We start from the raw sequence: 127,896 nt of genomic DNA, 5'->3' as shown, positions 1-127,896 counted from the left end.
GCCTGGCACCGCGCTCAGCGGGCACAGCAGCACGTAACGCTGCCGACCGTCTCCTTCGTGGCTGTCTTTGTGCTGCTTTGGTTTGAATTTGTCGCTCGGTGACGTCTGGCAGTCTCTGGGTGTGATTGGAAAGAACAATTGGAGGAACACGCTGCAGAGTCATTTGCCTTTTAGTAGGGGACGTTTGTCAGCACTGATGGGTTCTGAAGCAGTTTCCCCCCCAGATGTCTTACTGGTTTACTGGTTGCTAGCCCTGTTAGCAGCCTTTTTGGCTTTTGAATTTCTCAGCCAAACAAGAACTTTATTTTCTGTTGCTATTCCGTGTTGGCAGCTGTAATTGCTGCTGCCTTTTCTCTTGTAAAGTGAGGATGGCACCCCCACAGCTCTGGGCAAGGCCCTGGTGGCTTTTGTTGGGAGCCTAATGAAAATGCAGAGCTTTGTTAGTGCTCGTTAGATGCAGAGGTTGTAAGTGAAAAGTGTGTCTAACGTGGGCACAGACTGAGTTTATTTTTCAAGAAACAAGAAGGGTATGGAGGGGGGGGGCTGCACAGTTCCTCTTTGTCTCCAGTAGGTAGGAAGCAGGCTGCATTGGAAGGTGCTGGTGGGAGACAGAAGGTTGGAGGCTCTGGTCTCTTTGCTCATTTGTACCTGCTGTGTTGTAAGATCTGAAAAGATTTCTCTTAGTTGGGCAATACTGGCAGAACTAATTAGGCAATGTCTTGCTAAATAGGATAGCTGCACATCATCAGCTTGTTTCCAACATTTTATAGACACCACAACAAAAATTGTCAAGGCAGGGAATGCCTTTTGAGCGTGGGAATTTGTGTATGCCAAAGGAGGGCTGGAGAGACAGCGAAGAATGGATCCTACTATGAAGTTATGCTACTTCATTGGTTTTATGAGGTGATAATGGAGGAAAAGTGTCTTAAGCTGATTAGAGAAGAGTCATCCTTATTCTGGGGTATCTTACTTAGTACGAAGAGGGTAAGGTTGTGAAAGGTTGTAAAGCAAAGTTTATTTAAGATGGAAGAGGAAGGGAAGACCAAGGGTCAGGGTGGCAAGCCGAGAAAATTTTATTTGCAGCTGCTCTTTGAGTAAGGCAAAGTTGACTGTGTTTGTAGGTTAAAGGCAATTGCAAGAACTGAATGTACTGTGAGTCAGCTGAAAGTCTGAATGAGGCTGTAAGTCTGAGGGAATGCTGCTTGGGGAACAGTTGAAGTACCTAGTGAAGGAGTTATTCAGGTCTGAGACCCAAGAGAAACAATGAGAAGAAGGTTAAGATTTTAGCTATGCTTGACTTTGAGGGCAGGAATCATAGGCCTAATTTAGACAGCTCTCAGTAGTGACCTTGAAAGGCTGCTAGTTCAAGCACTGCCACGCACCCCCAGCTCCCTCCTGCAGGCTCCTATGAAATTTCACATGTGCATGTTTCTCTCTTGGCTTTTCTCTGGCAGGTATTTTGTCAAGGTGGCTTGGGCATGGACATTCTGGCTTCTGCTGCCTTTCATCGGAGTCACCACCTACCTGTTTGCCAAGAGCAAGTTCCTCTACGGCTCCACAAAGAGCATTCTGGCAGCTCTGCGGCGTCTCAGCACGCTGCTGGTGGGCACTGCTGTCTGGTATGTGTGCACTGAACTCTTCGTGTACATCGAGAATCTCACCGGCACGTGCATTACCTCGACTAAACTCAGTGAGCCTCACCAGCTCTATGCCACCAAGCAGGAGTGCCATCGGAACAACGGGGTCTGGGATGGTTTTGATATCTCGGGGCACTGCTTTCTGCTCTCATACTGCACTCTCATGATTGTGGAGGAAATGGCTGTGCTGGAAGGCTTGTCCATAGGCCGCAACTCAAGACTGCGTGTTGTTATCAACAGCCTGTTTGTGTCCTTGTGTTTTCTCACCATGATCTGGGTGTTCATGTTTCTATGCACTACTTTGTATTTCCACAATTTCAGTCAAAAACTTCTTGGTGCACTGATAGGTTTGGCAGCTTGGTATGCAACATACAGAGTTTGGTACTTGAAACCTTTTTCTCCCGGACTACCTCTCCCAAATGTACCTTTGAGTTCAAAGAAATATGGTTACAGCCGATAATTTTTTTAACTTTGGATTTTTCTTTCAGTGCCAGAGTAGTTCAGTACAGGCATGGTTACAGGCTTTCCACCGTAAGGAACAAGGTAACGGGCTGGAGAAAACAGCCTTTACTAGCTGATGGCTGGGAGGTGATAATAAACTTTGTGCTCGTGATGAAAAAGAAATTGGTAGCGGAAAAGGTCTGCTCTTGGCTGGGAGTTACTGACAAAGAAATACAAAGTTGGATTTGTTTCTTGCATTAATAAATAGAGGAACAGATCTTCCAAAACTGACAGAGGCCTTTGCACTTTAAGACCGTTACTGACCTTAAGTTAATTCTCCCTCTTTCTATCTATTTTTATCAAAATACCAGGGATGATCCAGATGTCTTTTTTTTTTTAATACTCCTACTTGTTCTTTCTTAGAGGAAGTCTCTCCTAATGACTGCTGCTAACTATTGCAGAAGACTTTAGCCACCAATGTTCATTTGGTAAAGCAGTGTGAAGCTCAGTTGCAAAATGCTAACATCTCATGTTATCAGGAATTAAATGCACCTAACAAGGGTTTGGGGCAAGTTGGTGTATGCGTGTTCTGCAGCAAAGAGAATGAATCTGAGATACAACAGCTTAAGCAGTCTGTGACTTGAAAGTGATACCTGTCTTTGGAAAGGGAACTCTTCAATAACAAGTCTTACCTTCTCCTTGCACTGTAAATAACTGTAGTCACGTTTTGTAACATGCTGGACACAAAAAAATCCCAAGTCTATTGAGAAAGTTGGGTGGTTGGTTGTTTTTTGTTGTTTTTTTAACCTTACACATTTAGCACCATAAAACTATGAGTGCTTTCTGGTCTGTTTCTTCCAGAACAGCGAAATTCTGGTGTTATGAACATGTTAGCTTAACTTGCTCAGTAGCCTGCTTGGTATTGAATGAAACTTACTGTTCATCCTAAGAGCTGCAAAGCAGTTTGCTTGAAGCAGTGTTTGTTTTGTTTATCAATGAATGTCAATAAGCTACTTAATTTTGATTGCACACATAGTTGTGGCTGCTTCTGATGCATCTGGAAACCCACTATAATTCATTGTATAATGAATGGGTATAAAGTTGGATGGGTTTGCTCATCATATCAAACGTTTAGCATAGTTTTTATCTTGCAAAGCTTTTTATTAGGTTTTATAAAGGTTTGCTCCTGTTGCAGTTGCACAAAACTTGTGTGATGGTTGCAGTGTTGAAAGAGGCAGTTGAGGAGGTTTGTAGGCACAGCTGTAGTGTGAGAGGGGACAAACTGCAGCGTTTGGCTCCAAACTGATTGTTTTGTTGAACAGAACATGATGCAGCATAGTCAACCTTGGCACATTTTTGTTGTGGTTTTGTATTTTTTTTTTACCATCTCTACAGTTCTTTTTCAGCAGATGAGTGGAAGTATTTGCAGTAGTTATAGCGACGTCAATTCAGCGTTTGTGGCTCGCCTGTGGGGAAAGTTGAATTCCCTTGACTTCCCAATCTGCCCAGTGCCAAACCTGAGTTGTTTTGCAGCATTAGAAAGTGCAGATCACCATGCAGAAAAGCTTTTTCAGGAGTTGAAGTATTTTCTGTCAAGTTCCTCCTTTTGTCTTTGCAGTCAATTGCCTTTAAGCTGACTTTTTGGGAAATTTGCACTGATCAACTCATACTGGGTTTAACTAAAAATATATTTGAACAATGCAGATTCATCTGCAGTCCTTCTTTTGATGTACTGTAAGCCTGCTCCCTCTTGAGTTAAGCTAGGCTGCAAGCCTCTTTCATCGTGAAAAAGGATTATATACCCAGAAGGTTTTCTGATTCATTTCATTAGATTTAAGTTTCTATTTTAGGTTATCTTTATGTAACTTTGCTTCACAGACGAGGCCTGCTACCAAAACATGCAGTTTATTTAAACCAACAGCCTTGCTGATGTTATCTTCAGTTCTACAGATTTTTTGTGCTATCACTACATCCATGTTTCTCTGTGCTTTGGATTAGTGTCATACAAACTGTTTGTTATGGAAATAACATGGGCCATGGCTATTCTCAAACTGTATTTAAATGATTATAGAAAAACAGTTACAATTCCAGTGTTTGTGTCTTTGTGGGTGTTTCTGGTGTCTGTAAAGGTACTTCTGTTGTTCTTCGCTTCCCTGAATGATCCAGCCTCCCAGATTTTTTTGCTGATACAGAATTATCAGTGACAGTCTGAGCGCACAGCATTTGAATAGATGAACATGGCACAAATTCTCAAAAATAAAGGTTTAAAACCAACAAAAACACCAGACAAGATGGCTAACGCGTGCCATGCAGGTGATGACACAGACATGAACAGTTGCTCTTTGTAGCAAAGTGAAAGCCTAATGCACTGAAATAGATGGAAAAGTTCCCATGCAGTAATACTCCTTATGAGTTTGGAATCCTGTACAACATGTTTCTCAGAGATCACGTGCCAGCTGTTAGCTTACAAGGTTTCCTTGTGCTCCAGGCCTCTTCTTGGTGTCTTTTGGCTTTCAGTTAACTGGAAGTCAAAATGGCCAATTTTCTGCTCATGCATTTCACATCACCTTTACCTGACCTCCCTCCCTCCCCCAGATGAACTTCTGTCATTAAAATAAAAACGTGACCTCCCTGTCACAGACTTGCAGCAAAAGAGAAACGGTAGGAGTAGCTGGATTTGGTGCTTCCTATCAAACTGGCAGATCCTTTATTTCAGCTGCCAACAGTTACTGTTAAATTGTATTTAGAAGAAAGTATGACATTTTAAAGGTAAAGGAGTTCTGTAGTGGATTATAAATGCAAGCCACTGTAGACATTTGAAACACAGGTGTTGGTTGGTTTTGGTCGGGTGTTTGTTTTCCTTTTTTTTTTTTTCTTCCTTTTCTGCATTATAGTTAATTCCAGATTCTGCTTCCCTTCTGCAAAGCTGTCTTTCCATACCTGCACAATTATTGAGGGGGTTTTTCTCTCCAACACGTTACTGACATAGCACTTAAATACACGCAATGAAAAAACAGCAAATATCCATTGAAGTGTAACTGGCATTTGGCCTGACTGATGTGTGTGAGGCAGTTCCTGCTCTTGGTGCCTTAGGCATTCTCCTCTGGTAGTGCTGGTAAAGAGGGGAGTTTCATCTAGAATGCATTGGAAAGTTTAAGGATTTGTTTTGCTTCTGGCACCTTCACGTGTTTGTGTCACAGGAGGCAAAGTCAGGCAGATGGGAAAGCTCTTCTGTAAGATCCATTGGGACGTTCAGACTTCAATCATACCTGAAACTGATGTTTGGATTCTTGTGAGAGTTTTTGCTCAGAGCAGACTTGCTCTGTGAATGCTTCCCTGGTCGTGGAGCAGCTGAAATAATACAATCTCATTTTCTGTTTTGATGCATGGCGATTTATGGCAATGTGAGAAACACCCAGTTGTACCCCATGGTGCACTTTAATTGCAAAACTGTAGGGGATGCTGTGATATATTGAATGTCTTGGAAAATCAGCAGTTAGTTCTGAACAAATTTGCGGTCCCTTTTCTCAGGAAAATAGCGCCCAGTAGCACTCCTGGAGCTCAAAGCAAATCCCTGCAGCTTCTCAGCCTTTTCCGGCTCCTTGCTTATCTCTGTTCACTCAAACCCATTTCCTAGAGTTTTGTCTTTTCGTAGTTTCATCTTCCCTCCTGAACTGCAGAATTAGTAATAGCTCTTTACCTCTGCTTAAAAGCATGCTTTCTCTTTTTGTCTTCTCCTCCTTTAACCGTTCTGCCAAAGCTTAAGGTGAAATAGGCTGCTGTGGTTCCCAACTCATAGTAAACCACTGTTAAAAGGAGTTGGTCAGTCACTGTAATGGAATTTACCTGAGAAAGGGAATATGCCTCACTTATTGAAGCAGGACTGCCTGATCTGCTTGAACTCATGAAGGAAATAAAGGACCTTAATGCTTTAGTGCACAGTGAGAATACAGAGATTACAAGTTGGAAAACCTGAAATGCAAACAACCATCAGGATGGATTGCAGTGCCTGAAATTTCAGGTAACTGTGTTGTAACATTTGATCTGAAAGATCTATCCATTTATCCTCTGGCTGTCACATAACATAAGCAACATGTTGTGCCTTGTGACAACCTGAACAACGTTTCTGTAAAGCTTTGGAGCTGTAATATGGCACAGTGATTAGGATGAAGAGCCTTTCAGGAGAGCTGGCTTAAGGGAAAGAAGTCAAAAAAATGCCCTTTCTCAGTCACACGTTTCCTGAAGGAGGTCTGCAGTTGTAGTGCATGTCTTCCTGGGATTGTGAGGCTGAATAAAGAAAAGCTTGGAATAAAAGTACATACAGATGCCTTTTTTCTTATTTCTGAAGCATTTTTCTTTGTTCAGTCAAGGTTCATTTTGCAGTTTTAGGTCACATTCTTTCTGTGATGCAATTTAATGCATTTAATCTGTGGGAAATGCTGTTGATGTCAGAGCAATAAATAGACATACCCTTATTGTCAGCTCTCTTCTGAAATCTCTTCGTCAATCCTGTTCTGTTCTGTAAGGTGTCCTCTGTTGTGTGAGGACCAGGAAGAGCTGCAGCCGAAGGTTGCACGCAATGCAATCGGTGACAGGCTGATGGGATGGTGACTCACTGCTGGAGAAAAGTCAGCTAGATAGGCTGCGGCTCAAAATAGTTGCCTGTGGCAGAAAGAAAGCATGCAAAATTAATTGAAAATAAAGATGATACAAATGCCACAAAGCCTGTTAGGTTTCTGTCCTAATACGTGAATTGTTGCACTCAAACCCAGCAGGACTGTGCTGGTTCTGAGTGTCACTCAGGATCTGCCGAGTATTTTTGCAGATGATGAAAGCAAGCAGTGATTTAAAATATGCTTGGTGGGCTCAGTGGTTGGGTGTTATTTTAGATCACAGCTTTTCTCAGTACTGCACCATTACTTCAGCTTTCTTTTAGTTTTCTTCGAGTCCAAAAATCCTGTTTTGCTCTTCTGTAGTGGTTGGTTCTTAGGTCAAGGAGTGGAAGGAAATTGCTTTTGGTAAGTAAAAATAGAAGACTGTTGTAGGAGGCGTGCAGTGGAGTGGTTACTTTGGGATGCAAAGAGGATCCGTGAAGCAGCTCTGAACTATGTGAAGTGCTCACCCTATGTGGAGTGCCTGCAGAACTCATACACGCCCTCAAACCCAGTTACGCTCCGTTCTGATTGCAAAGTAGCTTTATTTGGATAACAACTGCAGCTAAAAAGGATTTGGGTCGCAGGAGAGCGAAGGTGCTGTTAGGAAAGGGCTGAGAGAGCAGGCAGTGAAAGCAGGGGGATGGACAGTGTTATTTTTATTAAAAAGCTTTCAGAGTTGGCAGTTGATCTGTGCTGTTAGTTTTTTAGCAAGACTTTCTTCTCCGTTCCTCTGCTGCTCTTTCTCAGAAGGTGGAAGTGGGAAGTGCTTTGCTGGTGCAGTTCCACAGCCCGTGGGCTCCTGACAGCAGAACTGTCCCTGTGGAAGTGCTCGTGTGTCCTCAGCCCAGTGCCAGGGGCAGGGAAATGGGACAGCCAGAAGAAAGTGAAGGAGTAGAGCGGTAGAGAGGAGCAGAGAAAAGGAGAACTGAAAGTAGGTCGCTGTGCATAGGAAAAAGACAAGAAAAACAGCGTTGTAAGCAGTGAGGGGAGGTTGGTGCGTTGCTCATCAATACTGTTCAGCACTGCAGCCAAATGGAAATAATTTGCTTAGGCAGTGGCAAATGCCCTCTGCACGTACAGCTCTGCCTGCAGCACTCACAGAATCACACAGAATCACAGAATCACCTGGGTTGGAAGGGACCTCAAGGATCATGTAGTTCCAACCCCCCTGCCTAGCAGGGCCGCCAAACATACACATACACCAAACATACACCAAAGATACACATACACCAAACATACACCAAAGATACACTCGTGTATCTGCAGCCCCTGCTTTGCCCCATTCCTGCTGCGTGCCTTTGCTGCAGTGATAGACATCTGTGTTCTGACAGAGCAATTGTTCGTCTGAATTATTTATGGCATATGTGCTATTCTTTGTTTCGCTGAGGCATTTAAAGCAGACTGTTTTCTCTGTTTAATCCTTCAGAGGAGAGCGTGTAAAATGGAGAATAAAAGATAATGGTAGTAAATGTCATTTGGGCACATTAAGAAATCAGCATGAGGGGTGAGAAAAGGAAATTTGTTTCTCATGAATGTGCTTTATTTGAGAATACAAGTTCAAGGCTTTTTGCTACTGCTTAAAACCTCAGACCCAGTGTTGAAATGGCTTTTGTATGAAACCACTAGGATTGAATCAGTGAGGCCTTGCTTTAAGAAATAGCTTAAGGATGTTATGGGACCATAATGAAAGGGTTTGGTTTTGATCTCGATGACAGTGAATGTATCAGTGTTTGCACAAACTGCTGTTTTCTGTTTGCCATTCTCAGGTGCAGAAGTCCTTGATTTATTGTAACAGCAGAAATACCCTCCTCTTGCTTGAAGGAGCAGCTCTTACACCAACCTCTCTTCTCTTTAGCTGGGAGATGAAAGCTCCTAGCCTCCAGTTGGGTGGTAAGGATACCTCTTCATCCAGAAACACAGCAAGGCTCAGTAATTAATCTCCTGCAGGGCCACAAGCCGGTCACTAGGTAATCTTAGTCCTTGATCTCGGTTTCTTTGGCAATTTGTGACAGGCAGGCTTAGGCTGTGTGCTCTGTTCTTTGTTCTCTGACAAGCTTTGTTTTGAAAACTGATTCTGCATGAAGAGGTCTTCCCCATGCCTTGACAAGCAGAGGGGGAGGCTGTCAGCCAGGCATAGCACTGACCACACAATTTTAATGTTATTAATTGATTCTTTTGAGCAAAACTTGTAGGAGTAGAAAGATTTCAGAAACCATAGTTTTACTATTGAAAAGGAGGCCTGGGAGTGAAGAAGTGATTGGGGTACCCACAGCTCACTCAGTGGCATGGAGCTCCATCTGAGGTGTTCAGAAGGGTTTGGATTTGACAAATAGTGACTTACCTTCCCTCTTGTAATTACAAGTTCAGCATTTTAGCACATGTTAGTTTTTACAGCCTTTAGGAGCCTAAAGCATGATTGCTTCTAAAGCTGAGAGATTTTGAAGGCTAGAAACATCTTGACATACAGGGTGAAGAGGTTCCTCAGTGCTAGGCTGGGATTTGGTGCGTGAAAGGGAAGGAGGGCTGTGAACGGGGCTGGATCAGGTGCACAGGAATGTGGTGCAGGATGATACAGCACAAGTTGTTCGTTCTGTTTCATGCAGCTACAGCAGTGCATCAGTGACAGCAGGCTGCCACAGAATTGGTCAGCAGCAAATTGTAAGGTATCCAACAGCAGGTGGTTGCTGCAAACAAACCCTATATCTCAGGGTACCTCAGCTTCCAGCCTTACCCCTTGGGTGCTGCTGCCCACCCCTTGCTGAGTGCAGAGCATGAAGTTCTGGAGTAAGAACATGGATTTTCGCTATCACTTCTATGTTTCTCTGTGTAGAAATTGCCTCGGGCAGGGACCACTGGGTCAGCGCCAGGCTTACGGGGGTGTACAGTGGTGCTCCAATTTTAAATGAAACTAATGGAAAGGAGAAGATTGATGAGGCTTAGATCAGCTAGAGAGAAAGCAACCTTTTATTACGACAGCCTGTAATCACCACAGGGCTACTTCATAGTAAGTCACTAATCTGGATCAATTGGGGTGGTGACATTCATCTCCTGGTTCATTTCAGCATGGTCCTTAACATCAGTCCAGCCTCTGCTGTCACTGTAATTGCCTTTTATCGCTCTTGGAGATTGCTTTTCCCTGGAGAAAACTTGTGGTGTTTTTTCATTACCAAGGTAGGGAAACAAGGCTCAGCAGGAGAGAGTTGCACTGTCTTCACTGATTTTTCTTTTATTTGGTCCGAAACAAAGACTTGTTTGTGAGCAGTACTGATCAGCCTGTACAAAACTCATCACCACAGCATCTGTGGCTTTCCAGCAAAGCGTGAAGCAATATAGCAGTCAGCTGTCACATTTTGGTCTGAGCTGTGCATTGCTCTAGATACTGGCTTTGCCTGGCGTTCTTGTGACGGCTGAGTTATAACAGAGTGCTCTGCAACAAAACAAGCACCTATTTTGTCCAGTGTTTTTATTTGCTCTGTGAGAGTATTTGTTCTTGTTCTTTCTGAGTTTTGTAGCTTTTTAGCCCAATTACAATTCCTTTCTACATTTGGCGTGTATATTTAATTGGCTCTTGGAGATCACCAGGGAACGTGTCTGTAGAGCAGCTTACAAAGGGGAAGGGGTGAAATCCATGGTAAGGGTTTTGTTTTGGTGTATGCAATGTATTTTGGGGAATGTAATGTCATGGACATCATTATGTTCTTACACCGTTCAGATAACAACAGAGATGGCCTCATGGAACCCCCTGTTTCCCTCTTCAAAAAGAAGCAAAAAACCTATTTTTTCCCTGAAGTCACTGATTCCATGGACCAAATTGGTAACCATATTTGAGGGAACGTGTCTGATGTTTCACTCAATAGCCTTAGCTATAGGTGCCTGCACAGGTGCTGGATGTGGGTTCTCACACACCAGTAGTGTCACTGGGGGTAATGTGTAACACAGTGCCTTTGCAGCTGCACAGATTGTGTTCTAGAAGTAGGTCAGGCCAGCCCCATACAATCACGACAAACACAGTTCAAACGTGTGCATTTTGCTTTTGTCTGGTCCCTCCCCGCGTGTTCAGCTGCCGTAACTCCCACTCAGCATTCACAATTCCATGACTGCCAGCTGGTATCAAGAACCAAAGCTCCTAGGAAATGCTGCCGCTTTGCAGGACGGAAAGATCACCTTTGAGTTGGAGGCATTGCCACGCGTATTGCTTCAGCCACACTTGGCATACGTCCCCAAGCCTACAAATGCGTTACTTGAGGGATCACCAGAACGCTCTGAAAACCAGCCGGAGGAGTGCTTACTGAAATCAGTGCCTTGCCAGAGGAATAAGCTTTGTTTCCATGCAAATTTTATACCGATACAACACAAAAGGAAAAGCACAAACCACCTGCACGTCCTGCTGCACGTGGGCATGCTCTGAAATTAGACTGGAAGTTTGTCGAACGCATTTAGCAATGTGAAGCAGTTACTCCTCCCATACGGTTTATTGAAGATCTCAGTTTTCAAAGCATGAGTAGCAGTGAGGCCCATCATTCTTTCCAACATGCAAAAGGCACAAAAAAGTCATAAATGTGATTCTGTGCAAAGTGTCTCTAAGAAAACACACAGCGAGAAAATGACAGAAAGGAGCCCCCAGCAGAAGAGAAAGCCAAAGCGTCTTCAGAAAAGTGCTGGAACACTTTTCCAGACAGTTCTGGAAATGGTGGTCCTTGGTCAGAGTCCAGATATGCTCAGGTGGTGAAAGATGCTTTGCAAATCCATGAAAGGAAACTCAAGATGGAAGCAAAAGGCTAAAACAAGGATCCCTTTCGTGTGCCAAAGCTCAGGGTGGAAGTCAAAATCATTCATGTCAGGAGAAAAACGTGGCAGTTAAAGACAGGCATCAAATTCTTTTTTAAAAAGAGCCCACCAAAACCAGACATACAAAGTGGATGTATGCCAAGAGCAGCTCCATACAAATATTCTTTTTGATGAAAGTAATTAAAAAAAAAACAAAAAAGGATAATTGAAGAATGCAAATCCATCTTCACCGTGACCAGCTACTGCACCCTGCCCCAGAAAAGCCTTCGAGCATAACACTGGCTTGTAGAAGAAGAAAGTTCCCACTAGTATACGTGAAATGTGGCCGGTGAACACTCTGGAAACACAAACAGGGCTGAGTATCCAAGTCCCACTGTTAACCTGGGTGTTGGGAGCTCCTCAGGGTGCCCATCTCCCCCTGGAATTGCACCTGCAGTGCTTCCCAGTGGGCACGGGGAGCCAGGCCAGCCCCCAAGCCTCCCACTGGAGTGGAATACTTAAACCTAAAAAGGCATTTACAAGTTGATGCATTTTTGTTGCTGTTATTTCCTTGCAGTATACTTTTCTACTTCTACACTATGGAATGTTACATTAAACAATATTATTATTCATACCTTGCCTCAAATTTCATTACAGTTACTGAGGCTTCGTCATAATTTCACACAGCACAGAGACACCAATCTAAACACCAAGCTGCCAGCATTAGATGTATTTTTTCTTTAAGTACCAGTAAGCAAAATATCCCATTCCCCCCAGAGATCCCATCAGGAAGGAGGCTCCGAAGAAGGAGGGAGGTTTCCGCTTGACCAGCCTGAAGGCATTGGGTACCACTGCGGAGAGCAGCGTGGTATGTATGTCTCCCAAGACTTTCCTGAAGGCAAAGCGTTTCTGTATCCTGTCAAAGAAGGACTGTAGGTTGGGTCTGCTGCCATCTTCCCAGTATTTCTTAGAGAGTCCTAGAAACTTGAGGCGATGCAGGGTAGCTCCTAACAAGATATCGGCCAAGGTAAAGACACATCCGCAGAGCCAAAGTTCACACTTCTGCCCTGGAGAAACAAGTGACAGAAGAGGAAGGATGAGAACAGATCCTTGGATGGATGCTTAAAGGCTTGCTCAAAAGCTCCACAAAGGCAGGAGGTTTTGGATTAGACTCCAAATCCTTTTCTGAGCACTGTGACGTCCCAGAAGACCAGACCTTATCTGTTAGGAGGCCACGTGGTGCCACAAAGCTGGGAACGTGCAACAGGCATTTATAACCCGCATGGAGACACAAATCAATATCTACAAAATAGCTGTGTTGTGGCTCAGTGACCACTTTGCTGCATTAATGCTCAGAGAGAGCAACAGCATTTGTCCTTGGCTGCTGCTGGGCGATGCAAGCTGTTTGACACGGTAACACGGTCCTATTTTAGGGATGTGAGAAATCCTTGGGAATCAAAACCATCTGCTGGCACAGCCTGCCTACTCTCCCTGCATGCTGCTGGGGAGGTCCTGACTCAGTCCCCTCTCTAGCACTAAGACACCAAATTGCTTTAGTGCCACGAACGAGTGCTGGGCATGAGAGAATGTATCACAGCACTGATAGTCCCTGATAGTGGTGAGCCTGGAAACAACATCATCCAGGATATGTCCATGAAAAAGCATGCTGGAAGAAGCTGGCTCAGGTTATTTCCTGCTAACAAGGAGGAAATAAAGGGAGGTACAGGAAAGGAAAGAACTACAGAAGGAGCACAAAACCCGGATGTCCACTGCATAGAGCTGTGCCTTGGATATCCCTGCTTGTTATGCTTTGCAAGCAAGCAGTGGAGCTGGGATGCTGCTCAGCACCCGCCCAGCAAATCTCAGAAGCAGAAGTAAAGCACAGTACATGGTAAGAAATCCAGTTCCTGCTCTCTCTGGGCTGCAGAGAAACATTATCCTCCTTTGTAGGATCTAAATGAAAAGGAGACCCCAAAATGCTGAGATGTGCTGGGAAGGGAAGGTGGGATCTGCTGCTGGCCATAGGGATCGGGATCTGTGCTCTGCACCCACCTTAAAACCTGGGATGCTTTGCACCAAATCCTTTATTTTGGCTCTCCTCCACTGCCCTGAGCAGTTAGTATTGCTGTGTGAGGCTCTGCTTAACAGACAGGGTGGAAGGCTGGTGCCTGGAGGCAGCCCTGTGCTCAGGCACAACTGAAGCTCAGCTGCCTGCGGGGCCAGGCCATGAGAGTTATTGGTAATTAGCAGGCCTCGTTTGTACCAGCCTGGCAGCCTGCCTAATCCTGCCAGAGGCACAGCCTGAGTGGACAGATTGCCTAGGCCTAATTAGTCAATAAATATTTTCAGTGGCTAATAAATTGTGGGGGTGCTACAGCCGGAGCCTGCTGCAGGCTGCGTGGCCCTGGGGCTGGCAGGTGGAGGACCTGGAAGTGGGGGGCACCGCACCTGGCTGGAGCAGCTCTGCAGAGGGCACCTAAGGAGGCAGAATCCTGCTGAATCCCCCCCAGCCCTCAGGTCAGTCAGTGAGGTTGCCTGCTGGATGCAATTAAGCCGCTGCCTGGTGCCGCATTGAGACCTCAGGGCACGCTGCAGCCCTGTGCTGTGCTCGTGGGCCCCATGACGCACGGCTCCCCACATAGGGCCGGCTGTGGGGCTGCCCCTCGTTAACACCTCTGGGCTGTGCTCCATCCCTGCCATCGTCAGCTGTCCCGGGGTTAGGAGCCCTGCTCCAGAGGGATGCTGAGGTGACGGTGGGACAAGCGATGCGCGGCCGTGCCTGTGCTGCCAGGGCTGTGGGATGGCTCTCGGCGGGTGCTCGGCGGTGTTTGTTTGAGGTCAGGGCAGGCCGCAGCCACTCCAGCCCTCCTGCTGCTGACTGACGCACGAGCTGCTGCCTCACCGGGCTCCTCAGTGCCACCAGGCTCCCCGCCGTGTGCCACGGCCCGGTGCTGAGCGCTGGGAGCCCGGGGAGGTGGGCAGGCAGAGAAGACTTGCAGGTGACACACATCTGTGGTGACACGATGCCAAATCCTCCTCCCCCCATGGAGGCAATGGGCACAGAACGGGACCGCAGGGTTAGCGGCCGGTTGGTGGGTCACTGTGGAAGGTGGGACGTGTCACCATGCTGCAGTGACTGCAGAGCTCCTGCAAAGCAGCCAGGAGGAGCAAAGCTGCGAGGTAGAGGGGCTACCTGGAGGTCAGCAAGGAAATAACAGCTGCGTGCCCTAAATGGGAGAGCCCCACATGGTCTGCAGCAGCCCCTCTACTGTCAGTGCAAGCCCCATGGAACTCCGTGTGGGCTTTCACAGTGTGCAGAGCCATCGGCCATCCCCAAAGCAGCACACTGTCTGAACACCATCCAGCACCTACCTTGGTACTCCAGCTTCCTCTTCTCCAGCTCAGCCTCGATCTGGTCCAGCACCATTCCCAGCTCCCCCAGGATTTTCTTCAAGTAATTCACGTTGTCGTGCTCCAGGATCTTGGCCTGATGGAGAGCAGTGGTGACACGGATGGATGGACCAATGGCTGTGCATCCCCACAGTCATGCCCACCACCAAAGAGCCTCGTGTGGCTCTGGCCGACTCACCATGAGCTTCTTCTGCTTGGAGAGGTATGGCTCTGTCAGCGGTGGTTCCTCCTCATGGTCCAGCTTCATCAGTTCCGTGCTGGCATTAGCCAAATGCCCTGGGGGAGATAGACAGAGGGGCTGCAGGGTCTGTCCTCCCACCCGGAGCTGCTGGCTGTGTGTGAGGGCAGGGACGAGCTGAGGGCAGGCAGGAGCTGAGCCTACTGGAGTATTCCCTGGTGAGCCGCAGCCTTGCCAACTTTTACAGCAGGAAAATGGTTTGTTCAGCAGGCTGGAAGTGCAGCTTTGGAGTACTCCCATCCCACAGGTTAGCCTGGGAAGCAGCTGAGCTCCCTTCAGAGAGCTTAATTAAGAGGGATTTGCAGGCACAATCCCGCTGTTTTGTTTGAAAATGAGACTTTTTGATGCATTAAATAGCTTTGAAGTGCTGTTCCTCTGTGTTAAAAAAGAATAGACTGTGTGGCTCAGCTTCCCCTGGAGCCGCTTTTCCCATCTCTGCTGGGAGAAGCACAGATCAGCCCCATTCGCTGGGCTGTGCGATGCAACACCAGGAAGAAAACGGGTGTCTGTCCCAAAGCACTGATGGGAGAGATGACAACAAAACCAAGGGTGGGGTTGGATTTAAGGAGCATAGCTGGTGTTTGGTTCAGCCTCGCTGTCTGCCAGGCCTTTCCCAACAGTGAGGCTCGGGGCCAGAGTAAAATTCAGATCCTAGTTCCCCTGGCATGGCCTGGGCTGCTGCTGAGGTTTAGAGTGTGCTGCACAGATCAGGTTTTGGTTTATTGCACCAGCTGCTAATTGCTAAACACCAGCAAACATGTTCACACAAGTCCAGAACAACACAGACTGCCTGCTGCAAGAGCTCCTTGCACAGGGCAGCCTCCTCCCCGCTGTGCAGTGCACAGATGGAGGGATTTGGTAAGAAAAAATACGAGGGAGAGGAAAAGGTACTCAATCTCCATGGATGGGAGTCTTCCAGGACTTCTGCTCTGTTCCCATTTTCAGCCTTGAGGGTTTGCCTCTGCCTGCCCAGAGCTACCAAGCTGCTTTTTCCCTGTCCTGCCCCTTACTCTGATTTTTTTCCTGGAAATTATTACAACATCAGCAAGATGCAGAGCTGGTCTGCAAATCAGGGCCTGCCTTCCCCTGTCTCTGTGGCAGAGCCAGAGGGAGCCGTGTCCATGTGCAGGGTGCAGCCCCACTGGCAGCCCACTGGTGAACGGTGGAAGGGGTCTGGGAGGGAACCCACAGCACAGGAGCCTGAAGGCCAAGGATACAGGACAGGGCCGTGGGTACCCCCGTGCCTGAGTCAGGGTCCTGGCCTGCCCTGTGTCATTTTAATCCCACAAATCCCAGGTTCCAGCTCTGGCTGCATGCAGAGGCTCTGGGGAGTCAAACTGGCTGCAGCCTTGGAGGTCAGAGCCGTGCTGTCACCGTGTGCATCCCCACTCCAATGAGGGGGGTCCCTGGGCTCAGCTGTGCTCATCCACCTGCCCAGGTACAGCACTTGGGGCTGCGGAGCAGGAGCAGGCCAGGAGGGTGGCCGCGCTTGGGCCGGGAGCGCAGCAGCGCTGGCAGGTTTGGGTTCGTATCATGTGTTGTGTTTGCTGCCTTTGCAAATCATATCTGTGCTGCCAGCAATACCAGCAGGGAAATTCAGCATTTCATTGCCTTGGCTCCATCAGGGCATCAGAAGGGCGGGAAGGGTCTCGTACAAGGGAGCTAATGGAGGGAAGGGAGCAGGGTAAATGGCAGAAGAGGATACAAAATGCAGAGTAACACTTTAGGGCTGCAATAAATTGCCCCAAGCTGGACTAACCTCCTCCTGGCAGGCACCATCTGTCTCCATCCTTGTTCCTCTGAATGAGAGCTTGGCTCTGCCAGTATGGGTGTGGGTGCAGCCAGCAGTAGGCTCTACACTGCCACAAAATAGCAAAGCTCCCTGTTTTCCACCAGGAGCCTGCAGTGGCTGTTGGGGTTCTCTGTTCCTACAGAGGTACTCTGAGCCTCTCAGCCAGAATACCAGCCAATGTCCTTGGCTGGTAACTCACAGGGGAGACGGTGTTTATTATGGGAGCTGCCTGCAGACGGAGCCTACCAGACGGGAGGTGCAGGGCCGGAATCCTGCCGGCTCCCTGCCCCAGAGGTGACTTACTGCGGATCTCAGCGGTCGCGTACTTTGGGATCATGGAGTCGGTGGTGAGCTCGGGGTGCAGAATGCAGCCATGTGTGTAGGCATCCATGGGCAGTGAGTCCAGCAGCTCCCGGTACTGCAACACCCGCGAGTGCAGCAGGGTCCCGGGTTCAGGGATCAGCTGGGGGACGTTCTCTGGAAGGGGCAAATTGAAAATGTGTTAGAGGTGCTGGAACTTTTGGGGACAGGTGCTCATGGTCGCATAGCGGAGACCATTCCATATGGGTTACAAAGGAGTGGATGACAAAACAAAGAGCTGAACATATCTCCCTCAGTGCCAGGACTATCTTCTCCCCAGGGCTCTGCACCTCCTCGGTTTGTTGGGTTTTATTCACCTTGGTGGGGTGGCTGTTTGTATTGTACTCTTTTTTATTATGTTTACAGCTCAGAATACACAGCGGATGGCAGCAGGAGGGAAACATTGCTCTTGTCTCCCCCAAGAACATCAGGAGCTTTTCTTTATGGGATCATAAATGTTTATGACTTCTGTGGATAGTTAACAGGTAGTGGGTGAATTTACTGCTGAGATTCCGAGCTGGGCTGTCTGCAGAACAGGGCTCTCCACAAGCCAGCAGCTGGAGCTAGCAAAGCTCACAGCAGCTGATGGACTTTTGCAGATGTGGCCAATGCTGCTGCTTAACTAAGGAACTGAAACGATGGCTCTGGCCCCACTGCAAGACTGGCCAAGCAGTCATCCTTTGCTGTTGGCCGATCTCAGTGTCACCAGCAGAAAAAGTCAGTACTTCCATTCCTGGAAGCTGTGAGCATACTTCCTTACACAGGATTTCCAAGCTCTGAGCGTTGCTGCAAGGTGAGTTCTACCTCCTTGCAGCAATACAGAGACATCCTGATGATGCCCTTCCCACTTAACATGGGTGGATGAAGGCCCTAAAACAGAACAGGTGCGGAAGGGAGACATCCTTCCTCTTTGCAGGTTTTCCTACGTGGCACTTCTTAGTGGGAAGGTGAGGCCGTGCACCTGGCTGCAAAACCTCAAGGGCAGGAGTTTTTCCAGAGCAGTGGGGAGGGAGCACAGTGTTCTGCTGTGGAAGAAAACATAACTGACAGCGGAAAGATTTTGTTGCCAACTCTTGAAGATAAATACTTTCAATGTTTTGGAGGGCAAGGGAAGAGACAGGAGAAATTGAGCCGGTAGCTCTGCTGGCTTCCAACCACAAGTGCATGGCACACTGCTGATTGTTCCCGCAAAACAGAGCGCAGTGTCTCCTGCTAGAGCCATGAATCCCCAGCGTGCTCAGAGCTGTTCCCTGCCGCCACGTCAGCCCACATCCCCTGCTGGGACAGCGTGCTGCCAACATATGCCGGGTCAGCTGCTCTCCGTAGGGACCGGGCGGCAGCACGGAGCAGTGTGAGGACTGCAGCCCCACGCAGCAGTGTGCCCCAAGGACGCGGGGCTGCCCCATCCGTGGGGCCGCTGCTGTGAGGGCTCCTCTGTGGGGCTCTGGTGTTTATCTGTCTGTCTGTCATCCCAGCGGCAAGGAAGTGCGGCACCTCTGCTGAGCACGATGGCGGCCGGGCCGGGAGAGGACAGCAGCTGAGCTGGCACGGTGCCTGTGCTTGGGGAGCTATTTAGAGATGTTTTTGATGCCTCCGCCGCAAGGCTGATGGATGCTGGGGCGAGAGTCTTGATGCCACAGCCAAAGCTCCGTGCTGGGCTTTGAAGTCTCCCAGCGGAGCATCGCAGCGTGGCAGCCTGCGGATTTGGGATGACATGGACTAAGGGGCTGGAGATGCTACTTGCCAAAGCATCTGCGTGAGGAGCGGCCTCGGACCTCAGCGTCCCAGCTTCAGCCCTGCTCCAAGGGGAGGACACAGGAGTTCCCTCTCAGCCGTCCCTTCCTCTGGATCTCTGTCACTCTGTCCCCAGCGTGCAGAGCCTGGTGGGATGCCACCGCACACCATGGGCTCCCCAAGCCATGGAGATGGGAGGAGTGGTTCAGCTTGGGAGCACAGACTCTAGGACAGAAGGGCAAACCCAGTTGCAGCTCTCCCAAATCCCCCTTGCAGGATTTGCAAGGGATGTCTGAGGATTTCTGCTGGAAATCCTTCATTCTGATAGGAAAGCGTGAGAATTGGACGTGAGCGAGCCAAACCTTTGTGGGAGGAAAGGGGTGCATTTGGCCACCGACATTCAAATCTGCCCTACGTTTGTGCTGAGACGAAGCCCGGCACGCAGCTGTGCCCCCGTTACCTCCTGTGAAGTTCCTCTCCATGTAGTCGATGATCTGGTTGTAGTCACTGATGATGTTGTCCCGGTGGATGATGACGGGCACCTCCTCGCCCAGGTTGAGCCGCATGAACCAGGGCTCCTTGTGCTCCAGCAGCGGCATGCTGACATCGCGCTCCTCGCAGGGCAGCCCCTTCTCAGCGATGACCAAGCGCACCTGCAGCGGGGCACAGAGGGACAGCTCAGCCCCACAGCCCCACAAGTGCCCTGAGCGCACTGCAGAATCCAGGCAGGCAGCTGAGTGAGGATCTCCGTTCCTGGCAGTGGAGGGAACGTCCCAAAGGAGACCCACAACCGCCCGAACTTTGCAGGGTCGCCTCTGTCTGGCCCGTGGCGCTGTGACAGCAGCTGCGGTGAGGGCTCTGGGAGGGCTGAACGGCAGCCCTCAGCCCCCAGGTGTGGGTGGCCAGGGAGAGCAGCAGCACAGACCCGAGGAAGAGGAGGCTGAAGTGATGCTGCCCCTTGCTTGCACTGGGTGCTGCAGCTCGGCTGGAGGAAGCCCACGCCATAACTCAGGTATGTCCTTCTCTTGGGGTTGGGCTCTGGCTTTTCTGGGCACGTCTTGAGCAGGAGAAAGGCTTTGCTTTGGGGAGGATTCCAGGCACTTGCGGTGCTCCGGGGAGTCCTGGCAGCAAGCAGAGTTCGATGGGGGATTTTGTTCCCCTTTTCCCTGCTGGAGCCACGCATTGCCCCTTTGTCCCCATGCATTTCCCATACAGCAGCCACCCAGGGACATCACACAGCCCTCTGCAACCCCTTGGCGCCCCGGTGCCTGGTTTCCCCCTCCTCTCTGCTTAGAGCTCTTTCCCAACCTTAAGGATTCTACGAGGCTCTCGGCTGCCACCAGCCCGTTGTACAGGTGGGAATGCTGACTCCGGCCCTGGGCACCTTGGGGCATCACATGCAGCCCGGCATCCTCCTCTTCTGCTCTTCTCCGTGCTCGCTGTGAATGTGCACTCAGAAATCTCACTTCAGGCTTCCGAGTTATTAAGAACACGTGACCTTTGTGACCCAAGTGTGTCAAACAGGCAAAAAAAGCCTTGAGGGCTCGTCGGAGAGCCGTGCCTCACAGAAGTGCTGAATGAAGGAGAATTGCATGTTCTTCTCCAGCTGATGGCAGCTAAAAATGCGCCTTAACAAATATGGGCATTTCTATGAGTACGTCAGAGTTGCAGGGGAATAAGTGAATTAAATAATGAATTATTTAATAGCTGACAAAATAGTAAAAGAGAAGAATAAAGCCAAACCTGGAAAGGCAGGCTCCGTGTGTGGAGATTGTCCCTCGGAGGGCAGGAGGATGCTGGGAGCAGAGCCCAACAAGGGCTACCGTATCTCCCCTCACTCCCAATCCTTTTCACCACCAGTACCTTGGAGTGGGACGGCAGGGGCTGAGGACTCCCGGGGTGCCCTGAAGCGGGGTCCTGGGGCTGTCAGCAGCACAAGAATGAAATCATCCCTGTGGCAGCCCCGGGAGCTCGGGTGGATGGGATAAGCGCCGTGGCCCTGCTGCATCAGGCGCCTGCAGGTCCTTTGTGCGCAGGGCAGACGGGGACATCCCTGCTCACTGTGGGGCTCCAGGGGCCTCTTGTTGGGATGGCTTTGTGCTCCCCGGGGGCCCCCGGCAGCTCTCTGCCCACCTGACATTGATGGCACGGGAGTGGTAGAAGGCCCGGCTGATGGTCAGCTTTATGGCACTGCTGCCATGCTGCAAAATGAGCATTGGGATCGCCTGGAAAAAGTGATCTGGGGACTGCCTGGCTCCCGTGCTTTGCTCAGAGATGGAGGACCTCTGGAGTGGGATTTCCAGGGCCCTGCTGCAATGCTGGGGCAAATTTCTCCCGGCACAGGGCTGTGTTTCCCGGGGTCGCTCCCTGCGCTGGCTGTGCGAGGTCCCCACAGCTGCAGGGTGGTCCCCGGCTCAGCCTTTGTCTGCGCTTTGCTTGCGTTCGGCTGTGAGCGAGCACAAAGCAGAGGCGTCTCCTGCTGCAAACCCCGGGCTGAAAGCAAAAGCAGGGTTTGGCTGAGCCCCCCCTCCCTGGGGAGATGCTGATAAAACACAGAAATACGGTACAAAAGGGTCAACCGGGTGCTTGCTGCTCCCCTCGCCCACCCTGGGAAACCGCTGCGTGCGGAGCCATCCTCCCGAGCCAAGGGTATGCCCTGCCCGGAGAGGTGATTCCTCTGGGAAGCCGGCCGAGCTGTTACCTTTTGGGAGCTGAAGGACTGGGTCCAGTGGTACAAAACCAGCCTGTCCTGGGATCTGAGAGCGGGGTCCGTCGGATCCTGATTTTCCTCCCCCTCCTTGGATTTCCCCGCGTCGTTCTCCAGCGCCGAGATGGGCCACCAGCTGCAGTTGGTGGGAGTAACGTTATTGGGAGTCGCCATGACAGCCTGTGAGCGGAGGGGGACGATGGAGGAGCCGCGCTAGCCCAGCATCACATGGGCTCGGCGAGCAGCATCACTCCCGGGGCAGCTCCATCTCGCTGTGCTGGGGCTGGGCAGCGGGCGCGGGGCTGGGAAAGGGGAGCGCGGCCTCACGGCTCCTGGCAGGGCTCCCTGCGGAGCGGGCATGCTCGTGGCATCGCTGCCGTAGGAGGATGCTGCTCCCACTGCCTGCCCAGCGATTCAGGGCAGCCCTGGCCTGAGTTATTTTGCGGCAGGCATTCAGGTTTTGTGCTGCTTCTGATATGGTAGATAGGCAGTGAAGAGCTGCATCAAGAGATGCTGGCTTTAAAACGTCCAGCGGGTGCCTTGCTGCCTTATAACGTTGCACGGGAAAAGCAGCAGTGGTTCTTCAGAGACACGCAGTGATCTGGGGAGGGGACGGGTTGGTTCCTGCCTGATGGGTGCTGTGCACTGAGGCTGGAGCCCCATCCTGTGCCAAAGCAGAATTGACCCTGGGTTATTTTCAGAAGGTCAGGGTGTGGGGACATGTGTCGCACCTGGGGAGCCGTGCTGCCTGCAGCTTTGCCATCTGAGCACTGCAGTGTTCCAGCACAGGTTTGCACACCCCTGCACAGCAGCCGGCACATCTCTGGCTGCACCAGCGTGGAAAAATGTGCTGTGTTCAATGCCCTTGGGGATGCCCATGGGGAAACGGTGATGCTCCAGGGCTGCAAAACCACGCTGGTGGCACTCACTGCTGCAAAGCAGATCGGTGAGCGGGACAGAGCTGGCTCCAGCGGCAGACAGTGATTTTTGGGTTCCTTTAGCTGGAAAAGAGCACCTCTGCGTTAGGAGAGGGGAATACTAGCATTGAATCATCAGCAGTGTCCTCCCGTGAATCTGTGTTCAGAAAGCTCCATCTAGCGTCCATCCCGGGACTCGTGATGGGACCGGTGCCATTTAACATCTTTACAGGCAACATGGACAGTGAGATCCTGTGCACGGTCATCACATTTGCAGTCGATACCAAGCTGAGTGAGGCAGCTGACACAAGGACATGGAGCCGTTGAAGCAAGTCTAGAGGAGGCCACCAAGATGATCAGAGGGCTGGAACAGCTCCCCTAGGACAACAGGGTGAGAGAGCTGGGGCCCTTCAGCCTGGGGAAGAGAAGGCCCTGAGGTGACCTTCTAGCAGCATTCCTGGACTGAAGGGGGTCTACAGGAAAGCTGCAGGGTTCTTGTTGTAAAGGCAGGTAGCGCCAAGGGGAAATGGCTTTGAACTGGAAGAGTGTAGGCTTAGACCAGCTATTAGGAAGAAATTCCCTGCTGTGAGGCTGGTGAGGCACTGGGACAGGTTGCCCAGTGAGGCTGTGAATGTCCCCACGTGGGAGGCCTTCAGGGCCAGGCTGGATGGGGCTGTGAGCAGCCTGGTGTAGAGGGAGGTGTCCCTTCGTGCCGCAGGGGCTGGGAATGAGAAGATCTCAGAGGTCCCTCCCAAAACAAAGCAAACCATTGTGTGCTTGTATGAAACTGTATACAGTTTTTCTTTTTATTAGAAAACTAAAGTGTGTGATGTAAGAAACTGTTTGATGAAACACAAAACAGTAATCATATGGCACAAACGCGCTGTTAAATTTGTGATAACGGTTAGCTTTGTGATCGGCACTGAGGTTCACTTAGGAATACATCATTTGTGCCACGGCAGACATTTTCATGGAATACATAAACAGTGTTCCAGGTATCCTGTGACATCTTCAACTGCTACATTATTTACATAGGTGTGAGCCTGCTCAGAGTAAGATGTGGGAGAACCCCAGGAGGCTGTTCAGACAAGGATCTGTTAAGCACGGATAAGGAATGGAAAACATTTTCTTTGGAATGTCTAAATAGTGTTCCAGGTATCCCGTTATGTCTTCAGCAGTCGTGTCATGTACGTAAGTGTGGGCCTCCTCAGAGTAGAGCACAGGGAACGGGAGGAGGCTGTTCCGCACAGGGATCTGCTAGGCATGGATGAGGAAAGGAGATGGAAAGGTTTGGCTGGTGTGTGTTAGAGTGAAGTGATGAGGGCAGAGCGAGGCAGGTCTCCCGTGACAGAGCGCAGTGTCTCCTGCTAGAGCCATGAATCCCCAGCGTGCTCAGAGCTGTTCCCTGCCGCCACGTCAGCCCACATCCCCTGCTGGGACAGCGTGCTGCCAACATATGCCGGGTCAGCTGCTCTCCGTAGGGACCGGGCGGCAGCACGGAGCAGTGTGAGGACTGCAGCCCCACGCAGCAGTGTGCCCCAAGGATGCGGGGCTGCCCCATCCGTGGGGCCGCTGCTGTGAGGGCTCCTCTGTGGGGCTCTGGTGTTTATCTGTCTGTCTGTCATCCCAGCGGCAAGGAAGTGCGGCACCTCTGCTGAGCACGATGGCGGCCGGGCCGGGAGAGGACAGCAGCTGAGCTGGCACGGTGCCTGTGCTTGGGGAGCTATTTAGAGATGTTTTTGATGCCTCCGCCGCAAGGCTGATGGATGCTGGGGCGAGAGTCTTGATGCCACAGCCAAAGCTCCGTGCTGGGCTTTGAAGTCTCCCAGCGGAGCATCGCAGCGTGGCAGCCTGCGGATTTGGGATGACATGGACTAAGGGGCTGGAGATGCTACTTGCCAAAGCATCTGCGTGAGGAGCGGCCTCGGACCTCAGCGTCCCAGCTTCAGCCCTGCTCCAAGGGGAGGACACAGGAGTTCCCTCTCAGCCGTCCCTTCCTCTGGATCTCTGTCACTCTGTCCCCAGCGTGCAGAGCCTGGTGGGATGCCACCGCACACCATGGGCTCCCCAAGCCATGGAGATGGGAGGAGTGGTTCAGCTTGGGAGCACAGACTCTAGGACAGAAGGGCAAACCCAGCTGCAGCTCTCCCAAATCCCCCTTGCAGGATTTGCAAGGGATGTCTGAGGATTTCTGCTGGAAATCCTTCATTCTGATAGGAAAGCGTGAGAATTGGACGTGAGCGAGCCAAACCTTTGTGGGAGGAAAGGGGTGCATTTGGCCACCGACATTCAAATCTGCCCTACGTTTGTGCTGAGACGAAGCCCGGCACGCAGCTGTGCCCCCATTACCTCCTGTGAAGTTCCTCTCCATGTAGTCGATGATCTGGTTGTAGTCACTGATGATGTTGTCCCGGTGGATGATGACGGGCACCTCCTCGCCCAGGTTGAGCCGCATGAACCAGGGCTCCTTGTGCTCCAGCAGCGGCATGCTGACATCGCGCTCCTCGCAGGGCAGCCCCTTCTCAGCGATGACCAAGCGCACCTGCAGCGGGGCACAGAGGGACAGCTCAGCCCCACAGCCCCACAAGTGCCCTGAGCGCACTGCAGAATCCAGGCAGGCAGCTGAGTGAGGATCTCCGTTCCTGGCAGTGGAGGGAACGTCCCAAAGGAGACCCACAACCGCCCGAACTTTGCAGGGTCGCCTCTGTCTGGCCCGTGGCGCTGTGACAGCAGCTGCGGTGAGGGCTCTGGGAGGGCTGAACGGCAGCCCTCAGCCCCCAGGTGTGGGTGGCCAGGGAGAGCAGCAGCACAGACCCGAGGAAGAGGAGGCTGAAGTGATGCTGCCCCTTGCTTGCAGTGGGTGCTGCAGCTCGGCTGGAGGAAGCCCACGCCATAACTCAGGTATGTCCTTCTCTTGGGGTTGGGCTCTGGCTTTTCTGGGCACGTCTTGAGCAGGAGAAAGGCTTTGCTTTGGGGAGGATTCCAGGCACTTGCGGTGCTCCGGGGAGTCCTGGCAGCAAGCAGAGTTCGATGGGGGATTTTGTTCCCCTTTTCCCTGCTGGAGCCACGCATTGCCCCTTTGTCCCCATGCATTTCCCATACAGCAGCCACCCAGGGACATCACACAGCCCTCTGCAACCCCTTGGCGCCCCGGTGCCTGGTTTCCCCCTCCTCTCTGCTTAGAGCTCTTTCCCAACCTTAAGGATTCTACGAGGCTCTCGGCTGCCACCAGCCCGTTGTACAGGTGGGAATGCTGACTCCGGCCCTGGGCACCTTGGGGCATCACATGCAGCCCGGCATCCTCCTCTTCTGCTCTTCTCCGTGCTCGCTGTGAATGTGCACTCAGAAATCTCACTTCAGGCTTCCGAGTTATTAAGAACACGTGACCTTTGTGACCCAAGTGTGTCAAACAGGCAAAAAAAGCCTTGAGGGCTCGTCGGAGAGCCGTGCCTCACAGAAGTGCTGAATGAAGGAGAATTGCATGTTCTTCTCCAGCTGATGGCAGCTAAAAATGCGCCTTAACAAATATGGGCATTTCTATGAGTACGTCAGAGTTGCAGGGGAATAAGTGAATTAAATAATGAATTATTTAATAGCTGACAAAATAGTAAAAGAGAAGAATAAAGCCAAACCTGGAAAGGCAGGCTCCGTGTGTGGAGATTGTCCCTCGGAGGGCAGGAGGATGCTGGGAGCAGAGCCCAACAAGGGCTACCGTATCTCCCCCTGTCCCGCAATCCTTTTCACCACCAGTACCTTGGAGTGGGACGGCAGGGGCTGAGGACTCCCGGGGTGCCCTGAAGCGGGGTCCTGGGGCTGTCAGCAGCACAAGAATGAAATCATCCCTGTGGCAGCCCCGGGAGCTCGGGTGGATGGGATAAGCGCCGTGGCCCTGCTGCATCAGGCGCCTGCAGGTCCTTTGTGCGCAGGGCAGACGGGGACATCCCTGCTCACTGTGGGGCTCCAGGGGCCTCTTGTTGGGATGGCTTTGTGCTCCCCGGGGGCCCCCGGCAGCTCTCTGCCCACCTGACATTGATGGCACGGGAGTGGTAGAAGGCCCGGCTGATGGTCAGCTTTATGGCACTGCTGCCATGCTGCAAAATGAGCATTGGGATCGCCTGGAAAAAGTGATCTGGGGACTGCCTGGCTCCCGTGCTTTGCTCAGAGATGGAGGACCTCTGGAGTGGGATTTCCAGGGCCCTGCTGCAATGCTGGGGCAAATTTCTCCCGGCACAGGGCTGTGTTTCCCGGGGTCGCTCCCTGCGCTGGCTGTGCGAGGTCCCCACAGCTGCAGGGTGGTCCCCGGCTCAGCCTTTGTCTGCGCTTTGCTTGCGTTCGGCTGTGAGCGAGCACAAAGCAGAGGCGTCTCCTGCTGCAAACCCCGGGCTGAAAGCAAAAGGGTCCTGGGGCTGTCAGCAGCACGAGAATGAAATCATCCCTGTGGCAGCCCCGGGAGCTCGGGCGGATGGGATCGGTGTGGTGGTCCTGCTGCATTGGGTGCCTGCGGGGCTGCAGAGCAGACGGGGACATCCCTGCTCGCTGTGGGGCTCCAGGGGCCTCTTACGGGATGGCTTTGTGCTCCCCAAGGCCCCCCGGCAGCTCTCTGCCCACATACAGGAAACCTGGGGGTTCGTGTCATAAGGGCGGGTAGCAACTGGACTTTAAACTGGCTTTAAGCTGGAAGAGTGTGTGGTTTAGACCAGCTATTAGAAATTCCCTGCTGTTGAGGCTGGTGAGGCACTGGGACAAGTTGCACAGTGAGGCTGTGAATGTCCCCACCTTGGAAGCCATCGAGGCCAGGATGTGAGCAGCCTGGTCTAAAGGGAGATGTCCCGTCCTGCAGCAGGGGGTTGGAAAGAGATGATCTCAGACGTCCCTCCCAAAACAAAGCAAACCATTGTGTGCTTGTATGAAACTATATACAGGTTTTCTTTTTATTAAAAAACTAAACTGTATGACTATGTGACTCCCTATGGCTTTCGTTTAGGAATACATCATTTCAGCCATGGGAGACATTTTCTTTGGAATAAATAAATAGTGCTCCAGGTATCCTGTTAGGTCTTCCACACTTGTGTCATCTACGTAAGTGTGGGCCTCCTCAGAGTAGAACGCAGGTGAACTGGAGGAGGCTGTTCCACACACGGATCTGTTAGGCATGGATAAGGAAAGGAAATCCGAGGTTTGGCTGGTGTGTGTTAGAGTGAAGTGATGAGGGCAGAGCGAGGCAGTTCTCCCGTGACTTCCCCAACGGCCCTTCAGCGGTGGAAGCTTGCAGAGGTTCAGTTGCGGCTCTTCTGTCACGGCTGGCCTCAAAGTGAGAATTCTATCTGTGCTCTGTGCCGTGTTCTGCTGTAGCACAAACACTGGAACAGATGGGAGTCTTTGCTGTGTCTGAGTGGGTTTTGTGTTTTGTGCTGCAGTGTATAAGCATGGGAGGATACAGGACAGGAGACCTGGAACGTCTCTGCCGTGAGAGACCGGCCGATCCTCCGGAGGTCCTCTCACACCTGCATGGTCAGAAGAGGTGAACTGGTAGGTAAATATGGAATCTGTGCCATTGCTCACAAAGCTCTGTAGCACAGCCAGGGACATCTCATGTGGCTTTTGGTTTGTTTTTCTTTGCTTAGAGAAACGAGACGACTGCTGGTGTACAGGCTGTGCCAGGAACGGTGCAAGAGCCTGAAGAAAAACGGGGCTCTCCCAAAGGAGAGATACGTGCGAGCACTCCTGTTTTAAAAGCGCTTCCCCCCGGATCTTTGGTGATTAATAAACCGTCCTTTACTGAAGGTGCTTTGTCTTGGCCACCGTCATTCCATACTGAACTGCAGCGCACAGCGTGGATATCAGAGCTGGTGGCAGCACAGCACTGAACATCCAGGTACTCTGCAGCACGCGAGAAGGTGGGAAGGGGAGGGTGCAAAGGTGTGAGGCTTGAAGGGAGGTTTGCGGTAGAGGGGCGAGGAAAACGTACTCTGAACCACTTGTGTGAGAACTCTCACTGGCAACAGCGAGCAAGTTTTAAGTGACCGAAAGCAGAATAAACGTGGGGTGCAGCTGACGGTGTGCTTTACCCATTCCGTGCTTCCTGGCAGACGGACGGTTGCGGGGCTCCGTCTGCATCTCTTCTCCTCGGCGCCGTGAGAACCGTCCCGTCGCCCGCAGGCTGCGCCGCGATCCATCTGCTAAAAGAGAGAGCGCCGCGTTACAGCCGAGCCTGAGCGCGCGGTGTCAGCATCGCGATTCGGCCCCACGGCTTCAGGTGCCGGGCTGCGACGCTTCCGTGTGCGGCCCCGAGCTCCTCTGCAGTCAGCGGTGAGGGACGGGACCGGGCAGAGCTCTGTCAGAGCGCTCTGTCTCTGCTGACCGCGGTACCGGCAGCCGCGCACCGCCCCGCGCCGCTCACCGCGCCTCGTCCAGCCGCAGCTTCTTGAAGGCCGTCCGCAGGCTCCGCTCGTCGTCGTCGTCGTCGTCGTCGTCCCGCTCCTCCTCCTCGTGCCGCCTCTCCTCCGCGACGCGGCGAGCGGGGCCGGCCGTTAGCGGCGATCGCGCGGCCCGCACCCGGGCGGCCCAGGGCCCGGGGCTTTCCGGCCCCGCACGGCCGGCCCCGCACGACCCCGAGCCCCGCGTCGCCCCGCCGGCCGCGCCGCCCGAGGCGCGGGGAGGAGCCGCCCGCAGCCAATGGCCGCCGCGCACGGCGGGAAGCGGGGCCAGCGCCGCGCCGGAGGAGCGCGCGTGCGCGGGGCCGGGCCGGGGCCGCTTCCGGCTGAGGGCCCGCATCCGGGCGGCGCCGGGCCGCGGAGAGGCGGTGAGATCCGGAGAGGCGGTGAGATCCGGAGAGGCGGTGAGATCCGGAGAGGCGGTGAGATCCGGAGAGCCGTGAGCGTCCGTTGGGCTCCGTTCGCGTCGGCGTTGCTGGGCGCTGCGGGTTCGTTGCGGGGCGCGCGGAGGTCCGCGAGGGGTCGGGCGGGACGGCGCTGCGCCTCGAGGCGCGGCCCGGTGCTGGGGGCGCCGCTCCGTAAGGCGAGCCTTGCGGCGCGCTTTGCTAAACGTGCTGCGGGCTGAGAAGCGCTCCTGCCGCCGTTCTCTTACGGAGCGAAGGAGAGGTCCGGCTGGGTATCGGCAAGGGGTTCTTCGCTGCGGGGCGGCGGGCGTGGGCCGGACTGCCCGGGCGGCGGTGGCGGCGCTGAGCTGCCGGAGTTGGAGGGGCATCGGGACGAGGATGTCAGACGGGGGTCTGAACTGGGGCGTTCTGTGTGCAGCCTGGAGTCGGACTCGACGGGCCTTATGTGGAGGGACCGTACGGGGAAGCGTGGGGGAGCGGGGAAGGAGGAGGGTTCCTTTTAGCGCAGAGCGCGGTCCTGGTGTGGTTGGGCAGCCGGGCTGGGGAGGTATGGCACTGCTGCTGCAGAGAGGCTCTTGTCCAGCGGGATACGTGCGGCGTGGGCGTGATTCTGGGAGTGTTCCGTAGGTGCCAGGAGCTCCTGACAGCAGGACTTGGCCGGCAATGTGGGGGGAAGGAGGGATTGGGGCACCTGGAGTGTTTCCAGGCCAGGCTGGCCCGGGCCCTGAGCGACCTGATGGAGCTGTGGCGTCCCTCTTTGTTGCGGGGCGGCTGGACGCAATGAGCTCCAAAGGTCCCCTCAACTCTAACGTCTAAGGATGTTATGATGTGTGATTCCCTGCAGAAAAACAGAACTGCTTAAGTGCGAGCTTGTTAGGCGACGAGAGGCTCGAAGCGCACAGCCACGCTCTCTGGCCCTCCGTCCACATCTGAGCAGGGGAATCGTTCCCAATGGAGCCGGCCGCAAATGAGGCAGGCAGCGCTCGAGAAAAGGAGACGCACCTCCCATGCTAAATCCTGAATGCCATCTCGTTCTTCTCCCTAGGGCAGGATGAGGAGGACAGCTTTATGTAGGAAGATTTCTCAGAGTAGTGGGACACGTTAACAACGAGCTTTCCAAACGCTGCCAAGCTTCAGAACAAAGCCTGCAAGGTGTTGAAAGCACCAGATCGCAGTGACAGCGGCATGGAGGAATTGAATGGCCACAGCAGAGCCTGAAAGATGGCATGGCGGTCGTTTGATAGCAAGTGAGTGTGGGTGTGATGGATGGAGCACGGGCTGGATGAGGAAGTGGCTGGATGATGGTGGCACTCCGAGCTGCAGTCAGCGGCTCAGTGTCCATGGAGCGCCGTGAGGAGTGGCATTCCTCAGGGATGGGTGCTGGGACTGGTGATGGGTCCGGTGCCATCGAACGTCTTTGTGGGCGGCGTGGACAGTGGGATCGTGTGCATCCTCATCAAGTTTGCAGGCGATACAAGCTGAGTGGTGCAGGGGACACGTTAGAGAGAAGGGATGCTATCCAGAGGAACGTGGACACAGTTAGAGGTGGGCCCATGGCATCGTCAGGAAGTTCACCGAGGCCAAGAGCAAAGTCCTGCCTTTGGGTCGGGGCAATGTCAAGCAGGGCTACGGGGAGGGCGGAGAATGGCTTGAGAGCGGCCTCGTGGAGAAGGATTTGCTAGCATGGACTGAGGAGAGATTCAGCGTGAGCTGGCAAGGTGTGCTTGCTGCCCAGAAGGCCGACGGAGGCCTGGGTTGCATCAAGAGAAGCGTGGCCAGCAGGTCGAGGCGATTGTGCCCCTCTGCTCTCATGAGACCCCACTTGGAGTACTGTGTGGTTGTGGAGCCCTGAGCACAAGCAGGACATGGAGCTGTTGGAGCAGGTCCAGAGGGGGGCCACAAAGATGATCAGAGGCCTGAGCGCGCGGTGTCAGCATCCCGATTCGGCCCCACGGCTTCAGGGCTGCGACGCTTCCGTGTGCGGCCCCGAGCTCCTCTGCAGTCAGCGGTGAGGGACGGGACTGGGCAGAGCTCTGACAGAGCGCTCTGTCTCTGCTGACCCGGTACTGGTGCCAGCCCAGCCCTCCCCTCCCCTCCCCTCCCTTCCCCTCCCCTCCCGTCCCTTCTCCTCCCCTCCCCTCCCCTCCCCTTCCTTCCGTTTGCTTTCTGTCCACACTCAGTCTGCACATCTCCAATGGACATGCCTGGAGAAGATCGCCTACACAGGCAATAAATGGCTTGTGCTGTGCTTCACTGCTTTGTGCTCTTGAAAGACACTGATTTGTTTTGCCCTTTCCTAACCCCCAAGTATCAGGAGGGCCCGGCTGCCTTTGCTGCGGAGCCTTATCACCCCACAGTGTCAAGCCTTGGGGGAAAAGCTCAGCAGCTCCGTAGCTGCCAAGGGAAGATTTCATGCCCTGGCCTTCATACAGCCCGGCTCTCCCCGCTCTGCTCTGCGCTCCTGCCATCCCCTGCAGCCCCTGTGCTGCGACAAACACGAGCGCGGCTCGGGCCCAACGCCCTCCCTGCTGCACGCCCTCTCACGGCCCCATGTGCTGCACCCACACCACTGCCCCAGCCCTGCAGCCCTCCTGCCCGCAGCGCAGCCCCACGCACCGGGCTCGGCCCCAGCCCCGAGGAGCTGATGGAGGTGACTCAGCCCCCGCTGCATCCACACCCAAACCTAACACGCACTAACCGCTCCTCAATACTCCGTTTCCCTCCTTTGCAGCCAGCTCCTTGGCTGCACGCAGCCCGACAATCCGCTCTTTCCTCTCCAGCAGTGCAGCACGCAGGCGGGCAGGCAGGCAGGCAGCAGAAGGCAGTGCCGTGTAGCACGCTGGACCCAGTGCACCGTGCAGGCTCCTTCGTGGAAGGAGGAAGACGCCGACGCGCCAATCCAAAATGGCAGGCAGACCCTCTTGACGTGCAGCCTCTGCTCTCCTCTCCTCTCCTCTCTCGGGCTCCGGCTCAGCAAGGTGCCCTCGCAGCACCCAGACGCTCCACACGCGGCGCTGCCCATGACGCGCTCGAAGCCATTGCAGCTGAAGCAGCGCAGCACGGCTCGCTGCCCTCCCGGCTCACGCCTGAGCTCTGGGCCCGAGGCGCGCTCACCTGCAGCCCTCCCGCTGCCCTCTCCTCCTGCCCCACTCCCAGCGCTGCTCTGCACACCAGCCCACCCGCACTTGAACTCCTCGCGGCTCAACGGGAGGCTGACGTGCAGGCCACGGCTGCCCGCAGGTGCAGCTGGCCTTCCCAGGGCAAGCAGGAACAGTCAGTGCTACACAAGGCTGAAAAAGCCACCAGGGAAGCTGGAGAGACGAGCTCAAGGGGCTGAGGGCAGGGACACCTTTCTTCCTCGCGCGCTGCTTCCTCTCCTTTTGTTTCTCTCAGTCCTCACAGAGCAAGCTGATGCTCACACGCTTCGCTAGCAGTTACGCTTGGGCTGAAAGGCCACCGCTTGGCAAGACCAGCATGGAAACGCGGGAAAAGCAGCTCCATCTCCAGGGAGGGACGTGAAGCCGGCCGGTTCATCGCCCTGCCGCTGCCAGCCCAAGCCAGGCATGTTTGGACCAGCTACTGAAAGAGGCAGCACCAGGTGTAAAAGGTTTCTTTCCCTTTTATTTTAAACCATGGGATTTGGGTTGCATGTTGTAGATATGTCAACAGACAATAAAATAGCCTGGATACCGCTCATGACCAACGACATGCGGTAAGTTCACCTCATCATCAACATTCTGAAACAGCTATCGAGCTGAAGGACCCTCAAGGAATGCAGCGTCCCCAGCTCTTGCCAGACATGAAGTCCCGCACAGGCAAAGTCCCATTTGTCTGTCACGCATCAGAAGCCCTTCCAGCTTCCTCAGTTCCTCTCCAATGTCCGTGCAAGGGAAAGCACGGCCACGCCACAAAACCAGACGTACAGTGCGCTGCCTTTGGAGCACCTCTCAGCAAGCATTCCCGCTGCTTCCTTTGGCCTTTGAGGCTTATCGCTCAAGCCCTCACCGTTTCTTTTTGCTTTCCTTCTTGCCTTTCTTGCTTAGCTGTGCAGCACTTGCCTTTGGTTTCTTCACCGTCTCCCAAGTCTTGGACTCCAAGCCGTCCGAGTCCTGCAGGAATCAATTCACAAACAGTCAGGGAACTTTCTGACAATTGCCCCACAGCTCGCTTTGGGAGCTCAAGTCACCTGACTGGGCAGCGTTGGGCGCCAGTGCTGCACATTGCCTTCCTGACATCAGGGCACAACAGAAACTCCACCTCTCTCTTGTTCCCAAAAATCCCACGGAAGCTACAGTCTACAGGCCTTGCCTGCAAGGCAGTCCCTGCACAGGGGGACGCCCTGCCTGCCACTCACAGGCCACAGAAGCAGCAGCAGCAGCAGCAGCAGCAGCACGACGATCAGATGAGCTTGCACCTCCAGGCTCCTTGCGTGCCACCAGGAACAGCACGCACGCCCAAGGAAGGGCAGAACAAACTGCCGCACTCTCAGCAATGCCGGGGCGCGCTACCGTAGCCAACGGCTCCAGCTGGTTCCCTCCCAGCCCATTTCCTCAGCATTGCTATCAACCTCTATCAAACAGAGTGCTACTTACCGTCTCTGGGCACTTGGGAACTGGCAGGATTATGGCCAACACGCACACAAGCTGGAAAACGGCTCCAAAGAAGAGGCCGTAGCGCAGCACGTTCTCCATCAGCGTGGGCTCAGGGATCTCAGGGGGCGAGAAATGCAGCTCAGCGGCCATAGCGCACACAGCCTGCTGCTCTGCTGCTCTCCAGGAGGCTGCTTTCTACAAGGGGGAAACGAGAGCCATCATTCCATTCGTGCGCTCCGACGGTGCGACTTCCTGCTAGCAAAAACTCCCAGCCTGACTCAGAGACGTGCTCTCAAGATATCCTTGCTCTTCCCACCCAACCACAAGGAGGGACGCCAAACTTGCATTTCAGCAAGAGCTGAACAGGCAAGAATCAACTTCTCCCTGCGCTTGATCACACACGCACGACCACTGTCTCACCAACACTAACAACAACAGTATTCATACCATCACTTGCACATTTGCATCTACCTGGGTACGTACGTGTTCACGGCCTTGCTGCTGCTGTGCCGTACGGCACCAAGCACAGCAATAAAGCACGCAGAAAGCCCATCTGCTGAGGACAGGGGGATGAGCTGGGCTCACGCCTAAGCACTGCTTACTGCAAAGTAAGGCACACCCACCTGGCAACGGCCACGCAGGATGCTCGACACACAGTCCCACACTGTTCTCCTGAGGCCCAACGGAACGTCGCAGCCACTCACACTCTGCTCCTCGACGGTCTGCAACACAAAAGTCACAAGCTGGAAATTCAATCCATCCAAGATGCCATCGGGCCTCCGTGCTCACGGCACTCGCACTCATGTCTTCGCATGAGCAATCAGGCGTGTGCTTACCGAGCGAGCGCTGCTCACTGCCACTTGACACCAGCAATCTACCCCTAACTGTCAAGTATGAACAGGAACCTATGCCTAACACTAAGAGACTACCAGTAACCTATGCCTAACTCAAGAACAGGAACTTATGCCTAACACTAAAAGACTACAAGTAACCTATGCCTAACTCAAGAACAGGAACCTATGCCTAACACTAAAAGACTACAAGTAACCTATGCCTAACTCTAACATAAGAACAGGAACCTATGCCTAACACTAAAAGACTAAAAGTAACCTATGCCTAACAATAAAATACGAACAATAATCTACTCCTAACACTAACACTAAAATCAACAACAACAACAAGAACTAAACTATAACTCCCGCAGCATTTAAATGGGAAGAGGAGAACTTGGCTCCACAGGAGGCTCGGAGGAGGAGCTGATGGAAACTAATGCCACCCAGCTAATGCTGGGGGCGGGGGCCGCGCAGCGGGTAGGGAGCCGAGCGCCTGGACCAGCGACGGTGGAGCTGGGACGGCGCCGACGCGGGGCCTGGCACGGTGGTGTGGTGCCAGGCCAGCTGTGCCGCAGGCGGATCCACCTCCATGGGCTCATCCGGAGGTGGATCCACCTCCATGGGCTCATCCAGAGGTGGATCCACCTCCATGGGCTCCACGGAGGTGGCCACAGCGCTGGCCCAGGCGCGATGGAAACGCACTCTCTGCCCCCTCCTCCGCTTGATCTTAAGGGCGGCCCCCCTCCTCCTCTTCGCTTCTGGGAAGCCAAGCTCCCTCTTCCCATTTAAAATAGGGCAAGCATCGCCCCTCGCTCTCTTCGCTCCTGGCATGGCTGCCAGAGCTCTCAGAGCGAGTGCGTTGGCCGGGGCAGCGGTGACCAAGGGGACGGCTGTGATGCGGCGAAGGTTCTAAAATGGCAGCCGCACTGCTGGCAATGGCGTTCCACATAGCATGAGGAGGGGGCTGGAGGACAGGGCACGGGACGGCAGCTAGAAGGCACTCCCTGTGCCCAGCGGGCAGCCCTTCTCTCCGGCAAGCAAGAGGCCACAGAGGAGCCGGCCCCGAGAAAAGGGCCCTCGGCCTCCTTCATCCTCTCCCTGCTTCCACACGGGAATCTGTTGGGGCTGGCACACGCAGCACACAGCGCCATGTTCAGGGGCCTCCCGAGCCCAGCGCCAACAACAGCAGGCTCCAAAGCGCACCTCACCACGCCTGCCTCCCGGCACACACAAGCTCCGCTTTCCACCTTAGCATCCAGCGCCTCTTCTTGCGCCTCACGGCTGGGGATTCAACCATCCCCTACCAGAAATACCGCCAGCTGCATTTTCATTACAATCACTCTGACTCCATTCCACATCCGCGCACAATGCTGGCACACACACACGGGGCCACCCTGGCTCACCGAGGCTTCGCGGGGACCCACACAACACCATGAGCCAAGCAGGCAGAAACGTGCCGTGCTCCTGACTGATGGCAGTCTTAAAATCTCCCTCTCCCCGCCCCCCAGCCTACTAAGGCAGCAGTTCTCCCAAGCAACAAACACAATCACACACAACTGCAGCCCCGGCTCGTCCCGACAAGGGACGTCCAGACGAAGCACATCTTCACAAACCTTCTTCCAGCTCCGCACCCTCCGGCCAACGCAGCACCCACGCGCCTTGCTCCACTGCCCGCCCGGGCTTTGCTGGCGACAACCAGGCCCTACGGGGCCTCCTCCTTCACACACCCCAAACACCAACAAAGCTCCGCACTCGCACGGCCTTCCCTGAGAGGAAGCTGCCCCCCGGCCCCGCAGCACTCGCCGGCGCCGCGCGCATCGCCTCTGCGTGCCGGCAGCACCGCCAGCTCCTCCCCCGAGCGCCCCTCCATGCCCCCGCACCGAGGCCCGACCCCGTTCCCAGCACACAGCCCGCTCCTCCCGGCCCCGCTCACCGGCCCGGCGCCGCCATGCCGCGCTGCCCCGGAAGTGCTCTCCGCCGGCAGGAAGCACTTCCTGCCCCGGCCCTACCAACCGCCTGCGGCGTCACGTTGCTGAGGGCGGCCTGGGGGCGGCCCGGGGCCTGGAGGAGGGGGAGAGGCAGCTGGGGGGGTCCGCTGCCGGATTCCCCTCGGGTGGCGCCGGCGGCACGCAACTTGTCTTCTTCTCCTTTTCTGCCTTTTCCCTTTTCCCCCTTTTGCTTTCCTTTGCCTTTCTTTTCTTTTCCTTGCTTCTCTTTTCTCTTCCTTTTATCTTTCTCTCTTCCCCTTCACATTTCCCTTTTTCTTTCCTTTCATTTCTTACTTTCTTCCCCTCCCCTCCCCTCCCCTCCCCTCCCCTTCCCTCCCCTCCCCTCTCCTCCCTTCCTCTCCCCTCCCCTCCCCTCCCTTCCGTTTGCTTTCTGTCCACACTCAGTCTGCACATCTCCAATGGACATGCCTGGAGAAGATCGCCTACACAGGCAATAAATGGCTTGTGCTGTGCTTCACTGCTTTGTGCTCTTGAAAGACACTGATTTGTTTTGCCCTTTCTTAACCCCCAAGTGTCAGGAGGGCCCGGCTGGCTTTGCTGCGGAGCCTTATCACCCCACAGTCTGAAGACTTGGGGGAAAAGCTCAGCAGCTCCGTAGCTGCCAAGGGAAGATTTCATGCCCTGGCCTTCATACAGCCCGGCTCTCCCCGCTCTGCTCTGCGCTCCTGCCATCCCCTGCAGCCCCTGTGCTGCGACAAACACGAGCGCGGCTCGGGCCCAACGCCCTCCCTGCTGCACGCCCTCTCACGGCCCCATGTGCTGCACCCACACCACTGCCCCAGCCCTGCAGCCCTCCTGCCCGCAGCGCAGCCCCACGCACCGGGCTCGGCCCCAGCCCCGAGGAGCTGATGGAGGTGACTCAGCCCCCGCTGCATCCACACCCAAACCTAACACGCACTAACCGCTCCTCAATACTCCGTTTCCCTCCTTTGCAGCCAGCTCCTTGGCTGCACGCAGCCCGACAATCCGCTCTTTCCTCTCCAGCAGTGCAGCACGCAGGCGGGCAGGCAGGCAGGCAGCAGAAGGCAGTGCCGTGTAGCACGCTGGACCCAGTGCACCGTGCAGGCTCCTTCGTGGAAGGAGGAAGACGCCGACGCGCCAATCCAAAATGGCAGGCAGACCCTCTTGACGTGCAGCCTCTGCTCTCCTCTCCTCTCCTCTCTCGGGCTCCGGCTCAGCAAGGTGCCCTCGCAGCACCCAGACGCTCCACACGCGGCGCTGCCCATGACGCGCTCGAAGCCATTGCAGCTGAAGCAGCGCAGCACGGCTCGCTGCCCTCCCGGCTCACGCCTGAGCTCTGGGCCCGAGGCGCGCTCACCTGCAGCCCTCCCGCTGCCCTCTCCTCCTGCCCCACTCCCAGCGCTGCTCTGCACACCAGCCCACCCGCACTTGAACTCCTCGCGGCTCAACGGGAGGCTGACGTGCAGGCCACGGCTGCCCGCAGGTGCAGCTGGCCTTCCCAGGGCAAGCAGGAACAGTCAGTGCTACACAAGGCTGAAAAAGCCACCAGGGAAGCTGGAGAGACGAGCTCATGGGGCTGAGGGCAGGGACACCTTTCTTCCTCGCGCGCTGCTTCCTCTCCTTTTGTTTCTCTCAGTCCTCACAGAGCAAGCTGATGCTCACACGCTTCGCTAGCAGTTACGCTTGGGCTGAAAGGCCACCGCTTGGCAAGACCAGCATGGAAACGCGGGAAAAGCAGCTCCATCTCCAGGGAGGGACGTGAAGCCGGCCGGTTCATCGCCCTGCCGCTGCCAGCCCAAGCCAGGCATGTTTGGACCAGCTACTGAAAGAGGCAGCACCAGGTGTAAAAGGTTTCTTTCCCTTTTATTTTAAACCATGGGATTTGGGTTGCATGTTGTAGATATGTCAACAGACAATAAAATAGCCTGGATACCGCTCATGACCAACGACATGCGGTAAGTTCACCTCATCATCAACATTCTGAAACAGCTATCGAGCTGAAGGACCCTCAAGGAATGCAGCGTCCCCAGCTCTTGCCAGACATGAAGTCCCGCACAGGCAAAGTCCCATTTGTCTGTCACGCATCAGAAGCCCTTCCAGCTTCCTCAGTTCCTCTCCAATGTCCGTGCAAGGGAAAGCACGGCCACGCCACAAAACCAGACGTACAGTGCGCTGCCTTTGGAGCACCTCTCAGCAAGCATTCCCGCTGCTTCCTTTGGCCTTTGAGGCTTATCGCTCAAGCCCTCACCGTTTCTTTTTGCTTTCCTTCTTGCCTTTCTTGCTTAGCTGTGCAGCACTTGCCTTTGGTTTCTTCACCGTCTCCCAAGTCTTGGACTCCAAGCCGTCCGAGTCCTGCAGGAATCAATTCACAAACAGTCAGGGAACTTTCTGACAATTGCCCCACAGCTCGCTTTGGGAGCTCAAGTCACCTGACTGGGCAGCGTTGGGCGCCAGTGCTGCACATTGCCTTCCTGACATCAGGGCACAACAGAAACTCCACCTCTCTCTTGTTCCCAAAAATCCCACGGAAGCTACAGTCTACAGGCCTTGCCTGCAAGGCAGTCCCTGCACAGGGGGACGCCCTGCCTGCCACTCACAGGCCACAGAAGCAGCAGCAGCAGCAGCAGCAGCACGACGATCAGATGAGCTTGCACCTCCAGGCTCCTTGCGTGCCACCAGGAACAGCACGCACGCCCAAGGAAGGGCAGAACAAACTGCCGCACTCTCAGCAATGCCGGGGCGCGCTACCGTAGCCAACGGCTCCAGCTGGTTCCCTCCCAGCCCATTTCCTCAGCATTGCTATCAACCTCTATCAAACAGAGCGCTACTTACCGTCTCTGGGCACTTGGGAACTGGCAGGATTATGGCCAACACGCACACAAGCTGGAAAACGGCTCCAAAGAAGAGGCCGTAGCGCAGCACGTTCTCCATCAGCGTGGGCTCAGGGATCTCAGGGGGCGAGAAATGCAGCTCAGCGGCCATAGCGCACACAGCCTGCTGCTCTGCTGCTCTCCAGGAGGCTGCTTTCTACAAGGGGGAAACGAGAGCCATCATTCCATTCGTGCGCTCCGACGGTGCGACTTCCTGCTAGCAAAAACTCCCAGCCTGACTCAGAGACGTGCTCTCAAGATATCCTTGCTCTTCCCACCCAACCACAAGGAGGGACGCCAAACTTGCATTTCAGCAAGAGCTGAACAGGCAAGAATCAACTTCTCCCTGCGCTTGATCACACACGCACGACCACTGTCTCACCAACACTAACAACAACAGTATTCATACCATCACTTGCACATTTGCATCTACCTGGGTACGTACGTGTTCACGGCCTTGCTGCTGCTGTGCCGTACGGCACCAAGCACAGCAATAAAGCACGCAGAAAGCCCATCTGCTGAGGACAGGGGGATGAGCTGGGCTCACGCCTAAGCACTGCTTACTGCAAAGTAAGGCACACCCACCTGGCAACGGCCACGCAGGATGCTCGACACACAGTCCCACACTGTTCTCCTGAGGCCCAACGGAACGTCGCAGCCACTCACACTCTGCTCCTCGACGGTCTGCAACACAAAAGTCACAAGCTGGAAATTCAATCCATCCAAGATGCCATCGGGCCTCCGTGCTCACGGCACTCGCACTCATGTCTTCGCATGAGCAATCAGGCGTGTGCTTACCGAGCGAGCGCTGCTCACTGCCACCTGACACCAGCAATCTACCCCTAACTGTCAAGTATGAACAGGAACCTATGCCTAACACTAAGAGACTACCAGTAACCTATGCCTAACTCAAGAACAGGAACTTATGCCTAACACTAAAAGACTACAAGTAACCTATGCCTAACTCTAACATAAGAACAGGAACCTATGCCTAACACTAAAAGACTAAAAGTAACCTATGCCTAACAATAAAATACGAACAATAATCTACTCCTAACACTAACACTAAAATCAACAACAACAACAAGAACTAAACTATAACTCCCGCAGCATTTAAATGGGAAGAGGAGAACTTGGCTCCACAGGAGGCTCGGAGGAGGAGCTGATGGAAACTAATGCCACCCAGCTAATGCTGGGGGCGGGGGCCGCGCAGCGGGTAGGGAGCCGAGCGCCTGGACCAGCGACGGTGGAGCTGGGACGGCGCCGATGCGGGGCCTGGCACGGTGGTGTGGTGCCAGGCCAGCTGTGCCGCAGGCGGATCCACCTCCATGGGCTCATCCGGAGGTGGATCCACCTCCATGGGCTCATCCAGAGGTGGATCCACCTCCATGGGCTCATCCAGAGGTGGATCCACCTCCATGGGCTCCACGGAGGTGGCCACAGCGCTGGCCCAGGCGCGATGGAAACGCACTCTCTGCCCCCTCCTCCGCTTGATCTTAAGGGCGGCCCCCCTCCTCCTCTTCGCTTCTGGGAAGCCAAGCTCCCTCTTCCCATTTAAAATAGGGCAAGCATCGCCCCTCGCTCTCTTCGCTCCTGGCATGGCTGCCAGAGCTCTCAGAGCGAGTGCGTTGGCCGGGGCAGCGGTGACCAAGGGGACGGCTGTGATGCGGCGAAGGTTCTAAAATGGCAGCCGCACTGCTGGCAATGGCGTTCCACATAGCATGAGGAGGGGGCTGGAGGACAGGGCACGGGACGGCAGCTAGAAGGCACTCCCTGTGCCCAGCGGGCAGCCCTTCTCTCCGGCAAGCAAGAGGCCACAGAGGAGCCGGCCCCGAGAAAAGGGCCCTCGGCCTCCTTCATCCTCTCCCTGCTTCCACACGGGAATCTGTTGGGGCTGGCACACGCAGCACACAGCGCCATGTTCAGGGGCCTCCCGAGCCCAGCGCCAACAACAGCAGGCTCCAAAGCGCACCTCACCACGCCTGCCTCCTGGCACACACAAGCTCCGCTTTCCACCTTAGCATCCAGCGCCTCTTCTTGCGCCTCACGGCTGGGGATTCAACCATCCCCTACCAGAAATACCGCCAGCTGCATTTTCATTACAATCACTCTGACTCCATTCCACATCCGCGCACAATGCTGGCACACACACACGGGGCCACCCTGGCTCACCGAGGCTTCGCGGGGACCCACACAACACCATGAGCCAAGCAGGCAGAAACGTGCCGTGCTCCTGACTGATGGCAGTCTTAAAATCTCCCTCTCCCTGCCCCCCAGCCTACTAAGGCAGCAGTTCTCCCAAGCAACAAACACAATCACACACAACTGCAGCCCCGGCTCGTCCCGACAAGGGACGTCCAGACGAAGCACATCTTCACAAACCTTCTTCCAGCTCCGCACCCTCCGGCCAACGCAGCACCCACGCGCCTTGCTCCACTGCCCGCCCGGGCTTTGCTGGCGACAACCAGGCCCTACGGGGCCTCCTCCTTCACACACCCCAAACACCAACAAAGCTCCGCACTCGCACGGCCTTCCCTGAGAGGAAGCTGCCCCCCGGCCCCGCAGCACTCGCCGGCGCCGCGCGCATCGCCTCTGCGTGCCGGCAGCACCGCCAGCTCCTCCCCCGAGCGCCCCTCCATGCCCCCGCACCGAGGCCCGACCCCGTTCCCAGCACACAGCCCGCTCCTCCCGGCCCCGCTCACCGGCCCGGCGCCGCCATGCCGCGCTGCCCCGGAAGTGCTCTCCGCCGGCAGGAAGCACTTCCTGCCCCGGCCCTACCAACCGCCTGCGGCGTCACGTTGCTGAGGGCGGCCTGGGGGCGGCCCGGGGCCTGGAGGAGGGGGAGAGGCAGCTGGGGGGGTCCGCTGCCGGATTCCCCTCGGGTGGCGCCGGCGGCACGCAACTTGTCTTCTTCTCCTTTTCTGCCTTTTCCCTTTTCCCCCTTTTGCTTTCCTTTGCCTTTCTTTTCTTTTCCTTGCTTCTCTTTTCTCTTCCTTTTATCTTTCTCTCTTCCCCTTCACATTTCCCTTTTTCTTTCCTTTCATTTCTTACTTTCTTCCCCTCCCCTCCCCTCCCCTCCCCTCCCCTCCCCTCCCCTCCCCTCCCCTCCCCTCCCCTCCCCTCCCCTCCCCTCCCCTCCCCTCCCCTCCCCTCCCCTCCCCTCTCCTCCCTTCCTCTCCCCTCCCCTCCCCTCCCTTCCGTTTGCTTTCTGTCCACACTCAGTCTGCACATCTCCAATGGACATGCCTGGAGAAGATCGCCTACACAGGGAATAAATGGCTTGTGCTGTGCTTCACTGCTTTGTGCTCTTGAAAGACACTGATTTGTTTTGCCCTTTCTTAACCCCCAAGTATCAGGAGGGCCCGGCTGCCTTTGCTGCGGAGCCTTATCACCCCACAGTCTGAAGACTTGGGGGAAAAGCTCAGCAGCTCCGTAGCTGCCAAGGGAAGATTTCATGCCCTGGCCTTCATACAGCCCGGCTCTCCCCGCTCTGCTCTGCGCTCCTGCCATCCCCTGCAGCCCCTGTGCTGCGACAAACACGAGCGCGGCTCGGGCCCAACGCCCTCCCTGCTGCACGCCCTCTCACGGCCCCATGTGCTGCACCCACACCACTGCCCCAGCCCCGCAGCCCTCCTGCCCGCAGCGCAGCCCCACGCACCGGGCTCGGCCCCAGCCCCGAGGAGCTGATGGAGGTGACTCAGCCCCCGCTGCATCCACACCCAAACCTAACACGCACTAACCGCTCCTCAATACTCCGTTTCCCTCCTTTGCAGCCAGCTCCTTGGCTGCACGCAGCCCGACAATCCGCTCTTTCCTCTCCAGCAGTGCAGCACGCAGGCGGGCAGGCAGGCAGGCAGCAGAAGGCAGTGCCGTGTAGCACGCTGGACCCAGTGCACCGTGCAGGCTCCTTCGTGGAAGGAGGAAGACGCCGACGCGCCAATCCAAAATGGCAGGCAGACCCTCTTGACGTGCAGCCTCTGCTCTCCTCTCCTCTCCTCTCTCGGGCTCCGGCTCAGCAAGGTGCCCTCGCAGCACCCAGACGCTCCACACGCGGCGCTGCCCATGACGCGCTCGAAGCCATTGCAGCTGAAGCAGCGCAGCACGGCTCGCTGCCCTCCCGGCTCACGCCTGAGCTCTGGGCCCGAGGCGCGCTCACCTGCAGCCCTCCCGCTGCCCTCTCCTCCTGCCCCACTCCCAGCGCTGCTCTGCACACCAGCCCACCCGCACTTGAACTCCTCGCGGCTCAACGGGAGGCTGACGTGCAGGCCACGGCTGCCCGCAGGTGCAGCTGGCCTTCCCAGGGCAAGCAGGAACAGTCAGTGCTACACAAGGCTGAAAAAGCCACCAGGGAAGCTGGAGAGACGAGCTCAAGGGGCTGAGGGCAGGGACACCTTTCTTCCTCGCGCGCTGCTTCCTCTCCTTTTGTTTCCCTCAGTCCTCACAGAGCAAGCTGATGCTCACACGCTTCGCTAGCAGTTACGCTTGGGCTGAAAGGCCACTGCTTGGCAAGACCAGCATGGAAACGCGGGAAAAGCAGCTCCATCTCCAGGGAGGGACGTGAAGCCGGCCGGTTCATCGCCCTGCCGCTGCCAGCCCAAGCCAGGCATGTTTGGACCAGCTACTGAAAGAGGCAGCACCAGGTGTAAAAGGTTTGTTTCCCTTTTATTTTAAACCATGGGATTTGGGTTGCATGTTGTAGATATGTCAACAGACAATAAAATAGCCTGGATACCGCTCATGACCAACGACATGCGGTAAGTTCACCTCATCATCAACATTCTGAAACAGCTATCGAGCTGAAGGACCCTCAAGGAATGCAGCGTCCCCAGCTCTTGCCAGACATGAAGTCCCGCACAGGCAAAGTCCCATTTGTCTGTCACGCATCAGAAGCCCTTCCAGCTTCCTCAGTTCCTCTCCAATGTCCGTGCAAGGGAAAGCACGGCCACGCCACAAAACCAGACGTACAGTGCGCTGCCTTTGGAGCACCTCTCAGCAAGCATTCCCGCTGCTTCCTTTGGCCTTTGAGGCTTATCGCTCAAGCCCTCACCGTTTCTTTTTGCTTTCCTTCTTGCCTTTCTTGCTTAGCTGTGCAGCACTTGCCTTTGGTTTCTTCGCCGTCTCCCAAGTCTTAGACTCCAAGCCGTCCGAGTCCTGCAGGAATCAATTCACAAACAGTCAGGGAACTTTCTGACAATTGCCCCACAGCTCGCTTTGGGAGCTCAAGTCACCTGACTGGGCAGCGTTGGGCGCCAGTGCTGCACATTGCCTTCCTGACATCAGGGCACAACAGAAACTCCACCTCTCTCTTGTTCCCAAAAATCCCACGGAAGCTACAGTCTACAGGCCTTGCCTGCAAGGCAGTCCCTGCACAGGGGGACGCCCTGCCTGCCACTCACAGGCCACAGAAGCAGCAGCAGCAGCAGCAGCAGCACGACGATCAGATGAGCTTGCACCTCCAGGCTCCTTGCGTGCCACCAGGAACAGCACGCACGCCCAAGGAAGGGCAGAACAAACTGCCGCACTCTCAGCAATGCCGGGGCGCGCTACCGTAGCCAACGGCTCCAGCTGGTTCCCTCCCAGCCCATTTCCTCAGCATTGCTATCAACCTCTATCAAACAGAGCGCTACTTACCGTCTCTGGGCACTTGGGAACTGGCAGGATTATGGCCAACACGCACACAAGCTGGAAAACGGCTCCAAAGAAGAGGCCGTAGCGCAGCACGTTCTCCATCAGCGTGGGCTCAGGGATCTCAGGGGGCGAGAAATGCAGCTCAGCGGCCATAGCGCACACAGCCTGCTGCTCTGCTGCTCTCCAGGAGGCTGCTTTCTACAAGGGGGAAACGAGAGCCATCATTCCATTCGTGCGCTCCGACGGTGCGACTTCCTGCTAGCAAAAACTCCCAGCCTGACTCAGAGACGTGCTCTCAAGATATCCTTGCTCTTCCCACCCAACCACAAGGAGGGACGCCAAACTTGCATTTCAGCAAGAGCTGAACAGGCAAGAATCAACTTCTCCCTGCGCTTGATCACACACGCACGACCACTGTCTCACCAACACTAACAACAACAGTATTCATACCATCACTTGCACATTTGCATCTACCTGGGTACGTACGTGTTCACGGCCTTGCTGCTGCTGTGCCGTACGGCACCAAGCACAGCAATAAAGCACGCAGAAAGCCCATCTGCTGAGGACAGGGGGATGAGCTGGGCTCACGCCTAAGCACTGCTTACTGCAAAGTAAGGCACACCCACCTGGCAACGGCCACGCAGGATGCTCGACACACAGTCCCACACTGTTCTCCTGAGGCCCAACGGAACGTCGCAGCCACTCACACTCTGCTCCTCGACGGTCTGCAACACAAAAGTCACAAGCTGGAAATTCAATCCATCCAAGATGCCATCGGGCCTCCGTGCTCACGGCACTCGCACTCATGTCTTCGCATGAGCAATCAGGCGTGTGCTTACCGAGCGAGCGCTGCTCACTGCCACTTGACACCAGCAATCTACCCCTAACTGTCAAGTATGAACAGGAACCTATGCCTAACACTAAGAGACTACCAGTAACCTATGCCTAACTCAAGAACAGGAACTTATGCCTAACACTAAAAGACTACAAGTAACCTATGCCTAACTCAAGAACAGGAACCTATGCCTAACACTAAAAGACTACAAGTAACCTATGCCTAACTCTAACATAAGAACAGGAACCTATGCCTAACACTAAAAGACTAAAAGTAACCTATGCCTAACAATAAAATACGAACAATAATCTACTCCTAACACTAACACTAAAATCAACAACAACAACAAGAACTAAACTATAACTCCCGCAGCATTTAAATGGGAAGAGGAGAACTTGGCTCCACAGGAGGCTCGGAGGAGGAGCTGATGGAAACTAATGCCACCCAGCTAATGCTGGGGGCGGGGGCCGCGCAGCGGGTAGGGAGCCGAGCGCCTGGACCAGCGACGGTGGAGCTGGGACGGCGCCGACGCGGGGCCTGGCACGGTGGTGTGGTGCCAGGCCAGCTGTGCCGCAGGCGGATCCACCTCCATGGGCTCATCCGGAGGTGGATCCACCTCCATGGGCTCATCCAGAGGTGGATCCACCTCCATGGGCTCCACGGAGGTGGCCACAGCGCTGGCCCAGGCGCGATGGAAACGCACTCTCTGCCCCCTCCTCCGCTTGATCTTAAGGGCGGCCCCCCTCCTCCTCTTCGCTTCTGGGAAGCCAAGCTCCCTCTTCCCATTTAAAATAGGGCAAGCATCGCCCCTCGCTCTCTTCGCTCCTGGCATGGCTGCCAGAGCTCTCAGAGCGAGTGCGTTGGCCGGGGCAGCGGTGACCAAGGGGACGGCTGTGATGCGGCGAAGGTTCTAAAATGGCAGCCGCACTGCTGGCAATGGCGTTCCACATAGCATGAGGAGGGGGCTGGAGGACAGGGCACGGGACGGCAGCTAGAAGGCACTCCCTGTGCCCAGCGGGCAGCCCTTCTCTCCGGCAAGCAAGAGGCCACAGAGGAGCCGGCCCCGAGAAAAGGGCCCTCGGCCTCCTTCATCCTCTCCCTGCTTCCACACGGGAATCTGTTGGGGCTGGCACACGCAGCACACAGCGCCATGTTCAGGGGCCTCCCGAGCCCAGCGCCAACAACAGCAGGCTCCAAAGCGCACCTCACCACGCCTGCCTCCCGGCACACACAAGCTCCGCTTTCCACCTTAGCATCCAGCGCCTCTTCTTGCGCCTCACGGCTGGGGATTCAACCATCCCCTACCAGAAATACCGCCAGCTGCATTTTCATTACAATCACTCTGACTCCATTCCACATCCGCGCACAATGCTGGCACACACACACGGGGCCACCCTGGCTCACCGAGGCTTCGCGGGGACCCACACAACACCATGAGCCAAGCAGGCAGAAACGTGCCGTGCTCCTGACTGATGGCAGTCTTAAAATCTCCCTCTCCCTGCCCCCCAGCCTACTAAGGCAGCAGTTCTCCCAAGCAACAAACACAATCACACACAACTGCAGCCCCGGCTCGTCCCGACAAGGGACGTCCAGACGAAGCACATCTTCACAAACCTTCTTCCAGCTCCGCACCCTCCGGCCAACGCAGCACCCACGCGCCTTGCTCCACTGCCCGCCCGGGCTTTGCTGGCGACAACCAGGCCCTACGGGGCCTCCTCCTTCACACACCCCAAACACCAACAAAGCTCCGCACTCGCACGGCCTTCCCTGAGAGGAAGCTGCCCCCCGGCCCCGCAGCACTCGCCGGCGCCGCGCGCATCGCCTCTGCGTGCCGGCAGCACCGCCAGCTCCTCCCCCGAGCGCCCCTCCATGCCCCCGCACCGAGGCCCGACCCCGTTCCCAGCACACAGCCCGCTCCTCCCGGCCCCGCTCACCGGCCCGGCGCCGCCATGCCGCGCTGCCCCGGAAGTGCTCTCCGCCGGCAGGAAGCACTTCCTGCCCCGGCCCTACCAACCGCCTGCGGCGTCACGTTGCTGAGGGCGGCCTGGGGGCGGCCCGGGGCCTGGAGGAGGGGGAGAGGCAGCTGGGGGGGTCCGCTGCCGGATTCCCCTCGGGAATTATTTTTTCTCTTTTATTTTCTCTTTTCCTTTCTCATCCTTTTTTTTTTCCCCCTTCCCTTTCCCTTCATTTCCCTTTTGTTTACTTTCTTTTTTGCTTTTCTTTTTCCTTTCTTTTAGTGATAAGGTGTAGTCTTTATATTAAGAGAATTTTCTGCACTCTTACCAAGCACTTGAATCCTGTGCGTATTAAGTGATGCAGTTTTTAAGGTTTCATTATTTGCATTTCGATCCTTTAATCATTTTTTTGTTTGTGTTGAATGTGTAAAATTCTACAACCTACTGGAGTATCTATATACTTGTGAGTTATAGAGGTCTAAGGCACTTCACTAAGGATTTCCTGTGGCATAATTATTCTAGGTAAATAATTAGCAGTGCTTTCTGTACACAAGATGGCGAATGGATCAACCCAGAGCTCCGGAAGTGCAATAAATCCTTCACCATCCTATCACAGCCAGCTTAGGAGAAGAATGCACAGAGGACAGAGGTGTAACTCTTGTGAAAGTGAATGCCAAGAGAGATCCTATCAGTTTGGTTAGTGTGGCCAAGTTAAATTACTTCCAGTACCAGCAGTACCTGAACTGGGTCAGGTGCCACTCTCCACTTACACCTCCTTGTGGTTTGAAGGCTGAAGACCAACAGGAAAGTACGCATTTAGACTGCAAACTGCCCTGTACACCTTCCTGGTTAAAGCTCTTCCTTTGTCCTCCTGTCCACCAGCAGAAATGGCAGTACCTATTTTAAGAAGAAATAAACAGCTGAAATTTTCATCTTTTTTACTGCTCCTACCCAATCCCTCCACCACCAGCCTCCCGCAGATCATGTAACATGGCAGCATTGCCAGGATCTGTGCAAGAGATGCCACCTTTGAACCGCAAGCAGGTGGTGCCATCAGCCCGCTCCAGCTGCATGCCTTTCACCTGCTCCACACCAAGCCATGCATTTGCACTGATTTTGAGATGATAGAAAGGACAGCCATTTGAAGGTGTAGGCTGGTTGAATTACTTTCCAAAGCCTCTGAGATCTGAGTGGGTTTCAAAGCTAACATTGGTTCAGCAAGCAGAAATGGCAATTGTGTCAGCACATAATTCTAAGCAGACAGAGCTCAGATGTGAAGTCTTCCTCTGAATTCAAATCATCCTCAGCTTTTTTATAACTTTCTTCTGTGGTTTGCATTGCAATATTCCCTACAAGTCTCAGCAGCAAGACCACTTACTGCACAAACACCATGAGCTTGTGCACTGATACCTTTTCATCCTCAGGTTGTATATTATTATTCATGCAAGAAAAGATGAGTCTAATTACTTCTGGTTTTTTTTCTTTTTTCTTTTTTTTTTTTTCTTTTTTTTTTGTTTCCTTCTTTTTCTTCTTTTTTTTCCCTTCCAATCCTTACTGGAAACAAAGCCTTCCTCACTCCCACTCTGTAAACCACTTTACTTTTTTGATATCAGTAACACATCTTACTCAAACCCTGGTTTTTTCAGCAGAAGCTTTCAAATCAGTGTTTGGAACACAGGGTCCTCAGGAGAGGCATCAGCAGCCGAGGGACCTCAGTGCACCTGAGCACCACAAACCAGGGACAGGGGTAGAATTAACGCCAGCTCCCCTTGTTTCTTGACTTTAGTTGTATGTCCTGTCCTGCGTAACCTTCCAGACAAGGCTCCTTTCCAAATGAAATGAAAGTGGTAGACTGAAGATGCGGTCACTGCTGGCATCTGAGCTCTGTTTGCCAGTGAGGAAGAGGAAGGAGCTGGTATTTAGAGCTAGAAGTTGAGGAGCCAGTAACTCTCAGCTGACTGTAACATACTGACATCTGGCTGAAAGGCTTGGCAGTTCACTTGGGCAGTGCTGAAATGCTCCTGCTGCTCTTCGAGGAGATAAACAGAGCCAGACAGGTGCCGGCTCTATAAATGGTTTGCACCCACAGAGCACATCAGGCCTCTGACAGATACGGATCCTGCAGGCTGATGCCATTTGTTCCATTGTAGTCTCGGTGATGCGGTAATGTTTGAAGATTAAGTAGGCTTTTCAAGCAGGCTTTTAACTCTCTGAGACAGTCCTTTCTAATAGCACATTCTTGTACATTTTGAATTAGGGAATTATTTTCGCTATTTTTAATCTGATCCCCTGCTTCAGACTCATTTTCATAGTCTGAACTGTGATCTCTTCCAGAAGGACCTTTTTCAGGAGATAATTTTGATAATTGTTTGTATTCAGGTTCCTACCAATTTGAATTCCTCAAGGGAAAATTCTGCCCAGGAAATCTATTAGTGTTCAAAGGGTCAGCTTTGGAGGCTCTGAAGATCCACATCTCAACATTTTATCCTTCCAAGATGGAGAAGCCAAGACTTGCATAATTTTCTAACGGCAAGTCTTCCAATTTGGGGTTCTCCATTTCTTCCTTAGAAGTAATTATAAGTCTGATCAAACCTGGTCTTTTTCATCTCATTTTGTTTGCATTCTTGCCACGGAAATTATTGCATTTTTGTAAAGAAGTTTGAAACAAAAAGTTCTGTGTTTTCATGAATAATGGACAATGTATTAAATGACTGATGGTAACTTAATTATAGTGTGCCTTTGGTCTACCATGTGGGATAAGACATTTGAACTAAAACATGTACCATGCTACCCGTAAGGTGGCAAAGTTAGACCAAAAATATAACTCAATCTTCTCAGTCCGGTGCATCTAATGTAACGTTAGGGCACTTGTGACAAAGTGGTCACCACCACACTTCTCAAGTGAAAGAAAACCATAGGAAACACTTGGTTTTGTTCTGAAAGGAACGGGGAGCCAGCAGCCACTGCTTGTGACATTTTGGAGAAGTGCAGAAACACTTTTGACAGAGAAGAACTGGGGATGATTTTCTTTCTTGTCATTTGATGGGTTACTTCTTACTGTCCTTATGTTCGGCCTCCCAAGGTGAGTAGGACCACTTTGCACGCTGCTCAGCTTATCTGGAGCTGTGTGCTACGCACCTGGAACAGATGGGAGATTTTTTAAAGCGTGGCATGCAGTCTGGAGGAGGTAAAGCAAAGAGGAAATCAATATCTGGGAAATTGCTGCAGGATCCTAACATTGTGTCCTTCATCAGCAAAGGACCAGCAGTGAAATACAGCTACCTGTCCTGTGCTTCACTCAGGATGGTCACATCTACACAGACATGACTCCAAAATCCAGCAAAAGATACCCGTGGTGGCCTGTACTTGGCCATAGACTGTTGCTCTGCACCAATGTAGGGCTAGGAAAAAAGGCAGCTATCCACTGTGGGAGGCAACAAGACAGGAAATCCTGGGGAAAGAACAGCTGCTCTGTTCATACTTTGGGAACTCCTAAGCTGTTTCTACCCAATGGAGCCTGGAGGGCTTTTAGAAAATTCTGCTGCCTCCCACAGTTGACCTGGTCACAAAGAGCTTTTTGTTGCGAGGCCTTTTTGGGTCCAGCTGTGCATGACAGAAGCCCAGTCCAGGCAGAACAGGGAAGCACCTATCACCACAGAGATTTTTACATGGCCTTCTTTGACAGCAGCTCACTTAAGATACAAATGCAGATTATAGCTCTCATAATCCAAGGTGGGCAGCAGGCAGCTATAAATGAGTCAATTATCGACTGATTCCCTTTGAACTGAGAGATATTGCCCTGTATCTTACAGCAGCTCTGTGTAAAGCAGTGGGCCAGGCAGATCGAGAATTAGCTCAGAAACAATCTATAGGATAATATCTTGGAGCAGCATCGGCTCTCAACTGGTTTAACAGCGTGGGCTGATTCATCTGTGCAGTCGGTGTGGCACCAAGACAGTGGAAGAAAAATAAGCCACGCTGAAAAATTGGTGCACCTGGCCTCACACATGAGAGAATGTGAACAGATTGTTTCAAAAATACAGACAAAAATCCTTTTCCAGTTGCAGAAACAGGGCACAGGACCATGCATCAGTACAGCAGTTTTGGAAAACCCTGCTTTGTGCTATCCAAGAATACCTTTCTCCAGTGTCCAGAGTAAGGATGATGCACATCTGTCTGCCTGGTCTTACAGCAGACCCTCTCCCCCTGCGCAGGCTGATGCCACTTCTCACAGCTGTAAGGGAAGCAGCAGCTCTCACTTCTCTTTGTGGAGCTGTTTTGCTTTTGAATTATCTCGGAAGTCCTCTGGTCAGCTGCTTACTTGAGGGCCAACTCCAGCTCCTGCTTTGCTCCTTTCAACCCTTCTTGATCTCTTAGGGAAGTTGCCTGGCACTGATTTACACCAAAAGGAATGTAAGCCCTCAGAGCATGTCAAAACTGGAGGTTACGGTCTAGGTACAGAGTGACTGTTGTTTAATCCTTTGTAGATTTGGCATGCTGAGCTCGCTCACACCTCTCTGTCCACTGGGTTACTGCTTATCAAGACCTTCCAGTCACTGCTCCACTAAGAAGCAAGCCACAGTGACAATGCCAATTGCTTTGCAAGAAGCAAAGGGGCAGTGGAGTTGGACCAACACTGACCACTTGAATCTCCTGCACATTCCAGCTGCATTGCTCTTCCCTGCACTTGGCCTCTGCCAGCAGCACCTGCGCTGAGTGCAAGGTGATGGCGTCCTGCAGTAGGCAGAGATGAGTCACTCACTGCTGACACTTCCACCCAGCACCAAGGCGTGCAAGCCCCAAGATGGGAAGGTCTGGGTCTCTATCAGTTCTGGGCATTGTAAAGTCAGTACTGAAAACAGGCAGAAGTCATGCTTTTCACCTCTTCTGAATGGCCCCAGCCTTCCCAGTGTCCCAGCTATGTGTCCTTTTTAAGGGGGGCTTTCACTCTTTGCTCCAGCAGTGACAGCAGCTGCCAGCATGCAGCCCTCCAGGGAAGACATCTGCCTTTTGACAGAGCACACAAGCAGAGCAGGGCTTCCCAGCTGCCGTGAGCCCGATGTGAAGCTGCTGTGTTTGTGAGGGACTGAAGCATGAACTGCCCCGCTGGTGCTAGCAGATGTGAGTGACAAAGGAGAAGGAGGAAAACGCTCATAATCAAAGAAAAAGAAAATAGCAAAGAGAACCCCCCCCCCCCCCCCCCAGGAGGCAGCGTGAGGAACTATTAATGGTTAACTCTCTTTTATTGTTGGGTAGGAGGAAGAAATGCAATTGCAAAGGGAAAGATAAGTTTACTTTACAAAGCAAATTTGTCAATTACTCTGCCAGATTATCATTGTTGTTATTTGCTTTTCCCTCTCTGAATGATAAAGACATGCAAACAGCCCTAAGCCATAGTCAAACCCCTTCCCCACAACCTCCCTGAACACACGCAAAAAAGAGGATGCTAAACACAGCCTTTGAAACCCATGGGGATAATTGATGCTGTGACGCGCAGAAGCCCACAGGACTCCTGAGGAGCACAGGTATAAGAGGAGGAGCGCACCTCCCCGGCAGGCAGAGGACAGCTGGGGGCAGATCTCAGTGCGCTCCCTGCTCACCGGGGGCCTGGGGTTGGTGCAGGGGACGGCTCCGCAGCGCTCACAGACAGAGGAGAAGTCGTTCCCCTGTTGCAGACACATCGGAGCAGGAGCTGATCCAGGAAGGGCTCGTTTTGAGGGACCGGTAAGTACGGGTCTCTGCATGTGGGTTCAGCAAGATAATTCCTGTTTGGAAATCAGAGGCAATTAAACTACACTGAATTGCAATCTAAGCTCGCATTGGTAATTAGCTTTGCTGGATGTAACACCCTTTGTATCATATGGGATTCTGTTGTTTGAAGTTAGAGAAGGAAACAGTAACTGAACTATTGGATAAGGACAAAGCAGTACGGTAATAATACAGGGGAGCCTTGTAAAACTGTCAAGCAGTTACTAAATGAAGCAGAGATTCCTTCTTTTGCTACATCCGTGCAAATTCCTTTTGAAAAATGGATGCCATTCTACTCACCAATCAGCAAAGTTGTGTTTGTGCCCAAACGAAGTGTGAGCAGGAACGCAACAGCGTGTTCCAGTAACACGGAGCCAGCTGTGAGGCAGCGAGCCCCTTCAAATGAAATATGGTGCTAGAAAAGCAGAAATCCTGGTGTAAAAGTCTGAACTTCACAAACCAGCAGGCGCAATAGAAGCTCCGTTTCATCTCTGCAGTGATATTTTTGAGACCGATCAGGTAAGATTTTGGAGTCAATAGTCATCAATCTCTCCCAACATTATTCTCACAAACGCCGCTGTGTTAACACTGCATAGGATGGAACGGAGCTACTGTGCTTTATCGGTTGGAATGGTGCTAAAAGCTCTTCATCTTAAAGCGGAATTTATTAATCATTTTTATCCACATGCTGCCAGAGCAGAAAAGAAAGGCAAAATTCTCACCTCGGGAGAATGTGAAGGTGTCACAGCTTTGCAGAGCTGTCATCTGCCCATGTGCAGGGTGATGCTTAAATCCTCTTTTCTGAAACAGCAGGCACTTGTGAGGAGAGGCTGAAAGGCTTTAGGCTTCTTCCCAGAGGAGGCAGACATACCCAAAAAAGCTGAAGGGATGAGAGGCTGATGGCAGCAAGGGGAGAAAAGGCAAAGCAAGATGGGAAGGTGAAACAAAACAAAACAATCACACAAAAAGCAGAGAAAGAAGAAAGAATCTCAAAGGGAAAAAAGTGGCTCTGGGGGAAAATCCAGCACAGGCAATCAAGGCTGCATCCTAGGAAGAAAAAAAGGGAAGTGGACAACATGGTGTGAGACTTTCTTCTCATTTACATCGATATTTCACTTCTCAGCTCAGTGGCTTTTCTTGGAACTGTATACATCTCCTGGCTGGCATGTCCTTTAGATGCTGGTGCCATGGTCTCCTGGTACCCTCCAACACATATAGAGTAATCAGTAATTCTGATTTGGAATTTGAGCTATTTAAGGGAGAGAGGCATGAGAGGGACATGCTTTTCCAAGCTCAAGTGAAAGATAGAAAACTAATGGAAATCCAGAGCAAGAGTCCTGTGTCTCTCAGTCACCTCTTTTGCTGCTTCTGGGCATTCCTTGGCCATCCAAGGGGTGAAGCCCTCCTTAGAGCAGGTTTGGAGGAAGGGTGCCCTCCTGCACCCATCTCTGCTCAAATCGGGGCTGTCAGCACTACTGAACAGGGTCCAGAATGAGGAAGGGTTGCACTAAGGAACCCCAATTCATAGTGCACCTCTGTGCCCACTGGCTGCCACTCAGCACACCTCCCCTCGTCCTGTTACAATTCCATGCTCTCAGCAGCATGCTCCCTTGCACACACACAGCACACCAGTGCGTAGAGAAACTTCCCCACGCTGTCCAGTTTGCACTCAGCTGAATGTGGGCAGCTGTACCTGTGCAATGAATCAGTGCTCACTGCTGACATTTTCCATCAGAGCTGCTTCCTGCCACCATCATCAAGAAAATCCACTGCTTGGAAGGTTCACTGGGGAAATTAGAAACCCAATCAGATCCTTTCCACTTGGAAACTGCTTTTGTTGCAAGTATTGTTAAACATTTGGAAGTTTCTTTTCTTCCCCCCTAAAAACATGAGCTTTTCTCTTTTATGGAGATCAAACATCTTTCTGCCCTTTTCTTGTGTAAAATAACACAGCTGAACAAGGAAACTTCATGTTTTAAAGATCTCCATCCATATTCTGCTTTCTTAAAGAATCTTTTTTGAGCTAAAGATCAATTGCTTTTGATCAAAACTGAGGAATGATGTTAACAGAAATATTCTCCCACCGTCTCTTGCTTCCAGTAACAAAAGCACTGAGTTCACCTGCTGGTGCTGTGCAACCTTGGGCGATTCTTTGCTTTGAGTCGTCCATCAGGGATGCTGGACACACAGCCAGCCTCAGGATGCAAAACACTGCAGTGTTTGTGTGCAGCACACACTGGTGGTGCAGTCCATCCTGCTTTCACCTAAGTCCTGAGAGCTGCACAGGCGTCTCTTATTGGTGGAGAGGGGGCTCCTCTGGGCATAGCTGGGCAGGGGGGGGTCACAGGGAGCACGATGGAGGTTGTTGTCCAGTGATGTGGGCTGGTGGGGAGGCTGCTCTGGGCAGCTTGTGCCACTGACTCACTGCTCCATGTTCCAGGTGACTCCAAAGGGTGGAAGATGCTGGATAAGGCCACCCTGTTCCTGTTCCTGCATTTAGTTGCAAGCTCCATCTCCTTTCCTCTCTACCCAGCTCTCAGGTAAGATGTTGAATGTTTCACCCATACTGTAACTCTCCGCCTCACCTCTGACCTTGTGCAAAATAAGCACATGTCAAATGAAGCTTGTCAGACCTTCTGGAAAGCCACTGCTGAAAATGTCTTTACTCTGGCTTAATTTTTTGGGAATGCTGCTAGTTTATGGGTAGTTTCCCAAGAACTGACACAGTGTCAGACACTTAATGTGGAATATTTCAGCCCAGCAATTGGTTTTGGCATTGAATGCTCTGTCCTATAAGGGGAAATCTAGCCATCTCCAGAGCAGCCAGCGCCACCAACTCCATCACCGACTGAAATCTGTGCCTGAAAGCTACCTGCACTGAAATCAGAACTGCAGATTCAGTATGGGAACTCAACAGCTGCTAATTAATATTTCAAGTATTTCCTTACCAACTGTGAAAAGTTAATATTACTTCCTACCATTACAAATTGATGGATGTACAAAACTGGGCATAGGGCTCTGTAATGTAGATTTGTAATTGTTTCATAGAAAATGCTTTAGACTTTTGCTAAAGCCATGGCACAACAATGCCATAATTGCTGGAGTTTTGCTTGACATTGCTGGAAGCTCAGAAAATGTATTCAGGGAAGCTTTACCAATTGCCTTTTCACTGCCTCAGGGCAATTTCTGACTGGAGAGAGCTATGTACAAAATCGATGTTACTGAAAAGGTAGGGTAAGAAAAAGGAGAAAGAAAGAAAAAAGCAGAATGCAGAGTAATGCTCAAGATGACCAACCCCTGACTGGTATTTGAGCACATTTCACAGCATGCTTTGGGTTTTTCTTGAAGGTACAGCCCAGGACCTGTTACTGGCAAGTCTGTGAACTTCCATCTCCTGGACCACAGCCTGCTGCAGAGCCATAGTCCCTCAGCAGAGGAACAGGATGAGGAGGGTTTGTTAACAGACCCCACTGAGAAAAGGTTTGTACCTCACCTCTCAGCCCTGCTGCAGCAATTCTGCAGGGAGCACTGTCTTTCAGCAAGCTCTGGAAACCCACAGCATGGCTTTTAGAGCTTCTCCTTTCCTCTCCTACCAAGAGACAAGGGATGGTTGGTTGTCTTAAAAACAATTCATCCTTGCAGCACTGAAGGCCATGCATATGGTTTATGCTTCCCTAACCCGTGGATTTTCTGTAGCTTGTGTCCAGGCACAGGCTGGAGAACTGCCCAAGGCTCACCCTGTGTCTGGGACAGGGGTGTCCCACAAAACCACAGTGCTGCTGTAGAGCACAGGAACTTCCCACTCCCAGCTCAGCCCTTTCCCAGTCTGGTTCTTCCTCTTCCCGTTGTTCCTTGACGTCACCTTTGCTTTGCTGGCACTTCTTAGTTGTGTACAAATATCGATCAAAAGATTTATTTTGCTTTGCTGGATGCCACCCTGTCAGGGCCAAACTCTCCCACGTCGTTTTACCCTCCACCACTAACTCAGTTCAATATTCAGTATGTTCATCTGGCACTGAGCTCAGCAGTTACATCTGGTCTGTTAAGACATGTGAAGCACCCACTCAGCAGAAGGCTGACCATGGGCTCACTGAGCACACCTCTTCCTGTCTTCCCCCCAGGATGCAGCGCCATGCTGATGCCATATTCACTGACAACTACCGCAAATTCCTGGGGCAGATTTCTGCCCGCAAATTCTTACAGACCATCATTGGCAAGCGACTCAGGTAAGGCATGAGGGGTCTGCTGTCCTTGGGACAATGCTTTGCTGACTACATTTTGTGCACGTAGCAGAAATAGCTGCCTTCTGCTGCAACAGAAGCAATCTTTCCTGCTGCGCTGCACCCAAAAGGACATTCTGTATCCCCACTTCTAAGATGCCTCTAATCACAGCGATTATCAAGCGGCCTAATTAATCCTTCCCTCCAAGCCTATCAGTGTCACATCAGCTGAGAGCTCTACCGCATGAGCAACAAGCAGCAGCTTCTGCAGATTAACAGCTGCAACCATCATTCACTGGAAGGAAACACCCATTGTTATGCTGTTGTTCCAGGCCTGTTTGAACATAGAAAACTGCCATTCTATCAGCACTAGGGTAGCTTTGCTTAGATAGATAAGCCCAACTATGCGGGTGCAAGCCAGCTCTGGGCAAATGCAGCTGTGCTCTCTCAGGGAGAACAGAACAGCCCCAGGCCCAGCAGGCTCTCTGCCATGCTGCTCAGCCAGAGCCATCTGAGCAAGGGACTGAAAGCACCTCACACAGATCTGTTTCTCATCTTCACATGACAGAAACAGCGAGAGCAGTCCAGGAGAAGGGCTGCACAAGCTCCTGACAAGGCGCCAGCCAGACAGCATCCTGATGGACAGCCGTTACCACCAGCAGATGGTACTGAGGGACTTCTTGGGAGCCATGCTGCAGCATCAAAGGTAGGCGGGAGCCACCTTGTTATCTGCTTGCTGCAGGAATGAGACAAGACCCTTTTTGCTGTCTGGCAAACACGAAGCAGTAGTGAAGCTACTGGACCAGCTGCTATCTTTCAGATACACCCAGGGAAAGAATAAAGCTCCTACCTGTATGCACAAGCTCACTCCTGGGCAGGTGGGATGCAGGTATGGCACAGTTCTGGCCAGCCTGCAGCACTAGCACCTCCCTGTGCTGCCTCTCACATCTAAAGCTCAGCAGCACCTCCCCACGCTGCCTCCTCACATCCAGAGTTCAGCCAAATAGCAGTGGGGGAAAAAACAATCATCTTGATCCCAGTTAAGGCATCATTCATCCCACTCTGTTCTTTCACAGGCCTCAGGATGTGACCAACAGTCGGTTAGAGGGGTTTCCCAGCACCCTGGCTAAGTTCATGTAAATATTTTTCCCTTTTTCGTCTCCCCATGCTCTGGTGAGTACCATCCCCTGTGCAATTCTGTAAGCACAGCACCCAGCACATGGCTGGAAGGTTCTGCCTTGGCAAAGTTAGCTGCCGCTGCTGTTCACAAAGGACAGAGCATCTGTTGCAATTTCAGGGGAAAAAACTCCCAGTGAGTTTTGTTAAATATCAAAAGACCCATTAGACTGAACAGATACCATGAGTGCTGTGAAGACCCAGGCACATGTTTCCCCAGAATGCCAGCTGGTTTGACTGCTCCAGCGCTCACCCACAGGCACAGCTCTTACTGCAGATCTACCAGCAAACCCAGCAGAACTCCAGTGCCCACTGGTGCAGCTGGGAACAGACTCATAGCAGCCATAAGCCACCTCATAAAGCTGAGGCACTGAGTATCAAGGCCATGGCAGAAGCAAACAAAATTCTCCCAGGGAGCAGAACCTACCTTTAGATGTCCAGAACATTTCAGGTTTTCCCTCTCAGTGCACTGAATGGGAAATGAAGCCTCACAATGTTCTGTACTCCCCAGTCCTAAAATTAATCATCTGAAACTAGAAATATGCTCTAAACCTTGACAGCCCTGTGGGACTGAGTGTCCCCAGATAGGCCATTGCTGCTATCATCTTCATTCACACAAATGTGTTTTCCGTTATGCAGCAATCCCATCTTATTCCTTTGTCTCAGAAATTAAGCCTGCCTACCCATAGTCAGCATATTATGGAGCAGTGTGAAGAGACCTGTGCGAATATTACGCAGAGAGGGGCTGTGGGTAGCAGGGAAAGACCAGAATGGTACAAAAGAAATGATGCCTATGGATACAGCTGGAAAGCGTGACATTTTGGCGTCTTGCTTACCATGCCTGTGTTGGTGGTTCTTCCCATAAGTAAGATGAGCCAAAAAAATACTCAAAAAAGGGGGGGAAAAAAAATCTGCATGTGCTCACCAGTAGCTTTTTCTTAATTCTCTTTACCTCCTGTTTCTGTCCAGAATGATTCAGAGCTCGCGGATCTAACTGTACAGTAAACCATTCACAGCAATGAAGACATTCCTGGAGGTGACCAGCTGGAGACTGATGCATACGCTCCTCAAATCTGCTGAAAGGAATGCAGTTCTGATGCACTACTTCATTTACTTCAGTCTTTACTATTTAATTCCCCTCTCTAAACACTGGTTTGTTTAGTGAATCAGAAAAAAAACCACCAAACTTCTGTGGTTTAACCTCAGGCTGCTAGAATAACCAGCACGCTTGTAATCCTGGAGACATTATTACTAAGTAAAGTTTTCAGATCATGAAGAGCAGCAAAATTTCTGCCAAATCATCACTCTGTTTGAGGGCCCAATTAACGTACACGAGGCCACCAAAAAGCACCTTTGGGCGATTCAGGGAACTGATTACAGCCTCTAAACAGATGCTGATGGCACAACCACCCACAGTTCGGCACAGGGTGAGGTCAGACATGAATCCACACGTTTGCCACCCATCACAAGCACTGCTGTGGGCTGTTGGCTCCTGGATAGAGCCCTGGCAGCAAAATTGAATATACAAAGCTCATTATAAGCAGTCACTGATCAGCCTCAAGGTGTTTAAACCAAAGGTACAGCTTTACTCTGCAAGAGTTAAGAGATCTCTGTGCATCAGATTGGGCTGACGCTGTTTTAATTCCATGTGCCATGCAGTGGCTCTGAACTCCACCGTGGCTATAGGGTTAAGCAGTAAATGTTTGCACTACCACTTACAAGTTATCTCTCACACAGCGACTTCCTTCCCTGTCACCTGAATTCTTCTACTGTTTGTGTAATATTTACGTCTTCTGCAATGTAAATAATGTCAGGATGGGGTCTGCACTCCCATCATTAGCAGGGAATAAAAGTTGTTCTAAATAAACCTGTTCAACAGCAGGTCAAGATGACTCTTTGTCTGTTGAGACACTGACTTTTTGACTGTGGGCACACAGTGGAAGATAGCACTCAAGGAGGGCTGGCAGGAGCACAGAATACAGCTCAGAGCTGTGCTCGCAAAGGACCAGTGCCAACCACTCAGGACCAGGTTGGAAATACACCTGCACACAAACACACTGGGGCCTCTTAAAGTATCCTCCTTGCACAAGAGCAATTCCTTGCTCATCTGCAGTATACATATCATCTCCTTTTCCCTGAAGTGATCACGTTCTACTATAGTAGGCTCCAGCATACGTGGAAATGAGCTCCTACTTGCACCAAACCCCTACAGATCACATTCTCTCTGTTCAGATTTCAATTCTAGCACTACAAAAAAAGTACCAGCTGCCCAGCAGGTTGGAAAGGAACAAGGGGATGTTGTACATAAGTGAAGCTGTGACAGCAGTAAGTGCTCTAATGGGTCATCTGTAACCCTTACAGAGACAGGGAACTGTCTCGGCAAGACAGACATCCTCCTGCTTCACAGTGCAGCTGGAGAATGACCTGCAACAGAATGAACGATCTGAAGTCCCAGTTCAAAGAGTGCTTGTAATGGCCTCAGGCATGTTGGCTGGTGTGACAGAACAATCCAAGGAAAGGAATGTGCAAAAAAAAAAAAAAAAAAAAAAAAAGACAAAAAACCCCATCCAAAACAGCAGATTCCTACAGCTGAAAATAAACAAGGTGACAAAAAAAAAATTGCAAGTGTCATAAAAAAAGGCTCATTTGAACGTTCAAGTTGCTGTCAAAGTGAGGAAACAAACGCTCTAACTCCGGCAGATTAAATGTTTGAAACAAAACAAAGTGTCTGATGAATGAAAGGCCAGAAGAATAAATGCATCCTTTCCTAACAAAAAAGTAGAAAAAAACCCAATAGCAACAAGTAGAGTTTGGGAAATGCATCACAGCAGAACCACACGGTTGTCTTTTTGCATTGGCTCTCTCCTGCGAGAACGTGCCAGAGATCTTCTGAGAGTCAAGTACTGGGAGCAGCAGCAGAAAAACAAGGTTTGACACAAAGCTGATAGGCGTGTAGTAAAACAAAATAAAACACGAGGCTCCAAGGAACTCAACAGAAAAGGAATCCCAGAGGATATTACCACAAATAGTAGCTTAACTATTTCTTGGTTACAATCCCATTACTCCCAGAAGGCTTGAATCCAGCATGAGATCAGGCTTTTGAAGGAGTGCAGGAGAGTTCATTAAACCCGTACTATCTTCAGTGTCAAGTTCACCATGAACAAAACAGCAGGAACTGGTATGAGAAAGAACAGACACGGTGAGCTAAGCGTGAACGACTGCAGAGGGGAAGAGGCAAGGCGGCTGTGAGAAAGCAGAGCCATGCCTCACACATGCGAGGTGCTGTGCAGGAATTGGCCCCGCGCCCCTCAGCCGCATATTTGCTGGCTGATATAATTCTCTCAGATTTCCAAGAGACGTTTCATGAAGCTCCTCTGCCAAAAGGTCTTTAAAGAAACCCGTCTGACATGGGACAAACGGGAGCCAACACATGGATGCAGGGGAGGGAGCCAGGAGCAACTGCTAAGTTTTCCATGTGGAAATTGTTCATCAGGAGAGCTCTCCAGAAATCTGCTCCATTCCCCAACATCCTCATCTTCTACCTCCCAGTTCATTAATTCGATGATACAGAATTACTGAATGCAACTTCAAAGTTCAGTGTTAGAATAAATGTGAGTGAGAAGGATCCCGCAAAGCTGCTGGGGCAGACACAGGCAGGCAGGAAGCCCACAAGGACACCCAGGGACTCCGGTGGGAGCAGCCCAGCAGCTCCATGCGGCCAGGCCCGGCTCCATCCTGAGTCAGAGAACACTGGTTAGCAGAGAAACGCCGATGAAAGCATCACAGAGGACAGGCAGGAGTGGGAAGTGTCCCCAAATAAATGTGTACCTCTGGGAAAGGACAGAAAAGAACAGGAAGCTCCTCACCACAGTGACTAATACACAAAAATTACCCACCAGAAAAAGCTCTGTTCATGTGAGCCCAACTTCCAACCAGAGATTCTGAAACAGCCAAAACAAAACTCAGGACCGTTCTTTCCTCTTTATTCACAAACTGTTTAGTATGAGGAGAGGGCACCCGGGGAAAGGCAGAATTACATTTTCCTTCTTCTTCTTTTTCAAAAAGAAATTAAAACATTCTAAGAGCAGAGAAGGGGGACAGGGATGCAAGGAAGAAAGGACTTTCTGGTTTCATATGAAAAACACTCAAGTAGCATGAACACAACAGTGAAAAAAATCAAGATTTTAAAAAAAGTTTAACTGGAACCCTCTTGACTTTATATATATATATATATATAAAAAAAAATCTGCTGCTGCTTTCATTCTTCTGCTCTTTCAATTACTTTTTCACTTCTATTCTGAAGGCGTTTGCTCTGTTTTTCCCCATTTCTTCCATTCTTCTGGTGCTAGTGTGTCCTGGAAAGGGAAACCCAAACAATTAGCTCTCCCAGGCAACAAAGCACTTCTTCACATAGTACAAGTGCCCCCAGACCCCTTTTTCTCTCTCAAAGGAAGCTTCTCTGAGAGGAGAGTGATAAAACCAGTACTACAACATAACCAAGGAATCAGTACAAGTAGTATGGAAACATTCAGGCAAAATGAAGGTCAATTTCTGGTGCAAAAGAAACAAATGAGCCTTGAAAAACATAAAACTGGACAAAAAAGCAGGGCTGAATGCAAAGTAGCCTGCAGCCACTCTACCACTCCTCCACTTTCAACAGGACCATTATATCCAATTGCAACCAGCTGGTAAACACAAAAAGATCTTCAACAATGTGGGCACAGTAAGTCCACCTTTTTAGCGTTCTTCTCCCTTTCAAGGAGACAGATACAGGCGTAGCTGGGTGCACCTGACAGTCCAACCCCAGATGCTGGTAGCAATACAGTCTTAGCAGACACATCTGGGGCATCAGAAACCCAGCAGTGAGGAAAAGCGCTGTAGCTGCACATGGCAGCAATTACGGTTTGTGGATGAGTTAATTCCAAGATCTTCCACGATTACTCATAGCCCACAGGGAATTAAGGACACACTTCCCAAGTATTTGGCAACAGGCCACTAAAGCTGAAAATCACTGGCTCCGAGCTGTGGTAAAAAGAGAAGCATCCAGCAACCAGAACACAGTGACAAGTGACATGCACCTCCAGTAACCTGTCAGAGACTGTTTGCTGCTATTATGCCTCTAAATACTCCAGGGAGAGCAGAGGTGGTGCCAGGCTGTTTTTCCTATGGGATACAATGCTCATAGTCCATAGGTAATTCTCCTGAAGCCATCCTCCATGCTATCTGATGTGCAAACAGGAGCTTATAGCACAGTGCACGCGGTTTCTGAGATGCAGCCACCCACACTGTTTTGCTCTGCACCACAAAACAGAGCTCTGTTCAATGTCTGTGTGAATGCCTGGAGTGCTGGCTACGAACACGAGAGCGGGTGCACCAGTACCAGCACATACTGCAGTAATTCTGTCCCCTGGACTTGTCCCACATTCTCTCTCCCTTCCCCTTCATGAAATAATGTGTGAATAAGAAATGAAAACCATATGCACAAAATGGGCAACAAGCAGAGCGGCAGCAGATCTGCCTCCCATCACACTGTGGATGTAACAAACTGGGACCTTACCTGGTCAGAGTCAAAGGAAATGAAGGGCTTTACACTAGCACGTGCTAATGGAGATCCTATCAGATGCTTGTATTCATTCGTGGGGAGCTGGCTGCTGCTGCTGCCACTGACTGAGCCATCGTGACCAGTTCAGTCTAATTGAGGGGTGAATCCTGGATCGTGTCCTCAGCTGAATGAGACTGTGCTGACCTGGCTTCTGTTGCAGGGACTTAATTGAGCTCCACCAGCAGTCAGAGTGCCAGCAGCTGAACAGCCAGGACACTGCAGGTGGGGTAGAAGTACCCACAGCAGCACGGAAAGGCTCAGATGTGAGCCACCTTCGTTATGTTCTCCTCTAGCCAGCACTGCTAATTATTTACAGGAACAATATTGCTTGAACTATGTTTATTCCTACAGCCAGCATGTTAACATGCACATATCACCACAAGACGAGATTATTAAGGAATCACACGAAGACCATTTAGTCTTCAGGGACACACACTGCTAGTATGCAAACCCAGCTGTAGCCAAGGTCACCCAAGGACTGATTTAAAGCCAAATAAACAATGCTGAAAGGAGGCAGCTTCAGCTCAGGTACCTTTTTGTGCAAGAAATGAGGAATGAAGTGAAATGAAGCAGACAGCACGCCCAAGAAAGTCAAATTCCAAAAAGACCCTTACTTCTAGAAGAGTTGGTCACTAGCAAAAGCCCTTTTTACCGCAGCGTTCTATACTTTGCCAACCTACTGCTCTGCTCTGCAGCGATCCTGCCAAAAGGAGAGAGGAAGAAAGGTTCAGAGAAGACAGGAAGGAGGAAAGCAGCTCTGCTCTGGGAACCAGAGCCCATGATAGAAATGCAAAGAGCAAAACCAGGCCTTCTGGTAACTTCTGAAAAAATACAGTTTATATACAGTTCCCCTCCAGCCCCTGCCTGCATTTTCCATAGTGGAACAGCAGCTTTGCCTCCAAGTGCTATCGAGTTAATTATCAGTGCACTTAACATCTGAGCCAGACCCGCTGCACATTAACAGAAAGTTGTCTTTTGGAACTTTAAAGTCATGTACAAAGGGTTTAACTTTAGCCTAAGGTACAGGTTCTACTTTCAAATCTGCCACTGTGGTCACAGATTCATGTCATGTACAATGAAAAAGCAGAGACACCCCCTGCAGTGTTTTGAAGTAGGAACCAGCCATCAGCATTTGTGCTAACAGAAGCCCTGGTTGAGCTAAGACACTTAGAAGTAAACTTTGTTGTATTTTTTTTCCCCCTTGCATCTGTATGCTAAGAAATCTGTTGTTAATAATGATTTGTTATCTGTTAAATTAAAAGTGAAACATTATTAAAATAAACAAGAGAACTTGCCATACTGCAGAGGGCTGGGCATTCAAGGGAGCAAGTCTGAGGCAGCTGAAAGTACGTAGAGAGCTAATTATAATTGTCCCCCCTGCTATAGCCATGCAAGTAGAGATGTTTGAAAGGCAGCACACCAGCGTGAAACCCCTGAAAATTCTACTCTTCTGTGTTTGTGAGGTTTTGTTTTGTTGTTGCTGTGCTTTTTTTCTTGTTTATCTTCACTTTTTTGAACTTTTATTGTCCTCTTGTCAAGTGTAACAAAAATATGAGAGTTCAGGGCCATTTACGTAAATAGGCGTGCAAGGATAAAGAGTTCTAATGGCTCAAAAAGAGGAAGCAAGAAAAGCACAGGCTCGATGGCAAAGCAGGTCATGAGATCATCTTCAAATCCAAATTCTGTATTAGTGCAAAAGTGCTAAAATTTAGATCTCTTGTGGAAACTCCATGTGGTAGAAGTGCAGGCGAGCTAAGAGTTCAACTTCTGATTAACACACAGTATGGAAAGCTTGGGTCAGCAACCAGACTGCAGGCTGCCTGGTGTGGCACAGGGCACAAAGATGAAGCATCCACACAAAGACTGTGTCCATACTGGGTAAGGCATTGCTGTACCACCCAGGTGTGCACAGTACAACTCAGTGACACAGAGCTTCTGTGGCACAGGTCCCAGCAGCAGCAGCCCTGTCTCCAGCAGGGTTGCACAGCCTAGGAACAAAACCACACTGGGCTAGCTCTACAACCTCTAGCTGTAGAGAAATCTTGCCCAGGGCTGGCTGGTGTTTCACACTGCTTGATGTAGATACCTGAGTGCATTTATTAGAGAATCACAGAATAGTTTCAGTTGGAACAAACCTGCGGCGATTACTTGGTCCAACTGTGAGCTCAAAACAGAGCTAACTTTAAAGCTGAAGCAGATTGTTCAAGGTCATATCCAGCCAAGTTCTGAACATCTCCAGGGAAATAAAGGTTTTACAATCTCTTTAAATCCTCCTTTCCAGTGTCTGTCCACCTTCAATAATTCTGCATCCCTAACATTCATCAGAATGTTCCATGTTGCTCCTTGTGTGTGTTGCACTTTTTCTGCTGTTACAATGCCTCAAAAAGCAGCTGCCTCTCTTTTCTAATTCTGCTTCAGGTAGAAGACAGCAGTAAGATAATCCACAACTTACCTTCCTCCTCTTAAAAATGTACCTCACAAGCACAGTTGCATAGGAGCATAGATTTTCTGCATTTATACCAGCTTTAATTACCTAATATCATCAAAACTTGGTACACAACTAAGTGAAACAGTAGTGTCAGGGAACATCTGTCCAAAAGTGGGTTTCCCCATGTCACAGTGTATATGCTTTCTTTCACTCATTGCTTTTTCCATGCGTCTGACCACTTCGGCAAGAAGACAGGCAGCTCATCTGCTCTGAAGGAGCAGGCAGCTGCACCTCAGGGGGAACCTCGTTGCCCTAGTCTGTTCATTCTAGGGCTTAACTTGAAAACTGGCATAAGAGTCCCCCCATCCAAGACTGAGGAACTAAAAGCAACGCTTGTCACTGTACCAGTTACTGATATACACTGATGTGTTCTCCTCCCTGCAAATTTAAAAGCAGCTCCCACTAATGCATCTATGCCTGGCTTACCGTTTTACTGCTTTCTGAGCCAGCATCCTATTGCCTGCCAGGAACGTGACACCACCCAAAATGGCCAAGTACTTCAGAGTTTGGAACATGTTGAGCTGAGTCCAGTAGACATACATAAGTCCCAACATTGCTGTGAAAAAAGACAGAGTCCAGAGTTGAAACTGTACTACAAAGACAGACCATTAGCTATTCCCAGAACGATTCTTGCAGTGCCACACCTAAGCACTTGGTTTCTAACTTGTCTCTGCAGCTCCAAAGGGACAGATTTAAGGACTGTGTATGTAAAACTGCCAGGAGAAGGAGGCATCTGGGTTTCCATACTTCAGAAAAATGTGACACTGACAGCTTGCAACAAATCCTCCAGTGGCATAATTATGGACACATCACAGACTTTGGAGGCTATTAAAAGATGGAGGGTATTCTGGATTGTAACAGAGGATATTAATCTTTGCTCACTTTTAAGAGCTTATAAAGCTTTCAAGGAAACTGGCTTGGATTAAGCAGAATGTTGTGATATGGAAAGCAGTAGATCCCAATGCTCTCCCGACCTGCTGTGTTTCTGAGAGTCTACCAAGGCAATAAATAGCTATGCGACCAAAAGTACAATAAAACTGATGACAAAACCTGGTCCAGCCTAAGAAGATTTTCACAGAAAGCAGTGTAAAAGAAAAGATGTAGAGAGTAGTCCCACATGTTTCAGTCCCTACAGAAACACTACTTACAAAGGATAAACATGCAATAACAGAAGTGTGACCTCCGGAAATAAGAAGTCCTATTAAGTACTGATAAACAGTTGTGAGAGGAGCCCGGATAATGACCGTTGTTATAAGCTGATGGCCAAGACAGATTTATCATCATATTAACAATCATGAAAAGCAGGAAGGCAGATGAAAACAAGAGAACAAACGTTATGCTATTATGTCATTATAGTTAATAGGCTGCAAGCCCATTTACCAACATGGCTCACATCTGTAACTCCCAGGTGAGAAGGTCAAACATAGCAGAGAGCCTCTGACACTTACCAGCATGTCCCATGTGGAAAACAATAGTGCTGGGAGCAAAGCTGAAGTTGGAGATGTTGGCACCAATCTTTATCCACTAAAATGAAAAGAAAGAAAACCTGAATAAACAGTCCTTGTAAACACAAGCTTTCATTTTAAACATCAAGGAAACAGTCATCAAAGATACTTAAGTTCTCCAATGAATACAGTATATTCTCTACAGAAGCACTGGTACAGAGAGCAGTAATTTTGTCAAAGACAGCACTGTTGAGCTCCTTCAGTGGAAACTTCTCCTACTGCTTAAGTCTGCAAAGGCAGTTCCTCATTTCTCTTTCTTAAAGCAATGAGAGGGTATTATTCCAAATCTGTATTTTCCAGAAAAAATAAATAGTGTCATTTATTTTCAGCTGAATTAATTTCAATTAACAACAACAACAACAACAAAAAAAAACAACAAAAAAGGTAGCATTCAAGTTTTGGACAGAGCAAAAGACCACCTACAGATGCAAGATCTTTCTTCATAAGAACAACTTCAGTTTTTAGTGAATGGAAGAGAAAGGCTTGAAAGATGGAGAAAGATGGTAGCAATAAAATTCCTCACTGAAGTGGTCTGTTATCAGCACACGTACTGCTAACTGCAGAGAGCAGCAGACACGACTATTTGAATGCCAATTTTCACTGAGAACAGCTAAAGGGAAATCACTGCAAAGCAAGTAAGGTATCAGGTTTACCCTCCAAACAGTATAATTTAACTTGACTAGATGAGATTTGATACACATTAAGTACAAGACACTGAATTGATGCAGTTGAAATAGAGCTAGATGTTTCAACTACCAATAGATAAATACCAATTAAGTCTAGAAATGGGAATCAGGCTGATGGGATTAAGTAACACAGATTTTGTGGTGGTTATATAAGGCAGAATCACTGCTTCTCTCCTGTAGAAGTCTGATGTTAGTTATAACTTATCTGCTCACCATTACTGAGCATGACTAGCAGAACCACACTGGAGAAACCCCACTTCTAACTGGCAACAGTATTTTTCTCTTTTGACTGTAAACTTGAAAAACAGTTTAGGAGACAAAACAAACCAACATTCTGCACAGACACTTGCTAGCTATTACTGCAGCAGTGCTGTGCTGATTATAATTAACCAGGAATTACAACATAAAGTTTAGATGGTTGACTTTCAAAGTGACTTCAGATTGAATGGGAAGATTTCTCCTTGTTCTGTGGTTCAGTTCACTCACCAGAATGAGCAGCAAGAGCAGTGGTGAGAGAATCAGCGCTGTGAATGTGTTGGATACCACAGTGGGAGGCCTCTTCTCAGGTTCCCTGAAGAGGTGCTGCAAACAAACTCAGCTGGTAAGAAAGTATTCAACAGAGCACCCTCTCAGCTCCACAGAGGGCCAGCTGCAGCCCTGCTGCTGTCTGGTGCTGTTCTGGATGATGAGCATTCCTCTGCTGGCAAAGCACAACTCTTTAAAGTAGCATCTATTGCAGTCTGAACATTTGAGCTCTTACTCAGTTAACTTTTCCTCACGCTCACAGAAGCAGTGGTTAACTTGTCATCAGCACAAGTGTTCAGAATGATGCAGAAAGCTTTCTGTGGTGCCCACTACCTGCTCTACTTCTCTTGTTTGAGTCTTCTCACAGTTGTTCTCTCCTGGTAGGACACACAGCTTATTCATAAAGCAGAGGACTGCAAAGCATTTCCTTCCATTAAGTGGTAAATCTCTTTTCTTTAATTACATTACTTACACAATTAACACTTCCGTGAGAGATTACTAATCAAAACAAAGTTATAATGAGAACAAAGACTAGATAAGCTAAAGTAGGTTTAGCCCCCTCCCTCCAGTCTCTGCACATGGCTTTTGGTTTTGATTGTACCTTAATTTCAGGCTTGGGAACAAAGAGGTTCTTGGACTGGACTGTGGATGGCACATCTTCTTCTGGGAATTTAATCACAACATCAGCCTAAAATGAAATCACATAACTTCAGGAACTTTAATATTTTTTAAGTTTTCTAAAACCTACTACATTATTGGTGCCAGTTTGCCAATCATGACCGATTTTGTCTTAAAGGAATCTACAAAAAAGCCTCCAGAATTGAAAAAGAAACTTTTCCTAAACAGAAGAAGTTTCTAGAAGTTGGACTTATTTCCAGCACAGCGAGCACAGAAAGCCTAAGCCTTGAAGTATTTGCTGTGCACTTATAATCAAAGTCATAAACACTCTCAAGTTTCTAACCTACGCTGTGAAGAAATAAGCATTTATTTAAAACCCACTCTGAAGCTCACTTGGAGTTTGAATATTTAAACAGCAAACTTCAGAGTCCAAAAGTGGCCAAAAAGGTTTTGTTTCACTACAAGAACAAAAACATCTGAGTTTTTTTTTCTTTTTAAAATTCTAAGCCTGTACAAAATCCTCCTACTAGACTGTCAGTCATCTCAGAACCACATCACCACACTTCCAGCTACATACCACATTCCACAGGATTGGATTTTCCAGAGTGGCATCTCCGATTATCAAGTACAGAGTGTAGGTTCCAGAGGCAGAATCAAATTCAGTCTTCCTTTCAGAGGTATCCAGTTCAAACTTGTACACATTCTTGCTATCTGGTTCTGCAACAAAAACCACCTCCTGGCCAGTCTTCTGGTTGTGAAGTCGGACAAAAGTCTGAAAGGAAGGATTAAAACATTGCTGGAATATCTCACTGTGTGAAACCAGAGACTGGGAATGAGCTGGGAGGCCTGCTGCCTCCACTCCTGAACAATCAGAAAGTACAATGCCTCTTCAAATAATTCTATTAACACAGGATCAACACCGACCAGAGGCCTACCTGAGGTACAGGGCAGTATAATGAATGCTACTGGAGAGAGGAAGTACAACAACACATGAGGGATGCACGCATATCTGCTTTTCTTTTAAAAAAATTATACATTAAGAAAATAAACACTGCAATCGTGGACTTTCTCAGCCAACAATCTATATTCCAAAGGACAGAAATGTACTTTCACAGTGCAAACTACTGACACTTATTTTGCTGCAGTACCTGCAGCATCTGAGCAGTAACAGATTTCATGGAACATACAGACAAAACAAATGGGCTGAATCCACCTCCCTCCCACCAACACAAGTAATTTTTCCAGTCCATGTCAAAAACATAAGGCTTTTCGAAGCCTACTGAATCTTTCCAAGAGCAACTGTCATCTCAGATGCTACAAAATGGAACACTGTGCTGACACAGTAATGACAAGAATTTGTTCTAACCTGGTGAGGAATGAGATCAGCTCCACTGTTCACATCTATCAGCTGGAAGGATAGAGCAAAATTCTGATGGCTGTCAGCGGTGAAGGAGCCCTTGGCTTTGGCTGGGTAAGCTACCCTAGGAAGCAGAAAACAAACAGAATTGAGGTGATCATCCAAAAGAAGGCCTGGTGTTCTGTGAAACCAAGGTGTGCAAGCTGCACCAACAGCACTGTAGTCTACCAGGCACAAGTGATCTATTTTAACAAAAAGTCAGGTCAACAAGTATGCCTTTCTGTTCTGACATAATTGAATAATAATAAAAAAAAAAAAAAAAAAAAAGGAACAAAATCCCTCCATATTACTCCTGTGAGCTCCATACCTTGCATGTTTTCATGTAAAACATTAGTTCACTGCAGAGTTGAAAGGAACACAAAAGAAAATTTTGCTAATCCTACACCCCAGGTTTCATTTAAACAAAGCTGTGCTACAAGGTGTGATGGCAGCGTAACAGAAGAACCCACTCAGATTTCAGCACAGGAAGGCTGTAGCAATGCAGAGAGGACCTCAGTGAAGCCATGCAAATAAGTTAAATTCTATCCATTATGTTTTAACTGGCAGTCAAAAAAGCAGCTAAAAGTTCAAGTGAACCTAAGCCACAACATAACCAACCCCCCACGTACACTGTGCATTGTGTTAGAGCTTCTCTATCAAAGTTCAGTAATAACAGAAACATTAAAGCAAATATTTTAACTTGCTTTTGCTACAGAGACTTGACACCAGAGGAGCAGAAGATTAAGGTTGCCTGGTTTCTCTTAGTACTTATTTTAACACTAAGGAAAACCTTGTATAAAAATAATCACTATTCGCCGCCCCCCCCCCCCCCAAAAAAAAAAAAGGGGTTTAAGAGTTTAAGAGGAATAGCACTGGTATAGTTTTGTTGGCAAGATTTTCCTGATTTAGCTTAAGCAGGTAAAGCTCGTAGACCTGCAGTCTAGAGCCAGAATTGCCCCTTAGAGTCACAATGAAGTGTTTTACCTGGTTGTTTTTGGTGCAATGCTCTGATCTTTATCCACGGTAGAAAGATCTACATTAGTAATCCCAACTTCCGTGGACACTTTTACTTTCAGCTGCAACAAAACACAACAGAAAGTTACTGGGACCACTCCTATTAATTATGGTCAAGTTCACTTCAGAAGCTTTAGTTCTTCTGCCCCCTTCCCCACAAAGAATCCTTCACTAAGCCAAGACAGAACCCAACCAGAAAGGCAGATCTACAGCAAATTCCCTTTTGGCAAAGCTCCTACATCAGTCACTAACCCCAGCCCACTCCCTTCCCCTCCACAAGCTGCCATCTCTGAAGACAGCTGATTCTCAGCCATGCAGGAGTTGGCTCCCCCTGGAGCACTGTTTTTAATGAAACAGTCCAAATATCCACATCCAACTAGTTTTCCTCTTACACGAGCAGAAGCTAGCAATTAAATCTGGCATCACATGCAACGTGAAGTTGTACATGCATGCACTGTGTCCTGGACAGCAACCTGAGATGAGGGAAGTCTCCAGACAGCAACCAGCTATGCCTGCGTTGGCTCCTAAAGCCTAAAAGGTTTCTGTTGGTTTCATTTTATTACCAGCAGGCAACAGCCAAATCATTCCTGCAGATCTGCAGGTTTTTTGTTTTTGTTTTTTTAAACCATGCCTCTGAAGGAAGGCTTGCTATTTATCATTCAGTGCATGGCAGCCAATAAGGCTCTGCCATTTATCACAACTCTTCTGTGCTGAGTGCTCTACAAACCCAAACAGAGCAATGATTTCCTGCCCCTCCCACCCCAAACCACAGACAGTGAGCTTCAGTGGGTTTGGCCAACTCCATACCTCCTCTCAAACGCAAGCAGGTCCTACAGTGTGTAGTTATTAATTAGCACATTTGTTCTCACAACTTACAAATGCTCCCCAGGAGAATCAGTTTCACTGCCAAGATATTTTCCATCATATACTACAACTTGTTGCTGCTGGTTTGCTCATGTGAAACAGCCTCCACCAAACCATTCAGGTCTGACTTCAAACACAACAATTTTGACAGTTCCTTTACAACAAAAGGTGTAATTTAATAAAGAAGTTGGCACTGAAAATGGATCCATTTACATACAGACTACTCAGACTAACTGTAACAAAAGCATATTTCATTCCAAGGTGGGAGCAAAGAAAGATGGACTGATGAAATAACCATTAAAAAAATAAAGTTACAACTCAGAGCTGCTGCACACAGCCCCTCTGACTGAACAGTACACAAACATCTCTCAACTATTTTAATGTCAGGAAATGCAGGCTCTGCCTGGAGTAATAACCCACTGGTTTAGCTCATTACTGTCAAAAACGTCGGGTGCATTAAGGACAATTAATGCTAATAACAGCAAGGAAAAAAAGCAGTTCCCCCAGCAGTCCTCCCCCATAACAATGTGTCTTATTAGAAGCGGCTCACACAAAGCCACCCCAGCGTTAATGCATTCCTACCGGTACCTCTGTGTGCCAGCAGCGAGCTTAAGCAGGGCCAATCAATCCCCTTTTGACACTCCTAAGTGCCATTACTACTACAATGACAACATCAATTTGACACACGCTAAAGGTCAGCAGTTGTAAGTCAGCGTCTTCCTCTACTCCATGCTGATGATGTTGCAAGACTTTAAAAGCTAATCTTTTCCTTAAGTAGGGCAATTAAAAGCAAAAATTAACCCTAGGAATAGACCCGTGAGCTGTAGACCCTACAACGAATACATGAACAGCCAGAGGACGCATGCTTCTCACCATCCAACCTGAGAAGGAAAGTAAAACCAAATATTTAACACAAGACTCCCCTTTAGAGAGATACTCATACCCAGTTAGGAGGTGCCAAAAGACCAGCAAGGCTCTTTTTGTAAAGCTCGAGAGCTTACACAGGCAGATGACACCAAATGCTCAACTTCCAGACATCAGGCAAGCTCCAGCTCCAGACAATCACTCGGCCACCAGCCAAGCCTTGTGATTTACAGGTTCTGACCCGAATGCTCTGAAGAACATTGCTAGCACCTGTCTTTGCATAGCTACTTAAATTATGGGCTGCTACATGAACACTTCCACTACCAGCCTCTGTCCACATGCTGTCAAATCAGCAAATATTTAAATGGTAAGTTGGTTCTGAAGTTCACAGAAATCTCTTTTGATCATACACTAATCTGGTTACTGGTCATAATCCTGAGCCAAAATCCAATCCATGTGCCAGGAAAACACATGCTAAAAATGCCATGCAACATTCTTAGCAGACAAATAAAAAGCTGTTTCACTGTATAGCATAAAAATGAAATGCCACCCAAACACACACCCACCTCAACTTTGTTAGCAATAAATCTGTTGTCTCCATCAACACTAATAGAGAAATCATAATATCCACTTGCAGGTTTGACATTCATGAAGTTCAGCTCAAAGACCTCCCTAAAAAAAAAAAAAGCAGCAAATTATTAAGAACCCTCTGGGACATGAACAGAATGGCCTACAAGTAAGTAACACATCTTGCTACCCAGATGTCTCCCAATCTATTAAACAGACAAAAAGAAATGCTGCATAGAACTAAAACTAATTAGTGTGGTGAGAAATGTGCTCAAAGTTCCCTCAAAGTCAGGAGCATGCTGCAACTTTGCAATCTAAGGACCTATCCAACAGAAATTCAGCATCACAACAGTGCTCAGTCATCCACCATCAACAAAATGTAACAACAGCATTTGGGGTTTTCCATCATACAAGCATATACTTGGTAGAAAAACAAAATAGAGAAGCAAATACAACCCTGTTCAAGTAACATTTATTTTCCCTCAATTCTAGAATAAGTTCTTACCCTGACAGAGCAAATGCTGTCTGCTGGAGGACAGTGGCTTTGGTAGATGCAGACTTGGCGTAGTCTAGCTTTACAGAAGCTCCAGTGAGTGGCTTGGACATAGCATTGGTCACTTGAAGCTAGAAGAGCAAAACAAGAAATTCTGTGAAATCCACCATCTCACACGGACTGCAGCTGCACAGACTGCCCCCCTCTATATTTTGTACTCAGGCTTCTCTCCTGCTCAGAGACCCAGACTGCCTTAGTCCCTTTTAACACAGCGGAGAAAGCTAATGTTTGTAAAAAAGCTGACTTTGACAAGGTCTCAGTGTGCTTTTTCAATGTAGCATCTGCTAAGCCTTGGGTAAGCAGAGGTTTCTAACAGTTTTCACAGAAGTACTAAAACACCAAACTGACAGCAGGCTGGGCCCTGACCTACAATTAAAGGTATCACCTTACACATCACACAGCTTGCCCAGATCTACAAGACAAAAGAGTGAGCCAAGAGATGAGTTCAGGTTTTCACATAAGGACTGACCCTAAGTACAGGCTGATGGTGAGACACAGCCGCAGGACCGTCAGGGACAATGACCACAGGCAGATGGTAGCGGTTGTGGGATAGCGAACCCGCGGCACAAGCAACGCTGAAGGCCTCTGAGAGCGTCTCAAAATTTTTCTTGCTAAAAATGGCATTCATCAACTGGATAATTTGATCCTGACAAAAGAAAAACCACACATTAGCACCAGCAGCTTACCACAGCTGGCTCAGTAAAACGCTATTAACAAAAACACCATTCATGTAAACTGCTTAATTTCTCCTGTTTGATTTTAAAATAGCTCAAGCTACGAGGTACCCAAAATTAGCTATCCTTCGAATGTCACATTAGTACTCTTATTTTTGGCTGGAAGGTTCCAACCACAATCATTTTAATTGTGCTAAAATGCACAAAACCAGAATTTAGATCTACCTCTTCAGATTACATGTTTCAGAATGGAAGATGCTGTTGGCTCTATTCAGACTTCATGCAGGGCTCCAAGAGCAGATCAACTGCCTTCATAGAGCAGAGAAGGGCTAAGCTACAGCTTAGCCTGTTCTGGTTACCAGTAAAACTGGGACAACCTTAGAGTGGTGATGCAAACATCCTAATGGCTCTAGGAGCAGCCAGTCCAGGCTCACGCAGGCTTATCCCCTTGAGCACAGTAACATCCCTAAGCTCAGAGGCTGTGCTTTAAAGCAGTACCCCTGAGAGCACAGATCTGATTAGGAGCACCCTGACTTTGTAGTGTTAATGCACCTGCACTGCTCTCTGCAGACTACACTGTATTATACAGATTCTTCCATTACTTCCTGCTAGTATGGAAAACAAGGGTTTGGTTACCTGTGCTTTGATCCAAACAGAGGAAACAGTGGGCTAACTTGTTATCAGAAATGAGAAGGATCAAAGTATCCAAAATAAAGCAGTAGTTACAACATTTCATGACTTGCAGACAAGGAACACTTTTAAATGAAATCTACTGCACCTCAAATGTTCAGCCTCAAGCTTGTACATCAGTGCTCTCGAACACAGCACATGATTACAGAAAGCATTCACACAGATGCTACAGAACCTGCATAATGCAAACAGCTTTTCATTTATGTGAAGTGAGTGGCACGGCTCCATACATTAACCAGCAACTGACACACACATTTAAATTCAGAAAAAAATAGTTCCCACTTTTTCACATACAAAATCTGTTAATTTTTAAAGCAAATTTTGTGGCTTTTATGAGACACTTCCACCATTCATAGGAGATAAAGCTTTAAAGTCCTAACAATAATGCTTCTGACAGCCCAATTCTGAATCAATACTAAATTTTCCTTAATTGGTCTTTTTACTCTTTTCTTATATTGTTTGGATGCTGCCTGTTAGAATTGTGTGTAGCAGAATCACCACCTCGATAACATTACAAACATTACTTTGCAGTTAGTCTGCTGGCAGCAGCACAGAAGAGAGCCAAGAGTTAACTCAGACGCCTCACACTGCTTCTGTCTCAATCCTGACACTTTGGCTTGTCTTTCTGGGAGCTGCCATTCTCAAAAGATCTACTTGTTAAAAAAAAGTACCAGGTAGAGAACTTGAAATAATAATTTCTAGCTCAATCAATCTCCGAAGGAATTTCCAAACAATCTTCATTTTCAGTACAGATGCAAGCTTTTGGATTCCCAAAGAAGTACAGTACTGATGTTGCCTCCCTTTTGGACACCATTAATGAGGGTGCCTGTATTTGGTCACAAGTCAATAACATTTGTGAAACGCTCTGAAGTGTTGCAAAGTACCTGGAAGTGCCAAATACCTGAAGAAACTCTGAAATTAGAGGTTTTTCCCCCCCCCCCCAACAGCTTCTCTCAACAAAGAAAAAGTAGGTCTCACTTGTAATTCCCTTCTGTACATTTGGAGAAAAAAACCAAACACCACAAATTCAGCCTATGAACTTGAAGATGGAATTTCCTTCTATGCTGCTATTCAACATTCACACTGAGATCTCCCTTTTTGCAAAGTGTGCTCATTACTTTTCCCAGTAGAAATCCTACCTAGTTATGCCACACACTTGCAGCGTGCAACAATGACCAGGTAGGTCCTTCCTGTGAGCTACAGTGTGCAAGGGAGGAAAAGGCAGGTACAGACCTCCTTCATTGCTGGTTCTGTTCCCACGTGGTCTGACAGCTTATAGGCAGCAGCAACAAACAGTGCAGTGGTCTCGATTCCTTCTTCAAACTGCAGATAAACTCCACCCAAGTCATCCAGGCGAGCAACAAGATCCTGACAGAAAGAGTCATTTCTATTTAAACTGCATTCCAGTGGATCCACAGAAGTTAACTGTAGTGTTTAGTGCCTAATCAAGAGTATTGGTAGTGGATTCATTGGAGTACTTTATACACAATTTAGAAACAGGAAGAAAAAAATGCCTTTGGCCTTAACTGAATTTAATTATATTTTAATCAATGGACTTTGTGTCACACTGTGACATAGCTGAAGTTCAGTGGAAATAACTGCTTGAAATTAAGAGCCAAGCCAACTCACATGATACAGAAAAGGAATTAGCCAGATTGGCTTTTCACTGCGTTTCATATTAACACATCCTTCAGCATTACAGACATCTAGCAGAAATTCCAGAGTAATTGGAGACCACAGTGTCTCCCTACCTCTATCTCTTCAACAATGCCACTTAAATCTGCCTGCTGAGACAAGTAAGATGCTGTCTCCAAAGCCTGGATGGTTCTGAAACAACAAAAAACAAACAACTGTATGATTTTTGTTCTTTAGAAGTCATACATCATTCAAATGAAAGCAACTACAGCCCCTATTCCAAATGATGTGTAAAGTAGCCATTAACGCGTTCAGCTGACCCCACACAATGAACACGATGAGATTTACTGGAAATGCAGAGTTCCTTAGAGAATGCCACCTTAGCTGTATCAGCTTTGCAATAAACTCATAGATTCAAAGGCAGAGAAGAAACCACACTTTGATCTTTGCACTGCACAGTCCTCCAAACATGCTGCTGAGGCTTCAGAAGCCAAGTCGTTACAAGCTTCCCTTTCTTTCTAGCTCTTAAGAGCTCTATTCTCTCCCCTGTAGTAAAAATTACTTCCACAATCCTTTGGTAGTAACTGCAAAGACTTCTGCTTACTGGCACATTTTCTTCCACCTCACAGTACATGCATCCCAGCCTACAAAGGAAAAGGTCTAAGGAAGAGCATCCAGCATACCTCAACTCTAAATAATCAAAAACTACGTCTGGGTTTTAATTTGTTTTGAATCTTTTTAAAAGAAGAGGCCTCTTTGGCACACATCATCCTCTGACCATTACTTGAACTAAACTGAGTAGATTAGATTTAGGCAAAATCACACAGAACAGTTCAAAACACACTTTCCAAATTTTCCCAGAGAGTTGATAATGAACTGGACAAACATCCCAAGTGAAAATACAGTGTGGTCTACTGCAACCAGGTTAACAAACCAAACATTAAAATACCCTGTACTGCAAAATCCAATTGACTAGAAGGTACACACACAACAGTGAAACATTTATGTTTGAAAGACTTACGCCAGCACGTTTTCTTCTTTACTGAGGCGAGCCGTAAGAGCACTAAGTGCTTCCTGAGATGCTAAAGGAAGGCCAAAGCTGCTCAGGGCCCCAACAGCATGGAAGATCTGGGTGATTGAAGAATCCTCACTGACAGCTGCAAGCAGCAGCTCCCTGGTCTCATTTGAAATGGTAACCTGAGGGAGAGCATAGGGAATACGTTGATTTACACTTGAGAACAAGTCTCTTCAGTCTTTCCACTGACTTCCTCCTGGGGCAGTACACTTGACTGGTGAACTACTATCAGCTGCAGAGAAAAAGACATTTATCACTCATTATCTTTCAGTTTAACTAAGTACCTAAACACTGCTGTCAACTCTCAATTAGTCAGGATAATCCACAGTTCAGATTTATCCTGGTAACTTCTTACTACCTGCTTTTCATCTTACCTCACATAACGGTGCAGCACCCACTGATACTGATGAAAAGTGAGCTGCGTGCGACGCAACTGCAATTTACTAATAAGTGTGGTCTGTGTGTGTATTGCCGCAGCGTTTCAATACTGGGCTTTCATTCCAACACCTTACAATCTTTCCAAAGACTGTGAGTGATTCTGCTTTGGTGAATCCTATTCAAATGTACTGGCTCTTCTTTTTCCATAGCTACTGATGTCTCATAGAGAGACCTGACCTCCAACCATATCTATTATCACTCTTATCTACAAGCTGGCTGTGCTGCATGCACGGTCAGCTCTGCATTCATGTGCACATCTTGCTCAAGGATGCTAGGAGTGTCTGGGAGCATTGACAGCCATCCATGTTCTAACAATCAGTTCTGTGAAGAACTATTTATTTCTGTAGAAGTGTGACCGTTCACTGAACTAATTCACTGTGTGTTGGTTGAAAGAGCCAACCATCATGCAGAAGGTCAGGAAAGAGCTGAATTGGGTGGGTAAAAAGGGAGTAGAAAACAAGAAGGATACCAAGTGTGAAACACAGACAAGGGAATAGTAAAGTCATTTACTCATTCTGTTATCATTTCAGTTATCTGGTTGGTATTGGCCAGGCACAGAAACCCTCTGTTAGATTTCCATGTCATTCAGGGCAGAGAAATGATGACACCTCTGAAGATGCAGCAGATTAAACAGGTTTTACACATACCAGATTTAACAAAAAAATGACTTCTTACAGCAGTGCCTAGCCTTGTCATTTACTGATTGACAACATGTTCAAAATAGAAGGTTAAGAAACAACTATGAAGGCTGCTCCAAAAGTAATGCCTCCCATTTAATGATGTTGGCCCTGTGATACCAGAGCCAGACAGTGATGGTATGGCAGCAGGAGCTGTACCTTCCAGCCAACATTCTGTTACATTTCTGTGTGACAGATGGCAGCAGAGGGGCAGTCTGACAGAACAGCATCTGACACGGAGTATGCATGAACAAAGAAGTGGAACTGAATTCCTGCATGCAGAAAAAACAGCACCCACTGACATTCATCAACACTTGCTGAACATTTATGGAGATCAAACAGTGGATGTGAGCACAGTGAAGCAGTGGGTGGCGCATTTCAGCTGTGGCAACAGCAACAGTGGGGCATCTCTGCTGGCTGCAGATTTTGATGAATGTAGGGTGCAGGTTCTTGTTCACTGCTGGTGAAAATGGATAACTAATGGTGTCAGTGTGTTGACAAAATCTTGTTTTGTAGCTGAGAATGTGCTCTATCAAACAGTGTTATTATGCTCTTTGTATCTGCTATAGTTTCCATGGAAATAAATATAAGGCATTACTTTCTGAGAGATGCAACTTCTACCCTGTTAAAACATCAGAAAGTGTCTGAGGAGACAATATCGGATCAAGTACTCAGGGGTGCAGTGAAAAAAATACATGCCTCATATCTTTGACCTTTGCCATGTCTGGGATGCTTTGTAAATTATTTCCTTAAGACATAACAGAGTACAACCCACTGAGAGAAAGTCATATAGAAATTATGCTTACAGAATGGATGAATAAAGAAATTAAGGTAAATGTTTACTCGGTAAACCTGTCTTCAGAAGTTAGGGCTCCAAACTCACCTCGCAACCAGACAGGACACGGATAGATTGTGCAGCATAGAAAAGGGAATCAACATTGCTGGAGTCCACATGGGATTTGATGAAATTGCAGGCAGCCTGCAAAGGAATTTTAAATTATGCATCAGTCTTAAGCCACCAAGAAGAATTTTCAGTTATACTCTCAAAGATAATTTCACATATGCTGGTGTGTATTATTGTATTGAAAAAGATATAAAACAACAAAAGAATTTCAGTATTTGTGACGCAGCAGAACACAGCTCCTGTTCAAAGAGGTGGGTGAATTTCAAATTACTACAGAACACCTATCAAAGTAAAAGATCCATGTACCTTTACTAAATAAAAGCTTGGGGGATAGAGAACAGTTGAGCAGTTATTCTGCAGGAAAACTTGCTTCCAGCTGTATATCACACATGTACTTATGGATGCAAAATAAAGAATTTCAAAGCATACAGAAAGAGAAAAAACAGGCAAACAGCTACAGTATGAAGCAAGCACATTACTGACTGACTGCATGGATCATTAGCATCCTATTTTAATCAGAAAATATCCAAGAAAAGAGCAAGCCTTAACAAGTGGGACAGGATCTTAATGCTCCAGATACACAAGAATATTATGTTCCAGTCTTATGCTTATTTTTACCACTATTATTTTTAGTACTGTTACCTCTTTAACAGTCTCACGCTGAGAAGAGGTACACTGCCCAGAAAAGTCATTGTCAACACAAACAAACTAAACAACTTTAAGGGACAAAAGAAATGACTGGTTACCCGCAGATGCAAAGGCTACGTTACCTTTGTCAAAAGTAGGCACCAGTAAGAAGCCCAGCCATGCAGACAAAAGGTAAAGCAACAATTCCAGGAGAAGCCCACAGATGACCAAACATACGTGGTACAGAGCATGGTTAAATACAGCACCTTCAGTTAGAAGTTTGTGGTACAAATACACAACATCCCAAGAAAAAAAAAGAAAAAAGCCCGAATGGTTTCACAACTCTAACTTAGTTGAAATTATGAGGCACAAACTTATGTTCACAGCTAGGTGTTGGTGACAGAAATGAGATTATTCACTCTGGAGGAGGATCAGGAGAGAGCTCATAACTCTTTAAAATTCCTTGAAGGGAGACTGTGGTGATGTAATGGCTGGCCTCCACTCCCAGCTAACACTGATAGGACGAGAGCTGATGGCCTCAAGTTGTGCCCAGGGAGGTTCAGGTTGGAAATTAGGAAACATTTCTTCTCTAAAAGAGTGGTGATGCAGTGGCACAGCAGCCTGAGGAGATCGGGGAGTCACTGACCCTGGAAGTGTTCAAGAACCATGGAGATGTGGCACTGAGGGACACGGCTTAATGGACAATAATGGTGCTAGATGGGTGGTTGGGCTAGATGATATTACAGGTCTTATCCAACCTTAATGATCCAATACACCTCAGTAAGAGCACAGGAACAAACTAGAGCATTCAAAAGGGATACACTTAAGGCTGTAAGATTATCAAAGCTGGTAAGCATCACACTGATGCCACCAGCCTTTTTTTTCTGACTTACACATAGAAAAATGTATTTTGTAAAGAAGAACAGCAAAATTGAGCGGCCTGACTGAGTTTCGCAATGGGTCTGAAAGAAAGCAACGAGCACTCCTGACTCACAGGCAGAAACCGCTGCCACAGAAAGGTGTAATTACAGTGCAGGTGAATGAACCCCGAGGTTGCCATTTTGAACCAGCAAACTGCAAGCTGTGACACTATGGACCCAGAGAGCGATGGAACAGCTTTATTCAGGCACCGCAGACACGCAAGGCGTTGCTCTGACGCCGAACAACACCCAGCTGCGTTGCTTTCTCTGCACGGCCCATCGGAGAAACGGTTTCTCCCTCACGGCTCCGCCCAGCCCTACGGCACACCGCACACCCACCTTCTCGTCCGCCACACTCAGCCCCAGGCTGTGGAGGCCCACGATGGAGTGATAGGCGGCCTGCAGGTCGGCGAAGGGCCGCTCCAGGGCCGCCCGCAGTCGGGCCAGGTCCCGCGCGGTGAGGTGGTGGCTGGGAGCGAGGGCCTGGGCGCCGACGAGGAGCAGCAGGGCCGCCACCAGGCGCAGCCGCCGGCCTGCGAACAGAGAACCGACGGAACATCTCGTCAGCACCGCGTTACCCCGCAGCGCGACCCGACCCCGCGCAGCCCTCGCCTCACCCGGCGCCGCCATCTTGTTGCCGCTGTCCGCTAGGCCACGGTGCCGCTTCCGGTCCGGCGCGCACCACCGCGGTACGGAGGGGGGGAAAGGGGCGGAGCGAAGGCATCGTTAGCCAGGAGACGTCCGCGCCACGAGAGCCAAACGGGGACGACATGAAGCTGTAGAAAATGATAGAGCTCCAGGACCGGGAGAGCGGCGGCCGGCGGCGGGCCGGCGGCGGAGCATCCAAAAGTGCCAAGGGGCACCCCTACATCGAGGAATGGTACGGTCTTCCCGGCGGCCATCGGCAGCGGGCGGGGCGGCCCCTGGCAGGGATGTGGGCTGCGCTGATTGGTCGGACCGTCCGCGGCGCTCAGCGCGGCACAGAGCCTTAAAGGGGCCGCGACGGGAAAGTGCCATGTGTCGTTCCGTGTCCTGTCGTGGCATGTCCTTTCATCTCATGTCATGTTATGGCGTGTCATGTCATGACTTGTTGTGTTATGTTATGGCATGTCATATCATGCCAGGTTGTGCCATGTTGTATCATGCTGCATCATGTTGCATCATGTCACGTTGCACTGTGTCACACAGTGCCTCCTCACGCCATGCTGTGCCCCCAGCCCCAGCTCTGCTCAGCAGATGCCAGCACTTGGCCTCAAAACTGGGGGAAAGGGCCGCGCTTCCTCCTGCAGAGGGCACTGGGAACTTGTGCTTGGGCCTTGCTGGGAAGATCCCCTGGGAGCACCTCATTAGGAGGCTGAGCACAGGCACCAGCGCCATGCTCCTGTCCCTGAGCAGGGGGCGGGCAGCAAAGGAACATTTGTGATCCCACACCTTCTCCTGCCCCAGACCTCATCCCTAGGCTGCACTGGGCTGCCTCACCTGTTGTTTATGCATCAAACCCACTGCTCCCTTTTGTTCCCCTTGGGAAGCAATAGTTCCGCCAAAATGCATTGCAAAGCTTTGCCAGGAAAAATGTGAGGAAAAGCGTTCTGCCTCAGAGCGTCTGATTGTGCCACTCTGTCCTAGAAAGGGCTTTTGTTCTGCATGGCAGAGCTTGCATCACCTCTCAGCCTGCAGTGAGCAAGCAGCACATCTGGGCCCTCTGTGAAAGCTTCCGTCCCATGGGGTTTGTGGCTGGATGGGAGCCAGCCTCTTAAAATCCTTCCAGAAATGGCATTTCTCTTTTGCTCAGGTCCACGTCAGATGATAGCAAACCCCCATGCAGCCATGCTGCCTGGAGGGGAGGCTGGAGGCCTGCAGACAGAACGAGAGAAGTGTTTCATGAGACGAGAAAGAGCTGAAGGCTGCTCATGCAATTAAGTACCTCCAATGTGAATTTTATTTCAGTGCAATGGGATGGTTATTGCATATAAAAGATGGGCCAGATGGTTGTTAAAAGTGCATTTACTGAGTTCTAATAATGCATTCTCACTAATGCAGCTGACCCGTGTCCATTATGAGCTCTTGCTCGGGTGCAGCCCCGGCTCATCCTCACTGGGGCTGGCCCAGTCTGCACTGGGCAGTGCTGGGGCAGGGAGTTCAGCAAGCACACAGTGAGCCCCATACCTGTATTGCAGTCTGTCCTGTGTCCCCCCCCGCCCTGTTGCTGCCCTTCCTTCTTTGGTAAAGACTCCAACAATTCCCTTTTTAGGACCTATAGCACTACTCCAGGAATGTTCCCACTCCCCCAGCCCACTCCCAGCCCCGAACCCACTGCAGCACACAGCCTTTTGGGGCTAAAGCACACTTTGGGGCCCCTGCAAATGGATCTCAGGAAACCCTGACCCCAACAGCCCCTGACTCCTCCTGCCCCAGCCCCATGGAGGGCTCATGCTGCTGAACCTCCTTCCCAGGAGTGCACCTCTCCCCAGTGGCATGTAGGTATTGGTGTGCTGGTTGGGGGCTGCCTGCCATGTTATTACTCCTGGAAAGCTCTCCCTGATGAATCTCATCTGAGAGGCATGTTTTTGTCTTATTAAATTGTTTATATAAGTGCTCTGTGGGGCTGCTGCTCCTCCCTGCCTCATGCTGCTTCGTGCCCCACTGGTTCCTCTGTCCCTCCTTGCAGGAGGGGACCAGGGGTTGCTCAGACACCTGTACCCATCCCCATCCCTTCCTCCCAGCTGTCACTCCTCTGTGTCCCAAGGCTGCTGCCCCTCCCCATGCTGCTGCTGGGCTCTCCCACGTATCCCAACCCATCCTCTTGCAGTTCCCCCTGGACCCCCCCCAACACCTTCCATCAGCCCTGGTGATATATCCAGTCCTGCCCACCCCATAAGCACTGGTGTGGGTCACCCATCCCGCGATAGACGGAGCTGTGGGCTGGGTCTCCATGTGAAGGCTGCACCAGATGGGTTGTGTTTGCACTGCTCCTGCTGCACATATTGATGCTCTCAGTTTTTTGGGGGGGATGATGTCAGACCAGGCTGCTCAGCCAGATTCCCTCTGCAATGGGGAAGAAGATTGGGAGAATGCAGCAGTGAGGGCAGGGGATGCAGCCAGGACACCCCAGGGCAGTATATCTCTTTGCTGTGACCCCCACTCTTTCCTCTTCGGCTTTTTTCTCTCCCATGCTCCCCAGCAGAAGTCAGCCCCAGGTTTGGTGCCTGCATCACAGGACAGCGGGAGTGCTGGCATTCCCTGCTCCCCTCCAGACATGAAAGGGATGCGCAGACAGGTATCACACTGTTGGCTTGCCCCACATTTTTTCCTGGCTCCTGTTTTTGTCTGGCATACCAAGATCAGGTGTTTTTCTGGCAGCTTCTCAGATCCCACTGAGGTAAAACCGAAGCAGAAGGAGCTGGCAGGAAAATGTTATGGTTAGGGTTAGTGGGGGGCCAGTCTAGAGGGACTGAGAGGATTTGCATCCCCTCCCATCAGAGGCAACTGTGGGCATCTCTCTGTCAGCACCAGCACTCCCACTTCCTGCTTTTCCTTCCACCCATCCGACTCAAGGCAACCACAGTGGTTGGGCTCTGTCCCACCTGGTCCCAGGAAGATAGGACACGTTTCTGTCATGCCTGTCTGAGCACCACCAGCTCGGTGCTGGGGCAGCTGCTGAGAGCTTGACAGTTTGTTTGGATGGAAAGCAGGGGAGAGGCGTGCTGGGAGGGGCTGCTGTGCCCCATTGCACTCAGTGGGGATGCATCCCACCCTGCAAGCCTGCAATGTTTCCCATATGGCTGGTATGATGATCTGTACGAAACAAGGCGTATTGCCTCGTTTTGTTGTGGTGGCAAGCAGTGCAAAGTCGTGACCCCACTTCCCCAGATTTCCCCTGATTTCCTGAAGCAGCACCAGCAGCTGAGTGTGGACGCAATGCAGACTGCCCATGGTCCTGTGGGGGTCCTTACAGCTCTCCTTCTGTGCAGGAATACAGGCAAGGCGCTGCTGCCTGGAGAAAACCGTGTTTTTGGCTTCCTCAGAGCATGTAGGTGGTGATGGGCGGGGGGGACCTGCATGCACGCATGTGGTAGACATCCCAGCTTGGCTGATAGCATTTCCCTTCTGCTCCGGCTTTCCTCAAGCCCATAAATAAGAAAAGGAAAAAAAAAAAAAAAATCCGCAGGGAGCACTTAGAGAAACTACTACAAATAATTAAAATAAAACCAAGTAAACAGAGAGAGACCAAAGAAATAAACCTGCGCCGATGTCCCCGCAGCTTTGAGCTGCCTGATGGGTTTGTCTGTTGCCTCCCTGGGGGAGGAGCCAGTTCCTGAGTACGTTAGTGCCTCCAAGCATCAGGTTGGGTTTCCTGTGATTGCAGCAGCTCAGTTTGCAATTCTACTTTATAAATATTCAAGCGCCAGATGCTTGAAAATGTGCCTGTGATCCCCCCTGCCCCGCCGGGATGCAGCCTCACTGTACTGTTATGCAGAGCAAACAGTTCGTTATGCGGAGAAAGCTGGCTGCGGAGCAGTGCTCTCAAACGCAGGGAAGGCATCGAGGGTGGAGCTGCTCAGTGTGGGTTTGCTGCTTCTCCGGCGCACTGGGATGTGATGCATCAGCCACCCTGCTCCATCCCGTGCTGAACACCACAACCTGAAGGTCTTCCCACAGAGGAGCTGAAGCTGCTCCCCACCCCCTCTCTGATGGCTTATGCAGGGATGGGGGGACAGCAACAGCACAGAAGGAAGAAACAAACAGGCGAACACCAACCTGAGGTGCAGAGTCTGCTGTTCGGCCGGGCTGGAGCACAGCAGTGATGCCAGCAGGGGACACAGGGAAGGGGAGCAGCAGCCCAGCACCCCACCAGCCCCCATGGTGTCTGCGAGCCCCAGCTGCTACTTAGCTTTCCCATTTCTTGCCAGAATCACTCCGGTGCATGTCAGCACACTGTCATTTCAGGAATCTCATTTAGGAGAGGCTATTTCCCCCCTCTCTCCCCTTCTCTTTTTTTCCCTTTAGATACAAACCAGAGACAGATCCATTTTATTGGGTGTAAGGGCAGGGCTACCACACATCCGGCCTCCCTCTGCTCCCACCCCAAAACGACGCCAGAAAGGAACTGAAGGACCTGGGCCAGTTTTTAGGATGCTCCAATCAGCAGCACATGGGGCCATCCATGCATGTATGTGTGTGCAGGGATGCCATGCAACCCTGTGTGGACATGCGGGAGAAATGCAGACCAAGAGAAGGGACTTCAGGAGCCTTGATGGAAAGAGGTGCTTGTTCTTCATGCTGGGGACTGGAATCCCATTCTCAAAGGAGCGCTGCTCCTTCATAGCACCCCTGGGAGGTACTCAGCACCCTTCTTTGCTCCTTCGCTCCAAGTGTGTTCCACCAAGGCTGCAGTCCCCTTACATTCCTCTCCCTCTCATTCTGAGTGATTGCCGAAATGCAGAACACTTTTCCTGCCCACCAGCAGGGCACCACTGCCTTTCCCTTGGGATGGGCCACAGCAGGCAAGTCCTGGCCAGGATCACTGCAACCCCCCTGCACCTCAACCCTATGGCAAAATGGGGACTTCTCCAAATAATTCCTCCACCTTTCTGGAGCAGCAGAGATGAAGGCAGATTGCTGCTGCCCTTGGACATGTGTGAAGAATAGCAGCAATGAGCAGAATAACCTGTTGAAGAGCAGTCCTCATCCTCTCCAGGATGCCTGGCCTAGGAAGCAAGAATAATCTGCTTAGGTCGCTGAAGGATAAAACCTTCCCTCAGTCTTTTGAGCTGCCCATTTGCAGCTTGCTGCCCCAGGCAGTTCTGTGTCCAAGGGATGGGGCTGAGAGCAGCCCCCTCCCAGCACCAGCCCATCTGGAGCACAGCCTTGCAAGCACACGGGTTTGTTTAAAAGTTCACTGAAGTCTAAAGGGAGAGCTCGTCTCAGACGCGCCCTGTGATGCTTTTCCATCTTAACTCACATCAAATCATCGCTGGACATTTATTGTTTCTGGGCACACTCCAGTTCCTCCAGGAGATAGCGTTCAGAGGGGCCCTCTCCTTTTTCTCCCACTGTCCCCAGGCTCAACGCCCTCCCCCACAATTTCCATCCCTTAAGCATCCAACTTCAACACCCCAGAGCCCTGCGCTGGGCTGGATTGAGCCCCGGAGGGGTGAGTGCTGTGTGTACCTGCAGGGATGAAAAAACAGAGGGTCCAGACACAGAAGGTGCCAGCAGGAGGGTGAGCAGTATGGGGAGGGCTGGATGGAAGCAGAGCACTGCAGTATGGGGAGAAACCATGAATTGCAGCCGCCCCTCCCTCCCAACCCATCCTCCAGAAGAGACAGAGGTGAAGAGATGCCGGAGCTGTCTGTGTGCCAGGACTCCTGCTGACCGGTGGTTGATGCTCCCTGCTGCCATTTGAAAACTGCTGCAGCCTCAGGATAAAGTTTCCAGCACAAATACTTGGAGGTTTTCACTCCAGATTTATGTTCCAAGAGTAATTTCTCAATATTCATGCAGGGAGTCTGCCTTTCTGCGGGTGTAAATTGGTGGACCTCTGCTGCCTGCACTGATTTATATTAGCTGAGATGCTGACCCCAAATTTGCAGTTTGCACAAATATTCCTGCCAATAAAACTGTTATTTAAAGTATTCACAGAGAGTGAGCCCAGGAGGCATGTGAACATGGTCCAAACAAATCTAATTAAAGCTTTCATCCAGAAAATTCTTCCTTGCTATACAAGAATCCATACATGAGTACTCACTCTCACCCCACCTTGCTTAAAAAACCCAGTTTGGAGGCTCAGGGTAATCAATACCTGTGCCACAGAGCTGTGCTGGGCACTTCCACACCACCCAGGCATTTGTCTCTGGATCCCTCAGTGATCTTTTGTCCTCCCCCTACATTTCATGTCCTAACAGCACCATTCTGGATGGCTTTTTGCAACATGGAGCAGCTCCGTGCTCCGCTCAGACAAGTCCAAATGGGCTGTGGGGAATCAGATGTGTGCTGCTGACTGGGCTGCTTTGGGAAAGGCTCAAAAGGAAAAGTCCTTGTCGGGGCTCAAGGACAGACATGACATCCCTGACCAGAACTGCTGTTTTATTGCCTCGTTATCCAGAGGACTAATGGTGCTGGAAGCATTCTGCACCCTGCACAGACAACCTCACCTGATGCTCCAGCCATGAGACTGCTGGCAGGTGAAATATTTCTGCCCTGCCTTGGAAAACAGAGAATGAGACACCCCATTACCCCAGCCCAAATCCAAGGAGTGCAGGCAGTGGATCATCTAGTCTCTTCTTTTCCCATTTCCTTTCCTCCTTCTTCCTGTCTATCTCCCTTGTTTAAGCTGACATTAAGTGGGAATCATCCCATCACTGTTTTCTTTCTTGCTGCCCCTCCAATAAGCTAAAAAAACAACCTTCCAAGCTCCAAGCCACCTCATTTCATCTGCCCTCCAAAAGCCCCATGTTTTTCTGAAGGATTCCAGCAAGATGACCCTGTGGGCATTTTCCAAGACAGGAGAAGCTTCAGACCGGCAAAAATGCATAGAATTCAGCCTATTCTATTCCCTTACCTTTCGGTGACCTCTGTGGAGCTGCAGAAGGCAGTGTGTTCCCTTGCTCTCCTGTCACTAAGCTGGAGAGCTGAACAGACAGAGCGGGGCTGTGGGTCAAGCTCACAGATGCAGCTCACCTGAAGAACACAGTGTTTGGGGTGTGGGGTGAACAGAGCTGAGGGATGTCTTGTATGGAATTGCAGCGGAAAGCTGAGGCACACAGCTGCTCCAACACAGAGGATGTTCTTCATGCAGCTCTCCATCACTCAGTCACCAGGGGTTTCACAATGCACTACAGGGAAACAACATCCCTGAGACAGTCCTTGGAAGGACAAGGGAGATGCTCCCTGAGCCACGGCCTCATGCAGTACAGAGCCCAAGGCAGGGATAGCAAGGGGTGGCTGCTCATGGGTGGGTTTTTTCACCCCAGGTTTCCAGGCTCAGGATGAACTCCTTACTGCTGGTACCATGGGCATTTGCCATCCATCACATCCAGAGGTATTGGTTACACCATGAAAGGGCCACCACAGACCCTGGGGGCTCTCACATCACCCCCACAAGGCACTGAGCATCCCACTGAGACCCCTCAGCAGAACAGGAGGCACATGGGGCATGGTTTAGTGGGCATGGTGGGAGTGAGTCGACTGTTGGTGATCTTAGAGGTCTTTTCTAACCTTAATGATTCTATTATTCACAGCAGGATGTGAGCACTGCTGTCTGCTCCAAAACTGTTTTACAGACATGGCAGACGAAACGAAAGCAGGAGAGCTGTAAGGGAGCTACTTTGAGCATCTCCCCAGGGCCTTGTCAAGTCAGCTTCAGTACGGTCAACACCTCATGTCAGCCAGAGACCAGCCAGGCTGCCTGAGGGCCCATGAGCTAATTGCAGTCAGGAGATTCAGCAGGAGGAGGAGAAGAGCAGGTAACACTCTCTCTCCTTCCACCCATGTCCCCCATGAAGTTCTCAGCTGGCTCCTGGCTCTGCTCTCCCACATACCTTTTACCATGTGATGCTGATTCCCAGCCTACACTAGCATGCATTTTGGAGGAGTTGTATTTACACAGTGGAAAAATATTGCTTCACCCCAAAATTAAAGTAAGATCAGGGCCAAAAGCAAGCAGAAGAGCATGAAATGGGCCTATCAAATCAGCTGAGATTATTAAATTTTCAGAGATCATTTCCTGACTAGGTCCCTTCCCTGCTCCACTTGTTTCCCTCCTCTGTTCTCCTTGAGCTGGAGCCTTGCTCTGAGCCAGCAACCCACCTGTTTCTAAACCAAAAGCTTCTGCTGGGAAATGTGGCATAGGTGAAAAATGACGAGGAATTCAATGAAAAGAATAAAAGGTCGGGATGGAGCCACGCCAGGGCTGTAGAACAGAGCTACAGCTGGGAACAGAATTCCAGAAAGTGGCTCATCCTTCCCGGTGACAATCCTCAGATGTCCTGGAGATGAGATACCGCATGCAGCTTGCCAAGGAGTCCTTGCTTTGGAGTCCAAGCATCATGGAAGAAGCCACAGCAAACAAGGAAGGAAATTAGGTAGGTGAGCACAAGATCTGTGACAAGCTATGCCACCAACATGTTAGGCAGGCAATGAAACAAAGCCAGTGATGAACCTGGCAAAACCACCATACAGCCAGCAGCAGATGTATTCAATTAGCCCAAGAGCCAACATCCAACCAAACACCAACCTAGCCAGCAAAATATAGACAATAGACTACTTGTTCCACCAAACAGCTGAGTTAATAGCAAAAATGTGCAGGGAGTGAGCAAGCAGCCAAAAACCCACGCCAGCCACTCAGTAAGTCAATTAACCAAAGACCCACATAATCAACCACTTAAGTAGAGCCGAGCAAATAACTCACAATGAGTTATTTATCCATTGAATTTAGCCTCTAGTTTTGCTTGGGCCATCTCCATGAGTACATGTCAAGCCCCTTTCATTGATTTTCAATTAATCTCATTTTGGCTTGTTTACTCTCTGCATGGCTGGCCAGAAGTTAGTATATGAAGTGCACTCATTATCTGTGATTGCCCAGGAAGATGACATGCCTCCCTCTGTAGTCTCAGATTAGATAAGTGTAGTTTGGCCAGTGAAGCCCAGTCCCCAGACTGCCTGAACAAGACTGCTGTTAGTCATGTTGGCAGTCATATAATCCAAAGAATGATGTATGAAGCCATGCGTCCCACCACACTCCATGCCATCAGACCCCACCATGCCATGCCCAGCCCTATACCAGTCCTGTGCAAGGTGGGAATGTAGCGTTCCTGGCTTTCCTCACCCCGACTTGGCCAAGAAAAGCAACAAACCACAGTGACTGGCTGGGCAGGCTGCGAGTGTGGCCCCACACAGCTCAGGGAGCCATAACATTGCATTCCTCTCCTCCCGGGGCTGCCGCGAGCACTGCATCCAGTGCTGGCCGAGGAGGAGGCATGTGCTGCTGTCCCGGCGCTGCCAAACCACATTGTCAGCTGCTTCACTGCTGCCTGTGAATCTTAATCCCGCAGGCAATATATAACCAGCGGGAACAACACCAGCTTTGAAGTGTGAAGCAGAATATCAGAGCAGTGCTGCTATCTCCTGCCTCTCCGCGGGGCAGGCACAGGACTGCCAGATTAGCACTAATAGCACTTAGCTCGCTGTGGCAGCCAGCTGAATCAAGTGATCCTTGCTTGCCCTCGTGTCCTAATGAATCGCGTCTGATCCTCGCCCCAGAGCAGCGAGATGATGCTCATAGTGCAGCTCAGACCTCATTTCTTTTGCATCAGGGCTGGGCAGCATTCGGCGCCCTCATCCTTCTTCCTCTATGGTTTTCATCTAGCCAGCCTCTCCTCTAGCTCCCACTGCAGATTTGGTTCGGAGCTCAGCTTTCAAAGAGAACTGACCTCTTGAAAGCCAAGCAAGTGTTGAGCTTCAGCTCCGAGACCAAACAAAACCACCGATTTCACATTATTTCAATGCAGAACTATAAATCAGCTCAGGCTCAGCTTGACTCGAGGCCAAAGCTTGACTGAGAGGTTCATGAACCTTAAGGAATCCTTTGACGAGCTCGATCTGAGATTCAAATTTGTAATGAAACCCCCAAACAGTGAAGTTCTGCTGGTTTCACGTAATTACAGGTTTTGTTGTGAACATTTCATGCAGCTCTGGGGACACAGTTACACCGACATAAACCCAGTTACTCTTTAAAAATCAATAGAGCTGGTCTGGACTCGTGCCGGTGTGAGAGCAATCAGCCCAGCCCAGAAAAAATGGTTATTTTTATTCCTTGGCTTCTGTTTTCCTAGAATCCACCCAATAAAAGCTCCCAGCCTCTGTCCAGACTGCAGAAATGCAAATGCCTGTAGAGCATAAACCTTGGCATAAATCTGGAGGAATTTGTATAAATCAATGGGGTGACTCCATCTGTGGGACTGCTCTGCCTCATTTGCAGATCGATCGAGTGAAATAAAACAAAGGGGAACCCACAGACCCCTCTCTGCTGGGGTCAGGGATCCTCCCAGCCCCCAGATCGCTCTGACCTGTGACTGCTGTCACTGAGAATGGCCAATTTCTGGGTTTGTATGCTAGGAGGTGACTGCTGCTGGAGGGCAAGAAACCCTTATGCCCCCAACCTACTGGGGTCAGTGAGCCATGGAGCTCCCACAGCACTGCTTGGGGGGTGCTGGGAATTCTTGCAGCCAATTTCTCATACAGCCCTAGTTCTCATCAAGCAAACTGAGTGTGTGCTTTGGAAGGAAAGCACAGGGCTCTGGGGATGCTGTTCTCCACCCTCACTGATTTTACAGAGTGCCTGCAGTGCTGGGGCAGCACCAGATTGCTTCATGGGGAGAACTGATGTGAGGTGCTGAGCCAAACCCACCAAGCACCTTTCTGTGCATTCTCTTAAGTGCTTGCCCACATAATACAATCCTTCACTTGCTGCCTCTCCAGCTGAGTGGCTCCAGGTCCATTTCAACCTTCTTAGAGGGTTTGAGATGCAATGGCTCAGGGGCAGTCTGGATGATGACAGCACCATTGCAGGCTGACTCCATGCCACATGCCCTGGGCAGGCTGGGAGCAGGGTTCAGCAGTGCTCCCATTATTCCTTTTGGGAAGAAGAAGACCTGTTTCGTCACAAAAATTGGGTACCGACTTGAGCTTTAAAGGAGCTGAATCAAATTCCAAAGAGATGCAAATCATAATGTTAAGGAGTTCCTTCCATATTTATCATTAATACCTTTAGCTATTTGTACTTCCATTATATCTTTTAAGCAAAAACAAAACCCCACTGCAGTAGAAAATGTACTGCTATTTTCCTACCAGGAGTGAGGCTCAGGAGAAAGATGGTTACAATCCATGACATTGGTACAGGGAAGCATCGTCCAATCCAGTCCAACCCAACCATCTCAGATGACCTTAGCACAGCAGGTACCTGCACCCCAAGGCACAACTTCAAGAACAGAACAGACCTGAGCTGAGCTTACATAGAGATTGGGGCTAGTGCAGGGCTTGTCCAGGTGAGCCTATCAGGGTGCGTCCAGGTGCACCTACTGGCTGTGGGTACACCAAAGAAAACAAGCCCAGACGTTTCAGTAGCACCAAGAATTCTTGCATTCATCTCCCCCTCTCTGGCACTTGGCACACTAGCAACTCAGGCTCCCAGTGCTCTCCCTCCTTGCCACAGCTGTGCAGAGATGTTTGGAGGCTCCTTAGGGTACCCCACAGGGCAGCTCGGGCTCCCCCCATGGTGTTCTTGGTCCCAGTTTTGAGCTGGGACTCTATGCTGAATGATAGACATGATAGAATGATGCTTCAGCAGACACCATGTTTTGGGCTCTGAGCACTGCACATGAGTGGGGAGAGCCCGTCTGGGAATAGCGAGTTGTTCCAACTGGATGCGAGCTGCATTTTATCTTATTGGAAGGGGTTTAGAGGTGATGTAATCACTCTGTGTGCTTGTCCGCGTGGGATCGGGACGAGATGCTGTTTATCATGAGCTGACAAGTCAAGGAAGGATGCAAGCAAATGATCTGGGACTTCCCATGCTGGAGCGCTGGGCTGGGACGTGACTGGAAGCTGTGAGGATTAATGGCCCCGTTGCTGCTGTACAAGGCGCAAATGAATGAAATTCTGTTCCCCTTACGAAGGAATGCCATTAATTTGAGGGGAGATAGACCAGATTTTTCTCTAGTGTGATGAAAGCAGAATTTGGCCCTTGATCTCACAAAGAAGGTGCCTGTCTAGCAAATTTGAGGTGCTTCTTTCCGTTTCTCTTTTGATTTGATTACGTTTTCCCCTATCTTTTTTTTTCTCTCCAGTGAATGCAGAGAAAAAGGAAGGGAGAGAAGGGCAGGCAGATGATGATGGAGAGGGGCTGACTGAGAGGAGCTGTGCTGGGACAGGAGGGGCTATGAGTCCCAGACCACGGGCATGGAGATGTGCAGCCCTTTGTCTGGAATCCATAAGTAAACACCTGCTGCCACTGAAACCGCTCCTGCCCAGCATGGTGTAGAATGGAATCTGGGACAGGAGGGGCTGGCAGGTCCCTGTTTGCTCACATTCCTCTTCTCTTGCAGTTTCGGGATGATGCGGGAGCAGGGATGTGTGCCCAAGGGCTGATGGGCTCCCAAGGCTCACGACTTGGAACCCAACAGAACGCCATTTGTGAGCAGTTTGTGACAGCGTACAAGCAGAAGCGGCAGATGTTTGTTTAAAAAAAAAAATTAAAAAAAAAGAGGCAATAATTCAGAATTTTGCTGATATAAACATGATACCAGCACTGAACACAACTGAAGGAAGACAAAAACATCCCAAAGACATAAAACATCAGGCACCCTGGAGAACCTCCAGCCTACATGCGTCGAAATCTATCAGCCTTGGAGAAATGAGTGCTTAACCCCTTTTCAATCTCAAAGATTAACAGTGGGCTCTGAGCGAGAGATGCTCATCCCTCCCTGGGTGTGGACAAGAGGTACCCCCGGCTCCATGGTCATCCCATCGATGAAGACAATGGGCCCAGGGCCGGGAATTCCCCTCCACTGGCCCCGCTCCTTCCCCAGCGCTAATTACAGCGGTGCTGCAGGGACCAGCGCGGCTGGACCCGGGGTCAGGCTGAGCTCTGCTGCCAGCCCCACTCCACAGACAGCGCTGATGTGATTTGACAGGACTTAAGGACACCTGCTAGTTTTGGAGATTTTTCTCTTTTGCCAGTGTGTGTTGACAAGGGCAGACATCACTGGAGGGCATTGAGGAGGGAGAGCACGTCAGGAGGGATTGTTCCTGGCTGCGTACCTGGCGGTGAGCGTTGGGCACTGGGGACTGAAGGATTTACCTGCTTGCAATCCATTCCATCCCATTATTTTAGCAAGATTTCAGCTGTTTTATTGCCTTTGCTCCCCGGGACCATAGCCTGTTCACAGCCTCCCTGGCATGGAGCTGGAGAAATTCCGCCAACCCCAGCCTCACGCCAAGGTTACCGAGCAGAGCCTGGCCCCGTGTGTGTTAATTGTTCGCAGACTCATTACTGCCCTTTGTTGTTTCCTTGGCCAGGCAGGCTGGGAGCTGCATGCATGCTGGTCCCAGGCAGAAAAGTGCTGTGGAATCAGAGCTGGCAGCTCCCAGCCAGGGGTGGCCGCAGGGGATTTTGTTCCACTACTGCTGCCGGGGCTTTGTTTTCCCATCTCCATCCAATGAAACAAACACGTTCACATGTCAGAATGTCCTGTGGATGGAGCTTGCTATGTCTCTGCAGAGGGGCTGCCACTTTGAGTCCGGGCCACGTGGGGAGACCACAGTGCCCTGGTGGCACCTTCCCTAAGGACAAATCCTGGATCCTGTGAGGCACCGAGCAGCATCGGGAGCAGAGGGGCCCAATACCACCTGGAGCAATGAAAGGAAGGAAGGAGCCTTGGGTGGACACCCCTGATCTTTCCACTGCTCTCATGATCCACGGCGCTGAACTGTCCTTCTTGTCCTTTCCTGCAAGCCAGGGGCTGTGGGCAGGAGGGGAAAGGGGTGTCCTTTGAGGGAAGCACCTCCCTTGGGTGTGAAGCCCTCTCTTCTGGGCTGTCCCTGCACAGAAGCTGTCACCTTAGTGGTGGATGGTGTCCTCAGGTGTAGCCACAGTGAATGGGACAGGATTGGGACCAGTGTGAGCACGTGAGTGGGACTATCAGCCATAAATCCAGCACTGCCCTCTGTCCTTCACATCTGCCTCCAGGTGAGGATCCAGCCTTGGTGCCCACAACATTAAAGGTCACATTCTCCTAAAAGCTGGGTCTGCTGTGGGGTCTGCTGCATCCCTGGCATAAATATCCCAAAGTCCTGGGTCAGGGTCAGGCCAGAACCCCATCCTGAGTTGGATGCTCAGACATGGAGCCAAGCTGCTTGGGAACCTGGAGCTTTGCATGAGATCCCATAGGTCTGGCTGCAGTCCTGGTGGAAACCTGCGTGAACCCTCCTTCCTTGTACAACCCCAAAACTGGCACGTGCCCCCAGCAGGACACGAGGAGCAGATGTATCATGGCAGGGATGCTCATGTCTCTCTGTGGTTGCAGACAGGTGAGCCCAACCCTGCTCCTCTAGCTCTGCTGCATTTCAGCTCCACTTTCCTAATGCTGAAAGTAGAAGTGAAGATAAATAAATAACAATAAAAAGAACCCCATGGAATGAATCAGGATGACCCTGTCTGTGAATCAAGGGAAAGAAAAGGCGGTTCCCTCCCTGGATGTCTCAGGAGCTTCCAAAAATAGTCTCCAGCCCTCAGCCAAGAGGAGTGCAGTCGGGTTGGCTCAGCCGGCGCCAGTCCGGGAGCAGAGCTGTGGGGCTGCAATGCTTTACTGCTGTCCTCCTGCTGCCCTGCCCATGCTCCTCAAGTGGGCACAGCACAAGAATGGACACTCCTGTGGTATCATGCCCAAATTTCAGTGTTTCTTGAGGCAGACCTAGCAGGTTTTCCTGGTTTTCCCTCTGAGAGCAGTGGTTGGTGCTGGGAGGTGTTGGGCTGGGTGGGCTGCGAGGGTTTCTCCAAGCCTCACTGCAGGAGCATGCCTCGCACCACCGCTGTGTCCATGTCTGGCTGCCACGTGCTGCAGTGTAAGAGGGAGAGAACCATAAACGCAGCTGGGGCTTGGAAGTTTGAACTTGGTCCCGCTGGCACAGCCCACAGGGACCTTGGCACTCTATCTCCAGTGTGGGAGCAGCTGGAGGGCAGGGCTCGCCAGTAGGGCAGGGACAGACGGGGCTGGAAATGCTCCTCTGCCTTCCTGTTCTTCTGCCAGAGGCGTGTTGCTCCGTTCACTCAGCATGCTGCAGCCCAGCGAGTGAGTGTATGAGCACACACGTCCTCTGAGAGCCCCAGCTGGTGGCCAAGAGGCTCCAGATGTTGAGGAGCTGTGCACAGCTGCTGGCCAGTAGTGGCAGAAGTGGAAAAAGAAACAAAACATTGACACTCTTTCCCTTCCCTTCCCTTCCCTTCCCTTCCCTTCCCTTCCCTTCCCTTCCCTTCCCTTCCCTTCCCTTCCCTTCCCTTCCCTTCCCTTCCCTTCCCTTCCCTTCCCTTCCCTTCCCTTCCCTTCCCTTCCCTTCCCTTCCCTTCCCTTCCCTTCCTCCTTCCCTTCCCTTCCCTTCCCTTCCCTTCCCTTCCCTTCCCTTCCCTTCCCTTCCCTTCCCTTCCCTTCCCTTCCCCTCCCTTCCCCTCCCTTCCCCTCCCCTTCCCCTCCCCTTCCCCTCCCCTTCCCCTTCCCCTCCCCTCCCCTTCCCCTTCCCCTCCCCTCCCCTCCCCTTCCCCTTCCCCTTCCCCTCCCCTCCCCTTCCCCTTCCCCTCCCCTTCCTCTCCCCTTCCCCTTCCCTTCCCCTTCCCTTCCCCTTCCCCTCCCCTTCCCCTCCCCTCCCCTCCCCTCCCCTCCCCTCCCCTCCCCTCCCCTCCCCTCCCCTCCCCTCCCCTCCCCTCCCCTCCCCTCCCCTCCCCTCCCCTTCCCTTCCCTTCCCTCCCCTTCCCTTCCCTTCCCTTCCCTTCCCTTCCCTTCCCTTCCCTTCCCTTCCCTTCCCTTCCCTTCCCTTCCCTTCCCTTCCCTTCCCTTCCCTTCCCTTCCCTTCCCTTCCCTTCCCTTCCCTTCCCTTCCCTTCCCTTCCCTTCCCTTCCCTTCCCTTCCCTTCCCTTCCCTTCCCTTCCCTTCCCTTCCCTTCCCTTCCCTTCCCTTCCCTTCCCTTCCCTTCCCTTCCCTTCCCTTCCCTTCCCTTCCCTTCCCTTCCCCTTTTGCCTCGCATTTCTTTGCCTGCCCTTGTCTTTTCTCTTTTTCTCCTTCCCCCTCCACTTTTTTTCCCCTTTTTTCTCATTTCCCTTTTCATCTTTTCTCCTCCCTTTTTTCCCCTTTTCCTTTTTGTTTTTCCCTTTTCCTTTTTTTCCCCTTTCCCCCACACACTTTTTTACCTTTTCCTTTTCCCTTCCCACTCCGCACTGTTCCTCGCCCCACAGCCTGTTCTCTGTCACATATTTCACCCCATCAAGGTCAGATCAGCCCTGTGCACCACTCAGACAGCAAAAATTTCCCCACATAACGGGACAGGAGCCCCGTGAGCTGGGCTGTGCCGCTGCATGGGGCCTGCCTGGGAGATGAGAGCATGGAGCAGGAATGCCAGGTATTTCCTCTGCTCCCAGCGATGGTGGAGCCCCAGGTAAGGGGAAAGGGCAGAGAAGGGACCATTGCTGCTTCCCAAACACAAAGCAGAGATGGGATGCAGTGATGCCTGCTCCCCAGAGTTGAATTCAGGTAACGCTCTCACTGCCCCCTACTCTTGTTTCTCTCTCTTTGCGAGGCTTTGTGGCTGAAGCTGTCCCAGCTCATCTGGCAGGAGCGGGGTTGCAGGACGCAGGCTTGGCACAAGCCTTACATTGGCTCTGCATAGCCCCCGGCCATTGTGCGTGATGGAAAAGCACAGTAAAGCTTTTGCTTCCTCGTTTGCACGAGCATCGCCGCCGTTTCCTTGCAGGGCTGTGAGCAGCACAGGCAGCAGTTTGGAGTAAAAACAGCCAGAACATGAGTGTCATTGCGCCTGCGGCTGCTGCACAGCATAGCTGGGTGGGTTCAGGCTGCAAAGCCCCCCAGCCCCCGTTCTGCTGGAGCAGCATTAGGTGTGCAACCCCTGCAGCTGCACAGCAGATGCGTGCTGTGCTCCCTGGTCTGGCAGCGTTCAGCTCTGCTGCAAACACTCTCTGGTCACACATGCTCTTCCGAAATGTGAACAAAAGGAAAAGAAAGAAGCAGCACAGCTCTGTCCTTCCCCTCACCAAGTCCAGGGGCCGTGGTGTCACTGCCATGATGCTCCCATCCAAGGATGGGGCAGGTTGCAGTTTTGCCAGCTCCCTGAAGTTGGTTATAAAATGGGAATCAAAGGGAACGGAGCAAAACAAGACAGCGCCAAACTTAAAATCTGTTATTTTGCTTTTATCTTCCTCCTCCTTATGCTTGTTTCTGAGCAGCAGCAGGAGGTCTGGCCATGCCAGCTCTCCCAACATGTGAGGTTTGGGTTCATTTAGCAGCAATGCCAGCTGCTTTCTATGAAGAATATTCAGTTTTACTTAAAATTTTTCAGCTGAAGGTTGTGGGTTTGGAAACCCCAGCCTTGCTTCTTCCGGGGAGTTGCCCAGGCTCTCTGTGCTTACACCCAGGCAGAGCTCAGTGGGCTACATTCTGCAGGTCTGCCCCATGTCTGTGATATGGCTGTGTCCTCCATCGCAGCCCCTGCACCCTACTGGTACCCCACATCACTGTATCCTCTCCAAGTGGCTCAAAGATAATTTTCCAATGCTTGTTTCCTCTCGTTTGGCTCCCTGGATGCTGGATAGCAGCTCCATAGGGATGCTTGTGGAGCTTCAAGCCCTGTGCCACTCACTGGGGCTGCATGGGTGCTTTGGCCCTTTGGAAGGGACAGGGGACCCCCGGAACACCCCCTGCCCTACCTGCAGACTCCAGTTCCTGCAGTGTGTGGGGCCATTGGGTGTTCATGCAGACCCCACAGCTTTTTGGCACAGGGACACTTCCCCGCTCGCAGATAGAGTGTGGGCTGGCTGCAGGCTGAGCAAAGAGCATCATCCCTGTGAAACCTTCAGCAGGACAGGTTTCAGCCCTACTGTGGGGACATCTGCTGAAGTCTTGCAGTTCAGTATTGAATCACTGCACAGCAGAGGAGTGCGGGTGCTGCAGATGGGCACAAGGCCTGGGGGTGCTGGGAGCCCTGGGGATGGCATTCGTGGAGCGGGCATCCAGCACAGCAATGACAAGAGGAAAGTGGGGAGGATTGGGCCATTCCTGTGCTTCTGGGGGTGGGGAGGGAGGAATGGTTGCCTGTATTTTTTTTTTCCTCACAAAAATCAGGTACTTGCCAGGAAAAAAATGAAGCATATTTTCCGTCGCGCCTTGGCGGTAGAAGTGGGTCTGTGACAGCCATGGAAAATGGGAGGGTTTAGGTAATGTGCTGGGGAGCAAATAAATAAATAAGTGCGGAGGTGGAGGTGGGGGACAGACCCCAGGGCAAAGCACAACACCCCCAGCTGCAGCCCCGTGCTGGGGTCCTGCTGTGTGCTGGAAGGGAAGCACGCTCCCGACCACAGCGACAGGCGCTGGGAGCAATAAAAGCGGCTTCTCCTCCCCCCTGCCTTTCATTCATGTGCTGCATTTCCTACAATCCGATTTATTCCCTCCATCAAGCCCAGGTTTCACGTTCCCGAGCATCGCGCTGCGGTTTGAGAGCAGCAGTGGAAACTCCTTGGTGTGGAAAGGTGCCAGAAGGGGGGTGGGAGGAGAAGGGGCCGAGTGGGGCCAGGCTGGCTGGGGATGGGGAAGGAGGTGGGAGCCGCAGGGCCTGTGCTGCGCTGGGCTCCATCTCCTCTGACCTGCCAGGGGCTGATGGGGACTGTGCCACTGGGAACTCGTTTGCCAGAACCCCCTGGAGGTCCAAGGAGAGTGCTGGTGCTGTTCTCCTGTAGGATGGGTGCCAGTCAGGACACACAGGGCAGGACCGGGTGAGAGCTGTGGGACCGGCCATGGGCTCTTTAGGAACTAATTCCCAAAGGAGTTCCAAATGGGATCCCATCTCTACCACCCACCCAGTGGGCAGTGCCTGCCTACCACAGCCCTCATCACATAACACGTCCAGGGAGAAAGAGAAATGACACTCTGGACTGAGTTCTGGCATGTGCAAATGCTCGTGTTAGAATCTGCCCATCCTTCAGGAACTGTATTTTCCCAGTGTCAAATGTTCATGCAAAGAATGTACACACAGTGACAGAGATTCTGCCAGTGAGCAGAGCTCTGGGCTTTAGTTCATTACAATATCTGCAAAGCACTGCTTTCCCTGCTGGCTCCACTCACTCTATCTCATGCTGTGGCACTCTGAGGCTGCGGTCTGCAGGAGCTGCCCATGGATGCACCGGATCCTGCAGCTCCAATGCTCCTCCAGCAGAACAGTGAATGAGAGTGAGGAGAGAGCTGCTGGGAAATACCAAACTGAATGCAAACTCTGCTTCTTGTTTGCCATCTCTCTTTGATAAAATTGGTATGAAGTCAGCAGCGATTCGAAGAAGGGGAGAGAGAAAGCAGCATCAGAGGGGCAGTGCAGGAGGAATGGATGCAGGGACTGCCCACAGCTCAGGAGCCCTTCTCCCCAGCAGCCCGTGTTTCTGCTCCTTTGTGCAGGACTTTCCCATTGCTGACCAGTGTTTGAAGCTGTAAATTAAAACATGGAGTGGTGAAAAAGAAAGACCTCTTGTTTCTTAGGCCTGAAGCAGCCAGACAACATTTCCCAGAATGATGGCTTCAAAGAGGAAGCTGAGGGCAGGCACCAGCCTCATGCCAGTGCCGAGCAGGGCTTTACAAGTTTTGTCCTTGCATCTTGCTGGGAGCTGCCAGCTGATGAAGGCTGCGGGGAACAGGAACAACCTTACAGAGGTGGGAATCCAGGAGGATATCAGGGCTGTGGTGGTCTCAGCCAGAGGCTGCAGACTGGGAGAGGGCTTCCAAACAAAAGAAAGAGAAAAGGAGAACCAACAGCATTCTTACACGAAGGAGAGGCTGGGTTGAACTTCATGTCTTTGATAGCCTGGTGCAAAAAGATGGAGTTAGTCCTTCTCCAGGGCACAGAAAGCCGAGGCCATCCCCACACTGTCCAAGCTCACAGCGTCCTCCCTGCCAAGAGCTGTTAGGAAAGTGTTTGCAATCATCAGTCACTCTGCTCTTTTGCTGCTTGCCAGAACAGCTCTTACCACGTGGCCATGTGGGGATTTGTGTTTCAGACGCGTCCAGGTACACTTAAAGCTTCTTGCTGCTCTGGCAGCGCGGGGCCACGCTCACTTTCCTGCAAATAGATTAGCATGGAGAAAGGGTGTTCCGCAGCTGCACAGTGTCCTGAAGTCCCCACGGTCTCCCTTTGGAAACCTCAGAGCTCAGGACCCAGGGAACCCTGCAGCTTTGCCCCATCCCTGCACCTGCCCTCAGCCTGAAACCTTCCCCCAGTGCCCCTGAGAGGGACGGGGAGGAAACAGCCCTGCTCCAAGCAGGAGGAGGGGGATGTTTTACGAGAAGCACTTACAGCCATTCTTAGAGGACTTTGGCTCTGAGCCCCCTCTGCCACATTCTTCGGAGAGATCATATCAAAAACTATTTTTACTAAAAATGTAGTGGTAACAGGCTCCAGATGTCTGTCGTTATGTAATAGGGTTTGTTTTAATGGATCCGACTTCCAGATGTACTGCTTGGGCTCGGGGTGCCTGCACAGCCCTGTGCGGGGTGGAGGGAGCAGCCAGCCCTGAGCAGCACCTCCCTGGGCATCGCCTGTCCTCCCTTCAGTTTAGCTATCCTGGGCCTGATCTTGGGACTTGAGATTTGGTTTTGGAGGAGGTCAGCAGGAAGGGTGGGCAGTGCTGATGGCAGGGCAGTTCCTGGAACTTGCTGACACTGCCTGCAGGCATCACACCACCACCACATCAATGGGAAGAATGATGTGTTTGGGGATTCACCGTAAACAGGGATGGAGGGATTAATGGACTGGCTGTGCCTGGACACTCCAGGACTTCCCAGCTATGAGACAAACCTGGACACCAGGGCTGCTAGGTAGGGAAGTGTGCCCATCTTGCAGGGGAAAGGCACTTTTGCAGGGCTTGCTTGAAGGCAAGGCTGTGCCTTCCCACCCTTCTCTATTCCTCCCCATTCACACCTACTGTAAATGCATCAGGCAGATCCCTTGTGCAGCATCTGGTGGTGTGCCGGGCTCATGCTTGTGCCAGCTAGACCTGGGCTGTTCTCCTGTGTAGCATCCAGTGAAGGCACGAGGGAAAGGTTTTAGAGGCATGTTGGGATACAGTGGCTCCTCCCTCTCTCGGTGCAGGGCAGGGTGCAGCAGGTTTGGTGTCCCTGTCCCCATCCTGTGCTATGTGCAGCCTGCAGTGTGCAGGGAGAGCTCCAAGTCCAGGATGCAGGAGATATCTGCGTCTGAGCTGCTGCAGGATGAGAGGCGTACGCTAAGACAGGGAGGATTTGAATTCAAAGCACGTGGCTCCAAGCCACTGCTATTAGCATCTGCTAATAAAATGCTAAGACTTATTAAGTGCCCAAATCCAGGAGGGAGGTTTAAGCAGGATGCACTTGGACTGGAAGCAAGAGGTCTGAGAGCACGGGAAGGCGGGTGGCTGTGTTCCAGCAGACCTGCAGCTTGCAGGGGCCCAGGCCCAGCACTGCACCCAGGATGGGGATCTCAACCAGCTAAGGCAGAACTGTGGCCAGAAAACTCTCCTTGGGTTTGTTCCATTTTGGTTTGAGCCTCCCTAGTGTCAAAAAATAGAAAAAAAAAGTGTGTTGGACAAGGATCTTGTATGGGATAAAGAGGTGTGTGGATGGGGTCCGCGTCCCCCTATGCATTCATTCAGCCATGGAGCTGATCAGAAATCCATCTGCTCACATACCAGTGAGAAGGTTTCCTTGGTATTGTCAAGGAAAGGGGACTCTTATTTTCTTCCCCCTTTCTCGGTATGATGAAGCCCTTTGTGTGCATGGATAGCAGTTCAAGGAGCGAGGTGTTAGGGGGTTTGTTGGAGGTGCACTCCCCCCAGCAAAGGGCTGAGAGGGAGAGGAGAAGGAAGCAAACACCAAGCATGGCCAGAGCAGAGGGGAGTGATAAGCATGGCCAGAGCAGAAGGGAGTGCTGGGAGGTGCAGAAAGCGGCACTGTGAGATCAATGAACACTGCAGCATGTCGTGTGAAACATGGAGATTGGTTGGAAAACTCACTGAGGGAGGAAATGCCTTTAGTAGAGCTGGTCTGAGAACTGCGTGCAGTGACAGGGCACAGAGCCACAGCAAGGGGCACTCAGGTGACAAAGTTTCCCACACAGGTGGGAACTGGTGAGCTCTTGGCATCTCTTCTTATGGCAGGCAAATGGCTCCTCCATCATAGCACCTCACCCTACCCCCATGTCTGCTTCTGGCCTCCAGGTGAGTTAGGGCAAGGCATATCCCTGCTCTGGCTGCCTCTGAACAGAGAATTGTAGTGATGAAGGAGCAGGTAAGCCCCTGTATCTGCTTTGCTGTAACCATATTCAGCATTCCGCACCAAAAAGGTTTGATTATCCCCCCCAGCTCACAGCTACGAGGGTATAGGAGATGCAGTAGCATGGGACAGGAGGGCAGAGCACAGCACGGGCTGTGCACCACAGTGTGTTGGAAGTATTACTGCAAATTGCACAATGGGTTCCTTATGTTCCCTGGAAATGCACTGTGCAGGAGGACTCCCATCCAATTCATGTTTTAGGACAAATCAAGGCAATATATTACTCAACTCAGCTCCTAAATTTGGTCATACTTCAGCTCGTGTTTTCAGATGTTTGTGAGTTAGGTTGGCCAATGCCACAGAGAAAAGTGATGGGGCAATTATCCTAATTAGGAACAAATGTATTACTTCTGCAAATTATTTAGTACTTGGAAGAAGGCCTCCCCATCGCGTGACTGCTCTGCGCAGAGTTAACCCCTGCTGAGACCTCCAGGATGTCACATTTCTGGAAGACGAGAAGGAAACCCAGTGCCCATCAGATTGGTGAGGCTGAACGCTGTGCAACACAGGGAGCTTTCACTGCATTCAGAGCAAGATTGGAGGCTTCCCTGGCGTAAGAAAGCTTCCTCCTTCTGTGGGTGCCAAGGACCAGCCCGCAGGACTCCAGCACCTCAAGCCATGTTGAGTAGAGCACCATCTTCACTACATGATGAGCAAGGTTTGTCTTGCTCTATCCTTAACTCACAGGCTACAGCTACCGGTAAAGCTACACGATCCTCATTTAACAGGTTTTATGTGATTTTCCTAATGCAGAGGCAGCTCCTTGTGATTCTGGGGCAGTAACAACCCCCTCACACTAGGGCTAAGCACTCCCCCTCTCAGCAAGAAATGACAATTCCATCCCTACCCATAGGGAAGACCAGATCCAACAGCCACCCTGCACAGCATTACAGAAAACCCAAGGCTGGAAGCTGAGCTCACCTCACCTTCCAAGGAAGTTCTGGTGGCCTATAAGAATCCTTTGTTGTTTTTAATGAGAGTGATAGGATGCACCTGTGATTGGATGTCACATGTCTGCTGTTCTCATTTATTTACTCATCTATCTATCTGTCTGCTTGATTCTGCAATAAGGTTTTGGTAGTTGGTGGCTGCAGAAGTGACTATTTTTTTTTTTATAAAAAGAAGTTTCCAATAATTTCCCTGCACTAGAGAAGAACCTGTTCCAGCTGGCTGGAAACACAGTCCTCTGCTTGATCATGCTGTGCTAATGAATGACTCTGGCTACACTTTTTTGGTGACAGCCGAGTGATCTCCCCACCTTTATCTCAACCCATGAGCTTTTTTTTCATCACCTTTTCTCCCCCATCCTGCTGAGGCAGGCAGTGATTGAGCGGCGTGGTGGCGCTGAACTCATTACTGCTGTGCAGCAGCCGCTGCAACCCATTAGGAAGCATCAGTCACAAAATCATTAAGGTGGGAAAAGTCTTCCAAGATCCTCAAGTCCAGCTCCAGCCCTCCTCACATGCTCACTGGCCTTGTTGCTCACTGCCACATCTCCACGGGTCTTGAACACCTTCAGGGATGGTGACCCCACCTTGCTCCCTGAGCAGCTGTGCCACTGCATCACCACTCTTTTGGAAGAAATTCTTTCTAACATCCAACCTGAACCTCCCCAGGCACAACTTGAAGCCATCACCTCTCACCAAGCACCCTTTCAGCCTGCACCACCCGACCCACAGCTGGGAGAGCTGCTCCTACCCCAATGCTTTCCTTTCCGTTTGCTTTCCTTCTCCTTTCCCTTCTTTCTCAACGAGGGCCCAGATGCCTTTCCTTTGGCTGCGCTCCCTTGGCCGGCAGCCCGAGGAGGCACCGAAACGCCGTGTGTGAGTGCGTGTGTGCACAATATTCATGCACAGCAATGGAAGACAACCAGCGTATAAACATTCTTTACTGTTTGGGTCACAGCCCAGGGATCTGTAAGAGCTTTTGTGCAGAGTTTTGAACACAGACTAAATAGAGTGGGAGCGGGAAAGACAGCGAGGAGAGGAAGGGTGGGAGGGGGAGAGGGAAGGGGACGGAGGCTGGGCAGGGGTCTGCATGTGGTCCTGGGGACCTGAATGGCTGTGGCCCCTGGGCTGAGGGGTGATGCTGGGGACTTATTTCCATTCGCTTGCTTTTCCTGCATTTAAATGCAAGGTAAATAATAATAATGTTAAAAGGAACATCCGCCGGAGGCTGAAATAACCAGGATCACAGAGCAAACCTTGTCAGAAGGCTGATGTCCCTCTTTGGAAGTAGGAAGGAGGGGGCTGCATGGAAGTGTTTTCCAGCAGCCCACAGACAGGACGGTCCCTCTGGAGCTAATGGGACCCATCTGGGTCCCTCCTGCAGCCGAGAGTGTTAAATGAGAAACTATTCCTCCAACAGCCAGTTTGGCCCAATATGAAACGTTAGCAGGGAATCAATGGCCGGCGCTGGTGACTCAGGAGCCAATAGCCCTGACTTCTTTTCCAGAGCCTCCCTAACACACTGGTCGTCTTGGCCTTAAAGGGACAGGCTGTGATTTTTGCATCCATCACGTGGCATCTGGGGGATTCCAGATCCAGTGGTGGTTGTGCTGCTCTGATCCACTGGCTTTGGCACACAGGGCTCCTCTGCTCTGTTGGGCATCCCAGCAGATCCCACATACCCGACCCCAGCCAAGAAACAGCAGCCATGACATGTCCCAAGTCACAGACAAGCAAGACAGATAAATTACTGTCATGTGAAAAAGGGATTATTTGGGATAAAGGGAAAAAAGGCAAAAGAGAGTATCGGATAAATGCAAATTACTTGGGCAATGGAACAGTATTTGCTGCAAATCAGCTCTCATTGCTGCTTGGAGGAAAGCAGTGCTGTTCTCTTGCCCAGACTGAACTTTGCTCTTTGGAGCCCAAATGTTGTGCCTGAACATGGCAAAGTCCTCAGGCACCCAGCTCATCTTGGGCGTCCATCCTCAGTCCCATCTCCAATGGATCACTTCCTCCATTCGAGATCTGTTTGTGCTGGAGCCCAAAGTGCCTGCATTGCACACTGAAGCCAATCCCCAGCAGGTGAGGGGCACTCTGCAGCCCCAGCCCTGCTGGCTGGACTTGGATCCCCACTTGTGGCTGCACTTATGGGACTGCCTGGTGGTCTCATCCCATGGTTGTGGCTTTTGTTGGTGGCCAGGGAGCTGGAGAAATGAGCCAAGCATCTTGTTTCTCTTTCCCTGCTGTAGGCAGCTCGCATTCCCACCAGCTGCTAGCATGTGGCTCCAGCAGCAAAAAGAAGCCTGCAAGTTCTCTAAGGAAATATATTTTGGGAGAAAGCAAAGCACATGGGGAGATCGACCTGGGGAAAGACAGGGGCTGTGCAGGGTCTGGGAAGAACTAAACACAGGAGAAGTGGCTGTCCTAAGGAAAGGGTCTCCAATAGGGCTTGGCTTTGGGGGGTGACTTAGAGCAACGTGTGGCCGTGTGGCACCAGGTGACATCTGGCAAGGGCAGAGCTGGCTGCAAGGACAACGGAGGAGCCTGTTCCTGGGCTGTGTCCCCACTGTCCCTGCACCCATCTTTTGTGCTGGCAGCTCTCCGTTTGCTGTCTTTCCAGAGGTACTTCCAGTGGAAAGTTCTATTTAAAGGGCTTTTTTTCCCTCTCTCTTTTTTTCCCCTTTGGATGAGAAGCCAAAGGGCTGTAAAACACAGTTTCCCACCTAGCTGAACCAGAGGAAATGGTACTGACCAAAAGTTTAATTTACACCACTTGCAGCAGTAACAGGCATCACTGAGCTGTGCTCTGTGGCTTGGCCCGTCTATCTCCTAATGGAGATGCTGAGCGGGGGGGTAGGTATGCAAAAAGACACCAAAGGGCACGAGAAGAGTTTTATTGCTTTCTGCTGCTCCTACCCTTGCTGGCTGGAGCACAGTTCTGTGCTAGCTTCCCACTCCTGGGGCAATGCCAGGATCACGCTGGGATCCCTGGGCAAAGGGCAGCCAGGACCCCCCCTCGCCTGGGGTACAGCACACCGAGCTGCACACTGAGCGGTCCCTCAGGGATTAGGCTTAATTAATGCTAATTCCTCAGAGTACTGCATTTTCCCAGCCTCGGCTGGTTTTAGTGCCTGCTGTGGGAGCCGGCTGAGGGTTGGTTTTCTTGGTGGCCCTGGTGGGTCTGCTCCCATAGGAACAGCCACTACGGACAGTACTGAGCTCCTGGAGTCATTGAGATATGGTGGAACACGGCTGGGGACAGGGAAGGACAGCCAGAGGCCTGTGTCTGTCTGCTGCTCACACTAGATGGGGATCTGAGCACTGGGATGGCAAAGTTACCCCACATCTGCAGGCACCGAGCAGTGATGCTCATGGATGAGGAAAGGCTGCAGCAAATTCCCTCTTGCATGGGGCTGGTGACCATGTGACTTCAGGGACCTGAGCTTTTCTGGAAGCATAGTGGCTGAAGGCAAAGCAGGATGGACCCAACTCAGGGCTGAGCTGTGCCAGTGCCAACACATGGGGCCAGGGGTCAGAGCCAGCTCCGGGCTCAGTTACAGTGGCACTGCCAAGTAGCACAGCGCTGGCCCTCGTGTGGCCCCAGGCAGCGGGAGAATGAAAGGCACCTGAGTCCCGAGTCCTCACTGCTCAGCAGCAATGGGGTCTGCCCAAGACCTGGTACATGCCAGGGGTCAGGGCGTCCTGGGATTGCCCACGCCCAATTAGCAGGTTGGCTGCATGCCAAGCACTTCCTGGGTTCTGCAGGAAGGCAGCTCCCTGCCGCGGGGCTTGGCCCCCAGCTTCTGCCCCCAACCAGATCTCAGCAGAGGGGATGTTTGAATTCATGGTGAAACCTTGGATCGCTACAGCTGTGCCCCAGCAGTTCACATGAGTGCTGTGCTCTCCCAGGCTGTCCAGTGCTCAGGATCCAGTACATCACCAACCTGCCTTGGGCTCGGAAGCACCACTGTGCACTGCAGCCAGCAGTGCATGGTGTGATACTGGGAGAAAACGGAGATAAAAACATCCTGTAGAGCGTGAGCAGGATGGTGATTAATCCTTGGAAAAGGCTAACTGACATGGCCATCAATAACTACAGTAACTTGTTATGGCTGCCTCATTCCAGCAGGATTACATGCCTGAACACCCCTTAAAACATCTAATGAATGTCATTTTGGTTTTACTCTCGGTGCTCATGCAAGTGAAGCACTTGGTGGTGCTGGCCAAAAGCATGGGGAGAGCTTCCCACATACCAACCACCTCGAAATATCCCTGACTGGTCCCCACCAGAACCCCACGTCACTTGTGGGTTGCTGTGTGCTGGCTCTTGGTGACCACCCACAGCCCTGGGTGACATCCTGCTGGAGGACACTTGTCATGGACGGTGACCTGAGCGCAGTGCTGTTGTCGGGCAGAGCATGGCTTGGGTCTTCCTCCTTTGTCCATGGTGGCAAATGTTGCTCATGTTGCCCACGTTGCCCACATTGCCCATTGTTGCCATGTTGCTCATAGTGGTTCTGTGCCGCTGCTCATGCCAGCAGCCTGGCCTTGTGGGCAACTCACACCAATCTTCCCTGTCTTCCTGTCCCCAGAGCCTTGCTTTTCCCTGTTTGCCGAGGACTTTTTTGCTGCTTCTTGTACTCTCATCCTCATATTTCAAATTCCTTCCAAGCCAGATCTGGTTTTCATTTAAACATATTGCATTTGAATATATATATATGTATATAGTACAATGAGAAAAGGATTTTCCAGGTAATAAACGGAACATGCAAGCCTAACTATTCAGGATGACCCAATGTGGTTCGGTAAGACCAGAGCATTGTTTATGTTGGCCAGACGAGAGCAAAATATCATTGGATATGATCATTACTCTTATGAGATTTCAATATATATACATTGTCAGGAGTCCCTGAGTTATGAGGTCCTCCTTGCTGGAGGAATAAACACGTGGGGCAGCGATCCTGGGATGCATGCAGACAACGGCAAACCCTGCAACGCAGCACAGACTGAATCCACGGCACAGGTGTGGGTCATGGCTGTGGGTTGGGATTCCCAACAGGACCCTGGGGCCATGGTGCAGTGCTGGGGTCCTGGGGCTGCAGCTGTGGTCTGGGTGTATAAATCACCCCAGAGAAGTTAACTTTGCACGGACACACGGCGAGGCTTTGGCTGCTTTCCACAGAGCGCCAGCTCCGAGGTTCTGCACGGCCAGAAGCCCAGCAGGGCTCTGTTGCTCTGATTTCACAGCGGGGTTGGCCAGCCCCTGTAATTATCCCCTTTTAACAAGGCAGTGTTTACACCTATGAGAAGGGGTCAGCTCCTGACATGCTCACGGCAGCGAGGAGCGGAGTATGGCTGATGGCAGCTGCAGTGCTGCGGTGACTGTAGTGGGGAAAGAAGAGAAGGGAAGAGAGATGTGGAGATAGGGAAGGTGATCAGATGGAAAATGCCACTTGTGATCTCTGCCCCTTCTCTCACTCCCCAGCCCTCCTTGCACTCCTTCCAGCCAGTATGAGCATCCCTAGGAGAACACGCACAGCTGGGAGCTGTATGGTTGCTGGATCTCCTAGCTCCTGGGCTATTCCATGTCCAGACCAGCTAATTTTAAAGCAAACAAGCAAAGGCCAAATGACAAATTGTCTGGGAAGTCCTACGACAAGAGGCTGGAGTTTTATGAGCACCAAGAGCACTGTTGCTGCCATTAAATCTGTGGACATAGGGGGAAAATAAGGCCTGATTTATTTGGTGATGGTAAAAAATATTATCCAAGCTATAATTTATTGATAGTTGCATCCTTTTGGCTTTCAGGGACTCTCTCTTGTGCATATGGAACATATACATCTTTTTCCTTATATATGAGGCTGAACACAGCAGTCCTCCTGCATTTGAGGGGTGCTTGCTTGCACGGTCTGCTGGCCATGGTGTGGGGGCTGTGGTGCTGACGGGCCAGGAACGGGCTGCCTGGGCACGGTGTGTCCTGGTATGGGATGGTAGTGATGCTCCTGCAGGATGCACAGCTCCAGGGCTCGGCATCCGACCACCCCCTGCATCCCACTGGACACTGCATTGCCAGGTTGCTCCGTGCCCTCCTTCCTCTTGGTCCTCTCTGGGAAGCTGTGCTATTGGTAACCAGCTGGGCTGCTGGCAGCAGAGCTGGACATCTGGGTCTGAGATCCACTGGGGAGGTGTATGTTGGAGCCACGCTTCTTCCAGCCCTGCTCCAGCACTGCTGGGGTCTGCAGGACCGAGCGGAGTAGTGGTGTGTGCGCCTGTGGGAGCAGAGCTACGCTGGAGCCCTTCTCGGTAAGAGTGCACCAAATCCCCCGGCACAGCTGCAGGCACAGCACTGGGATCCTGCTCACTTCCATCTGGGAGCTCTGGACCCTGGGCCCCTACCACCATTGCCACAACCTCAGGGAGACTGTGGGCTGCCCCCGGGGCTGGTGATGCTCTCTCCCCATCCCCACGTCCTGGAGCGATGGAGCAATGGAGCAGTGCTGTCCTGAGGAAGGACAGAGCAGTGCGGATCCTCTGCACGAAGCAGGGAGAGGGCAGAGCTGCATGGGTTTGTGCTTTGCAAACAGGAACATGGTGCCGCTCTCCTGCTGCAAGTGCTGCAACCCCATGCTGCGTTAGGACCCCCCAAGCCATCACCTCCGGGCAGCCCCAGTGCTTACCCCCACCTGCTCCCAGCCGCAGGCTGTGCATGGTTTTCATTTTTCAAAGCAAACAAGGGCTCAGAGGCTCCCTGCGAGGGAGTTGTGGACTCGGCTGCATCCTTACCTGGCTCAGATGCAAGCCCCTGCCAGGAGCAGAGTGTGGCATGGCAGGTGTGGGAGGGCAGCGTGGCCATGGGGCAGGAGGCTCAGTGCCAGCCAGTCTGGTGGGGGGAGCTTGGCTCACAGAGACAGCTGGAAGTCACTGCAAGTTGTGCAGTTGGGTTTCCTGATTTTAATAATAATAGTAATAATAACAATAATAATAATAATGCATGATGTGGAGAGAACAGTTTTTAATCCTCTTTGCTTTCCCAGAGAAAGGCTCTCTCTACCCTTCTCTCTACCCTTCAACCCAATCCTGCTCTCCAACAGCACGGGCTCTCTGCAATTTGCAGCATTGCAGCCTCTCCCAGAGCTCGAGGTGTGCTTGGGGCTGCTGGGGTACAGCGATGTGCTGAGCTCCTGTCTCCTGCTCTGGGGAGAGCATGGGGGCACAGCATCAGGGAGTGCAAAACCACAGCATGGCTCGTTTGTTTTCCTTGGTTTGGGAGCAAAAGCCAGGGGTCACAGTGGGTCACACAGACCACCCACAGCCCTGTGTGGTAACATGGGGCTGTGCTGTCCCTGTGCATGAAGCCCTGGCTGGGCACCGGTTGCAGTGGGATATCGCCTGGAGATGAGCAATAGAGCCCAGGCAGCAGGGTCTGGCTGTGAGTCCAGCTGTGGGTCTGGCTGTGGGACCACTGCATGACCCATCTGTCTTTCACCATCTGGAAATGAGGCGAGGAAAGCATTTGTGAGTAGGAAAGAAGAGGGTGGATACATCCATTGGGGTGGGAATGCAGGGACAACAGGATGGATCGCTGCGTGCTCCCACTGTGTGTGCACAGAGCTCTTGCCTGCAGCACAGATGCAGCACGATGTGTGTCCCTATGCACAAATCCCCTCTGTTAGGGACCACTGAGGGAACCAGTGTGACAAATGTCCCGACAGGTGCCTCTTCCGAGCCTCTGATACGTAGGGGAAGGGGATGTGCTATCTGAACAGATCAGCCACACAGGGGTCCTGGGGGTGAGGAGTTCCTGCTTTGGCACTGCATTAAGACAAGTTTTCTCCCTCTCTCTTTTCTCCCCCTTTGGAACCATTTGGCCATGCCACTGCCAGGAGGCAGCAGTTCCTTTCCATGCTCTTTGCAGTTCAGCTGCAGCCAGGGTGCCACAGAGCTCCCTGCAACATGCAGGTCTCCAGATGGAGTCCTAGGGATGCACCAGGGATAGGGAGCACTGACATGGCCCCCCTCACCGGGAGCAGGCAGACGGCATGGAGCAGCCCTCCTTGTGCCCATAGAGAGGAGCAGCATTGGCACGGGTGCAATTCTCCCTTCCCACAGCGAGGTGCCCAAGTGCTGCCTGTATTTAGACACTGGGATTTTTTAGGAGACTGTTCTCTTTCCTTCCTCTGTCCCAGCACATGAATATTTATCCCCGGCCATCAGCATTCCTGCAGGAATTCCTCTTTCTCCTGCTGCTGCCCAGTGCAGTGCTGGGCTGGGGTGAGGAGGGGGGCAGCCCCTTTTCATTTCCAATCCCCCCATCCTCGATGGAGAGCAAACATTGTTCTCGCACAAAGGCAGGCATTGTGGCAGGGCTGGGGATACGGGGGGATGGAGCACAGGCAGGAGGACGGCACGGAGAGCCCCCGGAGAGGAGGGCGGACGGGATGTGAATGTAAATTCTGTAAATATTTTCTTTAAGGTGCTGTGCGTAATCCCAGGAAATAGGTCTGGTTTCTTGGGGAGTGGGGCTGTGCTGACTTTCTCCCTGTCAACCCAAGGCCTGGTGCAGGGCTGCAGGGCATCAGGGCCTCCAAAACACAGGGAGCACCCAGAAAGCCCTGTCCTGTCCTCTCCACAAATGTCCCTGGAATGACAGCTCTGGGAGGGACATTGCCAGCAGGAGAGGGATGCTCCATGCCTGGCCTTCTCTAGCAGCCCCAGCTTGGGGTTGAATTTGTTTGCACACTGCTCAGAGTGCAGCATTGGGAAAGCAAAGGTAAATGGGCTTTGGGTGATGCTGCTAAGGATGTGTGGCCCTGCAACCGCACTGCCCCTGAGCTGCAGGGGAGGCAGGTTGTGCCAAGGCAAGAAGTAGAGCCCTCTGTTGGGTCACACCCACAACCCAGCTGTTGCTTGCTGACAGCTAAAATTGCAAGTGCTGCTTCCCCAAACCTTGCCTTGGGCACCATGCCAGCAGAGCCATGCACTAGCATGGCCACGGACTATGGCTGCCACTTGTGACGTATCTGTATGTCCTCACAGTGTCCTCGTGACAAAGTGGTGCAAAAACTGTACAGCACCATGCACAGGAATCCCTAATCCTTAGGCAATCCCAAACCCCACAGTCCCTCTCCATCCTTTGTGACTCCCAACACTCACAGGGCTCCCTATTGCTGCCAGCCTCATGAACAGGCACCATTCACTGTGACATCTATCCCGCAGGGCACTGGGGAGGTCAGAGGTATAAGTGCATTGCAGAAGAGATTAGGGAGGTGTGGGGAGGGCTGCTGAGCCCCTCACAGGGTGCTGCACTCCTTTGCTGCTGGCTGCACCCAGGCACAGCTCATTCTCATGCCCTGGAGCATGACCTGGGAGCTGAAGGGCACAGTGGGCAGCCTGGCTCAGCCCTGCTGGGGTACTCTGCCCTCTGTCCACATCGAGAGCCCCCTCGCTGGGAAGCCCACCTGGGCAGCCCCAGCCTCACATGTGGCCTCTGAGCAGCCACAGAACGGGTTTCAAATTTCACTTTCCATGTTTAAAATCTCCTCTCCCTTCTCATTTCCTTTCCCTTCCTTCCCCAGCAGATGTGTTAACCCTGGCTCCAGCCGGTCGCAGCCCATCCCAGGGTGGCTGATGGCCCTGCTGGCAGCAAGGCTGGGCAGTGCCTCTCTCTGCACTGATGCAGGCAGCGTGGTGCTCACACGGCCATTCTGCAAGCATCCCTCACCCCACAGGTACCCAAACGCTGTGACCGCTCCATCCCAAACCCCCACAAGAGCTGCATCTCTTGTGAGCACCGCAGCTGTCCAAACAAGATGGTTTTGTCCAAAAACACCAAATAAAGAGCGGAATGAAGGAACCTGCCCCTCCTGGCACCCCGATCTGCTGTGAGCCCCATCCTGATGGCAATCTGGGCACGTTGTGCAGCCCCAGCCGGGTTCGGCTCAATGCAGCAAGCTGGAGGGGTATGGGGGTGTGTGGGAAGGGGCCGCAGATTAGGGCTGATAGGGCCTGGCATTTTGGCAGAAGTTTCTAGGACAGTTTGTACAGCGTCCGCCCCACACAATGGCCGTGTCTCGCCGCCGCGCTGCAGCTCTCATTTCCATGAGTGAGGAATTCAACTGAAAAGTAAACAGGAAAAAACGTTACATCTCACAGTTTATAAATATGTGCAGCATTATTTAGGCAGTCAGGCCAATTTGCACAGATGCCGTGTATATGCTGTGACAGATCCCCGTGTTGTTTCGCAGCCACCCCTTGCGAATGGGAAGCAGTGCTGGTTCCTAGCCATGTCTGCGTGAAATATCGGCATCCTGGCTGCGAGCAGGAGTGCTGTGACTCTTGGGAACAGGGCTGGGAGCTGATGTGAGTTGTTTGCACGTAGTGCTGTAAAGCTCAGGCCCCTGTGTTCCCAGCTTGGGCTGAGGGAGGCTTTGGGAAGAGGCAGGGGTGCTTGCATGCGGGTCTCAGGGTAAGGGGAAAACCCATTCTGGGGGCACTAGTGCACATCTCCACTGTGAGGAGGGCTACAGGACTCTGTTCCCTTGTCCCTGGGGCTCTGGCAGGGCAGACAAATCCCAAACTCCATGCAGGGCATCCAAACCTTGCTGCCGCTGGGAAGTGGGGACCCAGGGAGCATCCCACTCACCTCCCCCCAGCATCATCCAGAGGCACCCTGGTCCCGTGCCAGCACTGCAGAGAGAGACACTGTGACTGCGCTTTTCCAGCAAAGCCCCTTCCTCCCCCCTCGCCCCCAGAGGTTTATTCAAGCTGACAGCCGGGTGACTTGCTCGTTCCAAGCAACATCTTAATTACGGGCCATCCTCCATGGGGCTTTGGGCTGTGGCCGGCAGAAGGAACTACTCCCCCAGGCAGCACCGAGCCGTGCAGGCGGCTCACACAGTGGGGATATTGTTTTGGCCATTGCCTGAACAGCCCCAGCCTCTCAGCTGTAAAATTACCTAGAGGATAACTAAACAAACCCCAGACAAACACTCCTTTAAACCCGCTGCTTGCTTTGCAGCGGCGGTTTCCCCCTCTGTTCTCGCTGGGTTTTCTTTTCCTTCCGCTCACAGGCAGCACTTTCACTGTGCCACAGAGAGGTGCTGAGGGAGAGGTGACATGTGGAGGGCTGGGGGGCAACGTGGGTCATTCTGGACCACGCTCAGCCCCAGCCCCACTGGAGAGGGCTGGAGATCTCATGGGTGAGGGACCTCACCCAATGCTTCAGGCTGCTTGGTGCCAGACCTGGTCCAAAAGGCTCCATCCTGACCCACTGTCTTGGGAATGGCATTTTCCCCAGTACTCAGAGGATCTGGTCTCACTGGCCTGGCCCAAATCCTGCTGAAAGCTATGGAAAAGCTGCCCCAGACTCCAGCATCACACATGACCCAGTGGGACCACTGGTTTTCTGGGGCTGAGATCAAGCATCAAGAGACGACAAAGCTCCTCTGGACAGCAGGGGAGGTTGGGACAAGTCTCCTCCAGGAGTTTTCTTCTCTTGCCAGCTGCCCCCAAAAATAGGAGAACAGCTTTGGCCGAGGTGCTCTCAGAGCCAGCGTCAGCATTTCCTGACTCAGTGTTGATTTCACAGATTAAAGCTGGTTGAAAAGGTCCTGGTGGAAATCCAGCCAGCATTAATTTGGGGAAGGGAAAAAAAAAAAAAAAGAAAAGAAAAATTGAGGAATTTCATTTGAGTTTGCTTTAAGGGGAAGGGCTGTGCTCTTCCCACCCAGCAGTTTGTTTGCTCTTGAAATCTGTGCAATAAACACACACGTGTCGAGCTCCCACTGCAAGCAGCGCTGCCTTCTGCTGCAAATGTCACAGCACTGTTTTTGGTGACAGCAGAGGATTTTGGTCAGTCTGAGGCTGTGCCTTTGCTTTCAGGTCAGCATGTGAACTGCTGACATGCAGTGTTATAACTACACCAAAGTTTCCATGTTGGCACGAGGGCTGCAGCACAGCCTGGGTCTGGCATAGAGAAGCCGTGTGGGATTTCAGAACCAAACCTCTCCTTCATCCCAAAATAAAGACATGACATGAGGACATGGAATACAGCCTCACGCTCCCATGGGCGGAGGGGCTTTCCTTCTGCCCTTCCCGACCCGCTCCGATAGAGCACTGCCCCAAAATACAGCACGCAGTGTGTGCTCTGAAAATATCTGCAGCCCATTGAGGCCGATCCCAACGTTTGGCAGATTCCTGAGTTCAGGAAATTCCTTGAGAGTTCGGGAAGCCCTCCAAGCCGAACCCGAGCTATTTCACTTGCAGCAGATATTGAGTTCTCCTCCTCTTTTGTTTTTTTGGTGGTGGGTCAGTGGGACTTTGGCGAGCGCGTGAGAATAAGAGCAGCAAAACAGTGAGGAAGGCCAAGGGCAGACGCAGGGCTGCAAGAACAGCTGCTTGCAAAGGGAAGCGGAGCAGCCAAGGCTCGGCTGCGTGGTCCCAGTGCCGAGCAGGGCTGGAGGCAGCCCAGCAGGTATCAGTTACGCTCTTCCCCGCTCCTTCGCGCGTGCAGAAAGCACTGCCTGTTATTGATGGCTGCTCTCACTGCACACGCTGCAAGCGTGATGCTGGGTCGGCCCAGAGGACGGGGCAGGGCTAGGGGCAGCCGGCGGGACCATCACACCCTGGGCTCAGCACACCCAGCCAAACTGCCTTTCGGCTCCAGCTCCTGTGGGTGGGATGCCGGGCAGCCCCTGGGCTCTGCAAGACGGTCATAGACAGAGCTTGAAGGTCATAATTAGCTCTGCTGTGCCTTGGCACTAGCTTCTCAATGACAGCAAAAAGGTCAGTTCATACTAGTGTCCTTCATTATTCCCCAGGTCTCAAAGGAGAAGTATTTTCTTTCCGCTCCTGTGGTATTTTTCTTCCACCATGTGCAGCAGTGAGGTCATCGAGCAGGGCTTCATGGCAAAGTCCCTGGGCTGCTGCCATCAGCTAAAGGAAAGGCAGGAGATGGCCCAGCTGAGTGCGCTGCCAAGGAGGAACATGGACCTTCCCAAGAGCCGGAGGCACAGCTCTGCAGAGCACATCCGCTCTCAGCACAGGACCCAGCCAAGCCCTGGGGAAGCGATCAGATTCATTGGTTTGCAGCATTTCCTTAAACCAAAACACCAGGCTGCCACTCTTGCCACTTCTAGTTAAACATTTCTCACACTGGTAACAGTCTTTAGGCAAAAGCATTGTGCGGGAGAGATGGAAAGGGCCACCCAAAGTCCTCTGAACCCCTGCAGCAGCATGGAAGGGATGGAATTATTTAGCTAGCTCACAAGGCTGCCTTCTGCTGCAGACCTCATATAGGATATGGCAGAGCTGCTTTGGCACAGCCTTCCTAAGCACACCCTAAGCACACCCATGGCCATGCAATTTCCTGAAGTCAGAGCTCCTCGGTTGCTCCAGACCTCAGGATAATGTGCTGGGATGGAAGAGGCTGGGAAAGTCTTTTCTAAGACCCATCAGCCCTGTCCCACCCATGGGACCTCCCCCCTGCCTCTCGCCCTTGCTAAGTCCATGCAGCCAGCTCTGCTGGAGGAAGGACACCAACAGGGCAACCTGTGTGCCCCCAGCACAGCTCTGTAACCCATGGCTAACCCCTCCCCAGCCCCAGCGTGTGCTGCCGACGCTGCTCTGGCATTTTTATGAATGGCCGCGAGCCCGGGGAAGAGATTTGAGCATGGATTTGGAACAGCTCCATCCCTTCTACCACACGCGCTAATCTTGACAAATGATCAGCGTGTGGCTTTCAAAACCAGAGATAAGGCCGTCCGAGCGCTTCGTGGCCCCGCACTTTCCCACGAAGAAAGGGCTCTTGTTCTCAGAGCACAACATCCTCTGCAGCCCCCGCTGCCCCCACCCCACAGAGAGGCTCCTGCAGTGAGCACCAGCCCAGCCCCTGTGTCTGTGAGACCTCTCTAAACCAACCAACAGGAGCTGTGGCTCATGCCTGCTCCATCCCCATCCTCAGCCCGTGCACTGGGAGCTGTGGTGTGGCAGAAGCGTGTTCTGGGAGTGGTGGGAGCTCTCAGACCCCTGGTTGGGGACAGTGCCGCAGGATGGCTGCAGTGCCACCCCAGATCCTGCTGGATGTGCCTCTGGGAAAACTGGGTTCACAAGTCTGCCCCTCCCACAGACACAGACCCACAGCCAGGGGAAAAGGCCTTGGCCAGTGCCAATGCAAAGAGAGAGTTTCTATCCATGGGAGTCACACCCTGCTCGACCTCTAAATTGGGCTGCTCTCTGGCCTTGCCACTTTGGGAAATGAATTTGTACTCTGAAAAACTCAGCCTGGAGAACGCTTGGGAAGACATCCAGTCCGCTTCCCTATTCCAAATTGATCCGGACAGACTTTTTTTTTATCTAACCTTTCCTTTAAGATCTCCAGATGGCTCAATATAGTCTCCTCCAGGGCTATATTAATTTTACTACTAGAATATCTCTTTTATTAATGCCCAGCTCAAATTTCTCTTGCTGAGGACATGCTCCTGTCCCTTTGGCAGCACAGAGGGCATCTGTGTTCCACCACTCACCACACCATGGTGGCTGAGGATGAGGATGGACGGAGCCAAAGGATGGGGATGGGAGCAGTGCTGCAGTAGCCCTGGAGAAGCCTGGAACCTTCAACCTCAATGTAGGTCTGCAGAGGAGTGTGAGGTGCAGCCACCAAACATTGTACCCAGGTGGGAATGGGGGTCAAAGCTGTTGACTTGCTGACCCATGAAGGGAGGCAATTATTTGGCTGATGGGGCCATGCAAGTGTTAATTAAAAACCACATGAAGCAGAATGAGTCACTGTTCGGTGTCATCCGCTTGTGAAATTGTCCCTGCTGCCCTGGGGCAGAGTGGGCAACCACTGCCCATGGGACATGTGCTCCTGAGCTCCTATTGCTGGGCACCTCTGGGTGCAGTGATGGACACCTCTGGGTGCAGGGATGCTCACAGTGGCACCAATGGGCACAACTCCCAATGCCAGGCCCCCCTGCACATCCCCTGGTATCTGTAGGGCCTCTCTCCTGTGTGTATTCTTTGATGCCTTATGTGTATGAGTGAGTTGGAGGCTGAATCCATTTCCTCAGTTGGGACCAAAGCTTGGCTCTCTCAGCTCTACCCAGATGCTTTCCCCCCCCCCCCCCCTTCCCCCCAAAACAATTAGAGAATGGAACAACATAAGGGAATTTATTCCCTCTGAGGACCTTGCTGTGAGATCTGGCAGCAAGTGACCCAACATTTCAGAAATGGGGTCGGACAGCAGGGACGGACAGACCGATAGGTGCCTACAGGCATGGCGACTCACAACTCCTTTCCATGGGAGCAGGCTGAGGGCTCCTGGCTGCCCTGCCATGCCCAGCTCAGGCTCCAGCAGCAGGGCCAGGGGCTGCAGAAACCGTGAAGTGGCAGCAGATGTTTTTTCCTGAGGCCTCAGACAGGCACATGCAGCACGCTGTTATTAAAACTGGATCGTGCTCCCTGCACACAGGGAAAAAAAATTAAGGCTGTATGCAAGGTTACTTCTCAGCTTTGGCATCCAGCATTAAGCCATGCAGGCTCCGTAGGCTTGTGTTTGTTTTTACAGAGCACTGCATAGACTGTCCCTCCTGCATATTTCAGCCTCCTGGGACAACGGGTTTCTTCTCTCACTACCCCCCCCCACCCGATGGCAACGGCACAGCCTGAGGTCAAGGAAGCGCCGGCTCCCACAGCCGGGTGGTTGTGGTGTGGTGTCAGGGCACAGCAGGGATCTGTTGCTGTGGGGTACCTGTGTGCGGGATAACGGGGACCTCAGGAGGGGTAGAAGGGCAGGGCGGCTTTCATAATACACCGAGAGAAGCTGAGGTTCTGCAGGCAAAGGGTCCCAGTGCAACCCTGCCATGCAGCCGCACCCCTGGGCTGCACGTCTGGGTACCTGGTGAAACAAACGGGGAGCCTGGAACTAAAGGCGAATCTTCACGGGGGGGGGGCGCGATGCCGGCTCTGGAATTCTCTTTCTCTTTCTGAAAAACCCACGTGCTGGGTTCACCGGCCCTGAGCGAACTGGATGCTGGTGCGATCGGGTCAGCAAAGGCTGCCTGGGGCCAAGGGTTCCCGTAGCCTCCCCCAGAGCTCCAGACGGCGCCCCGCAGCTCCGCACCCTGCCCGGCTCCGCGCTGCTGCACCTGCTGCCCACGGGGGCAAACGCCCGCAGACGGCAGCGGGGCGGTGGGGGCAGAAGGGGCGGCTGCGGGGCCGCGGGGGCTCGGAGTCCCATCCCACCCGCAGGGACACGCGGCTCCATCCGCCCGGCGGCGCGGGGCTCCTGGGGGCGGGGGGCTCGGCTTTGTCTCCCCGCCCGCGGGGCCGGGGGTCGGGGGCCGGGGGAGGGCTGGGGGAGGAGCGCGGCCCGCCCCTGCCGCCGCCCTACAAAAGGGGTCGGGCGGGCGGCGGAGCAGCGTGTGCCGGCGGGCAGGGCAGGGCAGGGCAGGGCAGGGCAGGGCAGGGCAGGGCAGGGCAGGGCAGGGCAGGGCGGAGCTCCGGCCCCTCCGCAGCGGAGCCTGCGGCCACCTCGTCCCCGTTGCGTTCCGCCGGGCTCGGGACCATGCGGCGGGAGCTGCGCCGCGGAGCTCTGCTCGCCTGCTTCTCCCTGGGGACGCTGCTGGCCCTCGCCGATGCCAAAGGTACCTTCTACCCCCCCGCCGCCCCCCTGCCCTACGGCGGCAGGTACAACCTCTACACGACCGGCTCCAGCCCGCAGCTCGGCAAACCCGTGGGCAAGCACAAGTAAGCGACTCTGCGCGGCCGTCGGGCGTCGCGAGATGGGCATCGGCGGTGCTGGGCTGGGGGGAGGCGGTTGTGTCCCGAAAGGGACCGGAATGTACGTGCGGGCCCCGTAGGGACGTGAAAGCTGTGGGATCGGGCGGGGAGGGGGTGCGGACGGGGCTGTGTGCCTCTGTATATCCCTATGTATGGGGCTTACTGGGGCTGAGATGTGCTGTTAAGTAACCTGGAAAGTTCAGGCGAAAGAGGAATGCAGGCTTTGCGTGTTCAATATGCTTTTCCATTCCCCAGCAAGAAGGGTGTTATGTCCTGGTGGGGGGCTCTCTGTGCTTGTTTGATAGAGCAGTTTTGTATTTGGCCTCTCTGAAAAGGAGGGGATTTGGTGTTACAAACAAGCTGAAATGAATAAAGTAACATTTGAAATGAACAATACTGGCAGTGCCAGTGGGAGCTTTCCAAACCCTGTAACATTTTCCAGCTGCTCACCCTTAAAACATCAAGCTGCAGCTATAAAGCCGCTAGCCACAGGTGGGTGAGAAAGAAAGGGGTTTCTGCAAGGGGGAGTGAGCCAGAGCCATCCCAATCCAAGCAGCCACAAGTGTGCACAGTTCAACAGTGGCTAGCAGATCTGCTACCAGCTTAATTAAAGAGGAGGCTGGAGGTGTCTAAAAGCAAATCCTGGATTTATGGGTGAGAGTGATTCTAAATTTCCACATGCACACATGATCTCCCTTCCATCCAGCTAAGAAAAGTTGCTGGCCTTAGTTCTCGAGTAGCCCTGCACATGGATAAATGACTCACCCTGGAGCAGCGATCTGCAGTGCTGAGCCCTGTGCGTGCCCGGGGTCTGGCAGCCTCTCACTGGGGCTGAGAATGATGGGAATTGCTGTGGTTATCCCAGGAGATGTGCATGGAGAGCCCTTGGAGAGGGGTTGGGAAGAAGAGGTTGCACTGTGTCCTCCTGCCTTGCCAAATACCTCCCTGATCCAGCAGCTCACTCGGGCCCATCTGCTCTGTCCTGCTGACCCTCCATTTCTGCCTCTACCCTCTTCTCCTCCCGCTCTGCCATCTGCTGTGTCCCTACCCTCAGCCCCTGCTTCACCACACGTCCCCACTATCTGCCCTCATGGACTGCATCCATCTGCTCCGGCTGGCAGCCTGCCTCCAGCAGAGCAGCCTTGGCCTCCATCTGTCCAATAGGACTCCTGCATCCTTCCTTCCAGCTGTCTCTTCCTTGCTCTGGAGCTGGTGTTACCCAGTGGCACTCAGTTGTGGTCATGGTGGCAGAAGGGAGGAGGCTCTGCTCCTTCCACTGCTGCTCTGAGGAACCTGAAGAGGCTTCTTTAGGGCTGATGATTCCCAGAAAACCCATTTCTGGGGGTGTTCTCCTTGCCCCCATAGCTTCTCTTGTTGAGCACAGCTCCAGGTGACTGCAGGCTGTCATGCTGTGCCCCTGGGGCAGGAGGTGACACTGCATTGCTGTGCTTCCCCCCCTCAGGAGCTATTGTGCCTATGTGGTGCAGCGCAATGTCACCTGTGTGCTGCAGGACGGCGCCGAGAGCTACGTCAAAGCTGAGTACCACAAGTGCAGCTGGGGCCCCAAGTGCCCGGGGAAAGTGCTGTGAGTATGGGGACACAAAGGGGCTGGGGGGCTGCCCTTCCTTGAGGGGAGGGGGAAGCAGAGCAGGCTGAGGGCTGCTGCTGTGGGAAAATATTTGCAAAGCTCTCTGCTACCTCCTAATTGCTGTGCTGGAGCAGGGCAGATTGTGGGGCTTTGTGGTCACCTCTGGGCAGGGATGCACTGCTGTGGGAATGCCATGCTCCCGTGTCCTCCCTGCCCCTGCTGGGAGTAGGAGCACCAGGAAAGCAAGGTGTCCTTGCTTCATGCCACTGGTGGTGGCTGTCACAGCAGCATCCTGCTCTACTGCTGGCCCTGGAACCTGTGGGCAGAAGGAAGAAAGGACCACAACTTGACAGCTTACAGGAAGAGGAACAGTGAAAAGAAGAGCTTATTTCCCAAAGATGTTTGAAACTGTCCTGGGTCTTTGGGAAACTGATACTGGGAAATGTTAAAATGTTTCAAATAGTGGGGGATTTGTGTTTTCTTTCTCCTTCTCCCCTCACTGTGAGCAGACATCTCCATATTACTCCTGCTGCAGAAGCTGCAGCCTGGGTGGGGACACTGGGGATCTTGTGGGGACGGTTGCAGTGCTCAGACGGGCTGCCCCCTGTGATGGATGGGTGAAAACACTGCTCTGCTCCTCACTGTCCAGCTGTGTGAGATGCATGTGCGGGCAGTGGTATGAGCTCACAAAGGCTTTGGTGTCACGTCCATCATTCCTACTTGTGCTGCTCTGTGTTGGAATTTGCCCAACTGTTTAACATCTGTCACAGTGGTCATCTGTTTGGGGACCGGAGCAACACACTTGCTGCTGTTTTTTCCAAGCTAGCATCACGAATCCAATGTTTTAAAAAATGATAATAAATAAAAATCAACTTATGCCTCATTAACAAAAAACCCCTCTCCACATAGTATGGTGGCACCTGGTTATTTCACCTCATGGTCCAGTCCTGGAAAGACTGGGTGATGCTTTTGCAGTGCTGGTTCATGAGCTGCGTTCTTGGGCAGGTGTTGTTGGTGCTGCACTGAGCATTGATGCAGTGAGTGGGAGGAGTGTGCTCTCGGGGTCTCAGCCAGGCTCTCCTCACACCAACAGGACCCATGACCCCACTCTTCTATCTTACTCAGAGCTGAGGTTGCCTCTCTAAAATGCTTTCCCTTTCTCTCCCCTCTCCTGGAAAGGTACCGCACCTTCTTCAGACCCAGGTACAAGATTGGCTACAAGACAGTGACTGAGCTGGCCTGGAGATGCTGCCCAGGCTTCATGGGAGAAGGCTGCCATGACAGCCCCACCGATCAGCCTGTCCTGGTGCCCCAGCACCCCGGTCCCAAAATGCCCCCTGGGCCGAAGATGTTCCCACTCCCGAGAGTGCCTCCCCATCCGAAAAGCCACCCTGACCTGTTTGCAGGACCAAAGAAGAATCAATATGGTGAGATCTTGCTCTTGCTTTGGGTTCCCACATTACTGCACCACTGGCCTTGGTCACAGAGCTCCCAGCTTCGTGTTCCAGCACAGGGCATGAGTGTACAGACTTTAGGTGGGTGACCTTTGTGTCCAGATGCCTGACCTCTCATTACTTTGAGGATCACTTTTCTTATTTACTACATTTCAGAATGTGTGGCTTTAAAATTGCTGTACCTCATTTTAAAGCTTATGATAGGATGAGTGGGAATGGCCTCAAATTGTGCTGGTTCAAGTTAGATACTAGGAAGAATTGATGATGCATTGACACAGGCCCAGGGAGGTGGTGGAGTTACCGTCCTTGGAAGCACGCAGGTTTTCCCCATCAAATTGAGTAGAGGAGCTAGG

At 51.6% G+C, this 127,896-nt stretch overlaps 8 protein-coding genes and 1 long non-coding RNA gene across 12 annotated transcripts in view; 3 read left to right on the top strand and 6 right to left on the bottom strand.

The window, feature by feature from the left end:
* The window catches only part of FITM2 (fat storage inducing transmembrane protein 2), a gene marked incomplete at both ends in the record, with an annotated part of 2,866 nt that extends 769 nt beyond the window's left edge, over window positions 1-2,097 (top strand). The window contains one exon of the mRNA XM_079543500.1: window positions 1,455-2,097. Coding sequence (XP_079399626.1) covers window positions 1,455-2,097 — 643 coding nt within the window. The remainder of the gene's footprint in view (window positions 1-1,454) is intronic.
* Window positions 2,098-12,223: 10,126 nt separating this feature from the next.
* GDAP1L1 (ganglioside induced differentiation associated protein 1 like 1) lies at window positions 12,224-21,916 on the bottom strand (the record flags this gene model as incomplete). Of its 4 annotated transcripts, none has more annotated exons than XM_079543238.1 (6): window positions 12,224-12,567; window positions 14,873-14,987; window positions 15,090-15,187; window positions 17,245-17,418; window positions 19,451-19,688; window positions 21,737-21,916. In XM_079543238.1, 6 exons carry the CDS (start codon window positions 21,914-21,916, stop codon window positions 12,224-12,226), a joined length of 1,149 nt encoding a protein of 382 aa, XP_079399364.1. The 4 variants fall into 4 exon arrangements, with proteins under 4 accessions (XP_079399364.1, XP_079399365.1, XP_079399366.1 ...); XM_079543239.1 differs by having other exon boundaries at window positions 19,496-19,688; XM_079543240.1 differs by lacking the exon at window positions 17,245-17,418 and having other exon boundaries at window positions 19,496-19,688.
* Window positions 21,917-27,777: 5,861 nt separating this feature from the next.
* LOC306952539 lies at window positions 27,778-28,774 on the bottom strand. Its single transcript, XR_013792595.1, has 3 exons — window positions 28,728-28,774; window positions 28,098-28,163; window positions 27,778-27,802 (listed from the first exon to the last, which is right to left on the bottom strand). It is a non-coding gene; the product is annotated as an uncharacterized lncRNA (long non-coding RNA).
* Window positions 28,775-33,498: 4,724 nt separating this feature from the next.
* On the bottom strand, window positions 33,499-34,242 carry LOC306952645 (protein MANBAL-like; the record flags this gene model as incomplete). The annotated part of the gene is made up of 2 exons (XM_079543372.1): window positions 34,090-34,242; window positions 33,499-33,606 (listed from the first exon to the last, which is right to left on the bottom strand). Exons 1-2 carry the CDS (start codon window positions 34,237-34,239, stop codon window positions 33,499-33,501), a joined length of 258 nt encoding a protein of 85 aa, XP_079399498.1. The 5' UTR covers window positions 34,240-34,242.
* Window positions 34,243-39,136: 4,894 nt separating this feature from the next.
* On the bottom strand, window positions 39,137-39,877 carry LOC306952624 (protein MANBAL-like; the record flags this gene model as incomplete). The annotated part of the gene is made up of 2 exons (XM_079543350.1): window positions 39,725-39,877; window positions 39,137-39,244 (listed from the first exon to the last, which is right to left on the bottom strand). The coding sequence occupies exons 1-2, from the start codon at window positions 39,872-39,874 to the stop codon at window positions 39,137-39,139; spliced, it is 258 nt and encodes an 85-aa protein (XP_079399476.1). The 5' UTR covers window positions 39,875-39,877.
* A 4,928-nt stretch (window positions 39,878-44,805) lies between these two features.
* On the bottom strand, window positions 44,806-45,546 carry LOC306952482 (protein MANBAL-like; the record flags this gene model as incomplete). The annotated part of the gene is made up of 2 exons (XM_079543193.1): window positions 45,394-45,546; window positions 44,806-44,913 (listed from the first exon to the last, which is right to left on the bottom strand). Exons 1-2 carry the CDS (start codon window positions 45,541-45,543, stop codon window positions 44,806-44,808), a joined length of 258 nt encoding a protein of 85 aa, XP_079399319.1. The 5' UTR covers window positions 45,544-45,546.
* Window positions 45,547-56,388: 10,842 nt separating this feature from the next.
* Window positions 56,389-60,318, top strand: GHRH (growth hormone releasing hormone; the record flags this gene model as incomplete). The annotated part of the gene is made up of 6 exons (XM_079543315.1): window positions 56,389-56,468; window positions 57,277-57,408; window positions 58,050-58,154; window positions 58,717-58,854; window positions 59,225-59,284; window positions 60,294-60,318. The coding sequence occupies 6 exons, from the start codon at window positions 56,389-56,391 to the stop codon at window positions 60,316-60,318; spliced, it is 540 nt and encodes a 179-aa protein (XP_079399441.1).
* A 5,256-nt stretch (window positions 60,319-65,574) lies between these two features.
* On the bottom strand, window positions 65,575-84,276 carry RPN2 (ribophorin II; the record flags this gene model as incomplete). The annotated part of the gene is made up of 17 exons (XM_079543168.1): window positions 65,575-65,626; window positions 67,841-67,970; window positions 68,863-68,938; window positions 70,092-70,187; window positions 70,732-70,818; window positions 71,326-71,520; window positions 72,115-72,229; window positions 73,129-73,220; window positions 75,453-75,558; window positions 75,959-76,077; window positions 76,476-76,652; window positions 78,604-78,738; window positions 79,122-79,197; window positions 80,027-80,202; window positions 82,079-82,174; window positions 83,986-84,179; window positions 84,264-84,276. The coding sequence occupies 17 exons, from the start codon at window positions 84,274-84,276 to the stop codon at window positions 65,575-65,577; spliced, it is 1,935 nt and encodes a 644-aa protein (XP_079399294.1).
* Window positions 84,277-124,286: 40,010 nt separating this feature from the next.
* The window catches only part of EMILIN3 (elastin microfibril interfacer 3), a gene marked incomplete at both ends in the record, with an annotated part of 5,705 nt that continues 2,095 nt past the window's right edge, over window positions 124,287-127,896 (top strand). The window contains 3 exons of the mRNA XM_079543174.1: window positions 124,287-124,468; window positions 125,964-126,086; window positions 127,269-127,516. Of these exons, the coding sequence (XP_079399300.1) occupies window positions 124,287-124,468; window positions 125,964-126,086; window positions 127,269-127,516 (553 nt within the window). The remainder of the gene's footprint in view (window positions 124,469-125,963; window positions 126,087-127,268; window positions 127,517-127,896) is intronic.

Source organism: Tetrao urogallus, assembly GCF_951394365.1.
Source record: "Tetrao urogallus genome assembly, chromosome: 16".
Lineage (NCBI taxonomy): Eukaryota > Metazoa > Chordata > Aves > Galliformes > Phasianidae > Tetrao > Tetrao urogallus.
Note: the sequence above shows the minus strand (reverse complement) of the source record. Positions and strands in the feature narration are given on the sequence as shown.